This window comes from Oryctolagus cuniculus, chromosome 3 (genome assembly GCF_051225735.1).
Source record: "Oryctolagus cuniculus isolate XC-2025 breed Fujian yellow rabbit chromosome 3, ASM5122573v1, whole genome shotgun sequence".
Lineage (NCBI taxonomy): Eukaryota > Metazoa > Chordata > Mammalia > Lagomorpha > Leporidae > Oryctolagus > Oryctolagus cuniculus.
In genome coordinates this window covers 153,875,509-154,019,687 of record NC_142869.1, presented here as the reverse complement: position 1 = coordinate 154,019,687, position 144,179 = coordinate 153,875,509, and the positions used below count along the sequence as shown (strand labels likewise).

The following is a 144,179-nucleotide window of genomic DNA, read 5'->3' as shown; positions in this document are numbered from 1 at the left end:
TGGACCATCCTCCGCTGCATTAGCAGGGAGCTGGATCAGATGTGTAGCAGCTGGGACTCAAACTGGTGCTCCTATGGAATGCCAGGGTCGCAGGTAGCCAATGTAACCTGCTGTGCCACAAAGCTGGTCCCAGGGGCCAAAATTTTTTGAAATCTAGAATTATTAATGACTTGCATGAACATTCTGAAGACCTCCCATATAAATTTGGCACAAAATTTAGGTACTACTAAAGGATTTATGAAAATATGGGCAATATTTAAAATAAAGTACAATATAATTTCATTCTAACATTTGGCCTGCATGTAGATTTAAGATAAACTACATCCGAATCACAGTAAGGAAAGGTTAATCATATAGACTCACATAGATTACAGGGCAGAGCCCAGCATATCCCTTGACACTAGTATATAACTTGGTTATAACCATCTTGAGTGATCTTAGTCAGTAATAAGGTCAATACTCTTAAAATTTAATCTATTGAAAGTTCAGTTTCTGCCAGGGTTGCAGAATTCTGCAAGGAGCAATGGCTGGATAAACTATAAGAAAAAGCTGATTAAGTACAAAAAGCATAAATACCCATGAACTCAACAGAGATCTGAGGTCACTATCAATGCAATGAAGTCTCCTGAAATTCGAGACAATTTCTCCCATGAAGACAACTGAGGCAGAACATGGCTAGATAGGAACCAGACTCCATATGTGTGAATAAGAAAAAACAGATGGAATTCTACTTAACAGATAAGAACAGTTGTGAGTTATGTGATTGTTTAGAGCACCTAGGAGACCAGTACCAAAGGCACTTCCACACCCACTTACAGGTTTTATTTTTTTTTTATTGAATCTATTAATTACGCACAAAGAGAGAGAGAGACAGAGAGAGAGAAAGAGAGAGAGAGACTACAAGACTACAAGTAGGGGATGACCAAGGGAGAGCTTTTATGGCTATGCAGGGATGCAAGAGGGAATGAGCTGCCACTGTGGCCAAGGCACTAAACTTCCTACTTTACACTGGGTACTCCTCTTATCCAGGGCAAGTACCTTAAACTTCCAGGTATGGGCAGGAACTGTTGTTACCCTCAGGGAATGTCTTAGAAAATAAGAAATACTATAAATGGTTAGCATATCAACAACAGAAATTTATTTTTGATCTCGAATCTCAAGTGAAGATCAAGTCACCAGAAGATCTTGTGTCTGGCAGGGTACGCATCCTGGTTTGTTGATGACGACTTACTGCTGTGCCCCCAGATGGTAGAAGGGGCAAAAGAGTTTCCATAGGCCTATTTTGTCAATCCAATGATCTCACTAGTAAGGGTTCTCACTCAAGATCTAATCACATCCTAAAAGATCTGTTTTCCTAAAACCATCAGCTTGAAAGATTGGGTTTCAACGTATGAACCTTGGGAGGCTGTGGGGAGCAACTCGGACTAGACTAAGTTACTGGAATTAAGACTTATTCTATGCATCTGCTCTCCCACAATATGGCGCTGAGAAGGGAGAAACAGCTTCTACACAGCTGCCTCTTGCCAACTTGAGTGATGACCTGCAGGAGCTGATCCTGCTCCTGATTGGAGGAGAGCAGTGTACTCGGCGTGTGGGCAGCCGAGTTGGGATTGGCGGAAGAGGACTATAAAGGAGGAGAGAGAGAGACAACATGCACGAGGAACATCTATCTGAAGGAACACCTGTGCAGTCCCTGAGAGAGCCGGCCGGCGGTGTGCCGCTCCCCCGTGGAAGTGGGGAAAGTGGCTAGGGGGAACCGCCCTTCCACGGAGGTGGAAGGGACGGTAGCCAACCCGGGAAGAACCAGCAGCAAACCCGGGGAGGGCCGAGCAGACGAAAGAACAGCGCAGGGTCCTGTGTCGTTCCTCCACGAAGACGGGGAGCGACATAATGGTGCCGTGACTCGGATGTAAAGCCTAGGCAGGGTTTAGTGTCGTTCCTCCACGAAGAGGGGGAGTGACATAATGGTGCCGTGACTCAGATAGGAAACCTAGGAGGGAAGAAACGGGAAGAAGTGGGAAAATACCGGAGAGAGAGACTAGCAAAGAGCCTAGGGAAAAGCCGGACGGAAAAGGTGCCGGAAGAAGCTATCGAAAGCCTAGGCATAGACTCGGATACGGACTGTGGGAAAGAAGTTAGGATTGGACAATAGGATTGAAAGCGAAAGTGAAAGTTGGGAGAAATCTCTAAGGTTGAAACCGAAAGTGAAACCTAGAAGAAACTTAGACTTGGATACGGACTGTGGGGAGAGGCCAGGAGAAATGAGAGGGGAATATTGTTGTTGGAAGAAAAGTTAGGGAAACATACCAGGTAGAGAAAAATATGTTAGGGAGGATGAAGCCGCGAGTGCAGGCTGAAGCGGAGACGTAAGCTATCTTGGGATTCTTCAAGTCAGCCTGGGGAGCAAAAGGCGAAAATCTGGAACCAGAGGCAGAGACGTGGGCCGCCAGGTTGGAATCCGTCAGATTAGCCCGGGGAGCAAAGGACGGGAAGCCAAGCCGAAGGGCGCAGACGTGAGCTGGGTTGAATTCGCCAGGTTAGCCCGGGGAACTTGGACTGAATACCGGTGGCGGAAACGTGAGCTGTGCTGTGTGACTCGTGGAAGCCGCCACGCGCAGAGAGAGTGCGCGGGGCACAAGTAGATAGGGAACCCAGGGCTAGCGCGAGGCCGTGGTGCAGACGCAAAGGGCGTGGAGACCGCAGAGCACGCAGAGCCGAGAAGCAGCCTCGGGGCGGGCGCCGGGGAGCCACGGGGATAAGAGAAACAGAAGTTTAGAAGTAAAATGAGAGAAATAGGAATGCTGGCAGAAAGAAGAAATAGGAGAAATAGGAATGCCCGGAGATAGAGAAATAGAGAAAAATAAGGCCTCCCCACACCACAGCAATGAGAGAGCTTGGATTCGGTCTACCTTATTAGTAAGACGATAAGCACCTGTGGGTGGCTGCAGGTCACCGAAGACAGGCACGTTATCAACACCAATAAGTCTCCCCACAAGACGGCAATGAGAGGGCTTGGATTTGGTTTGCCTGATTGATAGGGCTTGTAAGCACCTGCAGGCAGTTCTAACAGAGCAGAGCATGCGCTGCAGGGCACCGAACACAGGCACGCATCAGCGCCTAAAAACCTCCTCACAACATGGCGAAGAGAGGACCCGGATTCGGTTTGCCTGATTGGTAGGGCTTGTAAGCACCTGTGGGCAACTCTAGCAAGCAGAGCAGAGTGTGTGCCACGGGGCACCAAAGACAGGCGTGTATCAACGCCAAAAATAAAAAGAAAGGGGGATCTGTGGGGAGCAACTCGGACTAGACTAAGTTACTGGAATTAAGACTTATTCTATGCATCTTCTCTCCCACAATATGGCGCTGAGAAGGGAGAAACAGCTTCTACACAGCTGCCTCTTGCCAACTTGAGTGATGACCTGCAGGAGCTGATCCTGCTCCTGATTGGAGGAGAGCAGCGTACTCGGCATGTGGGCAGCCGAGTTGGGATTGGCGGAAGAGGACTATAAAGGAGGAGAGAGAGAGACAACATGCACGAGGAACATCTATCTGAAGGAACACCTGTGCAGTCCCCGAGAGATCCGGCCAGCGGTGTGCCGCTCCCCGTGGAAGTGGGGAAAGTGGCTAGGGGGAACCGCCCTTCCACGGAGGTGGAAGGGACAGTAGCCAACCCGGGAAGAACCAGCAGCAAACCCGGGGAGGGCGGAGCAGACGAAAGAACAGTGCAGGGTCCTGTGTCGTTCCTCCACGAAGACGGGGAGCGACAGGAGGCATATTCAGACCATGGCAGAATAGGAAAGGTTCGTTATTACTGACATAACAACCAAAGAAGAAATACTTCAAGAAAATCAGAAAGTCCAGGTTTCCCAGAAGATCAGGCAAATACCACAATAGGGACAGAATGTTCTGTTTGCACAAAACCTGCCACAGATACAAGGCAGATTTTGTCTACAATAAGAAAGAGGAGTTGCAATGCTAAGGAAATACTGCTGCAAGTTCCAATCACAAAGTCTGTCTAATAATGAAGCTTCACCAAATACCAGAACGATCAGTCCCACCCATTATCATCAGACTAGCATACAGCAAGTGAGAAACAACACTAATCTACAACTTGAGGAAAGGCAGGGTGTGGTGAGAGGCCTTCTGTCGTACAGGAATGCTGGAATGACTGACAGCTCAAAACGGAGTGTTAATACACAGAAAACCTCCCATGATCCTCAGTGTCCAAGCAATAAGCATAAGGCAGTGGTAGATCTCTACTCAAGATGTGGACCTTGTGCTACATTAAAGATAACAAAAGCAGCAACAAAACTAAAACTTGCTTCCACTAAACAGAGTGACTGGATCACCCACAAGTAATAGCCAGACAAAGGAAAAACCATGCTCATTTATCAGAAAAAAGGTTATTTACCACAGACTCTAGCACTCCAGCTCCCGATAATCAACAGTAAGAAATTATGAGACTAATCAATACTTATGAAAAACAACACAACTTTGTCTAATAACAAAGAAATCAATAGAACTAGAAACAGAGATGACATAGATGTTTGCACTATCCAACAGGGATTTTAAATAAACTGTGGTTTCTACGTTAAGTGATCTAAAAAAAAATAGACAAATGCATAAACAGGGAATCTGAGTAAGGAGATGGAATCCCTAAGACAGTAAAATGGGCACGGTCAAGGAAATAATAACCTCCCGCAGGCCGTAAAAATTATACAATCTGGAACGTAAAGAGAAAAAGGAATACAAAATAATTAGAGCACCCAAAAGCTATAAGACAATACCTAACAAGCTAAAATACATTTAATTAGAGTCCCAGAAGTATGACATACAGAGAATAGGACAAAAAATACATGAAAAATGAAAAAAAAAAATAAAGCTCAAAATTTCCAAAGTACTGAAAGATATAAAGTCAAGAATTCCAGATGTCCAAAATCCTAAAATGAATGCTTGACACATGCAAATGCTCAGTCAGACATATTTTCAAATTCCTAAAGCCAAGAAACAAGAAAATCTTGAAGACAGACAAAGAGGGCCAAAAGAACCCCGCTATGTTTGATTGTTTTAGTTCTCTACAAAATCCATGTGCAGGAAACTCAATCCTCAATTCAACGGTGTTGGAAGGCAGGGCCTAAAGAGAGGTGTTTAGGTCAGCAGGACTCTGCCTCATGGATGGTGAATGTCATCCAAAGACGGCTCTTAAGAGTGCATCCTTCCCTGCTCTTCGGCCACGTGGGGACAGGGAGTTCTGTTTCCCATTCTGGCGTCTGTCATGGCAGACGCAGTAAGAAGCTTTCCCCAGACACCAGATGCTGGCACTCTGACCTTACACACCCCAGTCTCCACCATGGTCAGAAATAAATTCCCATTCTCCATAAATCACGAGCCTGCAGTACTCTATTACAGCAGCATAAACTGGCACAGAGAAACACATTACACAGAGAAGAACAAGGATAACAGTTATGCTCGGATTCTTTTTCAGGAAGTAAGCAAATCAGAAGTCAGGGGAATTGAAAGTACTGAGTGGGGAGAAAGCTTTGTCAATTCAGAATTCTACAATAGGTGAAAACATCTCCACACAGTGTACATGACATAATGAGTTTTTCTAACACAGGATAAGAAAATGCACTTCCAGTAGACACAATATAATGAAATGTTAAAGGGAGCTTCCCAGGCAGAACGAACATGAATCCATACTGAAACTTAAGTCTACACAACAAAATTGTGAACTCTGAAAATGGCAAAAAATGAGACACAATAAAAATCTATAAAAAATATAATTTTCCTCTGTTGTATACTCCATTTTTTTTGCATGTCTATTTATAGAAAGTGTTATCCCTTACAATTTGATAGTCTTAATTTCTATTTTATTTATCTTACAGCAATGTTTTTGGAAAAAAAAACAGTAGCATTTTATTTTTTTTTTTTTTTTTTTTTTTTTTTTTTTTTTTTTTTTTACAGGCAGAGTGGACAGTGAGAGAGAGAGACAGAGAGAGAAAGGTCTTCCTTTGCCGTTGGTTCACCCTCCAATGGCCGCCGCTGCAGCCGGCGCACCGCGCTGATCCTGGCAGGAGCCAGGAGCCAGGTGCTTTTCCTGGTCTCCCATGGGGTGCAGGGCCCAAGCACCTGGGCCATCCTCCACTGCACTCCCTGGCCATAGCAGAGAGCTGGCCTGGAAGAGGGGCAACCGGGACAGAATCCGGCGCCCCAACCGGGACTAGAACCCGGTGTGCCGGCGCCGCAAGGTGGAGGATTAGCCTATTGAGCCACGGCGCCGGCTAACAGTAGCATTTTACACACTTGGTCATGTAAAATTAAAATGCCTGTAAGTGAATCTAAATAATTAAATATTTCTATCTTGACTTTAGTGATTAAAATCAAAAATTACCTAATTTAAAGTTCAAAGGAATAATAACTTACAGGTAAATGTACATTAATTTAAGAACAATGATATAAATGAAACATACAGTGAAATATATTAAATTTTGCTATTGTTGAAGTTAGAAGACTTGCTTGCTTATTAACACCTAGCAGCATGAAGCAATTTTAACAGATGGGTGAGAAGCTCTGTCAACAGTATCATAACCTTGCTGCTATCTGAAATGCAGCCAATAAAAATGTACTCCTTTTGTATGGCTAAAAATCTGCCAGTTTATTCCTGTTCTTTAGCAAAATCACCGTAAGTGACTTTTGGGTATTTTTATTTGGAATCAATATAACCATGAAGAAATAAGCCTTTGATGAACTTCCATATGTATCTCATGGAGACTGTATTTGCCAAATAAAAACAACTTCCCATTTTCTAGAATTAAAGCAAAAATTATAGCAATAAAGTGAAATTTTTCCAATCACAAAAATTAGCATGTAGATTCACACTAAATACATACCAATTTATTTCTCCTCCCACATACTTAAAATATTGGAGCAGCATCAGAAATTAGGGCCTAAGAGTCTACTCATTATATAATGTGCCTAGAAATATAGCCAAACATAACATGAAATTTTCTGCTCATCATATGACTAATCTGTAAATGAAAAACGTTTTAATAAGTCTGATTGTCTGAATGCTGTATCTTTTTCATTGCCAATTATCTTATTTAATTCAATTCCAAATACTATGGGGAAAATATGTCAGAAGTGTGCTCTCTGTTAAATGCTGTTTCTCCCATCATGTGATATCTCTTGAAGCTTGCCTTTGTTCGACTTGAGTGCTTTGAAGCACAAAGAGCAGATTCTATCACTATGGCTGCTGGAAATAATCGTTCAACAGTGGCTCTGCTGCTTCAGGACAATGCAAGTGAGCACAGGACATTTGACAAAACAGGGTACTCCTGTGCCTATGTAAAGCTTCGACAGTTTCCCCAACCATCCTCTTCCGAATCTTCCTCTGTTCTCTCCCCTGGCTCACTCAGCTCACCTCACAGTCACCTGATGAGTTTAGACTTTCAGAGAGGACTAAGAGAGATGACATCACCTAATATTTTCTTGGTGGCTACCAAAAACTAGCAGTAAATAAAAAAAATCTTGTAGCCAAGGTAAATTGAATTGGAAAAAATACAACTTATTATTCCAATATTATAATATTGGATATTGAATATTGTATATATATATATATATATATATAATATTGAATATCAAATATATGGATAGAGTCAGGAAAGCCAGAAAAAAACAGGGGTGAGACTTGAAAAGTAAAGAGTATTTGAATAAGACTATTAGTAAAATGTGTGTGCTGTGCATCAGAAATACACAAAATAAAACAAAACAGAAGCCATGGAAATCAGCATAAAGACTACACACTTGTTAAAAGAAAAGCAATGGGCCAGCGCCGCGGCTCACAAGGCTAATCCTCCGCCTTGCAGCACCAGCACACAGGGTTCTAGTCCAGGTCGGGGCGCCGGATTTTGTCCTGCTTGCCCCTCTTCCAGGCCAGCTCTCTGCTGTGCCAGGGAGTGCAGTGGAGGATGGCCCAAGTGCTTGGGACCTGCACCCTATGGGAGACCAGAAGTAGGCTCCTGCCATTGGATCAGCGCGGTGCGCTGGCCGCAGCGCACTGGCCGCCGCGGCCGTTGGAGGGTGAACCAACAGCAAAAGGAAGACCTTTCTCTCTGTCTCTCTCTCTCACTGTCCACTCTGCCTGTCAATAAATAAATAAATAAATAAATAAATAAAATAAAAGCAATGCTGAGAGGAGAAAGCAGTTAAGGAGGTATGGAGGTGTTGAGTCATTCATTTCCTTATAAGAAAAAGAAGATATTTACTTGATACAAAAAAAATTAAAATATTCTATTATATGTATTTTCCTTCCCTAACAGAAGGAAAAGTGTTTCATGAAAGTACAAAAAATTAAAATAAACATAGAGAATGATATGGAGGGTAGACAGAAATATTTGTGATGTGATGCTTTTTTTTTTTTTTCAATTGTAATTTACTTTATTTGAAAGAGAGAAAGACAAATGTACAGAGAGATCTGTTGTTCAACTCCCCAAACACCCACAACAGCCAGGGCTGGGCAGGCTAAAGCCAGGAGCCTGAAATTCAATCAAGGTTTCCCACATGGATGTTAGGAACCACAGTAGTTGAGACATCCCCTGCCACTGCTCAAGGTGTGCATTAGAAAGCTAGATGAGAAGCAGAGTCAAGATTCAAACTCGCATTCTAATACAGGATGTGGGCCTGAGCACCACCTTAACTGCTGCACCAAACACCCACCTGAATGCATTCTTATTTCATCTTCACTCTGTATGATATGTTTTTTTTGTTGTTGTTGTTGTGTTTTGTTTTTTTTTTTTTTTTTTTTTTTTTTGACAGGCAGAGTGGATAGTGAGAGAGAGAGACAGAGAGAAAGGTCTTCCTTTGCTGTTGGTTCACCCTCCAATGGCCACCGCGGCCGGCGTGCTGCAGCCAGCGCCCTGCACTGATCCGATGGCAGGAGCCAGGTGCTTCTCCTGGTCTCCCATGCGGGTTCAGGTCCCAAGCACTTGGGCCATCCTCCACTGCACTCCCTGGCACAGCAGAGAGCTGGCCTGGAAGAGGGGCCACCAGGACAGAATCCAGCGCCCCGACCGGGACTAGAACCTGGTGTGCTGGCGCCGCAAGGCGGAGGATTAGCCTAGTGAGCCGCGACGCCAGCCGAGATATGTTCTTAAAGTATTACATGCTCTTCTCGCATTGCCTTGTAAACAGTTCATACTGTAACCAGTTAGCATGGTCGCATATTAATGTGGAAGTTTTCAGTCCATAATTTTGCTACTTAGTTGAATGAATTACCTATTTTAGAAATAGTAGTTGTTCTGTCGAAGTTCAAATTAATAGTACTCCAAAGTTTTGTAAATCATACAATTAGCTTAGTAGATAATAATTAGACATACTCATTCCTCTTTATATATAGTATATAAAATATGTGTATCTCATTTTTTTCCATTGTCAGAACAATTCCCTCTCTCAGTTACATTATTTTTTTTAGATCCAAACACATGACTGCGACTCAGCAACCACACTTTTGTTTTGCCAGCTAGTTCCCTATTAGACTTTGCAATAAGGCTTATTCAGAAAGAGACAAGAGGGGCTGGGTGCTTGGTGCAGTGGGTTAAGCTGCCATCTGCAGTGCCAGAATCCTGTATGGGCACATATGAGCATGGTGCTGGTTTAAGTTCTGGCTTTTCCACTTCTGATCCAGTACCCCTGCTGATGTGCCTGGGAAAGCAGCAGAGAATGGCCCAGGTGCTTGGGCCCCTGTACCCTCGTGGTAGTTCCAGAATAAACTGGCTCTTGGCTTTGGCCTGGTGCAGCCCTGCCCCAATTGTTGCAGCTATTTGGGGAATAAAAGAGCTCTCTCTGTACTCCTGTTTTTCAATTAAAAAAAAAAACCTTAGAAAGAAAGAAAAGAAAGAAAGGAAGGGAGGGAGGGAGACAGGGAGGAAATATACAAGAGAGGCCAGCTTTTGGTACAGCAGGTTAAGCCACCACTTGTGACTATGGTATCCCATACCTGAGTGCAGATTTGAATCCAAGCTACTACATATCTGATCCAGCTCCCTCCTGATGCACCCCGGAAAGGCAGCAAGGAATGATGTACATACCTGGACACGTGCTACATACATGGGAGACCGGGATGGAGTTTTGCTTCCTGGCTTTGGCCAGGCCCAGACCTGACTGTTGTGGCCATTTGGGGAGTGAACCAGAAGATAGAGGATTTGTTTCTCTCCCACAGTTTCTGCACCTCTGGCTTTCAAATAAACAGATATTTTTAAAAAGAAAGATTAAAGAAAGCTAGCAGAAGAAAAAAGAAACCCACTGTTTGCTGTTTCCTTTTAAATCCTCTTCTTGCCTCACCTTTCTGTTGGTATTTTGGAAATATGTCTACACCCGGGAAGTGTCAGTTGTTCCAGCAGCAGCATTTGACAACAATGTGCACGTTTTCCCGTACTCAGAATGAGTGGGTGACACGTACTCACAGGTTCCAGCACCACCCAGCCAGTATCTCCCTCTCATGTGCATGAACTTTATCCCTGAAGAGCCCCTAGTTCACTCTTCTAATATTTAATAATTTCACATAAGTTTACCACATACTTCTTACAGTTACTACCTAGGTGATGTTATCCTTTGTCTTTGCCAGTACACACTTCTTCCCTTAAATTCTGTCTGTTAAAGCAAATGATGTGATGAGTGTCTCCCCTCTGCATCTCACTGGCTTATACAGACAATGGTACCAGGAGTGAGAGCTCAAAAAAAAGAGACCTTAAAAAGCGGAGATTTGGAATTAGGTTGGTTGTTTCTTTCATTAGGGAACACAGCAACAAGCCTCCTACAAATGGTGAATGAGACACTACTAATTCACACTGTGTAGTGACATCATGATTAATCACATGAACACCTGTGCTTTGTGGCAATGATTCAAGTTCCTTGGGGGACCACGTGACTGCTTCACTCAGCTATTAATGGCAGTTTGGATGACCCATGGAGTGCACTGGATTACTTAAAAGAAGAAAACACCAAGTTCAGTACTTTAAACTCTCAGCTCAAATTACAATCAGATAACGGCAGAATTTCTAAGTCAGTACTACAATAACTCCTTATTCCTTATAGCCACAGGTCTGGTCTTAATTAAAATCAGGCACAAACTTTAATTGAGTGGGTCGCAAAATTATAACAGAAATTTAATTTGCAGCCTCATCAACTCTTATGTAGAGGTTAGGACACTGCTTAGGAGAAAGCGGGATCCCCCTAATTGAGAGGGCTTATTGGCCCAGTACAGACAAAGCTGAGGATCTTTGACCCTGACTTGCCTGAGTTCTCCAGTTCTCCTGCCAATAGAAGAAGCTTGCATTTCTTTTTCTTTCTTTCTTTCTTTCTTTTTTTTTTTTTTTTTTTTTTCAGGCAGAGTGGATAGTGAGAGAGAGAGAGAGACAGAAAGAAAGGTCTTCCTTTGCCGTTGGTTCACCCTCCAATGGCCGCCACGGCTGGCGCACTGCAGCCGGCGCACCACGCTGATCCGAAGGCAGGAGCCAGGTACTTATCCTGGTCTCCCATGGGGTGCAGGGCCCAAGCACTTGGGCCATCCTCCACTGCACTGCCGGGCCATAGCAGAGAGCTGGCCTGGAAGAGGGGCAACCAAGACAGAATCCGGCGCCCCAACCGGGACTAGAACCCCGTGTGCTGGCGCTGCAAGGCAGAGAATTAGCCTATTCTATTGAGCAGTGGCGCCGGCCACAAGCCTGCATTTCTTTCTGAGGGCACAAGCCTTCTGTTCCTTGAAGACCTTGTGATAACCTCAACCAAGGACTTGTAAATGTTTGTTTGTTCTTAAGATGCTCTTGTTGCCATTCTGTCCACAACTAGAATCACAGCACAGCATGACACAGGAAGGCAAGCACATTGACCTAGAAAGAAATAGCTTACACATCAAAATAGTTTCCAGAGTTTTGTGCATTTACATTGACAAAATTTAGGGAAATGTGACTTAAAATTAGACTATGTCTAACTAGAATAATTAAGTCCAAACCTAAATTCTATAATTTATAATGAATTCAATAAATGTATTATATCACTTACAGCAATATATCAACAAATGGAACCAGTGTTATTTCATATATTGTTTCAATTGCCCCAAACCTCAGTAAGACTATAACTATCATCCCCATTTTATAGATAAGGAAACTGATTCTCACTAGTTTAATCTATAGTCCAAGGTCAAGTGGGTTATTCAGAAGCTCACATAATTACTGCCCAAACTTACATCTATCTGAAATGTTGTACTTTAGCCTATTCTGGAAGAAAACTTTATGGTTAAGATTTATTTTCCTCTTTGCATCAGTTGTAGCACAAGGTGTCCCAAAAGTAATACAACTGGGCCTGTGCCGCGGCTCACTAGGCTAATCCTCAGCCTGCAGCACCGGTACCCCAGGTTCTAGTCCCGGTTGAGGTGCCAGATTCTGTCCCGGTTGCTCCTCTTCCGGTCCAGCTCTCTGCTGTGGCCCGGGAAGGCAGTGGAGGATGGCCCAGGTCCTTGGGCCCTGCACCCACATGGGAGACCAGGAGAAGCACCTGGCTCCTGGCTTCGGAACAGTGCAGCGCACCAGCCGAGGTGGCCATTTTGGGAGTGAACCAACAGAAGGAAGACCTTTCTCCCTGTGTGTGTCTCTCTCTCACTGTCTAACTCTGCCTGTCCAAAAAAAAAAAAAAAAAAAAAGTAATACAACTGGTTAAAATCAGAATATGGAGAAGGTTAAGTACATTATATAACACTTATTTGGCAGGCATATTTGAAAAAAATATGATTATCTGGAGCAAGTTTTTAGCCTAGCAGTTAAGATGTAAGTTAGGATACCCATATTTCACATCAGAGTGCATGGGTTCTGCTCCCACCTTTAGTTCCTGATTCCAACTTACTGCTAATGGAGATCGTGGGAAGCAGTGCTAATGACTCAAGAAATTGGGTTCCTGACACCCACATAGGAGACCTGAATTCAGGTCTTAGCTCCCAGCTTTAGCCTATGGCCAGCTCTAGCTGCTGTAGGCATTTGAGAAGTGAATCAAAAGACAGAAGTGAGCTCTCTATCTTGCTGTCTCTGTCTCTCTCAAATCACTAAATTTTGAAAATTTAAAAAGAAGCCTAAACATTCTTTTATGTTTTACTAAAGGAATTGCTTTTTTATGGGAAATGAAAACGTTAATAGCCTTGCCTTTCCAGAGAATCCCTTGTTCATGTGTCCAAGACGTGTAACTTTTTGACCATTTAATGAAGATGGAACAAAGTCAATATTTTCAGAAATTTTTTTTCACTGAATAAGTATTTATTCAACACTCCAGAAATGCCAAGTCCATGCACCATGTATGAGTAAGGTGAATCTCCTAATGCTAGCAGTGTGTATGAATAAGGCATAGCTGCTATTACTAATGAATGTATCATGGAGAGAAAGAGCTTAGTGTCTATTAGTCAATTATTGTCTGACTTATTTTAATGAAAGGATTTACTCTGACACTAGATTTCTTTTTTAATTGACATAATATTTGTAATTATTTATGGGATACAATATTATAATACATTTATGCACTGTGTAATGATCAAATTAGGATAATTAGCACTTCATTTCTCAAATATTATCACTTCTATGTGTTGAAAAACTTCAGACTCCTCTGTAGTTAGTTTGGAATAACCCTACTGTGCCATAGAACATTAGAGCTAATTCTCATCTAACTGTGTCTCAGTGTTGGCCATCCATCCTCTGTATACTACCCTCCCTCCAGTCCTTCCCAGGCTCTGGGACCACTGTTCTATTCTCTACCTCTATTTGTGTCAAATTCTTTAGCTTCCACAAAGGAGGGAGGACATGCAGCCTTTGTCTTTCTGTGTCTAGCTTATTCCACTTAACCTAATGTCCTTGAGTTCCATCCATATTGGCATTTTATTTACTTATAATAATTGTCCTGTTATACTTTATAGTTTAGTTTTTTCATCCACATTCCCTGCTTTTATTCCCTCCTATCTCATCTTAAAAGGATTCTGCCTGAAATGCGATATAATGTTATCTAAGTGTCACTACCTGAAACTTCAGTACTGACTTCATCCCTGGTCCCTTCTAACCCCGTCCCTTGGGTTGTAGGTAGAACTGAGCAGACTCCACAACAGAATGGCATGTGTATGCATCACCAGGTCACACAGCGGAGATGCTGCCACTATTCACACCTTTCCTCCAAATATATTCAGCACTGCATAGACAAGAGAGAAGTGAAGGCACTCAATTAAGTGCATTAGGTGTCTGGCAGTATTGCAGCTCTGTGGATTAGTGCCTGCCACTGAAACACTCAGGCCTTCATCTTCCTCATTGGTGAGAAAAGAACCATGATGTTTAACCATTTAGTTACTGGGAGGACTTGATTAACATGCTGCTGGGAAATTTTTGCATCCAGTGTTATTAATAGACTATACCCTGCCATTAAAACAACTAAGACTCCATGTCTAGAGTAGCAAAATGGCTTGTGTTTGTGGGCTCTCTCTCTCTGTGTATGTGAGAGAGAGAGGGAGAAAGAAAAGGAAAGGAAACTTGTATGTATAGAAAATGTTTTAGGATTAGTGTATTAACGTTTTTATGTTACATTGAAATGTTTAACTTTGGTTACAGAATACCATGATTACATAATGTCTGATAAAAAGGGAAAAATAAAGTACAAACTTATGGCAATAATTACATAATTGTATTTTAAAAGACTTGTAAGTAATGAGGAGTTAGAATTCTGAATAGATATTTTAATTCATTAAATTGCTATTTTCAGGTTCCTTTTGCCTACATAACCATTGCTGAATACAATGCTTAAATCTTAGGAAACACATGAATTTCATTTCATTCATTGAAAACAAATAAATTCAGAACTATTGTGTAATCAAGTGTTTACAGAAAACATTGCTGCAGTGTTTTGTTTAATAGTGAGCACAGACAGCACAAATAGTAAAGGTCTCCATGAAAAGCATATGAATTCAATTTTATCAGAAGCACTCAAAGGTCTTGCATTTAAAACCTTCAAATGCAGCTGAGCCATTGCTCCACACACTCACTTGTAGCAGCTTTCTTGTTAAATTAGGAAAAGCAATATGATTATGAAGCTATTGATGAAGGTTAGGAATAGTCCTGGCACAATTGCCTGGCCCCTTTCCTGGTGGCTTTTTTGGAAAGAAATGCCTTTTGCCTCCCACATGTTTGTTGTCCAATCAACCACAAGGCATCTGGTACAGCAGATGGGCTCTGCCGCCTACCTGGAATAGTCTTTAGCAAGTGCAATCAGTGCCTTCCCCACTTAAGCATAAATTTAGTTATGTGTTCTACTTTCAAAGCCCTCATTCCAGGAAATATTTATTGATTCTGAGATATGCTCCAGGGTGTGGAGACTGCCAAAACGAACACAGATACAAATCCCTACCTCAAGAACTTTGCTCAACTTTATATCCAAGTCTTGTTTTTGACATTTCCCAGACAAGTTACCCATGGTATGGTAAAAACTGGTCCACTTTATATATAGCACCATTTGGTTACAGTGTATCTTCTTTATGTTCTATGCCTTTCTTTATGCACTTGTACATTTTATTAGATATTCCAGTTTCCATGCCTTGTAGTGCCTTTAGAATTTATTCCATTTCCTTGAATTATTGTGGATTGGTACTAGAAATCGGGATTTGGTAGTTATTGCAAACAAACTGAGGAAGCTTTTTCAACACACACATGCCCGAGGTTCAGGTGATGCTCTGGTGCTGTTTTCTGTCCAGATTTGTCCACATTAGTGACACAGATTACTTAAGCACTGAATCTCAAATAATATCTGGGTTGTGAGACTATATCCTTTTCTTAAACATTGAGAATCAAATTTTCATGAGTGACTTTGGTAGTAATTTTGCTTTACATTTGTTTTCTGTTTGTTTTGACATTGAGGGGTAGGAGGTGGGATGGAGGTGATATCTGATTGCTTACTAATAATTCTCAAAATTAATAAACTTGTGGGCTCTTGCCACTTATTCAGAGAATTCTGAATACTGGCTCAAATAGACCACACAACATGATAAGTTCAGTGAGAGAAATGTGCAGGAGAGTGAGGGCTTTATTTAGGGACTAAAGAGAGGCTAGAAGCTAAGTTGGGTCCATACCAAGCAGAGAGCAGGCAGGCCAGGAACCAGGCAAATAGAGCAAGCATATGGTTACGAGCAACCACAGGCAGCCAAACGTGGCAGTAAAGCGAAGGTAGAGAGAGTGATTTTGGGGCGCTCCTCACTTTTTATATGCTTTCCAAAGGGGAGTGGTTACATAGGCTCTGATGGGCAGGTGGGCATTCAGGTGAGATCAGGTAGGGGCATGAGATCACACAGGGGCATGGTTGAGGGCGTGGTTTCCAGCTTACAAATCTAATAGATTTTATCCTATCTGCCTGCCTACATCAGGGGGAGGATACTATGTATGAAAGCATAGCAAAATAAAATGATTTTACTCTTAAGCTGGGAAATGCAAGTGGTAGAGGCTGACAAGGTACATTCAATAGATACGAAACATCTTTACAGCTGGCAGTTTGTGATGCATGGATATATATGTTCTCTCTGTGCTCCAAACGGAGACTTAGAGTTGTATAGTTAGTGCCTTCAGGTTCTACTTCAGCTAAAACCCCAGCAGAAATTCAACCCTTCCCAGGGTAGCTTACATGTAGCTTACACACGAGGCAGGGTATGCTGGCCTTGGTCTGTCTGCCAAAGAAGGATGCTGTGATGAGCACGCTCACTTTAGAGCTCCCCATCAAGGTAGTTGGGGTTCCTTGAGCCTGCATAGCTCATGAACTTTTTTTCTCTGCAGACCTGCTTCCTCTGGTTCCCGTCACAGAAGCTGGTTTCGAAGAAGCATTTCTCAACTTATTTCAAAGAACCTAACTTGTGATAAATGCAGCAAACAGGAGTGTAGAGAGAAAAATGAAGATATGAAGATCTCACCTCACAGTGTGAAACTGATATTGGAGATGACCCCCTAAAATATATATGAAAATGTGGCCCCTTAAAGTCCCCCAGAAGTGCCATCTGGGGTGCCACATATGCTATCAAAATTTGGGGTGCCATATGATATCACCATATGCTTATTGATAAACCCCCAATATTAATAAGCCTGAGAGGGTTCTTGCCTAATATTTAGAGAAGAATTCTAAATACCGGTATCAATAAACGAGGCAGCATGTACATTTTAGGCTTTTATTTAGTGAGAAATATTTAAGAGAGGTAAATCTGGGTTCATACCAAGCACCAGGAACCAGCCCTGTGGAGGAGCATCGAGGCCAGGAAGCCTAGTGCAGGTGGCCCAAAGGCCATGTGCCCTGGAGGTGCAGGGCTACAGCAAGCCCCCTCCTGGCAAGAGGCCAGGAAACAGAAGAGAAGGGCAAGACACACCCTGTCCCAGGCTTTTAACCCACTTCCAAAGGGGAGTGGTTAATTAACCTGATTGGCTGGTGGGCACACAGGTGTGGCCAGGTAGGGGAATGCAGTCACACAGGGGTGTGGCGAAGGCGTGGTCTTCCAGTTCACAAACCTAATCAGTTTTAGCCTGTATGCCTGCCTACTTTAAAACCTGCTTTCATTCAGGCACTAGTGTTGTGAGAGATAGTTGGCTAAAGATAAAGTAAGTGTGTGTCCAAGAGCTATGAAGCAACACACAATTAAAATGCAATAAGTCATACACATTTGGCTTCTTCAAACCTTATAAACTACATTTCTGCTATTAAAATTAAAAAGATAAACTAAAGATTTGGTGGATTCTCGTTTCTCTGCATAAATCTCATTAAAGCCAGCAACTGTTTTTCTCTCAGGTGAGTTAAGAAACTTTATATAAAATAATAGGCAGTCAAGGTGGTCCCCTGGTAGAAATTTGGAATCGGGAGGTGCTTCCCGCCCCCCTACCCCACAAAAAGTTATCTTAAGCAAGATCAAAGTGTCTGCCCTCCTTCCTTAGGAATCTCCTAATTTACAAGTTTAACATGAGAATAGCAAGGGAGTAGTGATTCCTCCTGTGCCCACAGTTCATTGCGAAGACCAGTCACCTCCTCCACCCTTCTGGTTGGCTTTTTGTTTTATCATAAGTCAGACAGGATAAAGAATTGTAAATCAGGTCTTTTGTTGGGTTTCCCCCCTACTCCATTGATTAACAAAGTGGTCCCCAGGATCACTCTTAAAAACCTCATTACAGCCAGCCTTTAGGGTCTTCCTCTCTTGGAACCCCCTGTTTGCCACTCTGGCAGGAGGTGCTAACTTGAATACACCCTACTTTACTTTCACTGCCTGGTCCATTGTAAAATCAGAATCAAAATGGAGTGAGTGTGGCTAAAAGCTAATTGTGGATCTCTTGCTTCTGAACATATTAGCTTTGCTCTCTAAGGCTAAGGGTGTATTATCTTGTGAAACTATGTGGGCCCAAATTCCCAGGAACTAGGTTGGCCAAAATCTGTCCTTCATTGTTATCTTACCACCATATCTTGAATCTGTTACTGGGTTTGTTATTGTTAACTGTTCTGGTTTTCCTCTTTATTGTTCACTACATACCAGGGGTCTGGTTCGAAATTGTGAGCGCTAGAGGACAGAATACTATAAAAAGCTATGTGACCCGCTGTTGGAGGCCACACTCTGGTAAGGAGTGTTGGTCCCGATGGGTGGCCGATCCCGATCCGTTACCTTGCCTCTCATTTGTCTTTCATTTGCCTCTCTTTTCAAGAAAATTCATGTTTGACTGTCAATGGTTTTTGTAATACTCTATTTTAGGTGACGAGTGGATGTAACACCATGTGTGTTAGGAAAATAGCGCAGTCTTATCTATGGCACAATCTATACGCTGACACCATCCTAGGCTCTAGCCCACCACCATTGCTGGAAGCCAGGTGGCCATGTGGCCCAACTGAAGTAGGCAGGCATACAGGCTAAAATTGATTAGATTTGTGAACTGGAAGACCACGCCTTCGCCATGCCCCTGTGACTTCATGCCCTACCTGATACCTTCACCACACCCCTGTGTGATCTCATCTCCCTACCTGGCCATACCTGGGTGCCCACTGGCTAATCAGGTTAATTAACCACTCCGCTTGGGAAGTGGGTTAAAAGCCTGGGACACGGTGTGTCCCACCCTGCTCTTCTTCCCTGGCCTCTTGGCAGGAGGCGGCTTGCTGTAGCCCTCACCTCCAAGGCTCGTGGCCTTTGGGCCACGCACCCTAGGCTTCCTGGCCTATATGCTCCTCACGTGGCTGGCTCCTGGTGCTCGGTATGAACCCATATTTACCTCACTCTCGGCCTCTGCATTGCTGCTGGTGATAAGCGGTGGATAGCAGCTCCAGGCGCTTGCTGCACGTGGCTTTGGCCTGCTCTCTGAGTGGTATGGAGCTACCCTAGTTTCCAGACTTTCCCCTCTCTCCTACCTGAACTGAAGCCTTCACTTTCCTAGATACCTTTCACACTGAATAAAAGCCTAAATCGTACCATGCTGCCTCGTTTATCTGTGCCGCTATTTAAAATTCTTCTCTAAATATTAGGCAAGAACCCTCTCGGGCTTATTAATATCGGGGATTTATTAACAAGCTCATGGTGAAATCGTATGGCACCCCAAACTCCAGTAGCACATGTGGCACCCCAGATAGCACTCTGAGGAACTTTAAAGGGCCACATTTCAGTGTAGATTTTAGGGGGTCGTGTCCGATTTCACAACCACCAGTGTCAAGCTCCACCCCCATCCTCATGGGATTCACTGCTCCTATTTCGCTGCCCACCCTCTGGCAAACTTTTAAAAGGACCTGTTCCTGAACACGGGGCTACCTCTCTTGGCTCTCTCTCGCCAGTTCTCTAATCTCACCTCTCTTGCTCATTTTCTCTTCTCTCTGCTCTCTTCCCTCTTGTCTTCTCTCTCCCCCTCCTCTCCTCTCCTCTCCTCTCCTCTCTTTTTCCTTCTTCGCCCCTTCCCTCTGGTCTGCTGGGTTTTCCCCAATAAATCCTTTCCCCCACTCTGGTGTTGGGTGTGTTCTGTGATGATCTTACAATGTGGTCATTTTTCTTTCATGTGAGACAAAGAACATAGAGGTCCTCTGCTGCCATTTCACCTGTGACACTTTCTCTCTGTCTTTCCCTCTCTCTGTCTGTAACTCTACCTCTCAAATAAATAAAATTTAAAAAAAAAAAAGAAAAACAGAAAGAAGGAAAGAAAGAAAGAAAGAAAGAAAGAAAGAAAGAAAGAAAGAAAGAAAACAAAGTATTCCCTAAACATCCACACCTACCCACCAATCCCACTGTCTTGCCCTCTGCTCCAGATGAAGAGTTGCTGTTTTTCACCACAGCTTACTCACTGGGGTCCTCTTTCTTTCCACATTGCCTGAGACTCTATTCAATCCAGTGGCTTTTCTTTTCTCCTTCCTCTTCAACAGTCATCTCTTCATTTCTAAATATGTTCAAGTCTTTCCCTGCACAATTAAGTGCTCATATGCCCACATATTCAGACACAACAAAAATAAGCTGATTTAAATTTTTTGCCAACTTTTTGTCCTTTTCCAGACCTTAGAAGCATATATGGAAATAAACCATACTTTAAAAAACATACATATTTCTACATTTCAAAGTAATAAAACAACATTTTCAAATAAAAACAAGCACATTCAAAACTACAAAATAACATTTTTTGTAAAATTCAAACAGAATTTAGGTACAATTAAATAAGTACTATCTTCTAAATCTTCAAAGCTTATGTATTTATTTTTACTTATTTAAAAGGTAGAGCAATGGGTGGGGGGGAGAAAGAGATGTCCTCCAACTGCTAGTTCGCTCCCCAATGCCTTATCAGTTGGGGATTGGGCCAGGCTAAAGCAAGTAACCAGGAACCCCATGTAGGTATCCCACATGTGAGGCAAGGATCCATGTAATTTAGCCATCATTGGCTGTCTCCCAGGGTGCACATTAGTATGAACTGGAATGCAAGCAGAAGAAAATCCCGCACTCTGATATGGGTGTGGGAAGCCTAAGCAGCAGCTTAACCTACTATAGCACAATGTCCAGCTCTATTTTCTAAATATTTTAATTTATTCTAGCTCCTCACTTTCTATTTTATATTTTTAATTTTCCTATTCATAACACTGTAGGACATATACACATACATTCTTTACTAATAGTAGAAATTTGTTTACTATTGGCTTAAAGAAAAGTAAGTTTCATAGATCTTTTTGCAATATATGAGTGCATATAAGAATCTCCATTTAAAATGAGGAAATAAAATATGTACATTTATTTGCAGTACAAAGTTATTTTTACACAATCTAAAGTAATTACATGCACAATGTTTACTGTAAAAGATGTACTAACAATTTTCTTAATATAAAAGTTGTTGAGTCAAAACTATGCAAACATAACAATTGGGACTGAAAGACATACAAGGTCTGTTATTTCTTATAACTGCTTGTGAATCCAAAATTATCTCAGAATAAAAAGCTAATGAGTCAAAAGGTTTCAGGTTGAATTTTTTAATCTTATGGGCATTGTGACTAATGTTATCACATACTATCCATAAGGTGAGAGTTGCAAGATAGAATTAATGTTCATCCAAGTTGCTTATGAATAATTTAAAATATATTCAAAGCTCACAATTCATTTTAATGGACATGTATTATAATATAACATGGGCGGTGCCTTGACTCACTAGGATAATCCTCCGCCTGTGGCACCAGCACCCCATGTTCTAGTCCTGGTTGGGGCACTGGATTCTGTCCCAGTTGCTCCTCTTCCAGTCCAGCTCTCTGCTGTGGCCTGGGAAGGCAGTGGAGGATGGCCCAAGTGCTTGGGCCCTTCCCCTGCATAGGAGACCAGGAGAAGCACCTGGCTCCTGGCTTCGGATTGGTGCAGCATGCCGGTCATGGCGGCCATTTGAGGGGGTGAACCAATGGCAAAGGAAGACCTTTCTCTCTGTCTCTCTCTCTCACTGTCTAACTATCTGTCAAAAATAAAAATAATAATAATGATAATATAATAATGGATCAATATGAAAAATTATTCTAAAACTTGAGTATACAGAGTCAAAAGTACAAAATATCCCTTATCATGTGTTACCCATAATTCTAATTCTTTTCTCAAAAAAATCATGCAATTTCCCCCATAGAATCTTTAAAATAATATTAACATTTTATGAATGACAGCGTAGTGGGCAAATCATTACATAGTTGGTGTTTTAATTTTATGTTACATATTTTTAAAGGCATTAGGTACTGTTTGTATGCTCTTAGGCTGCTCATTATCACTCTTCTGTGAATTGCCTGGTTAATTCCTTCACTTCCTATTCTGTTAACTCCTTTGTGGCAGCTCTTGTTTATCAGATATATTAATTATCTACATGTTCAAATATTTATTCTTACTTTTTTCCTGTAAATTTTCAAAATAATATCCAGAGATGAGTTAGGAATTTTTGTTTCCTTATAGATTTTATTGTTTGAAAAAAACAATGTTAATCATTACTACATTTTTCTAATACAGTTTTTAGTATCTAAATGTGTATGGAGAAGATGTTTCAGGAAGAAATTTTATTATATTTAACATACAACTTTTAATTTATCAAGAAAAGGGAGATGGAATGTATATTCTGTGAATCATCAGGTTAATATAAACACAGTATAATTTTTAGCTGCTGAAATTAAACCATTAAAGCAACACTTACTACATTTCAAATCTCACTGTATGATAGTCTAGTTGAAGAATCTCAGATTTAAGTGGTTTTTATTGTTATAGCATAGAGTTGAAAGATGGAAGCAGAAATACACCTACCATTTATTTAGGCAATTTCTGAGAGAACTTCAAAAAATTTGTGGAAAAGTGGAATTAAATTTTTAAATTCACTCTTAGTTATTTTCAGACATTTTCTCTATGACCTTTTTGAAGATAATTTGTATTTTCTTTTGATATGAACAAATACATATGGCCACATTACATCTCAGGGTCAAACTACCTTCTATCCTGGACTCTACCCAACATATTCTGGGTGCAATTTCCTTGTGCATTCCCAAGATTTAAAAAAGAATAGTTTCAAGATGCTTGTTTACTAACCTAAAGAATTGTACCAGCATTTTTCCTAAGCATTTAACAAATTTCACACATACCCATGTAGAAACCTAATGTTTCACTGTTCTCAGTAATAATATAGTTCTTCCATGTTTTGAAATCCTTATACAAAACATGAAAGCTTGTGTAGGGTCTTAGTCCACCCAAACGAGGATGGACTGGGTCCAAAGAAAGGTAAGTGCGCCGCTCACCCATTCCCCAGCCTCGCGATCCCAGAGACAGTCAGACGCAGCAGGGAGTCTAGTCAAGCAAGCAAGAACTCGGTTTATTGCATGTGTAGCAAAGCCTTTTAAAGCACAAGACCGCGGGATTACTGGGGCAGGGCATAAAGACCAACCAATTACTTAAAAGGTCATTTTACAGGGTGACTTTTTACAGGACCAGCCATATGTCTGTACACTCATCATCAGTTGTCACCTCCCCTGATGCTGCGCAGCCAATCAGCTTTGGTGGTAAATGACTTTTGGTACCGCCCACCTTACTTCCTTTGGGTGCCATCTTTGAATTGCCACGTGTGCCTAATTTCCCTGCAGGCACCATCTTTGAATTGCCTCCTATGCCTAATTTCCCCACAAGGTTGATTTTTTTTTTCTTATTTGTCTTTATTTCCAGGAGTATAATGAAACCACTTTCAACACTGTTGAAAAAATATTGGCTTCTATCTGGATTGTTTTATGGCTGCTAATTTCTTGTGCATGGTGTTTTTTATAATTTTCTATCATTGAAAACTATTGAAAAGCACATAAGGACCCATGAATCAATACCAGATACTTAGCGTAACCCCTCTTCTTGGGTTGCATCTAATTAAGCTCAACATTTTCTTTCCTTCTCTTCCAGAGAATTCGATCAGATGTGGTGTACTTCAACATGATTTCTGTCAATATCACCTTGTCCTTTAGAAAATGGGCAGTGAACGATGGCACAAGGTCACAAAACAAATATCTCCAAGACCTCAAATCCTTCCCAGAGCTCCACTGAATACTGAATACTGATTAAGGAGTCCAGTTTGCTAGAGATACAGAAAAACAAGAGGAATAATAAGAAACTGAAGAGATAGCTTCCTTGACAGAGAAAACAAAAGTATTGACAAGGTATTTCATAAGCTCTTATTGTGAGTTATTTTGACATTTAAAATACAAATATAATTCTTGAGACATGTGTAATTGTGGTTATTGATTTTTGCATGTTTAACCATTAATTGATATTTTATTCCTCTTGTCCTGTAACTGAATTAACCTTTCTTTAAAACACTATAAATTCTCTCCATGGTGGAGAACAAGGCTTTCCTTAATGCCGTAGCACGGGCTCATTGTTATCTTTTCAGAATTTGTTATTCATCTAAAGATAGTGGCAGATAATTATGTAGATGTTCTGAAATTTTGTCTTCCAGATATGTTTCCCTAAACAGAATGTGAGTTCCTTTTGTACAATTCTGTGTGTTAATTTGCTTCATGTTTAGAGAATATGGTCAATAATACCACCTTTTTCCTAAGGACAGTTCTAAGCAAACAGGAGCAGACCAGTAAATAGATGTAGATGACAGAGAGAGAGAGAGAGAGAGACAAGAAAGACAGATGGATGGGTAGGTAGGTGGAAGGATGGATGAATAGATACTTTTAGATAGATAATAGATAGACAGATGGATACATAGATACAGAGCTTAACATATGAAGAAGGAAAATGATACTCATATTCAAGAGTAAAAATTATTTATATAAGTATTACTACCCTATACCACGAATGTGACTTTCAACAAAAATTTATGAGGTATGCACAAAGGCAAGAAATCAATAGATTATGAATAAACAAAAATTATTAGAAGCTATTTATGGCATCGCAGAAACATGAATTAGTCACAGGAAATTTATGATAACTACAGCTAATATGTTTAAGTTTTTCATGGAAAAAGTTATGCAGCCTAGATGATCAACAGATAATTTCAAGAAAGAGATACAATCAGAAGAAGTTAATGAAAATTCTGTAAATAAAAACTCATTAACATAAGAAAACCAGTGCAAAAATAAACTCCCCAAAATTGAAATTAAAATAGAGAAAACAGTGCAAAGAAAAACAGCACATCTTGGGAGCCAGCACTATGGTGCAGTAGGTTAATCCTCGGCCTGCAGTGCCAACATCCCATATGGGTGTTGGTTCGAGTCTTGGCTACTCCATTTCCCATGTAACTCTCAGCTATGGCCTGGGAAAGCAGTGGAAGATGGCCCAAACCTTGGGCCACTGTACTCGCATGGGAGACCCAGAAGAAGCTCCTGGCTTGTGGCTTTGGATTGGTCCAGCTCCAGCCATTGCAGCCATCTGGGAAATGAACCAGAGGATGGAAGATCTTTCTCTTTGTCTCTCTCTCTCACTATCTATAACCCTACCTCTCAAGTAAATAAATAAATCTTAAAAAAAAAAAAAAAGGCAAACAGCACATTCAAGGACTATGGTCAATATCAAATGTTAGAACAAGATAATAATTGTAATTGCATTTAAAAACAAGGGAAAAGTAGAAAAAGAAATAATGGCCAAAAAAAAAAAATAGTTTTTCAAAATTAGTGACAGAAAACAAAATACAAATTCCAGATAATCAGAGAACACCAAGCAAAATAAAATTAATAACTACTTCTGCTCATTGAATAATCATCTACAGTACATAAAACAGTACTTAGATTGCTCTAGCTGAATGGGAGCCCACATGCTTGAACCGTGACGTAGATGCCATCTTTCCCACCTTGAACACTTTATTCATGTACTAATGGTAAGTGATGTAATTTTGTAGAAGGAAAAACTTACATTCACTTTGCAGCCCTAGATAAGGAAATCTGGACTTAACTTATTTTAAGCTTCAGTCCTTATCTAGTGTATAGTTATATTTGTCAGTTTTTTTCGTAATTTTTTAAGTTTTGGTAAGAATACTGATATTGGGCCTTTTCCCTTTGTTCCATTTAGAAACTTTAAACCTGACTATTGAATGTTTTTGTTTTTCAACAGATCAGATATTAAAGATAACCATGGTCTATCAGCAAGAAGCTAACAGCTAACCCATAGTTTATAAGTATATTTGATCAACTAATCATGTTTCAAGTGAATATTGAATTTACATAGTGGCATGTGAGACTAATGTTGAAACACTATTAGAAGCCTATAAAATGGAATATTATTTTATTTTGGGACCCTTGCTTATGTATCACTGATTAAGAAGTCCAATTTGCTAGAGATACAGAAAGATAAGAGGAATAATAAGAAACTGAAGAGATAGCTTCATTGACAGAGAAAACAAAAGTATTGAAATTTAATATATATGGAAATGAATAGTGGTCACCATTGTATACCTTGTTGAAATACAATTATTATGGATCATTGAGGAAAAAAGGGAATATGGTAGGAGGTAACACAGGAATTTACATAATTAACATAAACGTCATTCTTACTTCCGATTTTTTTCTTTTTTTTTTTAACTTTTATTTAATGAATATAAATTTCCAAAGTACGGCTTATGGATTACAATGGCTTCCCCCCATAACGTCCCTCCCACCCGCAACCCTCCCCTTTCCCATTCCCTCTCCCCTTCCATTCACATGAGGATTCATTTTCGATTATCTTTATATACAGAAGATCAGTTTAGCATACATTAAGTAAAGATTTCAACAGTTTGCTCCCACACAGAAACATAAAGTGAAAAATAATAGATGATTTTTTAAATGATGATGAAATCAGATCAGACCTATTGTCATGTTTAATCCCAGCGAGAGTCAAGTTGGGAATTGATAATTTCTTCTTCTTTTTTTTTTAACAGAAGATCAGTTTAGTATACATTAAGTAAAGATTTCAACAGTTTGCACCCCATAGAAACACAAAGTGAATATACTGTTTGAGTACTCGTTATAGCATTAAGCCTCAATGTACAGCACATTAAGGACAGAGATCCTACATGAGGAGTAAGTGCACAGTGACTCCTGTTGTTGACTTTACAAATTGACACTCCTGTCTATGGCATCAGTAATCTCCCTATGCACCAGTCATGAGTTTCCAAGGCTATGGAAGCCCCTTGAGTTCTCCAACTCTTATCTTGTTTAGACAAGGTCATAGTCAAAGTGGAAGTTCTCTCCTCCCTTTAGAGAAAGGTACCTCCTTCTTTGAAGACCTGTTCTTTCCACTGGGATCTCACTCGTGGAGATCTTTCATTTAGGTTTTTTTTTTTTTTTTTTTTTTGCCAGAGTGTCTTGGCTTTCCATGCCTGAAATACTCTCATGGGCTCTTCAGCCAGATCCGAATGCCTTTAGGGCTGATTCTGAGGCCAGAGTGCTGTTTAGGACATCTGCCATTCTATGAGTCTGCTGAGTATCTCGCTTCCCATGTTGGATCACTCTCCCCTTTATTTATTCTATTGGTTAGTATTAGCAGGTACTAGACTTGTTTATGTACTCCCTTTGACTCTTAGTCCTTTCATTATGATCAATTGTGAACTGAAATTGATCACTTGGACTAGTGAGATGGCATTGGTACATGCCACCTTGATGGGATTAAATTGGAGTCCCCTGGTATGTTTCTAACTCTACCATTTGGGGCAAGTCAGCTTGAGCATGTCCCAAATTGTACATCTCTTCCCTCTCTTATCCCCACTCTTATGTTTAACAGGGATCACATTTCAGTTAAATTTCAACACTTAAGAATAACTGTGTATTAATTACAGAATTAAACCAGTCATATTAAGTAGAACAGACAAAAAAAACTACTAAGAGGGATAATGTATTAAGTTGTTCATTAAGTCAGGGCTATGCTGATCAAGTCACCATTTCCCATAGTGTCCATTTAACTTCAACAGGTTTCCTTTTTGGTGTTCAGTCAGTTGTCACCAATCAGGGAGAACATGTGGTATTTGTCCCTTTGGGACTGGCTTATTTCACTCAGCATGATGTGTTCCAGATTCCTCCATTTTGTTGCAAATGACTGGATTTTGTTGTTTCTTACTGTGGTATAGTATTCTAAAGAGTACATATCCCATAATTTCTTTATCCAGTCTACCGTTGATGGGCATTTAGGTTGGTTCCAGGTCTTGGCTATTGTGAATTGTGCTGCGATAAACATTAGGGTGCAGACCGCTTTTTTGTTTGCCAATTTAAATTCCTTTGGGTAAATTCCAAGGAGTGGGATGGCTGGGTCGAATGGTAGGGTTATATTCAGGTTTCTGAGGAATCTCCAGACTGACTTCCATAGTGGCTTGACCAGTTTGCATTCCCACCAACAGTGGGTTAGTGTCCCTTTTTCCCCACATCCTCTCCAGCATCTGTTGTTGGTAGATTTGTGTATGTGAGCCATTCTGACCGGGGTGAGGTGAAACCTCATTGTGGTTTTGATTTGCATTTACTCTGTCAAGTGCTATAGGACTGGATAATAGACTACAGCATATTTTCTTGGGAGGAAAATCTACACAGAAGTGTAACACAATGACAATATACTTAAACATCACTGTTTAAAACCCCAGGGAAATGGCGGGCTTGTTCGTTCATTTTCTTTACCTTTTCACTCTGAAGTTACTGGTCCCTGACTCATTCATATCTTCAAATGAGATAATCCCACAGGTCTGTATAAACCCAACCTACTTCATATGATGAGTAGACTAAAGGATTATCACTGGCCACATATACTGCTTCTGGATATACGGATCAGGCCTCTACCTGAACCTGATGGTTCCACCTAGTAGATCCAGTGCAAGGGAAAAATAGTAACAAGAAAACAAGTAGAAGAGATTCCTCATAGAACAGGTATCAGTGGAAGAAAAATGCCAATAAAAAAGTTAATGTCACTTTGGTAACTCAGGAGCAGTTGCTCATTTCCTGTCCCAGGTTAATTCCGCACATTTAGTCTATTCCCACTAATCCCACAATTATTTCAACAAACAGGGGCTATCAGGAAAAACAACTTCATTATATATGCTTATAGCATGGAAAGCATAGTGTGAAACCAAACCTTGGACCTAAACTAACTCTGGAAACACAAAAGTTTGTGTTTTTTTACAATTATCAGATTTGGCTTGAATAAAATTGTTCTCCTGATTTAAAAAAAAAAAAAAAGGTAATTTCCAAAAGGTACCATTTAATGTGTTAGCAATTAAAACTGAATTCCAATGAGGAGAATTCTAAGTCTTAACATTTGTGGGCTACCAGGGTTTGTGTTTGTGTGTGAGTGGGTGTGTGGGAAGGGTGGGTGTGTGTTGTTCAAGTGAGCAAGTTCTTTTAAATGTACTTATAAATGGAAAGCTATGAAAGAACTGGGTTCTAGCTTGAAATAAAATGAATTTATATAACTTTATAAGAGTAAACTAATAAAATGTAGTTTTGAAAAAAAGCTTTGTTGTTTAATAATATCAGAAAAAAATGCCAAATTCCTGATATTGTTTAGAGTTGTGGAAAGCCTTTCAGAGGAGATGCTTTGAAATGAGGGTCACAGTTCTATCTTCTCCAGCTGAATGCAACAGAAGGAGGGAAAATATGAGTTAGATGCATCATTTTCAAGCCACACCAAAATTATTCTCCTTTCAAAACTAATAAAGTGGAAAAATAATAATGTTTGTTAGGCAAGCAAGGATAGATCACTTCCTTATTTAATATAGACTCTACTATAGCTTCTGAGTTTATTAAAATAAGCACAAAAAGGTAAGGATTCTTTACCCTAAACAGTCTGGAAAAGAAGTTATTGAGAACTAATGTTGGAGAACAAAAAAAAAAAAAAAAAAAAAAAAAAAAAGAATTTCTGCCCATGAAAAAAAAGATACTGCTTTTGTAAAACAAAGATCGTGAGATTTAACAGATAGCAAATTAACAGCAATTTTAGGAAACGGATATTTAAAAAATGTGAAGAAACCTAGAAGATTTGTTAAAATATGGAAAATTTCAATTGAAGAAATTTAAATAAACTGAAATCTCAAGGGAAAATCTGTATTTATTTCACAACAAAGTATACAATTGGAATCAATGCCAGAAAACACAAAACAAGTGACCCCCAGGAACACTGAATGACAACTGAGCAAGTTCAATCCCAAAGGAAAGTAGTGGGCAAAGTATATTTGAAGAAGTAATTATCTAAAATAAGAAACCCAATAAGCTCTTCAAACTCTGAAACGGGAAATTTCCCTTGTAAAATTCTATTAGCAATGGATTAAAGTTCTCTACAGTGTACCTTTATAAGTAAAAAGTTATTTCTTTCATAATCCTTTTCAGTAGAATTATAAAGAAAATCCATCAAACCTGAAATCTGCCAAATGTTAAGGTGCATAAATGTATTGTGCACATTGAAGATTCAATGACTATAGGAAAAAAAGACATTTTTGTCTATTAAATTTGTTATGATGACATTCCATAAACTCAAATGCTAATAAATTACTGCTTCAGTAAACATAGTACCAAGCTGGTAGAATTTTAATTCTGACCCCCAAAATGTAACTAATATGTTTGGTCAGTGAAAAGCTTTAAAGAAGTAACCTATCTATTTTGTTATAGTTGGAGTTTTATTTTTACAAGAAAGAATTAAAATCTTTGCTCTTCACATCCATCATGTTTTGAGTGGTATAAGCATGATACCTTAAAGATGCTAAAAATAAAGTATTGAGTTTTAATTCTTTAATAAATGAATTTTATATTGGATGAGGCTCAGAGCAGAGGTCCTCTAAGAGCACATGGGGTAGCACTGCCATGGAATCCAATCTGTGTTTTTGCTTGTGTATTTGTCACAGTTGCAGTTCTCTCTGGAGAGGATCTGCTTTCATGGTTGTGATCCTTGACAGACATCTCTTTTTTGATCTTTATATTGCAATGGGAGACAGCTGCACCTTAAGCATCGTAGTGTTACTATTCCCTGGATTGCTTCATGATCCCTGTCTGACATTTATTCTACCTACTTTCTAGATTTAGATTCCATTTTACTATATGGCATGGGCTTTGTTATCCAGACTGTAGAGCATCTGACCCCAATTGCCACACTCAGCATTTACTAAGTATCACATATAGCATACAGTAGGAAAAACTATTTACAATGGTGACTTTCTTCAAGGAAGCTGATGAAGAAGGCAGGGTAACTATATCCGTAACCTTTTGTATTAGCCCATTTTGCATTATTATAGTGAAAGTTTTGAGCTAGGTTAACTTTAGTAAGAAAAGAGGCTCATCTGACTCACAGTTCTGAAGATCCAAGGGCAAGGCACCAGCATGGGCTTGGCTCTGGTGAGGACTTCATGACGCCATCACAATGGCAGAAGCACCTGCAGGAGGAAGAGATGACATCACAAAACAGGAAGCTCAACAGAGATCTGGGGGATAGGACTTGTTCTAACAACTCTTCCTCACAGGAGCTCAAGGATCCCATGGGCACCTCCTTAACCCCTTTTAAGGGAAGCGTCTCCAAATCTGAGGACCTCCTACTAGTCCCTGCCTCTTTTTTTGTGAGATTTATTTATTTTGTTTGATAGGCAGAATGATAAGAAAGGGCCTTCATTTGTGGATTCACTCCTGGAATGACCACAGTAGCCACGGCTGCATCAGGCCCAAAGTCGGAGCCTGGAACTCCATTAGGGTCTCCCATGTTGGTGGCAGGGACCCAGGCACTTGAGCCATCATATGCTGCTCTCCCAGGTACATTAGCAGGCACTGTGATATGGGATACCACCATCTCAAGCGCAGACTTCACTCCCTGAGCCACAACTTAGACTCCTAGTCCCCATTTCTTAAAGCCTATAAATATCCCATGTTTGCCACATTAAAAACCAAATCTCCAGAAACCCTTAGGTCGCATTCCAACTAGATCCACGCCAAGAACCCACTGTGACTATTAATCAGTCCAAAGCCATTTGACATTCACTGCTGACTTATGCTATGGAACCGATGTGGTTTAGGAGAAAGATGGCTACATCTTGGATTAAAGTGGTTCCAGTGCAGTTGGAGAGAAACTAACATCTGAGAGATATTTAAAGGCTAAAGTTGGCAGGACACAGTGAAAGGACAGGAGGTAGAGAGAGTGAGATCAATCGGGGATGATTTCTAGGTTTTGTCCTGGGACCCACTGGGAAAGAAAATTCAAGTGAAGGACTATGATTAGTAGAGAGAATCATATGTTTTATCTTGAACTTATTAAATTATAGGTGTCTATAATTTCCTTGTTGTTATCTTGGACACAAGCTCAGAGGAGAGATCTGGGCAGTTGATTAATGGTCAACCATGGAATGCAAGAACAGAGTGAGCAGAATATTCCACAAGGAATCAGTAGAGAGAAGGTATCAGCGCTGCGGGAAATATATCTCTTCCTATTCCATTCCCATGGAATGAGGGACTCAGAAGCAGCAACCAGAAAGCCCAGAGAAAAATACCAAGAAAAAGTGCAATCACACAAGCAAAGCACAGGGTTTCAGAAATAAACAAGATGAAGATTGAAAATACCAATGAGATTAATCAATAAGGAATTACTGTTTTGATATTTACTGCACTCATGAGTGTGTGCCAAGGAAAGCAATTTATGCTGTGATTTTTCTGAAAATGTATTTAGAAGTTGGAGTGTGAGTGGAAAACAAAAGTTAATTCCGTTGATGGAGGGAGATGTGGTTTTAAAGGAAGGAATGCTTTAAGTCATATTTAAAACCATTGAATTAATCCATATAAAAATAGCGAGTGTAGTGAAGAAAGAAGGGATTAACTGATATGTAATGTTCAAGAAAAAAATGATAGAAACAAGATTTAAGGCACAATAATTTTGTGTGTTAGATAAGGGAGGCATACCTCACTGAATGGAACCAATCTAGAATGAGGGGTTCATGTTATATATGTTTATATATATTTAAAGAATGGTGATATTATGAATATGACAGTGAGAAAATGAGAAAATTATCTATAATATCTTTAAATTTTCTCCATGAGATAAATGGGAAAGAAGGGATCAGCACTGTGGCATAGTGGGTTAAGCCACTGCCTGCAATGCCAGCATCCTATAAGGGTGCCAGTTCAAATCTCAGCTGCTCCATTTCTGATGCAGTGCCTTAATAATGCACCTGGGAAAACAACAGAAGATGGCCCAAGTACTTGAGCACCCCCACTCCCATGTGGAAGACCGGGAGGAGGCTCCTGGCTCCTGGCTTCGGATTGGCACAGCTCTGGCCATTGCAGCCATCTGGGAAGTGGACCAGCAGATAGAAGACCTCTCTCTCTCTCTCTCTCTGCCTCTCCTCTCTCTGTGTAACTCTGACTTTGCTTTCAAATAAATAAATAAATCTTAAAAAATGTCATTCAATGTATGGTGCAGCATTCTCAAGGAAGGAAGAGGAAAGAGCACTGTCTGTTCCTCAGAGAATGAAGTAGCTAGTATGAACAGAATTTCATCTGTGACAGAATCGTATTTAGGGATGTTTCTTGAAGTAAGCATGTGAACATACTTTTCCTAACACTTGTTGTCCTTTCTTCAAAGGATCAACCACATTCATTGCCTGAGGAAGACACAAAAACTCAAGAATTTTTTGGCTCTCCAGGGCATCAAAGTTTTTGATTTTCAGGAGTCCAAAGTTTTGAATATAAAAAATCCAAGAATGTGAAGGACTGAGGGAATACATACTATATTTGATAGAATATTTGTATTATGTAGACATGTTTGGTGGTGTCTTAAAAGAGCATACACAAACACTATAAAAATGCATTCTACTCTCACTTATGAAACTAAACTTGTGGCCGGCACCGCAGCTCACTAGGCTAATCCTCCGCCTGCAGTGCCGGCACCCTGGGTTCTAGTCCCGGTCAGGGTGCCAGATTCTGTCCCGGTTGCCCCTCTTCCAGGCCAGCTCTCTGCTGTGGTCCGGGATTGCAGTGGAGGATGGCCCAAGTGCTTGGACCCTGCACTCGCATGGGAGACCAGGAGGAAGCACCTGGCTCCTGGCTTCAGATCCGTGCAGTGCGCAGGCCGCAATGCGCCGGCCGTAGCAGCCATTAGCGGAGTGAACCAACGGAAAAAGGAAGACCTTTCTCTTTCTCTCTTTCTCTCTCACTGTCTAACTCTGCCTGTCCAAAAAAAATAAAGAAATTAAACTTGTGTTCAGTCTGTTATGGCAACTAGGCCAGGGTGAGAGTCTTCAGAATCTTCCCATATCATTTCTTGGATCTATAAGAGTCATTCATACTTTCCAATCTGAGAGTTACAAATACAGTCATCCCTTATGTTAGATGGCAAGATACAGGCAATAAAAGTCTCCCTTAGTAAAGCTATAGCCTTTCCTTCTCTGCTTTCAAGGCAAGTAACTGTGGCTGCTTTTTCTCTCTCACTTCTAGATCTTTGGTGAAAAGTGTGGATAGAAATTTGTGCAAATACTATTAATTTTAAATATTTCTTCCACGTTTTAAAAAATCAGTTTGCTTGTGGCCTGGCTTCCAAAACTGTATTAACAACAATTAGACCTTCCTATGAATAAAAAGATTCACCAGATTCCACTACACAATTTATGTTTCTTTGGTGTCTTCCAGTCAACTGCTGTAACAAATAATTTAGTTATATATATTTTAATTATGTAATGTAACTTATATTATAGAAATAATAAATAATACATTATATACTTATTTTGGTAGGAAATTCTGTGTTAGCTGAGATAAAGATTTAGCTGTAGAGAAGCCACAACACCTTACACAGGACAGCTGTCCTGTCTACATAAAATCACGGACAGTCTTCCAAGGAAAGATTTATGTGTTTCTTGATTGTGGGTTTCCATGACTCTCCTAAATCTCTTTCCATGCCTTTTTTTTGTTTTGTTTTTAGGGTTTATAAAATTGTGCTTTATTAGGAATTTCTGCTACATAAGTATATTTTCCCCCAGAAACCTTTTACCTAAGGAATAGAAACTTCATACATTTCATAAATACAACTTTAGGGACATAGTGATTCTTCCCACCCTACCTGCCTTGCACTCACACTCCCACCCCTCCTCCTCCTCCCTCTGCTACTCTCATTTTTATATTTTACTAAGATCTATTTTCAATTAACTTTAAACACATTTGGTTAACTCTATACTAAGAGTTCAACAATAGGATAAAAAAATAAACTGTTCCTCAACAGTCAAGACAAGGACTGTTCAAAGTCATCACATATCAAAGTGTCAATTTCACTTCTATTGATTACTTTTTAGGTGCTCTATTAGTTATCAAAGATCAAGGAGAATATATGGTATTTGTCCTTTTGGGATTGGCTTATTTCACTAAGTATATTTTCAAGTTTCATCCATTATGTTGCATATGACAGGATTTCACTTTCTTTTTACTGTTGTGTAGTATTCCATGGTGTGTATATCCCATAATTTCTTTAGCCAGTCTTCAATTGATGGACATTTGGGTTGATTCCGTATGTTAGCTATTGTGAATTTTTTATGATTTATATATTTTTTTGACAGGCAGTGTTAGACAGTGAGAGAGAGAGACAGAGAGAAAGGTCTTCCTTTTCCGTTGGTTCACCCCACAATGGCCGCTGCGGCTGGCACGCTGCACCAATCCAAAGCCAAGAGCCAGGTGCTTCCTCCTGGTCTCCCATGCAGGTGCAGGGTCCAAGGACTTGGGCAATCCTGCACTGCCTTCCCGGGCCACAGCAGAGAGCTGGATTGGAAGAGGAGCAACCGGGACAGAACCAGCGCCAAAACCGGGACTAGAACCCAGAGTACTGGAGCCGCAGGCGGAGGATTAGCCTAGTGAGCTGCAGTGCAGGCAGTGACCATGAGAGAGGGAGAAACAGTGAGAGCAAAAGATCTTCCATTTGGTAGTTCACTCTCCAAATGGCTGCAATAGCCGGGGCTGGGCCAGGCAAAAGTCAGGAGGCTAGAACTGGATCTGAGTCTCCCACATGGGTGCAGGGGCCCAAGTGCTTGGGCTATCTTCTGCTGCTTTTCCAAGCACATTAGCAGGGAGTTGGATCAAAAATGGATCAGCTGGAACTAGAGCGGTGCAATTCACAAAATGTCAAACACCTTTCTGTCTCAAGTAAGTTATTGTAGCTCCTTTAGCAACTACAGTTGTATTTACATTTTAATCTGTTCTATCTACAGATAAGATTTATCAATAGATGCAATCATAGAATTGTTACCATTATCTTATAGCACTTACTCCAGGGGAGCACCTACTTCTTTAAACCCTTTCCAAAATCATCCATACAAACCCTAACCTCTGATGCTGGAGTTTGGCACAGTAGGTTAAGCTGCCAGCTGGGATGCTGGCAATGCATATGGGCACAGTTCAAGTCCTGGCACCTCCAATTCTGATCCAGCTCCCTGCTAATGCACCCAAGAAAGTAGCAGAAGATGGCTGAAGGACTTTGGTCCCTACCATCCCCATAGGATACTCCAGTGGAGTTCCATGCTCCTGAATTTGGCCTGGTCCAGCACCTGTCATAGTGCCCACTTGGGGAGTGAACCAGTGGGTGGAAGGTCTCTTTCTCTCTCTTCTCTGTAACTCTCTCCTTCAAATAAGTAAATAAATAAAGCTTTTAAAAAGTCTAAACCCTACAGCGTGTTCTGTCTAGCACCCTCTTACTGCATGTTTCACAATTCTCCACAATGTAGGCGTTCTCTCACTACAAAACAAAACAAAACAAAACAAAACAAAAAAAACCTCATTGATTCCACTGTTTATGTATTACTGATGGTATCTGAATGATGGTTTTTACCCCCACTAAAAATAAGAACTGGCTGGGCCAAGTTTTGCAAGCACAGAATGAGAACAAGGGGGTTGCAATAGGAGAAAAAGGCACATTTACATGAAATTAGGGTTAAGGTATGGGTTAAGGCTAAAGACACATTTAAATAGATAGATAGTGTCTCATCAAAGTGGTTAATCTTATGATTATAAAATAAACTGAAAGAAAAAGAAAGGAAAGAGGAGGGAGGGTAGGAGCATGGTTGGAAGGGAGAATATGCTCCTAAATATATATATATGAAATATATAAAATCTGTTTACCTTATAAAAATTTTAAAAATTATCTAAAAAAGAGGTGAAGAAATTCAGTAGCATTTTGGCAGAAGGCAAGAGATGGGGGACGGAGATATAAGATGTAACCAGTATAAGGATCTACGGGGAGATTCCAAGAAAATCTCTCAGACTTATACCCCATTTGAGATAGATCTGGATGTGGCAGAATATGAAACAATAAACATTGGCTGTGAAAAAGAGTATATGTTGCCGGCGCCGCGGCTCACTAGGCTAATCCTCCGCCTTGAGGCGCCAGCACACCGGATTCTAGTCCCGGTCGGGGCGCCAGATTCTGTCCCGATTGCCCCTCTTCCAGCCCAGCTCTCTGCTGTGGCCAGGTAGTACAGTGGAGGATGGCCCAAGTACTTTGGCCCTGCACCCCATGGGAGACCAGGATAAGAATCTGGCTCCTGCCATCGGATAAGCGCGGTGCGCTGGCCGCACCACGCCGGCCGCGGTGGCCATTGGAGGGTGAACCAACGGCAAAAGGAAGACCTTTCTCTCTGTCTCTCTCTCTCACTGTCCACTCTGCCTGTCAAAAAAAAAAAAAAAAAAAAGAGTCTATGTCTTCTTATCGACTTTAAAGAAACTAGAAGCAATAAAAAAAGAAAGAAAATTGGAACGATAGAATAGCACAGTATCAACGTGCCGTCCTTATTCTTCTCTGATGGACTGAAAGTTTGGCATGGGTGGGGTGGGTGATTTATTACATATAAATATTACTACTTTATTTCTTACTCAAAATTGCAATAAAAGTAAGTTACAGAAAACTTCATTATTTTTCAAGAATATATAAATCACGGTCAATTGGATAATTGTTTGCTTTTTGTTTATTTTGATACATTATTATTTTATACTTAATGAAAATGATCAGCATAAATTATAAATTTTTGTAAACAGACTTTCACATTCTTCAAAATTTGAATTTGCGATCAAAGTATAACATTAATTCAATGAAACATATAAAAATTTTCCTTAAGTAACAGATTATTTATTTTTGCATCATTGATTAGTAATTTTCTCCTCAGTGTCCATCTATAACACAGACTCAGCACTTCAAATTCTATATTATATTTAAATACACTTTCCAAGTTGAAAATGTTTGAAGAGTAACTTGAGATCTCAAATAATACATGAATGTTGTTATATGCTTGTGATTATAGAGAAGTATTGCAATATTGAAATAAATGATCAATGAAAGATGGAGGATTTAGTGCAGAAAAAGGCAATAAGCAGTTTTACTTCACTTACCAAAGTTATGGTATAAATTCAAATTAACATTTAGAGAAAAATAAGCCATGTTTTATTTATTAACTTATAATAAAATGTACTATAGTCTAATAATTATTTATAAATGTATATGATCATATGATACATTTAAAATATGAATGTATAAATTTGATTCTGTGAGAAACATTTCCATTCTTATTTAGCATAATTCAACTTCTTTTGTTTTTCATTCTTTTAATTGTGTCAAGAGATACATTTAAACAGACTTAAAATAATGTTATACTTCCATATTTTCTTTGTACATAATTGAAACAATTTAATTCAGTTACAAGTATTATATTTTTTAAAAGTTAAATAGGTAATTTTACAAAATAGTATTACAGCATAAGCTAGCTAGTTTCATACTGCATTCTTTGCCTTCTTAACTACAATGTAGTAAGATGTTATTGCTCTTATTGTATGCTAAAGTGCTAAAAACATTGCATTTATAAAGAATCTAGGTTTTAAATCAGATTACATATATAATCAGCAGAGGTCTGGAAGGTTCCAAAACAACTACATTGGTATATTTTATTATTGTTAAGAAAATTTTTATATACTTAAAGATATTTTATTATTATCAGGCACCAAAAATTGTAGACTAAAGTTCAGGTATTTACAGATGATTTCATCAGTTTTTTTCATGCAACACAAACACATTAAACCATAGTGCTTTTCTAAATATATTACCACATTTGGAACTTGATTATTACAGTTCTCTTAGGGGTTGTTGCTCTACCATTTTTCTTTTTGAAATACAAAAAAATGTTGAAATAAAGGGATTCTGTGTTTGGCATAACCCAATAGGGAAGTATGAGAGAAGTTAGGATGTGTAATGATTTTTTATAAATCATATAGTGAAACTCAGCATTGGTTTTGTTCTACGCATTGCAGCACTGTATTGTCATTTATAAGATATCAATAGAATGAATTATTAAATTTTTCTAATTTTGCCTTAAAAAATCCCCAAGCAAGGAAGTGTGTACATATGTACTTTTAGAACCATTAATTTTTATTGCACTGTGAGTTACACTCAAACATTATCATCTTGGTCTGACCTCCAAGAGCCTCTGAGGCCTCTGCTACCGCTACTTTTTAAATTAGGAGTCTGAGAAAAGCCACTGTATCCTGAAGTGAAGGAACACATTCATCCACAGAAGGCTGCTGCACGAGACCTGTGTGGGTGGGATTTCCAAGTGTCAACCATGCATGCTAAACACTGGGTGGGATTTCTGGGTGTCAACGTAAAGGATACATGGGTGGAAAATGGTTCAGAGCCAGGTGGAAGACGCCAGATTAAGTCGATCACCTCGCAGTTTTCTTAATGTTATTGATAGCAAACAAAGACACATGGAAATTAAGAAGAAATGGTGATTGAGAGGGAAAAAATACTGTGTTCGCAAGTCTCCTGATATTTCTGTGAATTCTTCAGAAGCTTAGCAGAACGCTACAGGAGAAACGACCGGCCTTTCTGTCTTCATGTCTTACTCTCCTCCAGTTTCTCTCTCAGCTAGCTTGTCGTCCCTCACACATTCTGATCCGTCAGAGATGGAGTTTGTTGGGCTGTATTTACAGTAGACAGGTTTACTCACTTAGATGAGGTGAGCCCCTTGTTCATTTCATTCCTACTTCTCTAACATGCCTGAGTAGGTAAACCAGGCATCACATCATTGCTGGGCTGGTGGGCCTGCCCTGGTTTTCTTCAAATGAGAAGACAAGTTTAGGAAAATTCTCTTAGCTCTAAACTACATTCTTTAGAGCACTTTATCAGAAGCATTGCTTTTGCAGTCTGGCTGGCTGCTTTACTGATTAATTAGATGACATTTATTTTGTCATCTGGTTTCAGTCTGTTGGGGTATAACTCACCAGGCAGAACTCTGATGTAGGGGAGGAGCTAGTAAACCTCTGTCTTCAAAATATAATGCCAGTCTGTGGAAAAATAACTTCTCATTGTCTTTCCCTAAAATCATCTCTGCCTTCTGTGTATAAGTACTGACAACTTCATGCAGAAACTAGAAAACAGAGAATGTTCCAGGAGTCATTTCACTATCACTGATTTCAAGCCTTAATAGTCTCACCATCTATTTCTTCCCCCTCCTCTCAGCACATGCAGTGGATCTAGGGATAATTTGAGGGCTAAAATCACAGAGGCTCAGTTCCAGTATAACCACTCCTAATGTACATGAGCATGCATGCACACACACACACACACACAGTGACAGAGGGAGGAAGCACAGTTCCTTATTTGACTATGTAAATATGCTGTTAGGTAAGGTGAAGGAAACACAAAGTTCACACCTTTGAGTCAGCACAAAAAGATCTTGAGAATGCGTTTTTAATGCATTTTTTCATCCTCAGGTCTCTGATGATTAACTTTGTATGTCAACTTAGTTGATCCATAGTGCCCAGGTATTTGGTCAAACATTTTTCTAAAAGTTTGTGCAAAGGGAGGATTCATATAAAATTAACACTTACACTGGTGAGTTTTGACTAGTATGTGGTGTGTTGTGAGTGATCCTCATCCAATCAACTGATGACTTTTTTTTTATTTGACAGGTAGAGTTATAAGACAGTGAGAGAGAGTGACAGAGAGAAAGGTCTTCCTTCTGTTGGTTCACTCCCCAAATGGCCATCACGGCCGGTGCTGTGCCAATCCGAAGCCAGGAGCCAGGTGCTTCTTCTGGTCTCCCATGTGGGTGCAGGAGCCCAAACACTTGGGCCATCCTCCACTGCCTTCCCGGGCCACAGCAGAGAGCTGGACTGGAAGAGGAGCAGCCAGGACTAGAACCTGGCGTCCATATGGGTTGCCGGTACCACAGGCAGAGGATTAGCCAAGTGAGCCATGGCGCTGGCCCCTCAACTGATGACTTTAATTGCATAAAGTCTTTGGACTTAAACTACAACTCTTCCCTGCATCTCCAGCTTGCTGGTCTATCCCCACACATTCCAGACCCAGCAAGCCTCCATTATCATGTAAGCAATTCCTTAAAATCCTGACAGGTGATAGATAGATAGATGATAGATAGATAGATAGATAGATAGATAGAGATAGATGATAGAGACATACAAATATCTATTTATATCTACACACACACACACACACACACATACCAGCTGGTTGTTTTCAGTAAAAGTCCAGACTGTTCAAGTTCAGACTTGAGACTACACGAGGATGGAGTCTCCCCCAAACTCCTACCTGCTGGGTATCAGGCCACTCATGAAGCTGTTTTTCTCTTGTGAAATGAAATCTCCTCCCAACATTTTTTTTTCACATGTGTAAGTTTTCTACTCAATCACTGAGATCATAAAAAGTCAACCTTCTCTCTAAAACTTGCCCTAATTCCTCTAGCTAGAGATATAAATTCCCCCCTCTGTGCTTCAACAGAGTTTCTTTCTATCCCTATCAAATACTGAATTTATCATATTTTAATATAGGCCAAAAAACCACCAAATCTCTCCTCTATGTAGTAGATCATAAGTTCTTAATATAGAAGTATCTTTTCTCACACTATTTTTATGTCAGCTGAGGTATCAAACTGCTTAATACAGTTCTGTTAAAAGCATACATGAATAATTGAAGTTTTCATTAATGTTTCCAAAATCCACTGACCCATAGCTAGGTTTTGGTCACTGCTAAAAGAAAACAACAACAACAACAACTAGATAAACAGACTACAGAAGAAAGAAAATGGGCATGATTTCCTCAGTTGTGTATTTCATTTAATCTTATTTATAATGTTATTTTCATGCATGATTTATTCAATAAGATATAGCTTAATTTGACTGAATAAACTATAGACTGCTTAATTATCCAGAAATATTCAAAGGGTAAATAGAGAAAATAATTTAAAATAGTTAAAATAAAATATACCATATATCTTCCCTCAATATTTCCTAACTTTCATTATACAATACACTGTTAAGTATCTATCTGCTGTACTCCAACTTAATTGTCCACATACTTATCATCATCTGTCTGAAATTTTATATTGCAAATCATTAATGCAAATATTCCCATTCCTGTTCATGCTTCTCAGCTTTCCTAACTGTTCAACTGCCTTCACTGCAACTTTGTCAACCATCTCATTAGGATCTCCATTCCAACTATTCATTTGCTTTCTAGGCACCCTTGAGCTGCAACCTAGCTTTATTTTTTTGCTTATATGGCTTTGATTTTATGATTCATCATTTGAATCATGATAGCCAATAACCTGATTCACTGTGTTGGCCATTTCCTAATTTGGATGACTGCTACTATTCACATTACTATTTACACTTCTACACAAGAATGTCAGTATACTGGTAGCATAAGTTGAACATGCATAATAAATTTATAATAACCAATTTCAATATTTTAAAATAATTATATTGCTTGTAGGAAGGTGAATTCCATAATCATAGAAGGAAGTATGAAAAATATTAAATTTTCTTAATGTGTTTAAATGAAACCAACCAGAGTCTGGGGCTCCATTGCTGCTGGTATACAACAATAGAGAGAGCAGTGAGCATTTTATTGAAGGCATTTAATTATCATAGGGATGGTGTCAGGTAAGTTTCTTACCCTAGTGTCCTAGGGGAATTTAGCACCCTCTACTGTTGCCAAGTCTCTATTTTGTAGAAAATATATTTTCTTAGTCTCAATAACCGTTATGATACGTGCATCAGGCCCTCTCATCAAACTCTTCTAACTGTATGTTATTCCTGCTTCAACGTTTTCTTAGAGCTGCTCTTGAGAAAGATGCTATTTTCTTCTTTTGGAGGCTGAATTAGAAAAAGGCAAAAGTTAGGGTTTAGGGTTTAGAAAGGAAACTAGGACAATAATTACAGTGGTCTGGACCTAGGCAGTGGTAGTAAGGGAGGGAGATGTGTGACTTTGGAGAAATATTTAGGAAACAGAATTGGAAAGACTTGGGGCCAGAATTATATTGCATCAGATAACTTTGGCATCCCATATGGGTGCTAGTTCATGTCCTGGCTGCTATACTTTTGATCCAGTTCCTTGCTATTGGCCTGGGAAAAGCAACTGAGGATGGCCCAAGTATTTGGGCCCCTGCACCCACATGCAGCTCCTGGCTCCTTGCTTCAGCCTGGCCCAGACCAGTAACTGCATCCATCAGGGGAATGAAAGGGCTGATAGAAGATCTCTCTCTGTTTCTCTATGTCTCCCTCTCTCTCTCTGCAACTATGACATTCAAAAAGTGAATAAAATCTTTTAAAAAAAAAAGAATTGAAAAGAATTTGAATTAGTTGGAAATGAATTTAAGAGAGAGGGATGAATTACAAACGATAACCAGAATTTTGTACATTGAAAATGAAAATTCAGAAAAGTTTAAATATTTAAAAGTATCATCAGAATATGAAAAATTCTTTGGAGATAACAAGGATAAAATAAATCTCAGATATGTTGAAGAAAAGCATCTATGGGGGCTGGCACTGTGATGCAGTGGGTTAATGCCCTGGCCTGAAGCACCAGCAGCCTATATGGGTGCCGGTTCTAGTCCCGGCTGCCCCTCTTCCAGTCCAGCTCTTTGCTGTGGCCTGGGAGAGCAGTGGAGGATGGCCCAAGTCCTTGGGCCTCTGCACCTGCATGGGAGACCTGGAAGAAGAAGCTCCTGGCTCCTGGCTTTGGATCGGCGCAGCTCCGGCCATTGTGGCCATCTGGGGAGTGAGCCATCGGACAAAAGACCTCTCTCTCTGCCTCTCCTCTCTCTGTGTAACTCTGACTTTCAAATAAATAAATAAATAAATCTTAAAAAAAACAAGTATCTATGAAATACAAAAGTTGAAATTCCCAGTATGTTTCATCCTCCTGTGTTTTCTAAATTAGAATCTTCATTCTAGAATAAAATTCCCTTCTGCAGAAATTATCTCTAACTAGTTTTACTCACATATTATGATGACAGAATTCTTAACTGAAGAAGACATACAGACCTTAAGTATTTTGTTAAACTGAAATGCATCTGTCTTAAGCACTTCTTACTAATAATGCAGCAAGTAATCATTATTTAGATTTCTCTAGAAGTTACCTAAGGTAAAACACTGAATAGCTCAACAAATTATTTCTCTTTAACAAAATAAAATGCTTGTTAAACATTCATTACATCATACATACTCATTCTTTATATTTTCAAATGAAAATATTAAAATTTATATTTTCCATGTATCTGGATTGATTTTATTTTTTTAAAATATTAAGCAATTTAAGTCTTCTACTCTTGTCATAACGAATTATCACAATCTTGGCCACCTAAAATCATATAAATTTGTTATTATTTGTTATCTCTAGTTTTACTTGCATGCCATGATGACAGAATTCATAATTAAGCAGTATATATATATATACTATAAGCTTATTATTGAATTGAAACCCTCATGTTTTAAGGACTAATCTAACAGTCTTATTTCAGGAGACTAAGTCATCAAACTAAAACCGAGGTGCCGAGCCGGCGCCGCGGCTCACTAGGCTAATCCTCCGCCTTGAGGCGCCAGCACCCCGGGTTCTAGTCCCGGTCGGGGTGCTGGATTCTGTCCTGGTTGCCCCTCTTCCAGGCCAGCTCTCTGCTGTGGTCTGGGAGTGCAGTGGAGGACGGCCCAAGTACTTGGGCCCTGCACCCCATGGGAGACCAGGAGAAGCACCTGGCTCCTGCCTTCAGATCGCCGGCCGCGGCAGCCATTGGAGGGTGAACCAACAGCAAAAGGAAGACCTTTCTCTCTGTCTCTCTCTCTCACTGTCCACTCTGCCTGAAAAAAAAAAAAAAAAAAAAAAACCAAAACCACAACTGAGGTGCCAGCAGTTCTTTCTCTAGCCACAGGAGGGAAAGATTTCTACTTTCAAGGGTTCTCTTGATTGCATTAGGCCCACCCTGACTATGCAGGCTAACTTCTCTAAGTCAAGGTCTTTAATTTTTCACACTGGCAAAATTCGTTTTTCCTCATAAGAGTAAGCATATGTGTAGGTCCTAGTGATTAGGGAGTAAACATTTTTGAGGGAGTGCAGCATAGGCTAGAAATTAATAACCAGCCCTCCTTCACATAAACAAGACGAGAAAGTTAGAAATAGGGTTTTAAATGCATGATATCAGAATATGGTAAGAATTATGAGACAAAATTTAAGCTTTGATAGGCTAAAAGTAATTTGTTGATAGTCCTAAATGTCACATATACATTTCCTATGACACATAAAAATAAAATATGGAGAAAAAGAAAATATAAAATCCAATACATTTCAAGCTATTAAGAACTGGTCCAACATTTGAACAGTGCTAAGCTCTGTAAGACATAATTTGTGATAGACTTTGCCCCAGTCAAATTCAGTACTGCAGTAATAATACCTGAATTATTGAAGCAGTTAATTGAGGTGAAGCATTGCCTACCAGAGTTCTAACATTGGTAAATTTATTTTGTTTGGAAATGTCTTTCAAAGTTACATCCATTAATCTCTCTCTCTCTGTATGTGCGTGTGTGTGAGATGTGTGTGTGTATGTGTGTGTGTGTGCATGTGTGTGTGTGTGAGATGGGTCTTAACAGATTTCTATGTGACTTGGTCTGCTTTACTTGGATGCCAATTCTGTAGAAATAATAAATGCATTTTGCTTAAGCAAATATATTCTCATCTTTAAAATTATGTATGTATGTATATATGTATTTATTTTATTTTATTTTATTTTATTTTATTTAAAAGGCGTAGAGATAGTAACAGACCAAAAGAAGGAGCTGCCATCTTCCAGTTCACTCACCAATTATCCAGCAAGGCCAGCTCAGGTCCGTGCTGAAATCAGGAGCTAGGATATAAACCCAAGTCTCCCAGGTAGTGACAGGGGTCCAATGGCCTGAGTCATCATCTTCTGCCTCCCAGGGTGCACCTTAGCCAGAAGCTGTGATCAGCAATGGAGCCCAGACTCAGAACCTGAACACTCTGATGAGGGATACAGGCCTCTCAACAGGTGTGTCAACCACTAGGCCAAGCAAGCACTCCAGATTTTCAGTATTAGAATTTTTAGAGTGATTTTCAAACATTTTTTTACAGCTTTTAAATATTTATTTATTTATTTTTCAATTTTTATTTAATAAATATAAATTTCCAAAGTACAACTTTGTAATTATAATGGCTTCCCCCCCATAACCTCCCTCCCACCCCTAACCATCCCATCTCCCACTTCCTCTCCCATCCCATTCTTCATCAAGATTCATTTTCAATTACCTTTATATACAGAAGATCAACTTAGGATACGCTAAGTAAAGATTTCAACAGACTGCAACCACACAGACACGAAAAGTATAGAGTACTGTTTGAGTAGTAGTTTTACGATTAATTCACATAGTACAACACATTAAGGATAGAGGTCCTACTTGGGGAGCAGTTGTACAGTGACTCCCGTTGTTGATTTAACAGTTGACATTCTTATTTATGACGTCAGTAATCACCTGAGGCTCTTGTCATGAGCTGCCAAGGTTATGGAAGCCTCTTGAGTTCACCAACTCCGATTTTATTTAGAAAAGGCCATAGTCAAAGTGGAAGTTCTCTCCTCCCTTCAGAGAAAGGTACCTCCTTCTTTGATGCCCTGTTGTTTCCGCTGGGATCTCACTCACAAAGATTTTCATTTAGGGGTTTTTTTTTTTTTTTTTCCCACAGTGTCTTGGCTTTCCATGCCTGCAAAACTCTCATCAGCAAATCCCTTAAGGGTTGATTCTGAGGCCAGAGTGCTGTTTAGGACATCCACCATTCTATGAGTCTGCTGTGTATCCTGCTTTCCATGTAGGAACATTCCATCCTTTTTAATTCTATCAATTATTATTTGCAGACGTTGGTCTTATTTATGTAATTCCTATGACACTTAATCCTGTCTTTTTGATCAATTATGAACTTAAACTGATCACTTTGATTAGTAAGATGGCATTGGTACATGCCTCCTTGATGGGATTGAATTGGAATCCCCTGGCACGTTTGTAGCTCTACCATTAAGGGTAAGTCCGATTGAGCATGTACCAAACTGTACATCTCCTCCCTCTCTTATTCCCACTCATATTTAACAGGGATCACTTTTCAGTTAAATTTAAACACCTAAGAATAATTGTGTGTTAATTACAGAGTTCAACCAATGGTATTAAGTAGAACAAAAAAATACTAAAAGGAATAAAGTAATAAGTTGTTCCTATACAGCCAGGACAAGGACTGATCAAGAAATTGTTTCTCCATTTTAGTATTTTTTTTTGTTCTAGTACTATTGGTTGAACTCTGTTATTACCACACAATTATTCTTAAGTGTTTAAATTTTAACTGAAAAGTGATCCCTGTTAGGAATTTGGAAAACATTATGCTGAGTGAAATAAGCCAGTCCCAAAGAGACAAATATCATATGTTCTCCCTGATCAGTGACAACTAACTGAGCACCAAAAATGAAACCTGTTAAAGTGAAATGAACACTATGAGAAACGGTCATTTGATCAGCCCTTGCCCTGACTGATGAGGAACAACTTAATACTTTATCCCTCTTAGTATTTTTTTGTTTGTTCTACTTAATACTTTTGGTTGAATACTGTAATCAATACACAGTTATTTTCTTAAGTGTTGAAACTTAACTGAAAAGTGATTGCTGTTAAATATAAGAGTGGGAATAAGAGAGGGAAGAGATGTGCAATTCGGGACATGGTCAAGCTGACTTACCCCAAACGGTAGAGTTAGAAACATACCAGGGGATTCCAATTCAATCCCATCAAGGTGGCATGTACCAATGCCATCTCACTAGTCCCAGTGATCAATTTCTGTTCACAATGGATCATAATGATAGGTCTAAGAGTCAAAGGGATCACATAAACAAGACTAGTGTCTGCAAATACTAACTGATAGAATCAAAAAGGGAGAGAACGATCCAACATGGGAAGTGAGATACACGGCAGACCCATAGAATGGAAGATGTCCTAAACAGCACTCTGGCCTCAGAATCAGCTCTTAAGGCATGCAGATCTGGCTGAAAAGCCCATGAGAGTATTTCAGGCATGGAAAGCCAAGACACTCTGTCAAAAAAAAAAACAAAAAAACAAAAAAAAAACCTAAATGAAAGATCTCCACCAGCGCTGTGGAGTAGTGGGTTATCACACTGGCCTAAAGTACCGGCATCCCATATGGGTGCTGGGTCAAGACCCAGCTGCTCCACTTCCAATCCAGCTCTCTGCTGTGGCCTGGGAAAGCAGTAGAAGATGGCCCAAGCCCTTGGGCCCCTGTACCCACGTGGGAGACCCGGAAGAAACTTGTGGCTCCTGGCTTCGGATCAGTGCAGCTCCTGCCGTTGCGGCCAGTTGGGGAATGAACCATCGGATGGAAGACCTCTCTCTCTCTCTTGCTGCCTCTTCTCTCTCTGTGTAACTCTGACTTTCAAATAAATAAATAAATAAATCTTAAAAAAAGAAGAGTAAACATCAAGTATACTAGGATTCAAGTGAAACTTGAACAACAGGAGGGTAGAAAGCATATTCAGAGATTAAGAGAAAACTACTGGAAGAAAAGATATGAGTATCTAAGTATAAGAAAGTGAAAGTTCACCAGATAGATTCAACTCAACCAGGGAAAGGTGTTTGTCCAGTAGGTAAGATACCACTTAGAACACTGGCATCCCATATAGAGTGCCTGGGTTTGAACTTTACCTCCACTTCTAATTCTGGGTTTTCCCTAATGCACACATGAGGAGGCACCCAGTGGTGAGTCAAATAGTTCAGCTGCTAACACACATAGGAGATTTGGATTAGGTTTCAGGCTCCTGACACTGTCCTGGCTCTACCTTGGCTATTGCAGACATCTGGGAGAGTGAACAAGTAGATGGAAGATCTTACCTAGCTCTATGTTTGTCTCTGTCTCTTGCTTTGTGTCTCACTGCCTTTCAAATAAGATAAAAACAAATATAAAAACTTTAACTAAAAAAAATCAACCCAATCTAGTCTACCTCATTTAATCAATCTCTCCATGGCTAAAGATAAAGAAAGGCTTCTCAATAATACTAGAGAAAATAAAAAGCACATGAAGGAGTGCCAGTTTTCCTGTCTGCAGACTTATCAGCAGAAACCTCACAGGCAGTGATGGAGTGGGATGAGACTTCAAGAATTATAAAAAAAATAATTTCCAGCCAATTGTGCTGTCCCCAGCACAGCTATCCTTCAGTTATGAGGGAGACATAAAGACATTCTCAGACAAAAAAAAAAAAAAAAAAAAAAAAAACCTGAAAGACCAGTCTTACAAGAAATGAAATGCAAAAAGGATTTCTTCAAACTGAAATAAACACTAATTAAAAAAAAACCAGAAGGTAGAAATTCAATGTGAACATAATCATACAAATTCAGAATACTCTATACTGTAAACATGGTAGATAAAACATCCAAATCTTTAGTACAGTCTAAAAGATAAAAACTTAAAATATTAATAACTACATTAAAATATAAAATTAAAAGTAATAATTAAAGAGTACATCAAAAATTCAAAATAGAACAAAGCGTAAGTATAGAGTTTATTATAGTATTATTTTAGTTTATTATTAGCAATCTTCATTTCTTTTCCTTCTTATTCCTTTTCCTTTATTTATAATCAATGTTAAGTGGCTATCATTTCAAAATAGCTTCTTACAACCAAAAGAAATTTTGGTAAGTTTTTTAATTATCACAAAGAAGAATTTCATAGTAGACTTATGAAAAATAGTAAGTGAAGAATCAAAGAACAGCCCTAGAGAAAATCAGTTAACCAGAAAGGAAGATGGTAATAGAGGGAGGAAGAGAAGAAAGGAACTCTAATAAAATTACAAAACAACTAGCAAAATGGCAATAGTAAGTTCTGGATGAAAAAAATCAAGAAAAAACAAGAATCAACTATATTATGCTTCAAAAATTTGGCTACAATTCTAGGGATACACATAGATTGAAAAAAAAGGGACAGAATAATAAAATCCATGCAATTATAAACCAAACTAAAGCAGAAGTGGTCATAGTCTATCAGATAAAATATCAAATAAGAAGCCACAAAAACATCAAGGAAGGTCATTGTGTAATAAATAAGGCTGGTCCAGCAACAGGAGGCAATAATATATTATATATGAAAACAGGTAATAGTCTATATATATTTATTTTTTTATTTGACAGGTAGAGTTAATGACAGTGAGAGAGAGAGAGACAGAAAGGTCTTCCTTCCGTTGGTTCACTCCCCATATGGTCACCACGGCCGGCGCTGTGCCGATCTGAAGCCAAGAGCCAGGTGCCTCCTCCTGGACTCCCATGCAGGTGCAGGGGCCCCAGCACCTGGGCCATCCTCCACTGCCTTTCTGGGCCACAGCAGAGAGCTGGACTGGAAGAGGAGCAACTGGGACTGGAACCCAAGGCCCATATGGGATGCCGATGCCGCAGGCGAAGGATTAACCAAGTGAACCATAGTGCCAGCCCCCGTCTCTATATATTTATTTATTAATACAATGTAGAATGTTCATATCATATTATTTAATATAATTATTATATTAATATGCATATAAATCATAATATACTATATATTATATAGTATAATCAGATAAATATATTATATATACATACATTACATATTATTATATAATATATAAGAATTATATACATATTATATATTTACAAAGTGTTGGAGACTCTAAATGCATCAAGCAAACATTAATAGACCTAAAGGGGAAGATAGACTCCAAATCAGTAATAGTAATAGCAGGGAATTTTAACAACCCACTTTCAGAAATGGACAGATCATCCAGATAGCAAATCAACAGAAAAACAGAGGAGTTAAATGGCACCCTTGATCAACAGAACTTAACAGACATTGAGAGAGCATTCCAGGGCCAGGGTTGTGGCAGAGCAGGTAAAGCCACCTCCTGCAATCCTGGAATATGGTTGCCAATTCAAATCCTGGCTTCCCCACTTGTGATCCAGCTTCCTGCTAATGTGGCTGGTAAAGCAACAGAAGATAGCTCAAGTTCTTGGGCCCCTGCCACCCAATATTTCACTATAATTTGTAACACTACTAGTGAATTTTGCATGTTGACTTTGTATCCTGAAACTTTGGTGAATGTGTTTATTAGTTCTACTAACTTTTTGGTAGTCCTTTGGACTTCCTAAATATAAGCTCATATCATTTGCAAACAAATATTTGACTTCTTCTTTTCTATTTGAATGCCATTTAATTCTTTCTTTTCCATAATTTTTTTAAAGATTTTATTTATTTATTTGAGAGGTAGAGTTACAGACAGTGAGAGGAAGAGAGAGAGAGAAAGATTTTCCATCCGCTGGTTTACTCCCCAATTGACTGCAATGGACAGAACTGAGCCAATCCAAAGCCAGGAGCCAGGAGCTTCCTCTGGGTCTCCTGCACAGCTGCAGGGACCCAAGGACTTGGGGTATCTTCTACTGCTTTCCCAGATGACAGCAGAGATCTGGATTGGAAGTGGAGCTGTCGGGTCTTGAACCAGTGCCTATATGGGATGCCAGTACTTCAGGCCAGGGCGTTAACCCACTGCACCACAGTGCCGGCCCCTCCCCACTAGTTTTGATATGTTATGTTTCCATTTTCATTCAGTTAAATAAATATTTTAATTTATTTCTTAATTTCTTCCTTGATTCTTTGGTTGTTCAGAAATAGATTTAATTACTACGAAGCTGTAGTAATTAAAATAGCATGGATTTGACATAAAAATAAACCATAAGCCAATGGAACAGAATAGAAGCCCCTGAAGTAAGTCTATGAATCTAAAATGGACTGATCTTTGACAAAGGTGCTGTGAACAGGCATTGAAAAAAGCACAGTCCTTAATAAACAATACAGGATACCTGAATATCCACGTGTAGAAGAATGAAGAGTACATCTGTGCCTCACTGCATTCAAAACCCAACTCAGAAAGAATCAGAGTTCTAAATGCAAGACTTTACACTGAAACTACTAGAACAAAATGTGGAGGAAACTTTTCAAGACATTGAGATGGGCAAGAATTTTTTTTTTTTAAATCAGATACCAAAGGCACAGGAAACAAAAGCAAAAATAGACAAATGGGATTGCTCAAACTAAAGAGCTTCTGCACAGCAGAGGCAACAATCAACAGTTAAGAGATTTCAGAATGAAAGAAAATGTTTGAAGCTATAAATCTGAAAAGGAGCTAATAATCAGACCAAATAAGAAACTCAAGAAACTCAACAGCAAAAAATAAATAAATAAAAAGTCCAATTTAAAAACTGCAGCCAGCAGATGATCTTACACAGACATTTCTCAAAGGAAGACATGCAAATGGCCAATAGGTACATGAAAAATGGTCAACATCATTAATCATCAGGGTCAAAATCACTGACCAGCAGCAATCATCAATGGTCAACATCACTAATCGAAATCACACTGAAATATAACCTCATTCCAGTTACATTTCCTATCATGTTGCTAAATCTGTATGTATGAACTACATGAAATTTGTATACCTTAAATAAAAATTTTTAAAAATATATAAAAATAACAAGTGAAGGTTGCATGTACCAATGCCATCTCACTAGTCCAAGTGATCAATTTCAGTTCACAATTGATCATACTGATAGGTCTAAGAGTCAAAGGGATCACACAAACAAGACTAGTGTCTTCTAATACTAACTGATAGACTCAAAAAGGGAGAGAACGATCCATCATGGGAAGCGGGGTACACAGCAGACTCATAGAATGGCAGATGTCCTATGGCCTCAGAATCAGCCCTTAAGGCAGTCGGATCTGGCTGAAGAGCCCATGAGAGTATTTTAGTCATGGAAAGCCAAGACACTCTGGGGGAAAAAAAAAAAATCTCTGCGAGTGAGATCCCAGTGGAAAGAACAGGGCCATCAAAGAAGGAGGGGAGAACTTCCACTTTGACTATGACCCTGTCTGAATAAGATCGAAATCAGCGAACTCAAAAGGCTTCCATAGCCTTGGCAACTCATGACTAGAGCCTAGGGAGATTACTGACGCCATAAACAAGAGTGTCAAATTGTTAAGTCAACAACAGGAGTCACTGTGTACTTACTCCTCAAGTGGAATCTGTCCTTAATGTGTTGTCCAATGTGAAGTAATGCTATAACTAGTACTGAAACAGTATTTTACACTTTATGTTCTATGTGGGTGCAAACTGATGAAATCTTTACTTAATATATACTAAATTGATCTTCGTTATATAGAGATAATTGAAAATGAATCTTGATGTGAATGGAATGGGAGAGGGAGTGGGAGATGGGAGGGGTGCGAGTGGGAGGGAAGTTATGGGGGGGAGCCATTGTAATCCATAAACTGTACTTTGGAAATTTATATTTAATAAATAAAAGTTAAAAAAAAAAAAAAAACAAGTGCTGACAAGGATGCAGAAAAAAAGGGAACACTTGTACTCTATTGGTGGTAAATTATCACAACCATTGTAGAAAACTACTGTGGTTTCCAAACCAAGAAAATAATTATAAAAAATAAAAAGAAACTAACAATAGAACTACCATATGATCCAGTAATCACACAACTGGCAGATAGCCAATAGAAATATCCTGAGTATATATCCAAAGGAAAATATATCTGTCAGAGACACAATGACATATCCATGTTTATTACAGTACTATTTCACAATAGCCCAGAAATGGAAACAACCCAAGTGCTCATTTAGTGAGTAATGGGTAAAGGAATTGTGGTATATATACAACAGGAAATACAAATCAGTCATAATAAAGAATGAGATTTTGTCATTTACAACATGAATGGAATTGGGGTCATTATGTTAAATGGAATTCATTATGTTAAGTGAAATAAGCCAAGCATTGAAAGACAAGTATCATATATCCTATTTATATGTGGAGTCAAAAACAAGGTGATTAAGCAGAAGATAACAATATAATGATGGTTAGCAGAGGCTGGAAGACAAGAGAACAGTAAGGGATGGGGAGGGATTGATTCATGGGTACTAAGCAATAGTTATAGGAGTAAAGAGCCCTGGTATTCTATTGCACAGTATGATGACTATAGATAATATGTTATATATTTCTCTATAAAAATCTAGACGATAAGATTTTGGATGTCTTCATAATAAATGAATTTTAAATAACTGAGAGACAGATATATTGTCCTAACTGGACATTGTGAATTGTAAACTTTTGTCAAAACATCACAGGATACCAAATAAACATGAAAAATTTTTATATGTCCATTAATTTTCATTAAAAATGGGCCTTGACTTCTTAGGATGCTAAGTGAAGATGTAGGCTAAGTTTGTGGTTTGGTCAAAGTGCTGTAATAGAAGATAATTTTTAAAAATGCCTACACGATCGTGGTAAGTGCTGCTTGCATTCTACAGTTGAACATGTATCCCAAAGAACCATGTGCTGGAAATTTAATCTCCAAGGGAATAGCATGGGGAGGTGGAGCCTAAGGAGAGATAATGAGGTCATGAGGGCTCAGCCTTCATTAATGGATTAATGATGCCATTATTGTGATAGTGGGTTCACTGATGAGAGCAGCTTCCTAATAAAAGAGCAGGTTTGGCCCCTTTTTGTCCAGGTTCCAGAACCGAACCAATCAACTTCTGTCCATTATAAATAACCCAGCTTCCAGGATTCTGTAATAGCAGCACAAATGTGTTGAAGGCTCAAGTAAGAGGGACAAAAAGTCCAATATGAACAAATGACTTCTGAAGCTGAAAAGTAAGAGATTTCTGACGACTTCATAATGCGTGGGAAGAGAAAGATACAAGAGCTTTCCAACCTGTAAATACTTGGTACCTCAAAATCTCAACAAAAAATATCACATCAGAAATAAAAATTTAGGTTGGGACAACAATTCTATATAACAAAATAATGTTCCATACTTATAATATGGGAAAATGAGAATTCATAACATAAAAATCCACTCATAGGTCCATTTTTCCCAAATCAATATAACTGAAGCTTCATCATAGCAGCCATATTTTTATTCTTCCTGAAAAAAGTCAACAATCCAGTTCATGAGAGATTATTCTATTTCTCTATAGCAGAGTCTACAAATTGAATTTGGATTTATGAAAGTAGAGGCTATGGTCCTTCAACCTAACAGACAATCTTGGGCAAGCAGATTAGTTGCATGAACCTCCTTTTATTATCTCTAAACTAACAATATAATAGTTAGCCTATAAGATTATAGGATTAATCAAAGTAATTCATAAAATAATGCATTTTGTTAATGAATTGAACAAAATTATAAATATAACATTAATTAATTCTGTTACAATTATTATAATTAAAGCCTAATTATTTTTAGAATAATATTTTACTAGTAATTTTCTTAAAATAATTCACTTAGATCTTTGAAGTTTCACTCTTTTTATCTCTAATTTTAAAATAAAAGAATTATTATATGTGTAACTCCTAAAATAAAATTTTAATGTTAGGAGTTCCATTTCTTTTCTTTTTTTTTTTTTTTTGAAATTGATCACTTGGACTAGTGAGATGGCATTGGTACATGCCACCTTGATGGGATTGAATTGGAATCCCCTGGTATGTTTCTAACTCTACCGTTTGGGGCAAGTCAGCTTGAGCATGTCCCAAATTGCACATCTCTTCCAGGAGTTCCATTTCTAATAGTGGTAAAAGAGAAGACATCAGAATTATCCTTTTGCCAAACCAATTATAAGCTATGAATAATTATAAAACTATAAGTAAGCATTTATATTTAAATATTACATAAACTACACATACAATTAAAAACTGAAAATACTCGAAACATCAAGGGACCAACTAAAACTAGTCAGAAATTAATACTTGAAAGAAAGCAAGAAAATCAGGTAAACCTCGTGTCTTTTGATGGGAGGAATCCTCTAGTCCATATTGTGTTTACAGTAAAGTGTTCTAGCAGCACATGTAAAATACATTGTGATACAGAATCAGCTATTGGAACATGGGGCTGCCAGAGCAACCAGAAGCTGACAAAGATACCTGAGAGTGAGTGGAAACACAGAATGTCTTCTAAAATATGCATGCACAAAACTTCAGCCGTGTATCTGGAATCAAACCAAACAGGAATATCACTCCAAGAAATCCATCAGGAAGCAATAACTGCAAAGTGAGATGAGCTAAGATTTCAATCACATCAGAAATCAAGGAGATATTGCAGAGTACAAATCCTAATATGTTGGAGGTATTTGGTCAAAACCTCAAGCCTTCACTGAAATCCAAGATGAGTCACGTCTTAGAAAAGAATATAGTAAATCATGATAAAGATTACACTGTAAAAATAAAGATATAACTGAAAAAGGCCCATTACATGAAAACATAAAACTAAACTTACCAAAGATTAATGTGCTTATAATTAATTTATTGCTAGAATAAAACTCAAAAATCTGCAGAGTAAGATTAAAAAATAAATCTAAATATAATACTGCCAGCGCCGCGGCTCAGTAGGCTTATCCTCCACCTGGGGCGCCTGCATACCAGGTTCTGGTCCCTGTCGGGGCGCCGGATTCTGTCCTGGTTGTCCCTCTTCCAGGTCAGCTCTCTGCTGTGGCCCGGGAGTGTGGTGGACGATGGCCCAAGTGCTTGGGCCCTGCACCCATGGGAGACCAGGGGAAGCACCTGGCTCCTGCCTTCGGATCGCCGGCTGCAGCGCGCCGGCCGCGGCTGCCATTGGAGGGTGAACCAATGGCAAAGGCAGACCTTTCTCTCTCTGTCTCTCTCTCTCACTGTCCACTCTGCCTGTCAAAAAAAATACCTAGGATACATAATATACAAACAAAAATACTAGATATATAAAGATGCAACAAAAAGTGACCCATAACAGAAAAAACAATTTCATAGTTACAGATGTGTAACCATGGACAACATAGTTGTTTGACTTAGCAATGTTCTATTTAAAAATACCTGTAGATACACTGATCATTATAAAGGAAAACATATATTTATAAACATTTCCATACAATGAGTCTATTAAAAATGAAGTAAAAATAAATGAAAGTTGGTATTTGAGAAAACTTGTTGTCAATATACACGTCACAAAAAGTGCTAAAATAAATTATTTAGGAAGAAATGATACACTAGAAATTCAGACCTCCATGAGAAAGAGTGCAATAATTTAAGAACCATGTTGTAACCTCTCATGCAGACACACACAGACATACAACCACAGAAGGGAAACTTAAAAGCTGAGTGGAAAAAGATAAAATGAAACACTGTGGGCTGGCATTGTGGAGCAGCAGGCTAAGCTGCCTCATGATCCCGGCATCCCGTTTCAGAGTGCTGTCTTGGCTCGAGTCCTAGCTGCTCTACTTCCCGTTCAGCTCCTCACTAGCACACCTGAGAAGGCAGCAGCAGATGGCCCAAGTATTTGGGTCCTTGCCACCTATGTGAGAGATCTGGATGGAGTTCTGGGTCCCTGGCTTTGCCTTGGCCCAGACTGAGCTACTGAAGTGATCTGGGGAGTGAACCATTGGGTGGAAGATCTCTATCTGTCTCCACCCTCCTCTATCTGACACACTACCTTTCAATTAAATACAATGAGTCTTTTTTAAAAATTAAACACTAATATTCCTTTATTCTGAAGAAAGCAGGCAAGGAAACGTAACTTATGAATAAATAATGAAATCAAGAGAAATCAGAGAAAAAGTAGGTAAATTAAACACAAACATTATGAATACATTATTTGTAAATGATTCAATAACCATATTAAAAACAAATATTAGTGTATATAAAGAGAATTGAAAATGAATCTTGATGTGAATGGAAGGGGAGAGGGAGAGGGAAAGGGGAGGGTTGCGGGTAGGAGGGAAGTTATGTAGGGGGAAGCCATTGTAATCCATAAGCTGTACTTTGGAAATTTATATTCATTAAATAAAAGTTAAAAAAAAAAACAAATATTAGCCCACCAAATAAATTGGAAATGCATTCTGTTTATAAGAAAACCACTTTAAATATAGGTGCATTGGAAAGAGGATTTCATTCTCTCTCTAACCATATAAAACCCCTGTTTTATTAATATCAAACCAAATGGATATATAGACAAGAAATCTTGATTCCTAGAAATGAAGGAAGGAAGTTCATAACACCGAAGTGTCAATATTTAGGATAACATAACAATATTAAATATGAATGCAACTAATGAAATTATTTCATGATACATGAGTCAATAATTGACATTAAATAGAACAATAGACATGTTCACAATCATAGCTGGACATTTTAACATGCTTCACAAGTAATCAATAGGACCTGTAGAAAGTAAATCAGTGAGGATAGAGAAAATGTGAACATCACAACCAAAGTGACATAATGATATTTAGAGAACATTGATGTCAATAAATGGGAAACAACTTTTTTTCCTAGAACACAGAGAATATTCAATAAAATAAATCAAATGTTATGCAAAAAGTCTAAACAACTTTGACTCAATTAAAGACATACATACTAGGTTCTCTAACAAAAAGAGAAATAAATCAGAACTCAAAAGCAAAAATATATCACTAAAATCTATGTATATTTGTAAAATGCAGAAAACATTTTTGTGCAAAGGAATAAATGAAATTAACATCAAATACATTTTAATGACATAATAAGAACCCTGAATATATGAGATGCAATTACATTATTGTATAAAGGAGAATTTATAATATTAAAAGTATATATTATTAAACAAAAATAAATAAAATCAATTATTTAGAATTACAATTCTAGCCAAGGAAGAAAAGTAGAACCTGTACTTATGATCCTTTCAGATTAACCAATAAAACAAAAAAAAAATACACAAGAAAAAAAAAAGGTTTCTAATATTCTGGCTAAGAAGTAACAAAGGACAATAATATGTGGGAAATAGTAAGGAAAGGAAAGTACCAAGGTCCCTCCAATTTACTAATCTGATGGCATTCCAGACTATGATTTCAAAAGAATGTCAAATAACTGCATCAGAGAATCAAATGGGAATCTTTATGGTAAAACAGATTTGCAGCAAACAAAAAAGGCAAAATTTACAATGTCTGTCATCCACTCAATATTTGTCATGAATGCAAATAGACAGGAAGAATAAGTAATAATTAAAAGAAAATTCCAACAAAAATTGGCATTATGCATGTTAAAATGAATAGAAAATAATATTGCAGCATTTATTATGTTCAAGTGGGATAATTGTGGCATTGAAGATATTTTAAAAATCAAAAAGAATATCTAAAATAAAAAGTAAAATATCTGAAATGAAAATACCTTTCATGGGACAGACATAGCATAAGAAAAGATTGTTGATGATAACATAGCAAAAAGTAAACATGGAGAGAAGATAAATAAAAATAAAAAAGAAAGTAATTTGAGTCTCCATGTGAGATAACAGAGAGTCTGCAAACATTTTTTAAGGAACTTTAGGACAATTTTTTCTAAATTCAATCAAAAGTAGAAACCTGTGGATTTAAGAAGTTCAACCTGTGCCAGAAATCATAGATCTGATAAAACACAGCACAATCTATTTTCCCAAACCTGGCAAAAAGGAAATCTTAAAAACAGCCACAGGGGAAAAATGACACACTTCCAGAAGAGTAAAGAGTAAGGACATTAGGGTGCTTTTCAGACACATGGAAGCATGAAGATAGAGGAATCACATTTTTAAGTTACTAAGAGAAAAAGTAAGGCGCTCTAGAATTCTCTCTTTATGTCTTTTATTTTTAAATATTTCAAATGATCCAGAAAAGTATGAAGTAAAAATCAATGAGCACACATTGATTTAATGGATTTAACAGTTTGTAACATTCTGCCGTATTTGCTACAGATGTGAACATTATATACATATGCATGCACACTCTATCTGAAAGCAGGAATGGATATATTAATATCACATAATGTGAGGTCCAAGATAAAGATCATAAAATGAGGAAAGAAGGGCATGTTAGTATATAAAGGGTATAGTTAAATGACATTAACATTAATGCATAGCCATATACCAAGTAATATTGCATGTGTACATTCACACATATAGTTTCCACATATGAGAGAAAAAGTGCTGTTTATTTTTCTCTGTCAAGGTTATCCCATATAGCACAATGATCTCCAGTTACATCTATTTTGTTGCAAATGTCAAATTTCATTGTTTTGATGGCTGAGTTATATTCCATTACTACCACTGTTAATGTGCTCCATAATTTCAATCTCAGTACATTTTAAAGGATTCAAATAATTTTTAAAAGTTTGTAATCTGGCCATAATGGTAATAAATAGAAATCCAAAATGTTACAAAGAAAAACATCTCAAACATCCTTACACTGGATTGAATAGGTTGCACTAAAATTCATATTCTTCCCCAAACTTCAGAAGATGACTTTATTTGGCAATAGGATTATTGCACATGTAACCAATTAAGGAAAAATTAGGTCACACTGGAGTAGGATGGGCCCATATTTCATTATGACTGATGTCTTTAAAAGATGAGAAAAAAAAAAAGACTAAAGACAAAGACACAAAGAAGACACAGTGACAGAGATTAAAGTGATTGTAGCCAAGGAACACCAGCCACTCCCAGGAGCCAGTGATAGAAAAAATCATTCTGTTCCATCTCAGAGTGAGCACAGCTCTGCTGACACTCTGATTTCAGACTTTGTCTTCCATAACAGTAATAGATAAACTTCTGTTGTTTTCAGCCACTCAGTGTGCGGTACAGGTACTTGTTACAGCAACCCTAGGAAAATAATATAACTCACCAATATCTGAAAATGAAATAAAAATTTTCTAAAGAACACATACATGAAAGAGGAAATCAGAAATTGTTTAGACCTGAATGAAAAGGAAAACACAGTAACTCAAAACTCTGATGATGTGGCAAGAGCATAGTTGGATAGTAACATATAATAAGCATCTCTATTAACAGGAAGTTTTGAATCATTGACCTCAGTGTGCTCATTCTCTCTCACACACACACTTTCACACACACACACACAAACACACACAATGAAATGAAAAGCAAATTAAACCCAAGTTAAATAAATTATGTACATAAGAAAGATCACAGGGACTGGTGCTATGGCATAGGGAGTTAAAGCTCAGGCCTGCAGTGCAAGCATCCCATATGGGTACCGGTTCAAGTCTTGTCTGCTCCATTTCTGATCCAGCAGCCTGGATCCACTTGGGCCATCCTCCACTGCCCTCCCGGGCCACAGCAAAGAGCTGGACTGGAAGAGGAGCAACCAGGACAGAATCCGGCACCCATATGGGATGTTGGCACTGCAGGTAGAGGATTAACCAAGTGAGCCACAGAATTCTAAAAATCCTCTTATTGCTAATGAACTTTAATACAGGAGAAATGGGGAAAATTCTTTCAAATACATAATTAAATACATAATTTACAAAGTTTCCTTACAAATTCTCTTATTATCACTCTATATTTCAAATAAATTGAATTTGTAGTGTTTGGGTTTTTTTTGTTTTTTTTTGTTTTTGTTTTTTTTTTTTTTTTTTTGGCAGGCAGAGTTAGACAGTGAAAGAGATCCTGGCCGATCCAAAGCCAGGAGCCAGGTGGCTCCTCCTGGTCTCCCATGCTGGTGCAGGGCCCAAGCACTTGGGCCATCCTCCACTGCCTTCCCGGGTCACAGCAGAGAGCTGGACTGGAAGAGGAGCAACCGAGACAGAACCGGTGCCCCAACCGGGACTAGAACCCGAGGTGCAGGCACCGCAGGAGGAGGATTAGCCAAGTGAGCCGCGGCACCGGCCCGAATTTGTAGTTTGTTTTTTTTTTTTTTTTTTTTTTTTGGGGGGACCACAAAAAAATATAACTATATTTTTATATTGGAGGGGCATTGGGGAGAAGTGGGGCGAAAGCAGCCCCTAACTCTGGGCCCTAGTCAGTGGCAGCTTCTTGTTCCATAGGGTTAAGGAAGACTTTGAGGAAATAAAAGTTGTTTGGAAAACTCCAGGTGTAGTTGCTTTGCATGCTGTGATGGGCAGAGGGATGAAGTGTGGAGGCCCCTCACACCCTCCATGTGGCCTCAGACTATGTCCTGGAACCCTGAGGGCGGAGAAAGCGCCACTTTCATTCTTGCTTCTTGGGGTTGTTGACGGCCACGTAGTGATGGAGAACGACGAGCAGGAAGAGCGACACCCCGAATTTGTAGTTTTAAAGTTTCGTACAAAGAAATCTTAAGGGGCAGGTTTTTCATTGCAATTATTCAGGAAAACCGTATATATTTTACTTACATTCATCCAGAAAATTATCTAAGGCTAGCATTATTCACATCAAAACAAGAAAAAAATCTAAAACAAAATTCCACATCAATATTCATATACATAGATACCAAAATGCTAAAGATAAATGTATCAACTAGAATCCAACAATAAAATAGCCTTAATAGCCAAAGTTATGCCAGGAGTGAAAACCTTGATTAATATTTGTATATTGTGGCATACTGAATAATAACACCTAAAGATATCCGTGTCTTCATCCTGGAAACCTGTAGATGTTATTTAATATTGCAAAAGAGTTTGTAGATGGGATCGTATTAACAATACTGAGATAGGGAGATGATTATGGATTCTCCATGCCCTCCATGGAATCATATGTGTCCTTATAAGAGAGAGGCAGAGGGAGATATTACACAGATAGAAGAGAAAGCAATATGATCATAATGAAAGAAATCGGAGTAATGAGGATATGAGCAAAGGAGCTGGCAAGCCACCCAAAAACTGGAGCAGCCAATTATCTCCTAGAGTCTGCAGAGGAGTGCAATCTATGACACCTGGATTTTGGCCCCAGTGACACTGACTTCATATTTCTGTTCTTTGGAATGTGGAGAGAAAAAACAAATATGCTATTTCAGCAGCCATAGGAAGCTAATGTTGCATCTAATTTGCAAAAAAATAAAAAAGACTGCAGGTTATGTGAGGCAGTGACATTTTTTAATTGGATATCTCTGTAACAGTTTCATCCCAATATTATACCAATCAATGTTTTTTGATAAACGAATGGGTGCATTGATGTAAATTTTTATTTTTATTTATTTGAAAGGCAGAGAGACAAACAGAGCTTCCATCTGCGGCTTCACTCCCCCAACTGCCTGCAGTAGCCAGAGCTGGGTCAGGCTTAAGCTAGGAGTCCAGAACTCAAATCAGGTCTATCATATGGTTGGCAGGAACCTAAGTATGTAAGCCATCACCTGCTGCCTCCCAGGGTGTGCTTTAGTAGGAAGCTGCACATGCAAGTAGAGCTGAGACTCAAACACAGGCACTCCTAACAGGGAGTGCAGGCATTGTTAGCAGCGCCTTAACCACGGTGCCAAGCTCTGCCCTGAACATAAAGTTTTAAAAGTCTATACGACAAAATGTATTTTTAATTTTCAAGTAGAACTAAAGTAGTTGTGGAATCAATACTTGTGTGGAAGTTGTATTATATAATGCAGTGGTATTCAACTAATAGCAGACATTCATGAGACATTTCTTCCAAACACTGAAGATATGAGAAGTCTTCAAACTGTTCAAGGAAAATACGTATTATGAAAAATATGCATGGATCTCAAAATTTTTACACAAACTAAACATCATCTAATTGCATTTTTCTCTTCAGCATTTTGAATCATCCTTGTATATACTTTTAGTTGTGTATGTCCTTTTTACTATAATATAATATCTGAAACAGGCTAACTTTATACAGAAATGAGGTTTATTTTACTCTGAGTCCTGGAGGCTCAATGGTTCCTATCTGGATGATGGCCTTCTTGCTGGCAGAGTCTCAAGGTGGCAAATGGCATCAAATAACAAGAGACAGGAAGCACATGTCTGTCTGTGTAATTGCTCTCTTCCTCTTCTGATAAAGCTACCAGGATTCAATCATGGGAGCTCCATTCTACCGGTTTACCTAATTTCAATGACATCCCAAAAGCCCCACCTTCTAACACCAGGGTTGGAGTCAGTTTTCTCCCACTAACACCTCACAATGGGGATTAAAATTAAACATATGAACCTTGGGAGACCCTCAAGCCATATCCAAATCATAGCACTGAGTGAACTCTGATTTTTTTTTTTGTATAATCTTTGAAACATTTGGGTTCTCCATAAAATTTTACATGAAAATAGGATAACTCTTCTAACAATACTTTGAATATGCATTTAAGATGAAAAGAATGATGTTGGAATTGAAGATTGGAATCACAAATACTCCATTAGTAAGTTAGGTGACTGAGGTAAGTTACTTCATCTCCATGATCATCAGAACCTACATTATATCTAATGTTTTCACTATAAAACAACACAATTTTGAAAAGTGTTGGGTGAGTTCAGAATAAAATACCACTATTGTAGTGTGGAAAACTACTACAACCAATTCCAGAAAGGACTGCTAATGGCTAAGACCCTTCAGAAATAAAGGCTTGGAGCCAGCACCGTGGCACAGTGGGTTAACGTCTTGGCCTGAAGCACCGGCATCCCATATGGGCACCAGATCTAGTCCTGGCTGCTCCTCTTCCCATCCAGCTCTCTGCTACAACTTGCGAAAGCAATGGAAGATGGCCCAAGTCCTTGGGCTCCTGAACCTGCATGGGAAGACCCAGAAGAAGCCCCTGGCTCCTGGCTCCTGGCTTTGGAATGGCGCTGCTCCAGCCATTGCGGCCAACTGGAGAGTGAACCACCGGATGGGCGATCTCTCTCTCTCTCTCTCTCTCTGCCTCTACTCTCTCTGTGTAACTCTTTCAAATAAATAAATAAATAAATCTTTTTTTTTTATTTGACAGGTAGAGTTATAGACAGAGAGAGAGAGCTAGAGACAGAGAGAGAGGTCTTCCTTCCGTTGGTTCACCCTCCAAATGCCCGCCATGGCAAGAGCTAGGCAGATCGGAAACCAGGAGCCAGGAGCTTCCTCCTGGTCTCCCATGCGGGTGCAGGGCCCAAGCATTTGGGCCATCTTCCACTGCCTTCCCGGGCCACAGCAGAGAGCTGGACTGGAAGAGGAGCAACCGGGACTAGAACCCCATGCCCATATGGGATGCCAGTGCTGCAAGCGGAGGATTAACCAAGTGAGCCACGGCGTGGGCCCCTAAATAAACAAATCTTAAAAAAAACGGAAATAAAGGTTTGTGGCGCCTCACCATAGATCATCACAATCAACTGAGACTACTGCTGAAGGAAAAAGGGAATGCGAAATAGGTAATGTGAAAGGGGGAGTTACAAATACTCGCTGCTCCATCTGACCAGTCATAGAATGAAGACTGTAACTTTCATGAGTGTCTATTCTTCTTTTTCTGTGAATATTTATGGGTGTATATATTTGTCTTTTTCTCCTTTCTCTGACTTCCTTATCATATAAGATGTATTGATTTTATTCCAGACTATTTATATTATTAATGTTACACCATAGTACTTAAGTTGTCGGATATCAAGAAGAGTTCAAATCAATCGAGAATTTTACCACTTCTTGTTTGGAAGGAGTTAGTGTCTTTTGCTTGTATGAAAGTTATATTATGTTATTATGTCAATAACCTTATTACTTTCTTTAGTTGTCAATTAAGTATGGTTTAAGGAGATGAATAAAGGTGCCCAGTTGAAAAAGAGTGCATGGGTGATGGTTGTGTCAACTTGACTGTACCAAGTGACCCCTAGATAGCTAATATAGCATTATTTCTGAGTGTGTCTGTGAAGATGCTTGCAGAGCAGACTGGTATCTGAAGGAGTGAGGTAGATGACCTCACCTAGCGTCAGTGATGTGATGTAGTGGATTAAGCTATTGAAGCCAGCACACCATATGGGCACTAGTTCAAGGCTCAGCTACTCCACTTCTGATCCAGTTCCCTGTTAATACACCTGGGAAAGCAGCAGAAGATGGTTCAGGTCCTTGAACACCTGCACCCACGTGGGAGGCCCAGAAGAAGCTCTAGTTTCCTGGTTTAGGCCTGGCACAGCCTTGGTCATTGTGGCTTTTTGGGAGAGTACCAGCAGATGCAAGATCTCTGTCTCTTCCCACTCTGTAACTCTGCCTTTCAAATAAAAGATAAGTTAAATAAAAAGAATGCGCTCGGCCGGTGCCACAGTTCACTTGGCTAATTCTCCGCCTGCGGCGCCAGCACACCGGGTTCTAGTCCCTGTCGGGGCGCCGGATTCTGTTCCAGTTGCTCCTCTTCCAGTCCAGCTCTCTGCTGTGGCCCAGGAGTGCAGTGGAGGATGGCCCAAGTGCTTGGGCCCTGCACCCCATGGGAGACCAGGAGAAGCAGCTGGCTCCTGGCTTTGGATCAGTGCTGTGCACCAGCCGCAGTTCGCTGGCCGCAGCGGCCATTGGGGAGTGAACCAACGGAAAAGGAAGACCTTTCTCTCTGTCTCTCTCTCTCTCACTGTCCACTCTGCCTGTCAAAAAAAAAAAAAAAAAAAAAAAAGAAAGAAAAAAGAATGCCCTCATTTAATGTAGATGGGAATTACTCAATCAGCTGAAGGCTTAGATTAAAAAAAAAAAGCAGAGGAATGTGACACATCATGTTCTCTCGCCTCTGGTCTTTAGATGCTAAGACACTATTTTTTCTTTAATTTTTTAATTTTATTTTTAAATAGTATTTTTATTTATTTGAAAAATCAGAGTTACAGAGAGAGAGAATACATTCTGTGGTTCACTCTCCAATGGGTGCAATGGCTGGGCCTGGGCCAGGCCGAAGTGAGGAGCCAGGAACTTCATCTGGGTCTCCCACGTGGGTACAGGGGCCCAAATACTTGGACCATCCTCCACTGCTTTCCCAGGCACATTATCAGGAAGATAGATGGAAGAGGAGCAGCCAGGACTTGAACGAGCACCCATATGGGATGCCAGTATCACAGGCTTGACTTAACCCATTATGCCACAACGCAGTCCTCTAGACTCTAAGACTTAGATCAATGCCCACATATCTCCAATGTCCCATTTCCCAGGCAGGCCTTCTTCCTTGAACTGGAGAAATATCATTGGTTACCTTGTATATGAGACCTCTGAAACTGAACTGAGCTATGTTACCAGTTTCCATCTTATAGACAGCTACTCAGGAAAATTCTCAAACTCGAATCACCTAAGTGGTTTCTTCATAGAAATCCTCCTCATGTATATAAATCTAAATCTACAAATATCCTATTGTTTGTTTCTATGAAGCACCCAGACTAATTCAAATGTGAAACCCATAATAGTGTGAGGTCCCTGTAGACTCTAGTTCTGCACTCTCACTCTCATGCTAGTTCAAATTCAGCTTCTCGCAGTCCATCAAACTGTCCTTGTTAGTGTTACAACCACTTTACAACTTCACTCAGTTCTGCTCCAGGTAAGCAGATATGGGCTGTGAATTTGGACTTGCCAATCTTTCTGGATTTAGGAGTAATGATTACTCTGCGATTTTAGTGAATAATTACTGCGGGATGTGTAACATCTTCAAATTTCATTTTAAAAACTGAGTAAACATATTTCACAGAATAGATCATTAAATTTTATTTTCAGGGAAGGTATTTGGTTGCCCTGTGATTTTAGTCCCCTGATGGCTCCAAAAAAGTCATTGGATATCAGTTTGTTCAGCATCTTGTCATGATGATATGAGAACTCCTAAGGTCCTATATGTCAAAGCTAAAACCAGAAGCTCCAAAAACACTTTTGGAAACACTCAATATCATTCTACTAAGTCTATGAGTCTATGAATAATACTTTTGATATTGTAACAATCAATCCACAGAGAAGCAATGAAATATTCAATTGATGCTTATAATGATTTTTTTCTGACACCTATTTCTTTTTTTAATTAATTAATTAATTTATTGATTTTTAACTTTTATTTAATGAATATAAATTTCCAAAGTACGGCTTATGGATTACAATGGCTTCCCCCCCATAACGTCCCTCCCACCGCAACCATCCCCTTTCCCACTCCCTCTCCCCTTACATTCATATGAGGATTAATTTTCGATTCTCTTTATATACAGAAGATCAGTTTAGCATACATTAAGTAAAGATTTCAACAGATTGCCCCACAAGACCAAATTTTGCTCCACAAAAGAATAGATGATTTTTTAAATGATGATGAAATCAGATCAGACCTATTGTCATGTTTAATCCCAGTGAGAGTCAAGTTGGGAATTGATAATTTCTTCCTTTTTCTTTTTTACAGAAGATCAGTTTAGTATACATTAAGTAAAGCTTTCAACAGTTTGCACCCCCATAGAAACACAAAGTGAAATATATTGTTTGAGTACTCATTATAGCATTAAGTCTCAATGTACAGCACATTAAGGACAGAGATCCTACATGAGGAGTAAGTGCACAGTGACTCCTGTTGTTGACTTTACAAATTGACACTCCTTTTTATGGCATCAGTAATCTCCCTATGCACCAGTCATGAGTTTCCAAGGCTATGGAAGCCCCTTGAGTTCTCCGACTCTTATCTTGTTCAGACAAGGTCATAGTCAAAGTGGAGGTTCTCTCCTCCCTTCAGAGAAAGGTACCTCCTTCTTTGAAGACCTGTTCTTTCCACTGGGATCTCACTCACAGAGATCTTTCATTTAGGTGGTGTTTTTTTGTTTTTTTGTTTTTTTTTTTTTTGTTGTTGTTGTTGTTTTTGTTTGTTTGTTTGTTTTGCCAGAGTGTCTTGGCTTTCCATGCCTGAAATACTCTCATGGGCTTTTCAGCCAGATCGGAATGCCTTTAAGGGCTGATTCTGAGGCCAGAGTGCTGTTTAGGACATCCACCATTCTATGAGTCTGCTGAGTATCTCACTTCCCATGTTGGATCACTCTCCGCTTTATTTATTCTATCGGTTAGTATTAGCAGGTACTAGACTTGTTTATGTGCTCCCTTTGACTCTTAGTCCTTTAATTATGATCAATTGTGAACTGAAATTGATCACTTGGACTAGTGAGATGCATTGGTACATGCCACCTTGATGGGATTAAATTGGAGTCCCCTGGTATGTTTCTAACTCTACCATTTGGGGCAAGTCAGCTTGAGCATGTCCCAAATTGTACATCTCTTCCCTCTCTTATTCCCACTCTTATGTTTAACAGGGATCACATTTCAGTTAATTTTCAACACTTAAGAATAACTATGTATTAATTACAGAATTAAACCAGTCATATTAAGTAGAACAGACAAAAAAAACTACTAAGAGGGATAATGTATTAAGTTGTTCATTAACAGTCAGGGCTATGCTGATCAAGTCACCGTTTCTCATAGTGTCGATTTCACTTCAACAGGTTTCCTTTTTGGTGTTCAGTCAGTTGTCACCGATCAGGGAGAACATATGGTATTTGTCCCTTTGGGACTGGCTTATTTCACTCAGCATGATGTGTTCCAGATTCCTCCATTTTGTTGCAAATGACTGGATTTCGTTGTTTCTCACTACCGTATAGTATTCTAAAGAGTACATATCCCATAATTTCTTTATCCAGTCTACCGTTGATGGGCATTTAGGTTGGTTCCAGGTCTTGGCTATTGTGAATTGTGCTGCAATAAACATTAGGGTGCAGACCGCTTTTTTGTTTGCCAATTTAAATTCCTTTGGGTAAATTCCAAGGAGTGGGATGGCTGGGTCGAACGGTAGGGTTATATTCAGGTTTCTGAGGAATCTCCAGACTGACTTCCATAGTGGCTTGAGCAGTTTGCATTCCCACCAACAGTGGGTTAGTGTCCCTTTTTCCCCACATCCTCGCCAGCATCTGTTGTTGGTAGATTTCTGTATGTGAGCCATTCTAACTGGGTTGAGGTGAAGCCTCATTGTGGTTTTGATTTGCATTTCTCTGATGCCTATTGACCTTGAACATTTTGTCATGTGCCTGTTGGCCATTTGGATTTCCTCTTTTGAAAAATGTCTATTGAGGTCCTTGGCCCATCTCTTAAGTGGGTTGTTGGTTTTGTTTTTCTGGAGTTTCTTGATCTCTTTGTAGATTCTGGTTATTAACCCTTTATCTGTTGCATAGTTTGCAAATATTTTTTCCCATTCTGTCGGTTGTCTCTTCACTCTCCTGACTGTTTCTTTTGCAGTACAGAAACTTCTCAATTTGAGGCAATGCCAATAGTGGATTTTGGCTTTGACTGCCTGTGCCTCCCGGGTCTTTTCCAGAAACTCTTTGCCTGTGCCAATATCTTGAAGGGTTTCTCCAATGTTCTCTAAAAACTTGATGGTGTCAGGTCGTAGATTTAGGTCTTTAATCCATGTTGAGTGGATTTTTGTGTAAGGTGTAAGGTAGGGGTCTTGCTTCATGCTTCTGCACATGGAAATCCAGTTTTCCCAGCACCATTTATTGAATAGACTGTCCTTACTCCAGGGATTGGTTTTGGATCCTTGATCAAATATAAGTAGGCTGTAGATGTTTGGGTTGATTTCTTGTGTTTCAATTCTGTTTCATTGGTCTATCCATCTATTTCTGTACCAGTACCATGCTGTTTTAATTACAACTGCCCTGTAGTATGTCCTGAAATCTGGTATTGTGATGCCTCCGGCTTTGTTTTTGTTGTACAAGATTGCTTTAGCTATTCGAGGTCTCTTGTGCCTCCATATAAATTTCAGCACCATTTTTTCCAGATCTGAGAAGAAGGTCTTCGGTATCTTGATTGGTATTGCATTGAATCTATAAATTGCTTTTGGGAGAATGGACATTTTGATGATATTGATTCTTCCAATCCATGAGCATGGAAGATATTTCCATTTCTTGGTATCCTCTTCTATTTCTTTCTTTAAGGTTTTGTAGTTTTCATCGTAGAGATCTTTAACGTCCTTGGTTAAGTTTATTCCAAGGTATTTGATTGTTTTTGTAGCTATTGTGAATGGGATTGATCTTAGAAGTTCTTCCTCAGCCATGGCATTGTCTGTGCATACAAAGGCTGTTGATTTTTGTGCATTGATTTTATACCCTGCTACTTTGCCAAAATCTTCTATGAGTTCCAATAGTTTCTTAGTAGAGTTCTTTGGGTCCCCTAAATAAAGAATCATATCATCTGCAAAGAGGGATAGTTTGAGTTCTTCCTTCCCAATTTGTATCCCTTGAATTTCTTTTTCTTGCCTAATAGCTCTGGCTAGAACTTCCAGAACTATATTGAATAGCAGTGGTGAGAGTGGGCATCCCTGTCTGGTACCAGATCTCAGTGGAAATGCTTCTAACTTTTCCCCATTCAATAGGATGTTGACTGTGGGTTTTTCATAAATTGCTGTGATTGTATTGAGGAATGTTCCTTCCATACCCAGTTTGCTTAGAGTTTTCATCATGAACGGGTGTTGTATTTTATCAAATGCTTTCTCGGCATCTATTGAGATAATCATATGGTTTTTCTTCTGCAGTCTGTTAATGTGGTGTATCACATTGATTGTTTTGCGCACATTAAATCATCCCTGCATACCAGGGATAAATCCCACTTGGTCTGGGTGGATGATCTTTCTGATGTGTTGTTGCATTCTATTGGCGAGAATTTTATTGAGGATTTTTACGTCTATGTTCATCAGGGATATTGGTCTGTAATTCTCTTTCAGTGCTGCATCTTTTTCCGGCTTAGGAATTAAGGTGATGCTGGCTTCATAGAAAGAATTTGGGAGGATTCCCTCTTTTTCGATTGTTCTGAATAGTTTGAGAAGAATTGGAGTCAGTTCTTCTTTAAATGTTTGGTAGAATTCAGCAGTGAATCCATCTGGTCCTGGGCTTTTCTTTGTTGGGAGGCCTTTATTACTGTTTCAATTTCTGTCTCAGTTATGGGTCTGTTTAGGTTTTCGATGTCTTCCTGGTTCAATTTAGGTAGGTTGCATGTGTCCAGGAATCTATCCATTTCTGATAGGTTTCCCTGTTTGCTGGCATACAAGTCCTTGTAGTAATTTCTGATGATTCTTTTTATTTCTGTGGCGTCTGTTGTTATGTTTCCTTTTTCATCTCTGATTTTATTGATTTGGGTCTTTTCTCTTCTTTTTTTAGTTAGTTGGGCCAAAGGGGTGTCAATTTTGTTTATTTTTTCAAAAAATCAGCTCCTCGTTTGGCTGATTTTTTGTAATGTGTTTTTGGATTCAATCCTGTTGATTTCTTCTCTGATTTTAATTATTTCTCTTCTCCTACTAGATTTGGGTCTGGTTTGCTGTAGGTTTTCTAAATCCTTGAGGTGAATTGAAAGCTCATCTATTTGGTGCCTTTCCAATTTCTTGATGTAGGCACCTATTGATATAAACTTTCCTCTTAACACTGCTTTTGCTGCGTCCCATAAGTTTTGGTATGTTGTGCTGTTATCCTCATTTATTTCCAGAAAATTTTTGATTTCTCTTTTGATTTCTTCTATGACCCATTGTTCATTCAGGAGCATGTTGTTCAATCTCCATGTGTTTGCGTATGCTCTAGGGATTCCTGAGTTGCTAATTTCCAACTTCATTCCTTTATGGTCTGAGAAGCTGCATGGTATGATTCTAATTCTTTTGAATTTGCTGAGACTTGCTTTATGGCCTAGTATGTGGTCAATCCTAGAGAAGGTTCCATGTACTGCTGAGAAGAATGTAAAATCTTTAGCTGTAGGATTGAAAGTTCTGTATATATCTGTTAGATCCATTTGGGCTATAGTGTCGTTTAAATCTACTGTATGTTTGTTGATCTTCTGTCTTGTTGATCTGTCTGTTTCTGAGAGTGGAGTATTGAAGTCCCCCAGTACTATTGTATTGGGGTCTAAGTCTCCCTTTAAGTCCGATATCAAGATGGCTACGCCCGCCCTTTTTTCATTTCTGTTGGCATGGTATATCTTTTTCCAGCCTTTCACTTTCAGTCTGTATGGATCTTTGTTGGAAAGATGTGTTTCTTGTAAGCAGCAAATAGATGGGTTTTGTTCCTTAACCCAATCAGCCAATCTGTGTCTTTTAACTGGACAGTTCAGGCCATTAACGTTCAATGTGACTAATGATAAGTGGTAACTTTTCCCTGCCATTTGCTGAAGATAAGTTCTAATATATGCTTTGAATTCCCTGTGATCTTTTGCTGTGAGGTTTCCTTCCTTTACCTTCTTTCATATTGATGAGTGTGTTTCTGTGTTTTTGTGTGTAACACATCTTTAAGCATCTTTTGCAGGGCTGGACAAGTGGCGACAAATTCTTTCAATTTCTGTTTGCTATGAAAAGTCTTTATTTCACCTTCATTCACAAATGATAGCTTTGCAGGATATAATATTCTGGGCTGGCAGTTGTTCTCTCTTAGTACCTGGGCTACGTCTCGCCATTCCCTCCTAGCTTGTAGGGTTTCTGCTGAGAAGTCAGCTGTGAGTCTGATTGGAGATCCTCTGAGAGTAATCTGACGTTTCTCTCTTGCACATTTTAGGAACTTTTCTTTATGTTTCACTGTGGAGAGTTTAATTACAACGTGTCGTAGTGAGGATCTCTTTTGGTCGTGTTTATTAGGGGTTCTGTAAGCTTCCTGTACTAGGATTTCTCTGTCCTTCTCCAAACCTGGAAAATTTTCTCCTAATATCTCACTAAAAAGACCTTCTAATCCTTTCTCCCTCTCCATGCCTTCAGGAACTCCCAGAACCCGAATGTTGGGTTTTTTAATAGTATCCTGAAGATTCCCGACAATATGTTTTAGATTTCTAATTTCCTCTTCTTTTCTTTGGTCTGACTGTATCCTTTCCTGTTCTCTGTCTTCTAAGTCCGATATTCTCTCTTCTGCTTCACCCATTCTGTTTGTAAGGCTCTCTATTGTGTTTTTCATTTGATCTATTGAATTCTTCACTTCATTATGATTTCTCGTCACTATCCCAGTTTCCTGTTGTACTAGTTGTTTCCTTTCATTTTGATTCCTCCTTAATATTTCATTTTTCACGAGAGAGATTTTCTATCTTGTCCATTAAGGATTTCTGTAGTTCAAGAATTTGTTTTTGAGAACTTCTTAATGTTCTTATCAATTTTTTGAGATGTGCTTCTTGCATTTCTTCTATCTCATCATCTTCATAATCTTGAATTGGGGTGTCTTTTTCATTTGGGGAAGTCATGGTGACTTCCTTGTTTTTATTACCTTGGTTTTGTTATTTGGCATATTGGAGATATTTGGTTTCTTCACTGTGGTGCTTTTTCTTGTTATACTATGACTCTAGATTAAGTGGACTGTTTTTGATGGAGCCCTAGAGGTTTGAGATGGGTGTGGCCTGAGAGCTCTGTTTGGTGTGCCAAAGGTGACACTCCCAGGTTAGGCGTGATAGATCTCTCTCTCTCTTTCTTTTTTTGTTTCAAAGGGGAAGTAATTCCGCACAGCTGAACGAAGTTGGAGGTAGTTAGCAGGCAAATGATATACCCACAGGAGCCAGAGATCAGAAGCTCTTTCCCAAGGACCCCACAGGGAATCTGTTCTGCCCTCAGAGTGGGCTCAAATTCTCCTTCAGTCTCCCACTGGGTTGCCAAAGTTATGGAATTGTAGCGTCTCTGGAGTGTACTCACGTGAATTCCGTGTGTTCTCTCCCCCACTGTCTCTTTTTTCACAGTCTCAGTGCAGTAGCACCACAAATTTACTAGGTCCTAATCTCCTGTTAATTTGCCCCGCCCAGAGTCAGGTTTTTCTGCTAGGCTCAGGGCCGGTGCAGACCTGAGGTCGCTCTGCTTATGATGTATGTCCAAGATGGCGCCTGCTCTTTGTCTTGCTCGCCCTTGAGAGGTGAGCAGAGAGAGAGAAACCCGTGTCCGTACCAGTCACCTTTTTTTTTTCTCTCTCTCTTCCAGTTAGCCTGGTGAACCCCCCCCCCCCCGGGGTCGTTCCCTCTAGTCTCCTCTCTCCACTTGCCTGCCGGTGTCTCAGGCTATTGAGGTTCGGCTCACCTCGCGTTCCAGCGCTTGTGTGTTGAGTCTGGTGCTGGTGTCCCGAACTGTGGGCTCCCACACTCTCCACGCAGGTCCACTGTGAATCACGCGTTCTGGAAGAGTTTCTTCTGCTGTTTCCTCCCCTACTCTTCCTTGAACCTGCAGTATCTCCACTTTTATTAAACTGTCTCTCCCCGAAGTATCAGTGTGCTCCCTTCCTATTCCACCATCTTGCCTCCCTGACACCTATTTCTATCTACATTTTTACAAATGTAAGCTGCAGAAAAGCAGAGCTCATGATAACTGTAGAACTAAAGCAGATGAATACACTACTGTTTTATGATATATTTTCATACAGCTTAGAAATGTTAATGTTACTTTAATTTATATATAAAATTGATGAAACAGAAGTAGTAATAGTAACAAAGAAATAATGATGTGTTTCTCATCTTTAGTACAGTGTTTTATTTCCAGGGTAACAAAAACCACACAAGGTTCTGGTGTGGAGGCAGGCAAGTTCCCTTAAGTTCATGTCAGGGTGAGGGGAGTCTGAAAACACACTCAGGCCATTCTAGAAACAAGGGCTTACTTCCAGGTAAAAAGACTTAATGTAACTTTATCACAAAGGGGGAGAATATTTGTCGTTGTTTTGCTCCATTTAGGCTTGAAGTCCCAACAAAATTGGGAACCAAAGATACTAAATACTTACAGGGTCACAAACCAGGGACACAATTTTAGGATTAGTTTTAATCCTAAAATTACAGAAAGCTTCTGTTTCCCCACACTTTACTACCACACCAACAGCTGAAAGACCTGCAAGACACACAGTCTCTCTGAGAAGTACTTAGGAAAGCCTGAAACTAATAAGAGAGATAAAAACTAGTATTATTAGCATAAAACTTCAAATTGAAGGCCTTTATGGATATGTAGATACACACACACACACACACACATCCAGCCATCAGCAAATGTCTATACATGATATTATTATTATTGCTTTAATTAGATCTGATTTTTACTATATGGATAAGTAAAAGCACACAGATTACAGGAACCATTTTTAAAGAACACAGATTGCCCATCTACCTCAGAGCCTCAAAATAATGTTGATTGAATATATATTCAATTTCAGGTAAAAGATAATCTTTTACTCAAGATTATATACATAGCTGCTTAATTTCATAACTATAATTTATATGAATAGCCTTCCCTAAATTTTTATGGAAGAAAAAATGTTTACGTTTTTTTGATACCCAAGCATAATATTAATAAATATCATGACTTTGAAGAGAATAATCATAAGCTAATAATAGAAGTCATAGAATCTGAGCTACAGAAAGAACCAGCTAACTGATGCTTTCTCTTCCAGTATAAAGACCTGGGTGGTGTTGAGAGTTCTGTGATTTGGTATTTACACAAATTAACAATAAAATGGTATTTATGCTACCAACTTAATTTATTTCATTTTTATTTATACAAAAAGTCAATCTAGAACCAAAACTATAGATATAGTAGCAACCAAAGTGTTAGAGTGCTTATATGTCAGAGGTATGAAGAATCAAGAGCAAGTCTCATGGATAAGGCATTTTGGCATTTTATGAACTAAAAGCCAGATTAGTCACTGCGGTCTTAAAATGAAAATGTCAGATAACCAGAACAAGTACAAAGTGGTGAAATTGCTAAATGCTTAATGTTCAGTTAATTAACATATTACAGAATATAACGTGCTTTCCTAATTCCCTACTGAATACAAGATTCTAAAATAATTGAAAGAAGTGAAGAAGTTAAAAAAAGCAGCTTGAAGAAAAATATGAATTTCTACTGAACTAGATTTTAGAAGAATGTATAAATTAATTACAACAGTAGTATCACACCATTCGTTAACTAATAATTGAGTTTACCGGGAACACTCATGGTTTGATTTTAATGTTAGTACCAGGCTATTGACTCTAAAATTTAATCTACAAGGCCCATTGGGTTTGGCCTGTGCTGATTTTTCTGTTCTCATCCTATGCTGTTCTCTCTAAACTAATTTTACTGTAACTATTAAGCACTCTCTTTGGTTTTATGGATATCCTAAGGCAGAAGCTTCTTCCCACTTCAGAATCACTCTGCCTCCTGTTCATTTCCCAGGTTGCTTTGGAGACGCTTCTTCTTTGAGAGGATCTCTTCAACACCAGCTTTATGCCTACACTGATTGATTAGTTATCCTTTAGTTGCTCTAATAAACCCTTTCATTTCCCTTCTGTAGTTTCCACCTCATTATAGAGATAGGATATTTTAATGTCTACTCTCTTTTTAGACAATTATCTCCACTAAGGTAAGAACAAAGTCTTCTTTTCAAATTATCTTTTCCTGGAAACTGGCAGAGAGATTAGTACAAGGAAAGAGTGTCGCTCCTAGGCTTCCTATCCGAGTCACGGCACCATTATGTCGCTCCCACTCTTCACGGAGGAACGACACAGGACCCTGCACTGTTCTTTTGTCTGCTCGGCCCTCCCCGGGTTTGCTGCTGGTTCTTCCCGGGTTGGCTACTGTCCCTTCCACCTCCGTGGAAGGGCAATTCCCCCTGCCACTTTCCTCACTTCCGCAGGGGAGCGGCACACCGCCGGCCGGCTCTCTCGGGGGCTGCACAGGTGTTCCTCTTAGATGTTCCCCTTAGATGTTCCTAGTGCATGTTGTCTCTCTCCTCCTTTATAGTCCTCTTCCACCAATCCCAACTCTGCTACCCACACGCCGAGTACACTGCTCTCCTCCAATCAGGAGCAGGTCCTACAGTTTATTGGTTGAACTGGAGGCACCTGTGTAGAAGTTGTTTACTCCTCTCCCAGCGCCGTATTGTGGGAGAGCAGATGCATAGAATAAGTCTTAATTCCAGTAACTTAGTCTAGTCCGAGTTGCTCCCCACAAAAGAGTTAATTAAAAATAATAAAATATATTAATGATCTTGTAATGGCTCCTTGGATGCCTAAGTTTAAGTACAATCTTTATGACCATACTCCTGGTAAGAAAGGTTTCAAACTTTGTCATGTCTGCATTAAAGGGGCTGGCAGGGGTGGGGCAGGGGTGGGAGGGCATTGTGTGCAAAGCAGGCTAGTCCACACCACACTGGAAGGCTACTTGGATGCTCTACTTCCTATCCAGCTTCCTGCTAATGCATCTGGGAAGGCAGAAAAAGATGACCCAAGTGCTTGTGCCCATGCCAGCCATGTAGCAGACCTGGATGGAGGCCCTTGCTCCTAGATTCTGCCTGTCTCAGACCTGGTTGTTGCAGTCATTTGCAAAATGAACCAGTGGAGTGAAGATCTCCTTTCTCTCTCTCGCTCTTCCTCTCCCTCTCTCTCTTTCTCTCCTTGCCTTTCAAATAAATAATCTTTTCCTTAAAAAAAAGGAGAGATTTCAAACCTAGGAATGTCTGCATTAAAAGCCTATGTTTTTGATATTTTAATTTAAATATATATATGAATAATTATGCATGTATTTATTTTAAAGGCAGAACAACAGATAGAGAGGAAAGATCCTCTATCCATTGGTTTACTCCCCAAAAGGCTACAACAGCCTGGGCTAGATCAGACTTAATTCAAAAACCAAGAACTCCATTTGGTTCCCACCCTCACATGGTGGGAGCCCAAGAACTTAGGTCATCAGCTGCTGCTTCTCAGGCATTTCAGTGGGGAGCTGGCTCAGAAGTGGAGTAGCCCAGACTCAAATTAGGACACTGATATGGGATGCTGGAGTCACAAGCAATGCTTAATCTACTGTGCCAAAATGCTGGCCACTTTAAATATTTTTAAAACATAGAAGAGGCAAACAAAAAAGCAGTCTGCACCCTAATGTTTATTGCAGCACAATTCACAATAGCTAAGACCTGGAACCAACCTAAATGCCCATCAACGGTAGACTGGATAAAGAAATTATGGGATATGTACTCTTTAGAATACTATACCGCAGTAAGAAACAACGAAATCCAGTCATTTGCAACAAAATGGAGGAATCTGGAACACATCATGCTGAGTGAAATAAGCCAGTCCCAAAGGGACAAATACCATATGTTCTCCCTGATCGGTGACAACTGACTGAACACCAAAAAGGAAACCTGCTGAAGTGAAATGGACACTATGAGAAACGGTGACTTGATCAGCATAGCCCTGACTGTTAATGAACAATTTAATACATTATCCCTCTTAGTAGTTTTTTTTGTCTGTTCTACTTAATATGTCTGGTTTAATTCTGTAATTAATACACAGTTATTCTTAAGTGTTGAAATTTAACTGAAATGTGATCTCTGTTAAACATAATAGTGGGAATAAGAGAGGGAAGAGATGTACAATTTGGGACATGCTCAAGCCGACTTGCCCCAAATGGTAGAGTTAGAAATATACCAGGGGACTCCAATTTAATCCTATCAAGGTGGCATGTACCAATGCCATCTCACTAGTCCAAGTGATCAATTTCAGTTCACAATTGATCATAATGAAAGGACTAAGAGTCAAATGGAGCACATAAACAAGTCTAGTACCTGCTAACTCTAACCGATAGAATAAATAAAGGGGAGAGTGATCCAACATGGGAAGCGAGATACTCAGCAGACTCATAGAATGGTGGATGTCCTAAACAGCACTCTGGCCTCAGAATCAGCCCTAGAGGCATTCTGATCTGGCTGAAAAGCCCATGAGAGTATTTCAGGCATGGAAAGCCAAGACACTCTGGCAAAAAAAAAAAAAAAAAAAAAAAAAAAACACCTAAATGAAAGATCTCTGTGAGTGAGATCCCAGTGGAAAGAACAGGTCTTCAAAGAAGGAGGTACCTTTCTCTGAAGGGAGGAGAGAACCTCCACTTTGACCATGACCTTGTCTGAACAAGATAAGAGTCGGAGAACTCAAGGGGCTTCCATAGCCTTGGAAACTCATGACTGGTGCATAGGGAGATTACTGATGCCATAAACAGGAGTATCAATTTGTAAAGTCAACAACAGGAGTCACTGTGCACTTACTCCTCATGTAGGATCTCTGTCCTTAATGTGCTGTACATTGAGACTTAATGCTATAACGAGTACTCAAACAGTATATTTCACTTTGTGTTTCTATGGGGGTGCAAACTGTTGAAATATTTAATGTATACTAAACTGATCTTCTGTAAAAAAAAAAAAAAAAAAAAGAAGAAGAAATTATCAACTCCCAACTTGACTCTCACTGGGATTAAACATGACAATAGGTTTGATCTGATTTCATCATCATTTAAAAAATCATCTATTATCTTTCACTTTATGTTTCTGTGTGGTAGCAAACTGTTGAAATCTTTACTTAATGTATGCTAAACTGATCTTCTGTATATAAAGAGAATTGAAAATGAATCTTGATGTGAATGGAAGGGCAGAGGGAGTGGGAAAGGGGAGGGCTGCGGGTGGGAGGGACGTTATGGGGGGAAGCCATTGTAATCCATAAGCCGTACTTTGGAAAATTATATTCATTAAATAAAAGTTAAAAAAAAATATCTTCATAAATGTGAAAAAAAAACATAGAAGAGATTATGTGATGTGTTTAGACTTTGGAAAATATATCCACTCTTAGAAAGGTATACAATTAAATCATCGGTTTTTCCTTATTTCAATAGATTCTCCTCTTCTTTTTAAAATTTTTATTCATTTCTTTGAGAGGCAGGGAGACAGAGAGGAGTATACATCATCTATTGGTTCACTCCCCAAATGCCCTCAGCAGCCAGGATTAGGCCAATGTGAAGCCAGGAACCAAGAATACAATTTGGTCTCCCATTTGGGTGGCAGAAACTCAACCACTTGAATTATCAGCTGCTTCCTCCAAAGGTGTGCACTAGCAAGAAGCTGGAGACAGGAGCCAGAACTAGGTATTGAACCTGAGTACTGCATTATGGGACATGCTATATTATGCAGTGTTCTAACCACTAGGCCAAACGCCTTTCTCTGGTTTTCTTTTTCAAATCAGGGTTACTGATATTAGTTTTATATATTATAAATGCCATCAATTTAAATTATACAGTTAGATAACTATATCAAGTCATGTGGAAACTATAATGAAGATATAAAATATTTAGAGAATTCAAGTTTCCCTGGGACCCTTATGCTCAATCACCTCTACTTATGCTTGGATCTTGGCTAACATTAATCTATTATGAATCACCAGAGTTTTGGTTTTTCTATAATTTTATCTAAAAGGATCTAGATATTAGGTGATCTTCTGTGGCTAACTTCTTTCACAGTTTTTGAGATTCATTCAAGATGCAGGTAATTTACTCCTTTTTATTACTTTTCTTTATTAGACAGGCAGAGTTAGAAAGTAAGAGAGACAGAGAGAAAAGTCTTCCTTCCGTTGGCTCACCCCCCAAATGCCTGCCACGGCCGGCGCGCTGCACTGATCCGAAGCCAGGAGCCAGGTGTTTCCTCCTAGTCTTCTATGTGGGTGCAAGGGCCCAAGCACCTGGACCATCCTCCACTGCCTTCTCAGGCCACAGTAGAGAGCTGGACTGGAAGAGGAGCAACCGGGACTAGAACCCGGCGCCCATATGGGAGGCCGGCGCAGCAGGCAGAGGATTAACCAAGTGAGCCACGGCATCAGCCCCTCCTTTTTAGTACTGATAGAATTTTGTTCATATGACACACCACATATTTTCTATCCATTCACTAGGGTTTAACATATGGATTGTTTCAAGTTTTAAGTGATTGTGAGTAAAGTTTCTATAAATACCTATTACTTAGTTATTTTGTAACTATATGTTGTCATTTTTGTCTCAGAGGTAAATATCCAGAATGGAATGTCTGCTTTAAGATAATAGGAATGGGAGGCTGGTGCTGTGGCATAGTAGGTAAAGCCGCCACCTGCAGTGCAACGTCCCATATGGGCACCAGTTCAAGGCCCAGCTGCTCCAAGTTCAATCCGGCTTTCTGCTGTGGCCTGGGAAAGCAGTAGAAGTTGGCCCAAGCGCTTGGAGCCCTGCACCCACATGGGAGATCCAGAAGAAGCTCCTGGCTTCTGGCTTTGGCTAGGCCCAGCTCCGGCCATTGCAGCCATTTGGGGAGTGAACCAGCAGATGGAAGATTTCTCTCTCTCTCTTTCTCTCTCTCTCTCTGCTTCTGCCTCTCTGTAACTCTACCATTCAAATAAAAATAATTTTTTTAAATAGGAATATGGTTAGCTTTATAGGAACCGGCAAAAAGTTTTTCAAAGTGATTATAAAATTTTACTTTCCTTATAGTACTCTATACTTTAAGGGTTATATTTTTTACTTGTTTCTTCAGAGTAACAAGTACAAATATGATACAGGTAACTGATATTTAAATTTGTAAATTTATCCATCTCAGAAAGAAGAGGGATCAAAGTAGCGTTTGAAAAGCCAATTTAGCTTTGGCATTGACATGAGGTTAATAAAAAGTACATGATCCTTTAATCAAATTTACCCTACCCAGCCCATGAATCTTTGTTAACATTTTGTTCAGAGAAATTAATACTGTAGTCATACAAAAACTGTCCATACAAGTTCATCCCTATTTTATTTGTAACCACAAACAAGTTGAAAACAGCTCAAGTTTCCTTCAATATGTAAACAGTTGAGCAAACTTTGCAGAAGCTGTACAATGGGATACCACTCAGCAAAAAGAAGTTCCTTGTTTATTAACATGCCCCAATCTGGGCCAGCACTGTGGCATAGCAGCTAAATCTGCCACCTGTGACACAGGCATCCCATATGAGTGCCAAGTTCCAGTCCCAGCTGCACCACTTCAGATCCAGCTCTCTGCTAACAAGCCTGAGGCAACAGCAGAAGATGGCCCAAGTGCTTGGGCCCCTGCACCCACATGGGAGACCCAGAAGTCCTGGCTCCAGCTTCAGCCTGGCCCAGCCCTGGCCAATGCAGCCATTTGGGGAGTGAACCAGAGGACAGAAGTGTGCATGCTCTCTCTCTCAACTCTGCCTTTCAAATAAAAATAAAAAGGCAACAATATGGATGAAACTCAGGCACATCATACTGATGAAAGATTGAATGAAAATATATTCTCTTTTTCTAAGGCTTTAATTTTAGAGTGGTGTTCAATTCACAGGAAAATTAAGAAGGAAGGTACAGAGGTTTCCCATTTATCTCCGGCCCCCACACATGCAGTTTCCCCATTATTAACATTTCCATAGAATGGTGCAGGTGTTAGAGCTAATGGACCTTCACTGACACGTCACGGCACCCAGAGTCTACAGCTTCTACTCGGTTCTCTCTTGATTTTGTGTATTTTATGGGTTTAGCCAAGGTGTAAAGACACATGCTAAATTCAGAAACACTAAGACCAATTACATTTCACAGTTTACCAAATCAAGAAAAGGATTTTAGAATCCAGTAACATTCCAGTCAAAGATGGTTCTCTCCTTACAGGTGGTGAGCTACTTTTATAACCAGAAAGACAGGAAATAACGCAAAAATTATCTGGTTGGTAGAGTTTGCCATTTGCCTTATTTGGGCATAATTTGGTGGCCTTCAGTCTGGGATTGGCTGAGGATTCAGTTGCTGTGATGGGCTAATGATCCATTGCTCAATTATAAGTAAACACCCTTAGTTCTAAGCTACAACCTGCTTACACATCAAACTAGGCTGTATATACAAAAGCCTGTGCAGAACAACTCATTATTCAAGTACAGAGGCTGATTTAGGTCAATTTATTCCAGTGCAACACACAAATGCATCCTTATAGCATTACACTATTTCCATTGCCCAGAAAAGCGTCTGTGCTCTATTGATTCTTCCCTCCCTTAAGCCCCAGCTATCACTAATCTTTTTACTGCCTCAATAGTTTTGCCATTTTGAGAATGTCATATAGCTGGATTCATGTAATATGTAACCTTTTCAGATTGTTTTTTTTCACTTAGTTATATGCATTTAAGTTTCCCCTATGTTTTTCATGACTTCATAGCTAATTTCTTTTTGGCACTAAATAATATTCTCTTGTTTAGATGTGCCACAGTTGAATCATTCTCCTACTGTAGGATTTTATGGTTTCTTCCAAGTGTTGGAAACTATTAATAAAGCTTTGCTAAACATTCATGGGCAGGGATTTTTATGGGCATAACTTTTATACTGCTTTGGGTAGGCAGTAAGGACTATAACCGATGGATCATATGATAAAAGCATATTTAATTTTCTAAGAAACCACCAAACTGTCTTCCAGAGTGGCTGTGCTAATTTGTATTCTTACAGTGAATTTCTGTTGCTACATACTCTTGTCAATATTGGCATAATGGTATGTTGTGGTATTTCATGGTTGTCTTACTTTACATCTCTCTGATTATGTAAGACGTGGATCATCTTTTCATATATTTATTTTTCATCTGCATATCTTCTTCAGTGGAGGGTCTCTTCAGATATCTGGTCCACTTTTCAATTTGTTTTCTAACTGTGGAGTTTTAAGGGGTTTCTTTGTGCATATTTTAGATAGTACTGTTTTAGCAGATGTCTTTTTGCACATATTTTTCTCCCAGTCAGTATGCCTTTTCTTCTCATTATCTTGCTAACATTCTCAAAATGACAAAACTGGAGACAAAGAGACAAGGAAGAAGGATGGGTTGGGGCTAGCTGTGATTGCTAAGAGATAGCATGAGGTTGTTATTTTGTGGTGATGAAGTTGTTCTGTATCTTGGCCATGGAAGTGGTTACACAAATCTAAACATAAAATAAAATTGGGGGTGTGTGGTCCTTTGGCATTGTAGGCTAAGCCTCTGCCTGCAGTGCCAGCATCCTATACAGGTGCAGGTTTGTGCGCCAGCTTCTCCTCTTCCTATCCAGCTCTCTGCTATAGCCTGGGAAAGAAACAGAAGATATCCCAAGTGCTTGGGCCCCTGCACCCACGTGGGAGACATGGAGGAACTCCTGGCTCCTGGCTTCAGATCTGACCAGCTCTGGCAATTGTGGCCATTTGGGGAGTGAACTAGCAGATGGGGACCTTTCTCTCTGTATCTCCTTCTCTCTATCTGTAACTTACTTCTCAAATAAATAAATAGAAGTGGACATAACTATGCATAAACACACAAACAAAACAGGTTAAAATGGTACAAATATTAAGATGTCTGTAGAATAATTAATCATAATATACCAATGTCAATGTCCAGAGTTTGATGTTCACAAGTAAGGAAAGCAATCATCCCTGGGGAAATTCATGAAGGACACACAGGACTTTGTACGATTACCGAAAAAGAAAATCTCAGGAGCCCATAATATTTCAAAACAAAAGGTGCTTAAAACAAATAAATCAAACTTCCTCCAAAATATTTAATACATATGCTCAATATGATGTAAGCAATGATTTTCCTTAGGTTTTATTGTATTTGTGAAAAGTCAGAAAGTATCAGGCTTTGAAATGGCTTTCAATCAGGTACACTGTGGAATAAAAACATGTTTTAGTTCAGGCTGCTGTAACATAATACTGAAAAAAATTCACAATTATAAATGAAAACTTCAATGTTCTTCTCTCAGCAATAGATAGAACAGAATTTAAAAGAAAAAAAAAACATTTTATAAGGCTCAAAAACATCACCACCCCAGCAGCATATAAGTGACATTTACAGAACACACTATTCCCAACAACAGAATACACACATTCTGTCCAAGCACCAGCAGAATATGTACCATTTCACGTTTATAGACTCAACATAGTACAGGTGACATTTCTCAATATCTTACCAGTATCCCAGAATGCATTTCTATATAGACAAGGTTATTCTAGTTTATATGGAAAGGCAAAGGAACTAAAATACCTAAAACAGTTTCAAAGAAGAAAAATAAAAAGATTAACTATATATTTGGAGAAAATATTTCAAGTCACAGATATGACAATGGACTTATATCTAGAATATATAAAGAACACTGTTTTAAAACACTGAAAGATACAAACACTCCAGTTAGAAAGAGGGCAAAATCATGAAGAAACATTTCCTCAAAGAGGATATATGTATGAGAAACAATATATATGCATGCTTCCTGTGCCTATCATTTATGTGTGTGTAGATATGTACCTCTATTTAATATCATAAATCTATGTTTAATTTGGTTGTTATTATTTGGTTGTTATTAATTTATGTTCTGCTTGAATACAAGAAGAGGAATATGAAGAAAGGATGAACAGGACAAAAGCAGATAAGAAAGAGGAGGAGAAACCACAAAAATATGTGTGATAAGAAGGACTGCCTAGAAAATGTAGCTTTACCAAGAAGCAAGGACAACTCTATTTCTTTAAAAAGATTTATTTATTTATTTGAAAGTCAGAATTATACACAGAGAGAGGAGAGGCAGAAAGAGAGGTCTTCCATCCGATGGCTCACTCCCCAGATGGCTGCAACAACTGGAGCTGTGCTGATCCTAAGCCAGGAGCCAGGAGCTTCCTCCAGGTCTCCCACGTGGGTGCAGGGGCCCAAGGACTTGGGCTATCTTACACTGCTTTCCTAGGCCATAGCAGAAAGCTGGATCGGAAGAGGAGCAGCCAGGCCTAGAACTGGTACCCTCATGGGATGCCAGCGCTTCAGGCCAGGGCTTTAACTCACTGTGCCACAACACCGGCCGCAAGGACAACTCTATAATAGCAATCTTGAAACATTTGAGAGTTTGAAGTTCAGCATATTGAGGAGGCTTACAGGGTTACATATTGTAAATACAAGTACATTTGCAACTCTTTCTCTATGCATCTAATATCAGGATATAAAAATTATTAACATCTCAATGTTTTTGAGAAAAATATACATATTGATCTTTTGAAATAACCTTTCCAAGAACAAGGATTCTTTAACTAGTGATTGTATTTTCAAGCAATTCATGTGGCCCGGGAGTGCAGTGGAGGATGGCTCGGGTCCTTGGGCCCTGCACCCGCATGGGAGACCAGGAGGAAGCACCTGGCTCCTGGCTGCGGATCGGCGCAGCGCGCCAGCCGAGCGTGCAAGCCGTAGCGGCCACTTGGGGGGTGAACCAATGGAGAAAGGAAGACCTTTCTCTCTGTCTCTCTCTCACTGTCCACTCTGCCTGTCAAAAAAAAAAAAAAAAAAAAAAAAAAGAAGAAGAAGAAGAAAGAAAAGAAAAGAAAAGAAACTAGTGAATCTAAAATATTTAGTGCCAATTCTAGATTGCAATTGAGCAACATATTATTTTGGTGACCTCTTTATTATATCTAGTTTTATTCTCATTATAAATGGTGATTAACTTCTGGAATTATTAACAATCATGCTATAGTATTATTAGAAAAGAAATGGTAATTTAAAACAATAATTTGAGGTGCACGCTTCGTGGCCCAGTGGGTTAAGTCACTGCTTGGGATGCCACATCCCAAATCAGAATGTCTGTTTGAGTTCTAGCTCCTATGCTTCTGATCAAACTCCCTGCTAATAATGCTTCCTGAGCGGTAATAGGTGACGGCTCCAGTGCTTGAGCTCCTGCCATGCACATGGAAGATTTGGGTGGATTTCCTGGCTCCTGGCTTCAGTAGGCATTCGTTGCAAGCATTTGGGGAAGTGAATCAATAGATGGAAGATTTCTCTCTCTCTCTCTATCTCTTTCTCTTCCTTTCAAATAGATGAAAATAAATAAATATTTTGCTAAGTTAAAGTAATATAAATCAATTGCTTTGTACATTTAATTTTAAAATTCATTAGATTATTTAAAAACAATTAAGTCTTTACTAGAAAGAGTCTAGAAATTATTGGTAACTCAAAGTTCTGAATGAGGGTTAAGATTATAAGCCAGGCGCCAGTGCTGTGGTGTAGTAGGTTAAGCCCTCACCTGCAGTGCTAACATCCCATAACTGTTTCAACTGCTCATTTTCCAATCCATCTCCCTGATAATGGCCTGGTAAAGCAGTAGAAGATGGCCCAAGTGCTTGGGCCCATGCACTAACATGGGACACCCAGTTAAAGCTCCTGGCTCCTGGCTTCAGATCAGCCCAGCTCCAGCTATTGTGGCCATTTGGGGAGGGTACTAGCAAATGGAAGATCTCACTCTCTTCCTCTCTCTCTCTCTCTCTGTAACTCTACTTATCAAATAAATAAATACCTTTAAAAAGTGATAAATCCATCCCAATTTTTTAAAGACTTTTTTAAAGGATTTATTTATTTATTTGAAAGTCAGAGTTACACAGAGAGAGAAGGAGAGGCAGAGAGAGAGAGGTCTTCCATCCGTTGGTTCACACCCCAACTGGCAGCAATGGCTGGAGCTACACCAATCTGAAGCCAAGAGCTTTTTCTGGGTCTCCCACACAGGTGCAACGGCCCAACGACTTGGGCCATCTTCTGCTTTCCCAGGCCATAGCAGAGCTGGGTTGGAAGTGGAGCAGCTGGGACATGAATTGGTGCCCATATGGGATGTTGGCACTGCAGGCAGTGGCTTTACCCAGTATACCACAGCTCTGGCCCCCCAATTTTCTCAAGCAATTCCTGTATATTACTTGAAGATATCTTATGGATTTGAATAAATTTGAATGTATCAATTCTAACTTTCTTTGAACATAATGGGAAGGTACTGAAGTTTTCTCCTTTTAGTAACTGTCAAAGAATATACTAAGTGAAAATGTGAGTGGTAGGGTAGCAATCTTATTGACCTGGTAGATCTAAATATCTCATTAAGAATGAAACTCTTTTTCTTTAATGAATTTAATTCTAAAATACCATGGCATATACACCAAAGCGTCAAGCTTTTTATTTAACTATGGTGGTAATAATACTAAGTTCTTTATATAATTTATTTTAAAATGCTGGCTACAGAAACGGACAGCTCACCACAATTGCAATGCAAGTGGGAGACTCTGAAGACATAAATCTTATATCTACACCCAGACCCATTCCTCTTTCCTCCAACCATTAGCATACAAAAAAGACACTTCTGTTCCTCTCTTCATTGTTCATGTACAGGTCTTCCATCTTCCAGATCCACATAAAATGCTTTACTCTATGGCAAAGGATGCTGCTTCCTGAGAGGCCAGCAAAAGGCTGAAACCTGTAAGTGCAAGGGCATTGCCTTCCTTTGAAGTGACTCCTTAGGGTTGCAAATAAATTTTCTTTTTTCTCCCCCTTGTTGAATGAATGCAAGATCCACATGATATTTTTAAACATACACCTAAACTAAGCTAAGGACACACTCTAAAGATCTACAGAGCAGAAATGAGAAGCCCTAGATTTTTACAGTATGCAACAGAATAAATCTCATCAAATAATTAAGAAAAAGTCAAGGGATGACAGTTGGCATAGTGGCTAAGCCACTGCTTGGATTGCCTGCATTCCATATGGAGTGCCTGACCCATTTCTCATTCCAGCTTCCTGCTTGTACTGCCTCCAGGAGGCAGTAGATGCTGATGACTCAAGCACTTAGGTCCCTGCCAGCAACTGGGAGACCCAGGTTGAGCTCCTGGCCTTAGGCTTTTGGCCTGGTCAGCCCTGGTTGTTGCGGGCACTTGGGACGTGTATCAGCAAAGAAAAGATGCTTTCTTTTTATCTTTCAAATAAACAAATAAGTCCAGCGCCGCGACTCACTAGGCTAATCCTCCGCCTTGAGGCGCCGGCACACGGGGTTCTAGTCCCGGTCGGGGCGCCAGATTCTGTCCCGTTTGCCCCCCTTCCAGCCCAGCTCTCTGCTGTGGCCAGGGAGTGCAGTGGAGGATGGCCCAAGTGCTTGGGACCTGCACCCCATGGGAGACCAGGATAAGTACCTGGCTCCTGCCATCGGATCAGCGCGATGCGCTGGCTGCAGTGCACTGGCCGCGGCGGCCATTGGAGGGTGAACCAACGGCAAAGCAAGACCTTTCTCTCTGTCTCTCTCTCTCACTGTCCACTCTGCATGTCAAAAAAATAAATAAAGATAAAATAAAAATAAAAATAAAATAAACAAATAAATATTGTACAAAAGCAAATATTCAAGCCATTTAGGCTGTGGAAGACTAAATCAAATAAGAGTAAAAAAGAGTGAAGAGTGTGTTCAAAGTATTGCACAAGTATCATCATAAAAGAATCAGGACACAGATTACAAATGTAAACAAAAACATACTAGAATTTATTTTTTTATTCATTCATTCATTCATCCATTTGTGAGGCTGATTCACTACCCGAATGCCTGCAATAGTCCTGACTGGGCCAGATCCAAGCCGGGAGCTGAAAACTCTTTCCAGATTTCCCATGTGGTGGATATGAGCCATCACCTGTGCTTCCAGGGTACAAATTAGCAGGAAGCTGAATTTGGGAGAACAGCTGGGACTTGAAGCCAGCACTCAATTAAGACATGCGCATCTTAACCACAGTGTTCCTTGCTACACCAAATGTCCCAAGATGCAATATTAATCGATTTGCTTCATTTCCAAAGTTTCCTTATAAACTCCCTCACAATGATACCAAGAACTATTACTTGTTATCAGTTTCTGTGATTTCAGCATTCAGAGCCACATCTCAACAAGATTAAAAATAATCCTACTGAAAAGAAAACTTCTTTTCTTACAGTAATAAAATGTAATGTTTATTTAGCCAATGCTAGTGTTCTTCCTGTATAGAACATCCAGCTATAGCAAGTTCTCTTAATTTATATGAATGAGGGTGCATGTGCGCATACCTGCAATGTGTTAGGTAGTCTTACTGTTAATATACACAATTTCCTCTATAGGAATTGTTTCATTATCTTCCTAATTTTTAATAGTCACAAAGCTACAAAAATTTTGTATATATTACTTGTGATCTTTGGGTTTTAGTTCTCACTATATGGCAAAATTCTGGTTAAACAAAAATATGGTTAAGGGTCGTGGCACAGAAGGTTAAGCTGCCTCTTGCATCCCTTCATCCTACATCAGAGTGCCAGTTCAAGTCCTGGCTGCTCAAGTTCCATTAGCTTCCATTAGCTCCCTGCTAACGCACCTGAAAAGCAGCTAAAGATGGCCCAGGTACATTGGTTTTTGCCACCCACAAGGGAGACCATTATGGAGTTCCTGGCTCCTGGCTTCAGAATGGCCCAGCCCCAGCTGTTGTGGCCATTTGGGGAGTGAACCAGTAGGTTTCTCTTTCTTCTCTCTCTCTCTTTCTCTCTCTGTCTGTCTCCTTCCCTCCCTCCCTCCCTCCCTCTCTCCCTCCCTTTCTGACACTTTGCCTCTCAAATAAATTAAAGAAATCTTTAAAAGTCTATTCAAATTAATGAGCATTTAAAATGCTTTCTGCTGCTAGAAATCAAATCCACTTTTATTAGAAATTGTTCAAAGAATAAAGATTTCAGCCTTATATTTCATAGAAAACATCTTCATGTACTGATTCTTTGGCTAAAACCTAAGCTAACACACTTAAGAACAGAAGTCAGGATAAATCTTGGCTATTTTGCTTCAATAGTGGGACTATTATACCAATTTTTATATTTACCCTTCACATAAAACTATTGTAACTTCATTGCTATAATAGGGATTAAGCTGTTTGGGGCTTATATGAGGATTTTGGTTCCTTGTACAGTGAACATAAACCAGTATTAGTTTATAATATCTGTAAGGTTAGTTGTGAGCATGTGTGAGTGTGTGTGTGTGTGTGTGTAGAATTTATTCTACTACTGCAATGATTTGCTGAATACTTGCTGGGTTACTTTTATTTAAAGTCCAGTATAAACTAAATCTACGTGGTGAACAATACATCGGCTTCTATTTCCCATGTATCCTGCCATTCATGATTGTCTAATGATCTTTTTGTGAAGAAATGGTCAAAATATGGCCTTATTATCAAGTACAGAAGCCCCCAAATATGTTGAGAGTTTCCTTAGAATAAATGTAGCAACATTTCTTGATAAAGTCATAGATAATCATTATCAATATGCAGTATTTTATCTCAGAAAATTTTACAGTTCTCTTCAGGACTTCAGTAATGAAAGGTTTATAAATCAAAAGAAAATGTTCTGGCCCACTGGGTTAAGCCCCCCTTAGAACGCTGGCATCCCATATCAGACCACCACTTGAAGTCGTGTATGTTCCAGTCCCAATCTAGCTTCGTGTTAATGTACGTGGGAGGACAATAGAAGATGTCTCAGACACTCAAGAACTTGGGCCTCTGACATTGAAGTGGGAGATCAAGATGGAGTTCCTGGCTCCTGGCTTTGGCCTGGCCCAGCTCTAGCTGTTGTGGCCATTTGAGAACGGAACCAGCAGATGGAAAATTTCTCTTTCGGTGTCTCCCCTTCTTTGTTTTGCTCTTCCATTTTTTTTAATCAGGAAAAAAAAAAACCTTCTACATTGTAATTATATACTAAAATATTTCTTCCTTGGCTCTAATCCAGATATGTGGAAACACAGGCAATTATTCAATATTTAGCTTCTTAGCTCTTGTATCTATAGGAAATAACATTGTAAACAATAAGAAGCGTATAAGTAATAACTAAAGTGACATGTTGAATATGATTATACTCATTTTCATACAAGTATTATTCTAATTTTATCATTGTTGTTAGGTCAGAAGTGAATTAACAGTACTTAGGTCATGTTAATTCACATGGTAAATTATCATTAATATTTCCATTCTTGCTATTCAGAACAAAAACAAATTTATGCACTCAACTTTGTCATAACATCTGTCAGGAGGCAAGCCTGCCTTTTGCTGATTACATTTTGCTTTTATAAAAGTGTCATAAATATAATTGATGACAAGAGCACTTCATTGATACATTCTATCATCAAGTGATGTTTCCACACTTAAAATTCTGTCCTTGAGTCTAAATAGTGTCAAGTTATATAAATTGCCCCTGCTTCCCATCTTTACTCTTAAACTAGTTATTGACACAGGAGGGAGGACATTGAGTGATTTGACACTGAGTGAATGAAGTCTTTGTTTGTTATCTTAAAATGGCTCTAGTGTCCTGGATATAATTGGAGGTTTATGAGTCCATGACAAAATTGTCAAATCCATTACCAAACCTGCCAAGGAAATGCAGGATTCATACTGTTTTCATGTTTTTTTTCTTTCATGTAAGAATTCAATTTTATAACAATTTTAGATCCCTCCAGGCAACACATTTGAAGACAATTATGGGTCCTCTCTGGTTGTTAAAAGCACTTAACCTTTGGTGTCCCAATTTATTTTACTATTCCAGGTATATTAGAAATCCAAAAGAGGAAGTACTTGAAATATTTGAATGCTATTGTAAGCGCATTTTAAAAATGAGACAGAGAATAAAGCAGTGAATTTAGGGAGATTATTAAGATGTTTGTGTCCACATCATAAACATGATTTAAATATTTGAAAATTTTCTTAAATGTGGAAATCCCTAATTTTTAAGTGTTCATTTCTAATATCTTGAGGAATTTATTAGAAATTTCATTTACTCATCTGTGAGCAGGTTTGTTTGCAAACAAACTTTGTTTTGTTTGGAAGATACAAAAATCTGAAGCAAAATATAAAAGTCCCCAGGCAAAGCAACTCATAATAGATAGTAAGAAGGCACGGCATGATGGCATAGCTGGAAAAGCCTCCGCCTGTGATGCCAGCATCCCATATGGGTGCTGCTTTCAGACCGGGCTGCTCCACTCCCAATCCAGCTTCCTGCTAATGTGACTGGGAAAGCAGAGGGAAGATGGCCCAAGTGCTTGTTTCCCTGCACCCATGTGGGAGACCCAGAAGAGGTTCCTGGCTCCTGCCTTCAGCCTGGCCCAACCCTGGTTGTGGCAGCCATTTAGGAGGTGAACAAGAGGATGAAAGCTCTCTCTCTATGTCTCTCCCTCTCTGTGATTCTGCCTTTCAAATAACTAATAAATAAATCTTTAAAAACATAGACTAGTAAGAATAAATAAAAAAAAAAAAACAAATTTATTCAGCCATGGCAAACAAAACATATAGTACATTTATATATGTCATAGTTTTTTGCAAATAGACACTGGAAGTAACAGTTTGTAGGGCTAACGTTCAGGATGTGTGTGTATATACTGGGGAGGAGGAAGTGGCAGATTAAGAATGAGAAATTCTACTTCTGGATTTAACACTTTAAATTGACATTTCAAAAGCTGAAACTAAGTAAGTGAGGGCCTGTGGTGTAGCTGGTAAAGTCACCACCTGTGGCAAGAGCATCCCATATGCATGACAGTTTGTGTCCTGGCTGCTCCACTTCTGATGCAGCTCCCTGCTAATACCCTGGGAAAGTGGTGAAAGATGGCTCAAGCACTTGAGCTCCTGCCACCTAAGTGGGATACCCAGATGAAGCTCTTGGCTCCTGGCTTCAGCCTGGCCTATCCCTGGCCATTGCAGCCATCTGGGGAGTGATCCAGCATATGGAAGATCTCTCTCTCTCTCCCTCTCTCTGTAACTCTAATTTTCAAATAGATAAAGAAATGTCATTAAAAAAAAAAAAAAAGAAATGATAAGTGATCCATAAAGAGTCACTAAAATTGTTGGCATCAGATTTCTGTTGTAATCAATTTCGTTTTCCTACTTGATAATTTAACAACTGGCATTGATTTGCAGCGCTTTTTAGTAAGAACTAATAATGTAATGATTTGATTGGTTTTATTTTTATAACAAATGTAGATAATCTGGGATGAAACTAAATACAGAAATTAAGCTAATAATAATATCAATTTTACTTATTGCTTTTATTTTATGTTAAAAGTAGAAAAGATTTCTGCTTTCAATTGAGACTTAGAAAGCTTGGAGGGAATGTCACCAATATGTTAACATCAAGATAATCTACAAAATCACAATTTTTTGAGCTGATCAGAGACATAAGATCACAGGTCAATCAGAGGGATTGAATTGCACAGTTTCTGTGAATGAGGAGGTACAGGAATCATCCTTTGGCCACACAAAAATCTGAGAGCCATAAAAGTGCATCAGAAGAGTATGTGTGTTAGGGACTACATGAGGCATGTACACACACCTGTGTCGGACAGTAGATGATGGCCTAAGTAGATACAATTAGGTTAGTAATCTAATTAGAGCCACAGATGACCTAATTACTGGGCTATCAAAGTTGATCTTTAGGGGCCAGGACTGTGGTGTAGCATCTTATATGGGTGACCATTCAAGTCCTGGCTGCTCAGCTTCCAGTCCAGCTCTATGTTAACTCACCAGGCAAGGCAGTGAAGGACAACCCAAGTGCTTGCCTCAGTTCACCTATGTGGGAGATCAGGAAGAAGCTCCTGGCCCCTGACGTTGAACCGACCCAGCTCTGCCCATGGTGGACATTTGGGGAGTGAACCACAGGATGGAAGGAAGAGCTCTCTCTCTCTTTTACTCTCTCTCTCTCTCTCTCTCTCTCTGCCTTTCAAATAAATAAATAAATAAATATGTTAAAAAAAGATGAAAGATGATCTTTGAACATATGTGATTTCTATGTTCAACGAAATAGATAGGATGAGGTATTTTGCTAGAGAATTTCAATCGCTAAAAGAATCAGAAAGAAGTTTTAAAATTCAATGTCGCAAATATTGAAATTAACATGGTAACAGTGAAATTCCACAGCAGCATGGGCACAGCAAAACGAAGGCTAGAGAACTAGAAGATAGATACATAGAAAATATCCAGCCAGAATTATGAAGAGCCAGGGGATGAAACATTCAGAAAAGATTGTAAAATATATTTGAAATGTGTGATACAGTCATACATATGTATACCTCAGAGGGGTTAGAGACAGAATGAAAAAGTTTCAGTGGCTATTGGGTTACAGTTTTCAAAACTGAAATAAGACATGAACTACAGACACAACAGATTTATCCTGCTAGAGATTCAGAAAGAAAAAAAATATATTCTCCTCCTTCTACACATCCTAGTATAGCTAAAGAATATAGACAACAACAATGAAACAAAAAGCAGCCTAAAAAATGGGCATTATTCTACACCACGATTATGCTTGACTTTATAAAGATAATATAAAAGCCATAAGAGATAGAATATATTTAAATATTGAAAGAAAACAGCTGTCGACAAACATCTCTGTGTCTTTCAAAGTAGCATTCCAACTGAAGATTAAATAAAGGAATTTTCAGAAAATCAGCAGTGAAAGAATTCATGACTTTTTTTTTTATAAACTAAACTAAGTACTTTAGGAGTGTCTTCAGATTAAAATAAAATTACCACAGGAAAAAATATGATAATGCAGGAAGGAAAAAAGCAGGACAATAGGGAAGTTAAAAATGTAAAAAGATGCAAGTAACAGTGAGCATACAAAACAATACCACTTAGAGTAGACATTATATATGTGTGAAACTAACGTGTGAGGCAATATGATGCAACATCTGGAAAAGAAATAAGAAAGATTAAAGGATTCTCTAGTAGTGTTTCCCAACAGTATTCCCAGCATTATGTCAATGTGCTGTTGTGCCCAGCCCAATATGGCAGGCAGCATCCACTTGTACCCATTACATGCTATTATGTGGCTATTACAGCAAATTGAAATTTTACTTTTATTTACATAGTTGTACGTACCTAGGGGCAGTATATCATACATTGATATTCCTTTTATTAAGATGTATTTATTTATTTGAAAGAGTTACACAGAGAGAGAAGGAGAGGCAGAGAGAGAGAGGTCTTCCATCCACCGGTTCACTCCCCCACTGGCTGCCACAGCTGGAGCTGCACCAATCCAAACCCAGGAGCCAGGAGCTTTTTCTGGGTCTCTCACAAGGGTGTAGGGGCCCAAGTCTCAGGCCATCTTCTACTGCTTTCCCACCCCATAGCAGGGAGCTGTATAGGAAGTGGAGCAGCCAGGACTTGAACAGGTGCCCATATGGCATGCTGGCACTGCAAGCAGTGGCTTTACCAGACTACGCTATGCCACCATGGCAGCCCCCATACATTGATATTCTACAGTTGTTCTCAATGCCTAGGAATGGATCAATATAGTAATTCATGCTAGATTATAAAGAAAAAAATCTAGGTGCAAATTTTACTCTTTCAAAATAATCGCCAGAAGAATAGTAAGAGAATTAATTACTAACAAAACAATAGAAGTTAAAGAATTAAGTAAAATACAAACAACACAGTGTTCTATCTCCTACACAGCCAGAAATGAAAGAGAACAGAAAAGTTGATAATAATTAAACAAAATATGATATGCTAGTTAAAAATCTTGGCTCAATAATTACATTCAATTCAAGTTAACTAAATGCTCCAACTAGGAGATCAATTTGCAGACTCTCTTATCTGGCCTACTACTGAAATGGCTTCTATATATAACTTCTCTAATTTTTTTAGATAACAAGGATTTATTCAATGTCAAAAGCAACCTTCAATTTGCCTATAATTTCCACTATATTCACAAGATATTTAGGCATTGTACAGAGAGTTTATATAATAAGAGCTCACTATAAAATCAGAGAAATCAGTCCATGTTTAATTCTTTTATTTTTATTTATTTTTCCCCAAAGAAACATTTTATTTAAGGAATACAGACTTCATGCATTTTGTAAGTACAATTTTAGGAATATAGTGATTCTTCCCACCATACCTGCCCTCCTACCAACTCTCCCACACCTCCTCCTCCCTCTCCCATTCTTAGTCCCATTCTCCACTAAGATCCATTTTCGATTAACTTTATACACAGAAGACCAACTCTATACTAAGTCAAGAGTTCAAAAAATTTCACGGTAAAAACAAAAAATAAAACAAAACAAAAAATCCTATTCCTTAACAGTTGAGACAAGGGCTGTACAAATTCATAGTTATAATACAACTCTTAGAGGACAGAGGACCTGCATGGGAAGTTAGTGTACAGTGACTCTTGTTGTTAATTTAATAATTAACACACTTATGTATGATGTCAGTGATCACCCAAAGCTCTTGGCATGAGCTGCCTAGGCTATAGAAGCCTTTTGAATCCACAATCTCCATCAGTATTTAGATAAGGTCATAAGCAAAGTGGAAGTTCTCTCTTCCCTCCTTCTTTAATGACCACTTCTTTCCACTGACTTCTCACCTACTGAGATCCTTCACATAGGACATTTTTTGCCTCAGTGTCTTGGCTTTCCATGTCTGAAATGCTCTCTTGGGCTTTTCAGTCAGACCAGAATGCCCTCAGGGCTGATTCTGAGGTCAGAATACTATTTAAAGCAATTGTCGTTCTATGAGTCTGCTGTGTGGACTTCTTCCCATATTGGAGCATTCACTCCTTTTTAATTCTATAATTATTACCAGACCCTTAATAATATCTATTAGATCACATTAACATTTAAGATGGTATTTTTACCACCCAGATTAAGAGGATTTGGAGTCCCATGGCAAGTTTTTTAACTGTGCCCTTAGAAGTAAGTCCATAGGAATGTATGCAGAACTATACAGCTTTACAGTTATAAACTTCACACACCTCATAATTACAACTTTAGGAACATGGTGATCCTTCCCACCATGCCCATACTCCCACCCATACTCCTAACCCCTCTTTCTCTTCCCCGACTTATTGCCACTCTAATTTTTTACTGAGTTCTATTTTCAACTGACTTTACACACATGTTTAACTCTATGTTAATTAAAGAATTCAACAAATAGTATAAATAAAAAACTGTTCTTAAACAGTCAGAACAAGGGCTGTTAAAGTCATTACTTCTCAATTTGACTTGTACAGATTGCCTTTTAAGTGCTTTATTGGTTCTCACAGGTAAGGGAGAACATGTGGTATTTATTCAATTTGGAACTCTTTTTCAAGCTTATCTTGGCTTTTATTTTTCACATCCTCTACTGTCAGGGTCGCAGGGTCAGTAGCATCTGCTGACTGTTGTGTTACATCTGCCCAGAACCCTTTACTGACCCATTTTAACGCTGTTCGTACCATTGAGAATCTCTAGTGTGTTTGACACAACAGGTTTATTTGGATTATTCTCAACCAATGTCATTCCAGCATTAGTTTTTTCCCCTTACCTCTTTAATCAGATAAATGACAGATGTACTTTTGATGATATCTGGTGGAGGAAGGGGCAGGGGCAGGAGCTGTGGAAGAATGGTGGTCCTCCAACAGCAGATGTACCAAAATCTAAGTCTCCTGCAATCTTAGTTTTCTGGCTACTCTTACAAGGTTATGACTTTGACAATTTGAGCCCTGAGAGCTCATTTTCAAGAGCACAGATATGCTGCATGTTTTCTTCATTTACCAGTATTCTAGTCTTCAGATCAGGCTCTTCTTCAGACAGGTTGGATAAGAAAATTTGTCTCCTTGGGACTTCTCAAAGAAAGTAGGGTCATCCTAAAGGTGTGGGGTTCACTTTCATATCTGTCCTTAGTCTTCCTCTTTGGCCCTCCATCCAATGTCAGCAAAGTTACCACTGCATTCTCTCCGGGGTCGTTGGGGCTCAATTCTGTTGCATGGCTCAGAAGCTGAAACTGAATGCTTGGATGCCAAATCAGAGAAAATTAGTACCAATATCTTTCAATACTTCAAGATGAACCATATGGCTTCCCAGAAAAAAGGAACAATCACATGCCTACTCCAACTTGTGGAAACAATAGTATAATCAGGTACTTAATCCAGCCAAGCAATGAGATGGCAAACTCTCTCAAAATTTGCATTTCAAGTACTTCAGGCATACACAGCTGCACATGGTCCAGAAAGCAGATTTGGAGTAGCAGCAGCCAGATTCTGCCAGTTATTCAGTATTCTAGAGTCATGTAATTCTTTTTTTTTAAACTTTTATTTAATGAATATAAATTTCCAAAGTACAGCTTATGGATTACAATGGCTTCCCCCTCCCATAACTTCCCTCCCACCCACAACCCTCCCCTTTCCCTCTCCCTCCCCCCTTCCATTCACATCAAGATTCATTTTCAATTCTCTTTGTATACAGAAGATCAGTTTAGCATATATTAAGTAAAGATTTCAACAGTTTGCACCCACATAGAAACACAAAGTGAAAAATACTGTTTGAGTACTAGTTATAGCATTAAATCACAATGTAAAGCACATTAAGGACAGAGATCCTACATGAGGAGTAAGTGCACAGTGACTCCTGTTCTTGACTTAAGAATTTGACACTCTTGTTTATGGCGTCAGTAATCTCCCTAGGCTCTTGTCATGAGTTTCCAAGGCTATGGAAGCCTTTTGAGTTCACCGACTCTGATCATATTTAGACAAGGTCGTAGTCAAAGTGGAAGTTCTCTCCTCCCTTCAGAGAAAGGTACCTCCTTCTTTGATGACCTGTTCTTTCCACTGGGATCTCACTCACAGAGATCTTTCATTTAGGTCTTTTTTTTTTTTTTTTTTTTGACAGAATGTCTTGGCTTTCCATGCCAAAATACTCCCATGGGCTTTTCAGCCAGATACGCATGCCTTAAAGGTTGATTCTGAGGCCAGAGTGCTGTTTAGGACATCTGCCATTCTATGGGTCTGCTGTGCATCTCTCTTCCCATGTTGGATCGTTCTCTCCCTTTTTGATTCTATCAGTTAGTATTTGCAGACACTAGTCTTGTTTATGTGATCCCTTTGACTCTTAGTCCTATCATTATGATCCATTGTGAACTGAAATTGATCACCTGGAGTAGTGAGATGGCATTGGTACATGCCACCTGATGGGATTGAATTGGAATCCCCTGGTATGTTTCTAACTCTACCATTTGGGGCAAGTCAGCTTGAGCATGTCCCATATTGTACATCTCTTCCCTCTCTTATTCCCACTGTTATATTTAACATGGATCACTTTTCAGTTAAGTTTCAACACTTAAGAATAACTGTGTATTAATTACAGAATACAACCAATAGTATTAAGTAGAACAAACAAAAAAATACTAAGAGGGATAATGTATTAAGTTGTTCATCAACAGTCAGGGCTATGCTGATCAAGTCACCGTTTCTCATAGTCACATAATTCTTTTTTTTTTATTTTATTTTTATTTTTTGACAGGCAGAGTGGACAGTGAGAGAGAGAGACAGAGAGAAAGGTCTTCCTTTTGCCATTGGTTCACCCTCCAATGGCCGCCGCGGCCAACGCGCTGCGGCCGGCACACCATGCTGATCCGATGGCAGGAGCCAGGTACTTATCCTGGTCTCCCATGTGGTGCAGGGCCCAAGCACTTGGGCCACAGCAGAGAGCTGGCCTGGAAGAGGGGCAACTGGGACAGAATCCGGCGCCCCGACCGGGACTAGAACCTGGTGTGCCGGCGCCGCAAGGCGGAGGATTAGCCTAGTGAGCCGCGGCGCCGGCCATAATTCTTAACATATTTATGTCTCCCTTTCACTAATAAATTCAGTTCTAGAAAATTAGATTTAAAAATAAAATGTTCAGGAGAAAAAAAGAATTCTACCCTAACAACAGTTAATATATTTTACTTGCATTTATTTGAGAGAAAGACAGGTGGATAGATACATACATACATACATAGATAAGTTATCTCATCCACTAGTTTACCTCCCAAATGATTGCAATGGCTGGGATGAACTGAGGCTGAAGACTGGATCTGGGAGCAGAATCCAAGTCTTTCACATGGGCGGCAGGAATCCATTTACTTGGACTATATCATTCCTGCCTCTCAGTGTCTGCACTGGCAGGAAGATGAAATCAGGAGCTAGAGCCAGATATCATAACTGCTAGGCTGAATGCCAGTTCCCATCTGTTGATTTGTCTTGATTTAATATTTGATTTAGAGGCCACTGTTGTGATGCAGCAGGTTAAGCTGCAGCCTGTGACTCAGGCATCTCCTATGAGTGTCACTTCCAGTCCTGGTTGCTCTACTTCTAATCCAGCTCCCTGCTAATGCACCTGGGAAATCAGCAGAAGATGGCCCACATACTTGGACCCCTACCACCCATGTGGGAAACCTACATGATGGTCCAGGTTCCTGACTTCAGCCTGGCCCAGCCTCAGTCATTGTTGCCTTTTGGGAGGTGAACCAGTGAATGGAAGATAGATAGATAGATCTCTCTCTCTCTCTCTCTCTCTCTCTCTTCCCCCACCTCCCCCTGTGCCTGTGTGTGTGTGTGTGTGTGTGTGTTCATGTGTCCCTCTGTCTATGTAACTCTGACTTATTTGAGAGGTAGAGCTATAGAGAGAGAGAGAGACAGAGAAAGGTCTTCCATCTGCTGGTTCACTCCCCAAATGGTTACAATAGCCAGAGCTGAGTTGATCCAAAGCAAGGAGCTTCTTCTGGGTCTCCCATGCGAGTGCACGGACCCAAGCTCTTGAGTCATCTTCCACCAATTTCCCAGGCCAAATGCAGAGAGCTGGATTGGAAGAGGAGCAGCCAAGACACAAACCAGCACTCATATGGGATACCAGTGCCACAGGCAGAGGCGTAGCCTACTACAACACAGTGCCGGCCCTAAAATAAATCCTTTTAACAAGTTAATAAATAAAAAAATATTTTATTTACTCAAATATTTATATTACAGAACTGAATGATATGGTAATGTCTCGAAAGAAAATTGTTTTGTCTGTTTTCTTTCTCTTCATAGTATTTGTTGAACTTTTTACTTACAGTAGGGTTAACTATACAATCATTAAGTATACTGAAAATAGATCCTTGTAAAAATTAATAAGAGTGGGGATCCAAAAGGGAGGGGGAGGAAGGGTTGGAGCATGGGAGGGAGAGGGGGTAGGCGGGAAAGTGCCATTATGTTAATAAATCAGTATATATCTAAAATACATAAAACTTGTATAACTTAAATAAAATTTTGAAAAAATAATGTATTTTACTGATGTAATTTATATGTCTTTAAAAATTGAGTGTCAAGGTTTATATATAATTGAGTCTACAAATAAACCAGTGGAATAATTCTTTGAGTACATTGAGCATTTGGTTCATCCTTCCTTTTGACTACTCTATCCCAAAACACTGTTATTAACTGCTCTATATGAACAAAATTAGATAGACAAAAATACCAACAGTAGTGCAGTGGTCATTGGTCAGCCACCACAATTTTTTAACTTATTCACATATCAGTAAATCACAAAGGTGCTTTAAGAATATAACTGTAAATAAAATTTGGTTTTAAAATTAGCATTTTTGAGTACACAATAAATTTATACCTCTTATCTCTATGAAAATAAAAGTATTTCAAAACATAATCCTTAGAATATTTTTTAGCCATTTAGGGTAGGAGGGAAAGATGAAAGGAAGGAGAGAGTTAGGGACAAAATGGAGAAAAAGGGAAGGAAGAAAGTTATGGCTGTCTACATAAAAATCAGAATGCTCTCCATGCAGTTGTTAACCATGATGCCTGGATTGCTGCAGGTCTGTCAAATCTCAAACCCTGGCCCTGGCCCACATTATTCTGTGAACCAACACTCTACTCTTTGATCATAGCTCTAGAGTGACTAAAAGGGAGAGAAATGGGGACTTGCACTATATATGTCTGAGATGGAGTTGTTCTTTTTAGCCATGTACCTTCTAATGCTCTATACCAAGGACAATTATCTTTGACATTATTCCTCTTAAAAGCATTTTAATCACACATCTGTTCATTTTGCTCTCTCACAGAAATGATTCCAAAGTTTTAAAAATTTAACTTCTAAATTTCTAAAGTGGTTAAACAGCTAACTAAATTTGAGAGGTGGGGCAGATGGTTGTGATTCTATTGATTATATTTTCTGTTGTATATCAAAGCCAGATAGTAAACTAACTCTGTTAAAGTTCTTAAAATGTCAATTTTTGTTAAATGCAATACTATACAATTTCCATTTAAAGTTACAGAAATCCTTGTATCTCTGTTAAAGATGCTCATCCTCCAATTTGCCCTCACGTTTGCAGAATAATTAAACCTTGCATTGAGCAATAAACAATTCCCAAGTCTTTAAGAATGGATTGAATTTGTTTAAGTAACAATCTTCTATGCACTTTTCTGAAGGAAACAAGTAGGGGAGATTATAAAAAAATGCAAAAAAGATCACAGAACATTTGCGAGAAGGTGGAGCAAGGTAGTGGACTGAGTAAATTGTTCCAGCAATTGTTTCCCCAAGAAGACACCAATTTGGACAGCTTTTCACACACCAAGTCATCTTCACAAGACCTAAGGACACCAGAGTAGAGGTGACAGCTCCTGATTTCAGTACAAAAACTACAACAAAGTGCACTGAAGAAGGTGGGAAGAAAATAGTTGTCCATGCCACACCTTCCCCACCTGCCTGAGAGAAGGAGAAGGAATTAAGATCAGACTTCAGGGTTGAAATCCAGTTCCAGACTTGTCATGATGAAGCCAAGTGCCAGACAAGGTTCCATGACTTTGCCTCCCTGGACTGAGCTTCTCGAGCCTGCCTAACCAGGCAGCCTCCTCTACCCCTTCCCCAACCTCAAGCAGTCAGTGAAGCATGACAGCCACTGGGGACTGTAATACCAAACTTACTTAAATGGGTAGTTCACTCACACAGAAAATCAATAAAGAAACAAGAATTTAACCACATCCTAATCCAATTATACCTGTCATATTTATAGAACAATCCATATAGTAGATAAAGAACATACATTTTTCTTGACAAAATAGGGAACATTCTCCATGATAGATCTAATGCTGGTTAAAAAAAAACACATGTTTCAATGAATTTTTCAAAATACAGACCATATCAAATGTATTTTCCAATCACAATGCAAAGACATTATAAATCAATAACAAAAAAATTTTGGAAACTACATAAATACATAGAAATTAAACAACTTACTTTTAAACCAATGGATCAAGGAAAAAATTAAGAATTAAATTTATAACTTTCTTTTAATGAAAAAAATGGAAACACAACATACCAAAACCTATGAGGTACAGCAAAAGGAGAACTCAGTGGGAAGCTTATATTAATCAATGCCTACATTGAGAAACCCAGAATGATATTAAGTAAATAGCCTATTATTGCATCTCAACAACAAGGAATACAAGAAAAATCCAAACACAGAATTAGTACATTCAAATAAAATAAGATCTGAGCAGAAATAAATGAAATGGAGACTAAAAACAACAAAAATAATCAATAAAATGAAGAACTGCTTATTAGAAAATAAAAGGGAGCTGGCGCTGTGGTATAGCAGGTAAAGCCCTTGTCTGCTAATACTGGCATCCCACATGGGCACCGTTTTGAGTCCTGGCTGCTCCACTTCCGATCCAGCTCTCTGCTATGGCCTGGGAAAGCAGTAGAAGATGGCCCAAGTCCTTGGGCCCCCGCACCCTTGTGGGAGACCCGGAAGAAGCTCCAGTCTTCCTGGCTTCAGATCAGCCCAGCTCTAGCTGTTGAGGCCATCTGGGGAGTGAACCGATGAATGGAAGACCTTTCTCTCTCTCTCTCTCTCTGTAACTCTGCCTTTCAAATAAATAAATAAACCTTCACAAAAAAAAAGAAAGAAAGAAAAACAAAATTGACAGCTGAGCTAAGTAAAGTGTATGGTCAAAATCGGAGATGAAAAGGGAGACATTATGAATGAAAGCACAGAAATACAAAGGATTGTTGTCATATTATATGGTGGCAAACATGGTAACCTAGAAGAAACAGACAACTTTCTGCATACATATACCTTACCAAGATTCAGTCATGAGTAAAAAGTTTATGAGTAATAAGCTGCAATCATTAATGAAGTGTCCCATCAAAGAAAAGCCCAGGACCAGAAGCTCTCACTGTTGGATTCTACTAGACATCTAAGCAGTTAATGCCAATTTTTTTAAATTATTTAAAAAAATAAGAGTAGGAAATCCTTCAGAATTCCTTGTACATGGCCAGCATTACCCTGATACAGAATCTAGACAAGAACACCACATACACACACGCACACACACACACACACACTCACACAAAGCTACAGGCCAATAATCTTGATGAACATGTATGTAAAAATGATCAACAAATCACTAACAAACTGAATTCATCAGCACATTTAAAAGGCTGTTTATCATGGTCCAGTGGGATTCTTCCTAGGGATACAAGGATGGTTCAACATATGCAAATCAATAAACATGACACACCACATCAACAGAATGAAAAACAAATGAAAGACAAAAACATACGATCATCTGATTAAATATACAAAAAAGATTTGATAAAAATCAAAATATATTATGATAGAAACTCTGAACAAATTAGGTACAGAAAGAGTGGACCTCATGATGGAATACTACTTAGCCACAAAAAAAGAATGAAATCCTGACTTTTGTAACAAAATTGATTCAACTGGAGATCATTATGCTCAGTGAAATAAGCCAGACATATAATGCCAAATATCAAATATGATTTGTGGTAGCTAACATAGAGAATATAAAAAGAATCAATGTATATGCGTGAAATTAACATCTTGGGATTTGATTATTGTTCACAACCCTTGTCTATATTCCTGCTGAATGGTAGTTTTCTTTTCTTTTCTTTTTTTTTTTTACTGTTTAGTTGCTGAACTCTATTTGGTAGAGCATTAAACCTTTGATTATAATGTAAATTTAAAATGTCATTGGAAAAATTTAAAGAGAAAGAACAAAGACAGATGGAAGGATGGAGAGAAGTATCATTATATTCTTAGAACTGTAACTATGAACTACATGAAATCTGTTCTTGTATTAATAACAATGTAAATAAAAAGGAGTGCATCTAAGTATAAGAAGGCAATATGCAATAAACCAATAACTATCTTCATGCTGAATGGGAGAAGCCACAGGCTTTAGCTCTAAGATCTGGAACAAAACAAAGATGTCCATTTTAAACAACTTTACTCAACGTAGTACTAGAAGTCCTGGCCAGATAAATTAGGAAACAGCAAGAAATAAATGGAATCTAAATTTGAAAGGAGAAAGCCAAATTGTCACTGTTTGCAGATGACATGCAAGTCAAAACCACAATGAGACACATCACTCCAAATAGATTGGTTGTTTTTAAAAAGACGAAAGGTAAAAATTGCCTTGTGAAAGGGAAACCTTGGGGCCAGCGCTGTGGCCTAATGGGTAAAGCTGCTGCCTGCAGCACTGGCATCCCATATGGACACTGTGGGTCCTGGCTGCTCTATTTCTGATCCAGCTCTCTGCTGTGGACTGGGAGGGTAGTGGAAGATGGTTCAAGTTCTTGGGCCCCTGCACCCACATGGGAGACCCACAGAAAGCTCCTGCCTTCTGGCTTCGGATTAGCGCAGCTCCAGCCATGGTGGTCTGTTGGGGAGTAAACCAGTGGATGGAAGACCTCTCTCTCTGCCTCACCTTCTCTGAGTAACTCTTTCATATAAATAAATAAATCTTAAAAAAAAAAAAAGAAAAGGAAAGGAAACCTCACACCTCACCGGTGGAATGTAAATTAGTACTGCTATTGTGGAAGAGTTTGGAACTTTCTCAAAAAACTGAAACTATAGCTACCATGTGACCCAGTAACCCCACTACTGGGTATATACCTGGATGAAATCAGTTTGTCCAGGAGACATCTGTACTCCCATGTTTATTGCAGCACTGAGAAACACGAACAACCCAAGGCTCCATTTAGGAATGAATGAATAAAGAAAATGTGGTATATATACACAATGGAATGCTACTCAGCTACAAAAAAAGATGAAATTTTGCCATTTGCAACTACCCAGAGGGAACTAGAGGTCATGTAAGTAAATAAGGCAAAGCACAGAAAGATAAGTACTATATGATCTCACTCACATGGAATCTAAAGTTAGCCTGAAACCAGGGGTCAGGAATTCCACCTGGGTCTCCCGAGCAGGTGATAGGAACCTAAATACTCGAGACATCATCTGCTGATTTCTGAGCATATCAGCAGGGAGCTGGATCAGAAGCAGAGTAGCCAGGACTCAAAGTTGCACTTTGACGTGGGATGTGGGAGTGTCAAGTGTAGTTTAATACATTGTACAAAAATGCCAGTGCCACAAAAACGGATTTGAGCAGCACATTTCATGGCCATACAAGTCAATAAACAGTTTCTATGCAAATGAGTTTTCTCAATTATAAAATGCTTACAGGTATCCTATTTTAAAAATCAAGTTCAATGCTGGCATTGTGGTGCTGTAAGATTAAGTTTCTGCCTGTGATTGGAAAGACAATTCAAATCCCAGCTGTTTTTGGTCCAGCTCCCTGCTAATGCATCTGAGACAGAAACCAAAGTTGGCCTTTGGGAGACCCAGATCCATTCCTGGCTCCTGAAGTCGCCTGGGTCAGCCCTGGCCTGTGTGGCCATCTGGGGAGTGAATCACTACATGGAAGATTTCTCTCTGTCTTATGCCTTTCAAATCAGTTAAATAAATTTTAAAAAGTTTAAATCCCAATAACCAAACATTAATCTAAAGTAAATTAGAAATATTATAGGAAAATTAATTAATATCATATACAAAGTGAAGTTATACCAAATGAATAATCAGTGAACTAAATAATTATTTCTTCCTTCTAAGAGACATTTACCTAGAAAATAAGCTTTGATAATATTAAAACCATACCTATTTATTGTCTATATCCAGGCTTTATTTTAAAAATCAGCTATTTTATGGACCAAACAGAGAGAGTTTACAATTATTTCTACATTGTAGGACTGATATTGATTTAATACAGTCTACAGAGATTTTTTTAAAGATTTATTTTATTTATTTGAAAGAGTTACAGAGAGAGGTAGAGACAGAGTGAGAGGTCTTCCATCTGCTGATTCACTCCCTAGATGGCTGCAGCGGCTGGAGCTGCGCTGATCCAAAGTCAGGAGCCAGGAGCTTCTTCCAGGTCTCCCATGTGGGTGCAGGGGCCCAAGGACCTGGGTCATCTCTTACTGCTATCTCAAGCCATTGCAGAGAGCTGCATTGGAAGAGGACCTGCCAGGACTAGAACTGGCGCGCATATGGGATGCTGGCACTTCAGGGCAGGGCTTTAACCCGCTGCACCACAGTGCCGGCCCCAGTCTATAGAGATTTATAACAGTATTTTGTCAACTAATTATGAGCATCACATTTGATTTTATAGAACAGTCTTTGCCAATTGAAGTACATATAAATATTTCCTTGTAACTAAAATCCAAAATAATTTTTTCTTTACCTTCAAAGAGACTGGCTGTTTGAAAAAAATGTAGTACATGTTTTTATAGAAGAAATGTGGGAGATATACTGCTTCCAAAAGGTTTCAATTTTGATTCATGGATCAGAGAAAGTATTTGATAAAATATAGCATTTGTTCAGGATAAAATTAGAACACATTAAATATAGAAGGAACAAAATAAAGGTTTTATATATATATAATATAATGGTATATATATATACATACATACACACACACACACACACACACATAATACATACATATGATAAGCCCATAGCCAGCAACATATTGAATGGTGGAAGTCTGGTAGGATTTCCTCTAAAATGTGGACCAGACAACAACAGCTACTCTAACTGCTCTTATTCAATATAGTCCTGGAAGTTTTAGCCAGTCCACTAGTTAAGAGAAAGAAAGAAAGACATGTAAGTAGAAAAGTTAGAATTAAAAATATCCCTGTTTACAGATGACATGACACCATATATAGGGCAAGCAAAAAAACTCCACCAAAAGATTATTAGAAATGATAAATGAATTAAGAAATTTCAGAATAGAAAATCAATACTCAAAAATCATTATCATTTTATATAACAATGACCTCTGTAAGAAATAACTTATAAGAGCAATTGCATTCACAATGTCTATGAAAGAAACATTATATATCTTGGAATAAATTTAACCAAAGATGTGAAAGACTTCTGCAATGGAAATTATCAAACACTAATGAAACAGATTGATATATGAAAAGTAACAGATCTCCCATGTTGATCAGAAAAATCAATATTACCAAAATATCTGTATTACCCAAAGAAATTTATAGAGATGGCAATATAATTGCCATCAAAATACCAATGACATTTTTCACAGAATTAGAAAAATAAATCCTGAAATTCACTGGAAATACAAAAGATATCTACAACCAAAGCAACCTAAAATAATAAAAATAAAACTTAGGCATCACAATAACAGATTTCATGATATACTACAGAGCTATTATTCCCAAATAAGCATGGTGTTGATATAAAAGCAGACCAATGAAACAGAACAGAAAATCCAGAAATGAATTCATGAATCTTCAATCAGCTGATCTTTGACAAATAAGCTTAAAGCACTCCCTGTAGAACGAACAGTCAGTTCAACAAATGCTGCTCGGAAAACTGGATTTCCACATGCAGACGTTTACAAGAAGATCCTTACCTTATATACTGTCCAAAAACCACCTTAAGATGGATCAAAAATCTAAATGCAATACCTGAAACTCTCAAACTACTACAGGAAAATATTCTAAAAACTAGCATAGTCAACAGTTTTTTAGATAAGACCAATAAGCACAGGCAATAAAAGCATAGAAGAATGGGATTATATCAAACTAAGATGATCATCCACAGCAAAGAAAACATCAGAGTGAAGAAACAATAGACAAAATGGGAGGAAATATTTGCAAACTATGCATCTGATGAAAGGTTAATATACAGAATATACAAGGAATTCAAATATTCAACAATAACAAAACAATCCAGTTAACAAATTGCGAAGAATCTGAATAAACATTTTTCAAAAGAAGAAATACAAATAGCCAACTAATCTATGAAAAAAAATTCTCAGTATCACTAGCCATCAGGGAATGCAAATAAAAACCATAATGAGGTATCACCTCACTCCAGTTAGAACGGCTATTATGTAAAAGCCAGAAAATAACAAATGATGGTGGGAATGAAAATTATTATTATACTCACGAAGAACAGTATGTAGGTTCCTTAAAAAATCTAAAAACAGATCTATCATATGACCTAGCTGTTCCACTTCGGGAAATATATCCAAAGAAAATGAAATATGAAATATATACTTCAGCTCCCATGTTCATTACAGTACTAGTCACAATAGCAAAAATATGGAATAAAACTAAGTGTCCATCAATGGATGAATGTACACAGAAAATATACTACACATAAGCACTGGAGCATGTTTTAGCCATGGAAAATAATGAAACTGGATATTTGCAATGAAATAGATAGATCTGGAGATCATTATGCTAAGTGAAAGCCAGGCACATATATCCAAAATGCGTGAATACCCATAATAGTTAGTATAGAGATGTTTATAAATGGTGTCTCAACTGAATTATATCTCTTACGTCATAATAAATACTTATTTCCTCATTTTGCGATCTCTGTCATAAATTCCATGTTATGTGATGTTAATATTGTATCCTCCCACTTAATAAATTAATATGGAGCACCATTGTGGCACAGCATGGAAGCCATTGCTTGGGAGGCCTGCATCTCAAATTGGAGTGCTAGTTCAAGTCCTGTATACTGCACTTCTGATCCAGCTTCCTGCTAATGCACCTGAGAGGCAAGGAATGGTAGCCTAGGTTCCTGGGCCTAAGACACCCATATGGGAGACTCTGGTGGAGCTCCAGGCTCTTGGCTTCAGCCTGGCCTAGTCCTGGCTGTTGTGGACATTTTAGGAGTGGAATAGAGGATGGAAAAATATCTCTTGCTCCCCCTTTCTATTTGTCACTCTGCCTTTCAAACAAACAAACACATCTTTAAAAATGTTGTGTGTGTATAAAATGTTCACATATTTAGTGAGTATGGCAAGATGTTAAAACTTGTTAAATCTATTTCTGCTCATTAAATTTTTCTTTGTACTTTCCTATATCATTTGAAACACTTTATAATAAAAATCAAAAAAATCCATTTAGTAATAAGGGAGACCAGGGTTACAATGTTATCTCTGCCACTGTTAGAATTTCTTGTGTTATACAAGTTCTCAGTGAGTCAGATTTATTTGGAACACTACTAAGCTATGGCTTAGGACTGATTAATTTTTTTCTTAATTATCAGTGCCATGTAAACATGCAAAAACAATGTATATGCCTTCTTAAAAATCTGGAAATACTGAAAAGTAAAAAACAAACAAACAAAAACCTTTTGAACAACACACTCTATTGATCAATTGATATAATTCCTTCCACTATTATTATTTTCTACACATTATTGTGTAAATGAAATTGTGGCTATAATTAGATCTTCCTTTCCAATCTTATTTACTCTCATCATCAAATATTTACAAAATACCTACTATACATCCAACACTGTTCCTGAAAATGAAATAGAACAGTGATAGAACTAAGATGTTAACTTTATTTGTGGCTCACATTCATACTTTCTCATGTGAATATATGCTTATTAAAATATTTTTAATAATTTTCTCCTTTAAGGAAAAGGAAAATGGATTATTCACAAAGGAGAAAATTTTTTGTGAAAATTGAAAATTTATTAATTTATTTATTTTATTTATTTCTTGAAAATAAATTAATGGTTAGACAAAATAACAGCATTAACATAATAATGCTAACATGGACATACACATTTTGAATCCTTTATATATATAATATATATTACATATATGTACATATATATATACACACATCTGGAAAAGACTTTGTCAATTAAATATCAACATTTTTAAAATAACTATTTTTGGTCAGCACCACAGCTCACTAGGCTAATCCTCCTCCTGCGGCGCCGGCACCCTAGGTTCTAGTCCCGGTTGAGGCACTGGATTCTGTCACAGTTGCTCCTATTCCAGTCCAGCTCTCTGCTGTGGCCCAGGAAGGCAGTGGAGGATAGCCCAAGTGCTTGGGCCCTGCACCCGCATGGGAGACCAGGAGGAAGCACCTGGCTCCTAGCTTCTGATCAGCGCAGCGTGCCAGCCATAGCAGCCATCTGGGGGGTGAACCAAAGGAAGAAAGACCTTTCTCTTTGTCTCTCTCTCTCACTCTCTAACTCTGCCTGTCAAAACAAAAATAACTATTTTTAAGAGACAGGGAAAATGATAACATGTAAATATGTAAAGTTGGCATAGCTACATAGACAAATGTTTGCCTTTTGTCCTAATAATAGATTCAACATGATCAACATATTATTGTGATTAGTAGAGATATATAATTAATTTATATTGGGAATTCTTCATGAGGTTGCTTTCAGAATTTTTCTTCCATTGATAGTACATATGAAATCTGGATAAAGTAGCAAAGAAAAAAAAAAAGCATCTTGAAGGCCTTAGCAGTTATATCTATATTAAAACAATTCATCACAACTAGCTCATACTACATACAAAAAGCAATTCCAGATGGATTATAGAACTAAACATGAAAGGTTAAAAAATACATAAAGCTTGCAGCCTTCAGTTGAATACCATCCTGCATTATTTATAAGGATTAATTATTGCCTCTATCGGCAAAGTAAATAAAACCGTCTTCCCTTTAGCAGTAATATCTTTAAAATAAATGTATCTAAAAATGTGTGTATTGTCTTTTCTTAAATTTATGTCCTCAAAGTCATTGGTAAATTTTTAACCTTAAAAATTATAATTCGGGGCTGACACTGTGGTGCAGTGGGTTAACGCCCTGGCCTGAAACACCGGCAACCCATATGGGCACCGGTTCGTGTCCTGGCTGCTGCACTTCCGATCCAGCTCTCTACTATGGCCTGGGAAAGCAGTAGAAAATGGCCCAAGTCCTTGGGCCCCTGCACCCGCATGGGAGACCTGGAAGAAGCCTCCTGGCTCCTGCCTTCAGATCGGTGCAGCTCCAGCCGTTGCAGCCAAATGGGGAGTGAACCATCTGATGGAAGACCTTCCTTTCTCTCTCTCTCTCTCTCTCTCTCTCTCTCTCGGCCCCTCCTCTCTCTGTGTAACTCTGACTTTCAAATAAATAAATAAATCTTAAAAAAATTATAATTCAAAAGTGGGCATTTGGCAAGTAGCTAAAATGTTGCTTAGGACTCCCACATCCCATACTGAGTGCCTGGTTTGAGTGCCAGCTCCTGCTTCGGAGCCACCTTCTTCAGAATGCTCACCCTGAGAAGCAGCAGTTGGCTCAAGGACTTGGGTCCCTGCCATCTGTGTGGGTGATGCAGACTAGGTTCTGTACACCTGATTTTGCTTTGGCTCAACCCTGGTTGTTGCAGGCATTTGGGGAATAAACCAGCAATTGGAAGCTATCTCTCTTAGTCTCTCCCTGTGTCACTCTGCCTTTCAAATAAAATGAAAATAAATAATTAGGAAACCAAGTTTTAAAAAAAGAAATTAAAGTTCAGAAAAATCAATAGAATGGGCTAAAGTCAATTCTAGGTTTATTCTAGCAACAAATAGGGAGATTGTTGTCTTAAATTATAGAATAATTGCTTGTGACTCTGCTCTAATAGTTAATAATAAAGTCTCATTTCTCTTGTAAAAAGAATAAACTGATTGAAAGAGTATAATCTGTCACAGAATGCGCTACAAAAACATAAAATATATAGATTTCAACATCATTTTCTTCCATTTTCATTACCATTGAAAGTTTAGCAGGATAATTGCCTATGTATGCATATTTATCACAATGAAAACACAAGTAAGAGCACATCCCATCTCTCATTTAGATCTTGTATAAAATATGTATTATAGCAGACAAACATGTGTGCTCCCTGTCTCCTGTTTTGTGATGTTCTGTGTTTTCTTGGGCTCTGCTAGCAAGAGGGCCAGCACAAGACGAGGCCCCTATACCTTGCACCTTCAGAAATATGAGATAAAACAAACCATTTTTCTTTATAAAGTAGTCTACTGTAGCCACTTTTTATAGTGACAAAAAGTTATTAAATGCATTGTTTTATTTCCATTAAAATACAAAATAAAAGTTCAAAAAAGTAATGTTTTTATTCAAAGATCCAGCAACCAATTTTACTCACTGAGATGGTCAGTTTCATTCGTGAACTTGTTTGAGTCTGCAGGTGCCCAGATAATTGGTTAAACGGTATTTTAAGTAGGTGTCTGTGAATGTGGTTCTAGATGAGATTAGCATTTGTTTAAAATTTTTATTTATTTTCTTTGCATTTAAAAGATAATGAGACAGACAAAGAGAGATTTTCCATCCACCGATTCACTACTCAAATGCCTACAATAGCCAGGACAGGGCAAGACCAAAGCCAGGAGCTAGGACCTCAATCTGGGTCTCCCACATGGGTGGTAGGAACTCAAGTAGTTGAGTCATCATCTGCTGCCTCCCTGGGTGCACATGAGCAGGAAGCTGGATCAGAAGCAGGCAGCTGCTACTTGAACCTGGCATTCTGATAAGGGATATGGGCATCACAAGCAGCATAACTGTTGCAACGAATGCCTGTGCTTGAGATTATCATTTGAATCAGTAGACTAAGGGAGCCAAAATGCCTTATTGGCGTGATAGGACCCATACAATCAATTGAAGACTTGGATACAACACAAATTCTGAGTAGGAGAGAACTCCTCCTGCAAGATTGCCTGATCTGGAACAGTGATCTTTCCTCGTCTTTGACACAAACTGAAAAATTTGTTCTCTTTGGATATTGGGATAAACTCTATTATTAGTGTTTGTTTTTTGAGATAGATGGACAAAGAAATGTTTAGAATTTTAAGCACTCTCATGGAAGGAGCTGGCATATGGCACAGAGATACACCACCAATTCCAACACTGGTGTCTGACACATGAGTGATAACTGGAGTTTCAGCTGCTCCACTTCCCTTCCAGGTTCCTGCTGATGTGTCTGGCCAGTTGCAGTCAATTGGGGAATGAACCAGCAGACTGGATACCTCCATCATCTCCATCTCCATCTCCATCCATCTCCTCTACCTCCCCCTCCTCCTCCCCCTCCCCCTTCCTCTCTCTCTTTTCCTCTCTCTTTGTTGTTCTTTGAAACAAATGAACATTTTAAAATTATTGTCCTGTAATAAAAGGATACTTGGTTTTTGTTATCCATATATGTGCTTTCAACATAAAAAACATCTGATAGCTACAGATTTGTCAGATAATAACTATATATATGCAATTCTACTAGGATTTTGTTATTGGCCTAAAATGGGATATATTCTATTTATAACATCATTTGCAGGCCATACAAAATTATCATCTTAAAAAAATTAACCTGCTACATTTGGTCCAACATTTAACTAATTCAGCTCTAATGCCATCGCTGTAATGTTTCTGTTTGGTGAAGCATGTGATATTAGTTGCTATTGATGATGTTGCTACTCACAACTGCTCTTCTAGGTTTGCCTTGGTGGGTCTGGAGTGCAGTTGACTACTTACCATGTTAAGTTTTGAAAAGAACTGCTTTAGTTTTCATGTCCTTGAATCTCTGACTAAAATCTTCAACTGGTTTTTCACATTCACTGCATACTCAAGTGTCACAGAAGGCTTCTGTCCTTCCAGAGTGGGAAAATGTGCAGTGTTATTCCCTTGGAGCTACATTTTAAAAGCAGCCTAAATTTATCTTCAGGCGATTTCATCTTTGAAAACAGGGAGCTGAGAAGAAGCTTCCAGTGCTGCAGCTAGACATTCAGCTCTGAGACGTACTTAGTTAACGTACATCAAGGACTCTAGATCACACAGCCACTCGCTATCCTTGAGTTCCCAGACAGGTTTCCTTTTATCCCCACGAACTGCCTGACTTCGACCCACAGCCCATTGAACCTCATGAGCATGTTCTCACAACTCACCACCACACTTCACAATGTTAAAAGAGATGGCTCTGACATTTTCAGAGTCAACATCATTCAGTAACGCCTTAAACTTGTGGCTATTACACCCTCTGCTTTTGACAAAATGTACACATGACTACTCTTTTTTGTGACGATGTATTTATTTAACTTGGAAGGCAGAGTTATAGCTGGAGAGGGATAGACACACACACACACACACACAGAGAGAGAGAGAGAGAGAGAGAGAAAGGGAGAGGAAGAGGGAGGGGGAGGGAGGGAAGGAGAAAGGGAGGGAGGGAGGGAGGGACAGAGAGAGAGAGAGAGAGATTAATTCCATCTGCTGGTTCCCTCCATAAATTGTCAGGACTGGGCCAGGTGGAAGTCAGGAGCCTGGAATTCCACCCAGGTCTCTATGTGGGTGGCAGGTGCCCAAACACTTGGGCCATCTTTAACTGTTTTCCCAGGTGCATTAGTAAGGAGTTGGATCAGAAGTGCACCAGCTGGGACTTGAACTGCTCAAATGGTATACTGATGTTGCAGACAGCAGCTTAACTCATTGCACCACAATGCTAGCCCCTCATAACGACTGTTGATAAATACTGTGCAAGGAGACTTTCATGGTGTAGGATATAGTGGCACATAATTGAATCACTTGCATAAAAACAGAGACAATTCAGTTACTTCTTGACATGTGCAACCAATGATAGTTGGGCGCTCCATCTGTAATAAGACCACTTAACTTTTCAAAGGTTAGCTCAAGTTTTTTCCTCTGGTAAATCTAGTCTCTCAAACAAGTCCTCAGCTCTTGTACTGCCACACCTGGCTTCCAGTGACACCAGTTTCTCTTTTGTGTCAAATTCTGCAGTTTTTCCATAAACGAAAATGGCCAGATGAGCAGTAATTGTTATGTTTGTTGACATGTCACAAGCCACAGAGAAATATTGGAAATCTCCTGCAGAATCCTTCAATGTTTCTTCAATATCCCATGCTAAGTCAGTAATCCAATCGACAAACTAACACTCTGAAACAATTTTACTTTGGAGATAACAACTCCACAGCAGTCACCATGCACTCTCTCACAAATTCTCCCTTTGCTTGAGGCCTCAGCTTCTTAGCAATTAGCTCACTCACTACATAACTTGTCTGAATAACATTGTCTCTGTCACGTCAAGGCATAAGCCTAGTGAAAGCAGCTTGTTCTGAATCCTAACTCTGCAGAAGAGCATTCATTTTACCCAGACACATTTGGCCACCCAAATCATTGAGTTTGGCATGTTTTGAGCTATAGTGATGCTCCAAATTGGATTTTTTTCATTATTGCCAATGCATCACCAAACACTAAGTACACAGGTTTGCCTTTATCTTCAACAGTAAAGATAAAATTTCTCTCTGGAAGATTGACACTCTGCATCAACTTTTTCTGTTGTTGCCATTAGTAGGATTTCTATCACTTAAGTTTTGATAACTATCTAGTGCGTCACCACTGATGCAATTATTTTGCTTTGATTGCTGTTCTAATCCTTAATCTTGGATTTGGAACATAACCAATGTTCATATCATTGACTCTCTCTTAAGATTTATTTATTTGTTTGAAAGGAAGAGCTACAGAGAGAAGGAGGGAGGGAAGGTGGGAGGGAGGGAGGGAGAGATGGGGGGGAGAATATCTTTCATCTGCAGGTTCACTCCCCAAATGGCTGTAATGGGACTGGAAGCAAGCATCTTGGAACTCCATCTCAGTCTCTCATGGGTGCAGAAGCACAAGGACTTGGGTCATTCTTTGCTGCTTTCCCAGGTGAATTAGCAGTGATCTGGATAGGAAGTAGAGAAGCTGAGATTTTTAACTGGTGCCCATATGGGATGCTAGTGTGGCAGAAGGTGGCTTAACCCACATTGCCACAATGCTGGCCCCTTGTACCATTTACTCTTGGGGTCTTTTCTGTGTGCTGCAATTTCCTTAAGCTTCATCTAAGATTAATGTTTTCACAAGGATTGTTGATTATGGATTTGTTAATAAAGGGTGATTTGGAGTTACTGTCTGTGGTGACAAAGAAGTTGACAATACCACTGGCAATCATCATAAGCAAGGTCATCATGAGGAATCATCTCATCACACCTAGTCTCAACGTCACAAGACTGCTGTAGTTTCACCACAATGTAACACTTCTGTAATGGTATACTCCCAGTCTGCCTAGCACTGACTTCCTGAGTTACCGCAATACAAGCAGATGGGCTGCAGGCAGCTTATGAGTAGCATATATATATCTGTCCTAATATACACTCATATGTCCTGTCTATCAGGGAATGTAATGGACATTACCTGATATCCCTCAAAATTTACATTATTATTATGATTCACTAAGTATCAATTTATGAAGCTATGAAAACAGCTTCTAGGCCAGCGCCGAGGCTCACTAGGCTAATCCTCCGCCTAGCGGCGCCGGCACACCAGGTTCTAGTCCCAGTCGGGGCGCCGGATTCTGTGCCGGTTGCCCCTCTTCCAGGCCAGCTCTCTGCTGTGGCCAGGGAGTGCAGTTAAGGATGGCCCAAGTGCTTGGGCCCTGCACCCCATGGGAGACCAGGAAAAGCACCTGGCTCCTGGCTCCTGCCATCGGATCAGCACGGTGCGCCGGCCGCAGCGCGCCGGCCGCGGCGGCCATTGGAGGGTGAACCAACGGCAAAGGAAGACCTTTCTCTCTGTCTCTCTCTCACTGTCCACTCTGCCTGTCAAAAAAAAAAAAAAAAAAAAAAAAAAAAAAAAAAAAAGAAAGAAAAGAAAAGAAAACAGCTTCTAGATTTATTAAAGTTTGAGTCCCACCTGGGATTATACTGGCAGGGTCAGACCAAGTGATTTTGTGGGCCATATTCAGCCAGTGGGTTGGATGTTTCCCACTCTTGTTCTAGGATTAAACAAATCATGAGCCACTATTCTTCACTGGTATGCTCACCAACAAATGTAATTGGATTGATTACTATCACTCCTAATAATTACAATGTGACAGAAGAAAATGGTAGCATGGGGCCAAAGCATAAAACCACACAGCAAAAAAAAGCATCTGACATCGAATGGTCTAATAAAAAGAAAGATGGACCACAACCAGACACAATTCCCTTACTTTACCTTTGTCTTATGAGTAGAGGAAGTACAGGGCATGCATTATTGTACGTTCTTAAAATGTCCCAAGTAATAATGGCAATAGCAATAACATAATAAAGGTATTATTAATGACTTCTAATGTTAAGAGATATTATCACATAATCAGTAAAGTATTATTTCAAAAAAACAAATTAACCCTGATTCATTAGATTCATAGGGGCAAGTGTCATAGTAAAGCAAGCTAAATCACTACTTCAGATGATCACATCCATATTGGTGTGTTGGTTCAAGTACCAGGACTCCACTCTATCCAGCTCCCTACTAATGCACCTGGGAAGGCAATGGAGGATGGCCCAAGAAACTGGGCCCTTGCTACTCATTTGGGAGACCAGCCTAGAGTTCCTGTGTCCTGGCTTCAGACTGGCCCAGCCTGGCCCAGCCTGGCCCAGCCATGGCTACGGGGCAATTTGAGGAGTAAAACAACAGATGGGAGATAACTCTCTGTCTACCCCCTCTCTCTGATCTCTCATACACTCTGTTGCTCTGACCTTCAAGCAAATAGATAAATAAATCTATTTAAAAGTGTGCAAATTTATACAAAATACAAAAAAAAATGTTATGGAACATCACAGGGATACAATTCCTATGTGAAATGTCATCACATCTATGTAATCTCTAATATGTAAACATATTTTTAATATGTTCAATCCTTCCATCTGCAGTGCTTTGTTACTAACATCCGGAATTCCTTCCCTGCTCCACTCCTTTACTACGAAATGATAATTGCTTTGAAAATTCCAATGACTTCCATTGATGCTTAAAGTGACACAAAAAGTCCATATTCTGGTCCCCAATAACATGACACTGTTTCTTTATGCTTCTCAAACTTCATGTTCCCATTAGCATACCTCACTTTTCATTTTAGCTCTCATGTAAAGGTGGACCAATCTCCTACATGCATATGGAATTCAAAGTGTCACAGAGCCTCAAGGAAACTGAAGAATTGCAACAGTTTACAGTGATAGTTTTTTATATAAGAAATTTTCTTGGGGGAGCGGCACCATGGCATAGTGGGCTAAGCCTCCACCTGTGGAGCTGGAATCCCATATGGGCTCCAGTTTGAGTCCTGGCTGCTCCTCTTCTGATCCAGCTCTCTGCTATGGCCTGGGAAAGCGCTAGAAGTTGGACCAACCCCTTGGATCCCTGCATCCACATTGGAGACCTGGAAGAAATTCCTAGTTCTTGGTTTCAGATTGGCCCAGCTCTGGCCATTGGGGCCATCTGGGGAGTGAAAAAGCAGTTGGAAGACGTTTCTCTCTATCTCTCCCTCTCTGCCTGTGATTCTGTCTCTCAAATAAATAAATAAAAGTATTTAAAAAAAAGAAGAAGAAGAAATTTTCTTGGACATTAATCTACTTTTTTGGATTACTGCTACCTAAGAGAAGGTGTTTAATCTTTATTCAATTTATAAACTATAAGTCATCAATGGTCATGTCGCTATGGTGATATAAGAAAAAAATACTTTCTTGAAAAACTAACTTTTTCTTCTGGAAGCTTAAATTTAGTTTCATAAGTCAAGGTAGAGTAAACTTGAAAATATGCTTACTGCTCCAGGGCCTTTGAAAACGGTAGGAACTAGAGTATATTGGGCCTGGTGCTGTAGCGTAGCAGGTAAAACTGCCACCTGCAGTGCCAGCATCCCATAAGGACACTGGTTCAAGTCCTGGCTGCTCCACTTTCGATCCAGCTCTCTGCCATGGCCTGGGAAAGCAGTAGAAGATGGCCCAAGTCCTTGGGCCCCTGCACCCACATGGGAGACCCAGAAGAAGCTCCTGGCTCTTGGCTTCACATTGGCCCAGCTCCAGTCATTGTGGTCATTTGGGAAGTGAACCAACATATGGAAGACTTTCTCTCTCTCTCTCTTCTTCTCTCTCTCTCTCCTTCTGACTCTCTGTAACACTGCATTTCAAATAAATAAATAAATCTTTAAAACAAAAAGGAATTTGTTTTTCTTATGAAATGAAATAGATATGAGTAAATAAGTCCTATAAAAATGTTCTTAACTTTACTCAAAAATATTGTTAAATATTCACTATACAGAACATTTTTTTCAATTGCAAATATGAGTCTGGAGGGGCTGACCAGTTGTGGGGTTAAAGACAGCACTCTGACAAGGCTGTCAACAACTCCAGAATATGTGATCACATCTGGCATTTCTAAGAGTAAGAATAAGTGTCCACAAGCCAAGCAACTTGACCCACCTGACGAATCAATTTCCTCGTCTGAAAATCATCTTTATAATCATTTGTCACTTGTCTTATAATCATTTGTCACTTGAGCATGGTATAATTATAAAATAATTACAACTCAATGACCTTAAGAATAATTCAAATTAAGAGTGACACAAATTTAGGTTGGCAATTTTCCTCTGAGAACACAATCACAATAAGTGGAACAACACTTTTAATTTGCAGGGAAAACTGAGACAGAGCTTGTGTATTTTAGATTAACAAGTGAAGACATCAGTATGGACTTCAGTGAGGACAGCGTGAGGGTGGGGAGTGTCAGTCTCTCAGGCAGTCAAACTTAGTGTGTCCACGTGCATGGGATGAGCAACTCAGAGGTCCATGGCCACAAACGGGAACAAAGGTTGTGTGGACAGCACCAACAAAATCAGAAACAAGAAATGCTTACTCTTCCAAGAACACTGCCACTACAGGAAGGAGAAACAGAAATAAGTGGGGTGCATGAATAATTCACTTTCCAGCTTAAAGAACAAACTCAACAAATAGGCATAAAGTTTTCATATGGTTAACACCCAATCTTCAAGATTTTTAAGTCAAAGTTCTTTTTTTTTTTAAGATTTACTTATTTATTTGAAAGGAAGAGTTACAGAGAGGCAGAGGCAGACGCAGAAGCAGATAGAGAGAGAGAGAGGTCTTCTATCTGATGGTTCAATCCCCAGATGGCTGCGATGGCCGGAACTGTGCTGATCCAAAGCCAGGAGCCAGGAGCTTCTTCCAGGTCTCCCATGCAGGTGCAGGGGCCCAGGGACTTGGGCTATCTTTCACTGCTTTCCCAGGCCATACCAGAGAGCTGGATTGGAAGTGGAGCAGCTGGGACCCGAACTGGCACCCATATGGGATGTGGGTACTGCAAGCAGCGGGTTTACCTGCTATGCCACAGCACCGGCCCCCCAAGTCAAATTTTTTTTTAAATTTTACTTAATTATATTTCATAAACAGCACAAGAATCCAGAGAAAACACATCAATGCAAAAAAAAAGTAGAGAAAAACATTTACCTGTGAAAGGTTTTGTTTGGTGTGAGAGGATGTCTTTAATAACAGAGTAAGATCTGAATTAGAGTGTCTAAAAAGTTTCAGTGTTCTAAAGGAACACCCGTGATGTCAGCTATTTTCTTTCCTAATCATTACCCCAGCTCAGAAGACATCCTAGAGGAAAAGCCTGTATGCGTGAAGAATATATGAAAATGTTTGCTACACATTTTAATCCACAAAAGAGACTTCATATGACATGTATCAAATGCAAGGGGAGCAAATGAATAAATCTAAAGAAAATTTACTGCTAAACAGCTTATCAAACAACTAGTTGCTCTACTCCCTTGTGAACATGATGTTGATATTTCCAAAACATGATTAATTTTTACTAAAGAGGGAGAAAATATCAAGTGACCCGTAAATGGATACTTTCTTGATTAATCAAAAAAATAGCCATGACCTAGAAAAGGGCAAATAAAATCATTTCACAACGCCTTAAAAAAGGCATCTCAGACTACATTTTATGGCTAGCCACGTAATACCATCAAGAAATGCATGTTTTTCCCCAGTCTTACCCAAAAAGATCACAAGTGACACACAATATGAATTCAGCCACTTTGATAATTTCTATATTTCCAGAAGCAACTTTTAGTAGGAAAACTATCTTCTAACTAATGTGTCACCTGTTAATTTCATTAAACTTCAAATTGGGCTTTTTCTCTGTGTCACTCAACTACTCCAACAATTATTCTTTTTTTAACTTTTATTTAGTAAATATAAATTTCCAAAGTACAGCTTATGGATTACAATGGCTTCCCCCCCATAACTTCCCTCCCACCCATAACCCTCCCATCTCCTGCTCCCTCTCCCATTCCATTCATATCAAGATTCATTTTCAATTATCTTTATATACAGAAGAGCAATTCAGTATATATTAAGTAAAGATTTCATCAGTTTGCACCCACACAGAACATAAAGTGTAAAATACTGTTTCAGTAATAGTTATAGCATTAATTCACATTGGACAACACATTAAGGACAGAGATCCTACATGAGGAGTAAGTCGCACAGTGACTCCTGTTCTTGACTTAACAATTGACACTCTTGTTTATGGCATCAGTAATCTCCCTAGGCTCTAGTCATGAGTTGTCAAGGCTATGGAAGCCTTTTGAGTTTGCAGAATTCGATCTTATTTAGACAAGGTCATAGTCAAAGTGGAAGTTCTCTCCTCCCTTCAGAGAAAGGTACTTCCTTCTTTGATGGCCCGTTCTTTACACTGGGATCTCACTCATCTTTTATTTAGGTCCTCTTTTTTTGCCATAGTGTCTTGGCTTTCCATGCCTAAAATACTCTCGTGGGCTCTTCAGCCAGATGTGAATGCCTTAAGGGCTGATTCTGAGGCCAGAGTGCTGCTTGGGACATCTGCCATTCTATGAGTCTGCTGTGTATCCTGCTTCCCATGTCCAACAATTATTCTTTCTAACTCAAGAGACCAAGCAAAATAAATTCTCAAGACTTTTGTGCCTCAGCACAAAGTTGCAGCTCTAATTTTAGTGGTCTTACTGATATATCATGTCCCAAGGTTATAAAGTAAAAGTGACAAAGGTAGAATTTGATGTACAGCTTCTTTGACTTATGTGTACTGAATTATAGTTTCAATGAAATGTTTTATTGTGTTTTATATTAAAACTATATTATAATTCCCTGAGCTTTTCATACTGCTTGAACATATAAAAGTCCTTTTAAGCTATTTGGAAAATGTTGTGCTAGGTCAAATAATGCCCAAACATTTAAGGAATGACATATTAAACTACTTTTAAGCAGAATTTTTCTTCATTTTGAGTAGCTGAATATATTTTTCTATGACATCTGAGATTAAGGATCTAAAATTCTCAGGAAGATATCACTTTTATCGTAGAAATATGTTTTATTGGGCTGTTCGGGTAGCATGGCAGTTCAAGTTGCTGCTTGTGACTCCATCATACTATATCAGCATGCTGGTTACAGAACCAGCTTCTCAGCTTCTGATCTAGCTTCCTGCTGTTGCACCTGAGAAGGCAGCAGAAGATAGCTCAAGTGTTTGGAACCCTGTCACCCAGGGAGACTGGGACAGTGTTTCTGGTTCTTGGCTTCAGCCTGCCCAGGCCTGACTGTTGTGGCCAGGGAGTGAACCAAAGAATGGAAGATCTCTTTCTCCCCACCCACTCATCACTCTGCATTTGAAACAAATAAGTAAATCTTAAAAATGAAATCTTAAAAATGAAAAGAAATAAATTTTATTATTTGTGCCACAAAGTTTTTAACCAAATTAGGAAGTATCATTCTCTTTTATTGCATTTTTCAGCTCAATTCAACTTACCTTTCTACATGAGTAATTATCATTTCTCCAGTCAGAAAAACATACTTCATTTAAAAATTGTGAATGAGTGTGAAAAATTTACAAATTTTAAATTGGCTTAGTAATAATTTTATATCTCCAGTAATTGTTCCAAACATGAAGATATACGAAGGAGGCATTTATTATATATAGTAACTTTGTGATAATATAATACAAATGAATAAGAGATAAGTAAGAACTACTCCATGTCTGGTTTCCTTTCAAATAGCTTGACCAAAAACAAAAACTAACGTCAGACTAGTAACTATAAAAGGAGCCTTCAAACGAAAAAAAAAAAAAAAAAATGTGATCATTCGGAAAGAATGAAAGATACTGAGTCAAACCATTCAATCACTCTACCAAGAATTTGTGGGGACCTCCTATGTATCAGCGTCTGTTCTGGAGACTGATGATGCATCATGAAAAGCATTAACAAAAATGCATGACCTATACATTCCACATTTTTGTGGAGGAAGAACAGAGGCAGATAAATCAGCAAAAAATACGGAGCAAGCAAATCACATGACAATGTAGTGGCCATGAGGGAAAATGAAACAATAAAGATCACTGGGGAATGTGAGGTAAGAGAAATTATCAACATTAACTAACAAGGGAGAAGGAAAACATCTCCAAGAAAATGATACTTAAAAGTAATCGGAAGAAGTGGAGGGACTGAATCCAGAAGATATGTGGGGAAGAGCCTCCAAACACCCAGAGCAGGTTGGTGTGGGAAATTGTCTTGCATATCCTAGGAACCATTTTCACTGTAGTGAACTGAGCAAGGAGAAACACAGCGGAGGTGAAGTTTAGAAGTAACCGGAAGTAACAGGTCATGGAAGGTGAAGCAGCTCCTAGGAAGAACTTTGGATTTTACTTGAAGTGAACTTGAAAGGCAATGAAAACTTTACATCAGAGGAGCAATTTGGTCTAAAGTACATACAAAGCATTATGTCTATTATATTGTGGACTAACTGAAAATGAAAAAAGTTAGAGAGTGCAGTTAGTTAAGTAGTTATGGCAGTACTACAAATTCAGATGATAGTCTCTTTTGTGCAAGCTAAAAGTGGTAAATATATAACATTTTTAACTATTGGTTTAACAAAGGTATAATACAAAGTTTTACAAAACTATATTTGCAACAATATTGATATACACAAACATTTCTTTTTTGTTTGTTTATTTTAAATTTTAGCTCCTACATATAAGGGAGAATATGCAGTATCTGTATACTACTACAGTTTTAAAGATCTGTGATTACTTTAAAATTTCCTGTGTGTGACTAAAATGGTCATTTTTCCAAATCAATTATTAATTATAGCTGTTGTCAATATTACCTCTAAACTAGGGTCTTTTTTTTTTTTACTTATTAAATTTCTTATTTGGTGAGGTATTTAAAATGTTATCTCAAAAACTTAAAAAAATGAATGAAAGGTAGAAGGAAGGAGGGTGGGAGTGAAAGAGAGAGGAAGGGAGCAAGGGAATATTATTACATTCTTAGAATTGCATCTACAAATCACACTGATTCTGTTAAAAACTAATTAAAATTAAAATTAATTAATTAAACAAGAATGGTAATTTTGGAAATCAGGGCTTATATTTGGGCCACATTTTTGAAGAGCATATTGGGAGTATATCACCATGGATTATATGTGACGGTAAGAGAACTCAAGATGAAATCAAAGTTTTTGTTTTAAGCCATTAAAATAATAAAGTTTCAATTTATTGAGATAACTGTGGATGGAATAGCTTTAGGAGAAAGGATTAGACACTTGATTTTGAAATTGTTGCATATAAAATTCCTATAGATATGAAACTGGAAATAACGAGTAGGCAGATAACAAGGCCTGTAGTTCAGAGGAAAGATTTATCGTAGCCCCAAGAATTTGTGCATAATCAGCATGTATCAGTGAGGTTGGATTTAAGGTCTTGAGACTGGAAGGGAGTAAATAAATTTCAATAGGAAAGTATCATCTGAGGAATAAGCTCTGGGGCTTTCAGAAAGGATCTATAATAAGGGTGAGAAGAAGCAACAAACAGGACGAAGCAAGTGTGGTCAATGATATGAGGGGAAATAAGAACGTGGTGTCCTGGGAGTCAAGTGTGGGAAGTGGTATATGGAGAAACAAGTTTTCAAGGAAGTCTGTTAACTGCTGAAAAATCAAGTCAAACGAAAAGTTCAACTTCATTACAGGATTCAGCAAAATGGGAATCACGGATAATCTTTATAAAAGCAGATTTGTTAGAGTGGGGGCAAGCGGGAGTCTGTGAACAGCCAGTTATGAAGGGTCGGGAATAATAAAGGAAGAGGAATTAAAATAATATTGTAGACTTAAAACACTTTCAGAGAACCTGTGGGAGAGATCACTTCCTCATAGAAACCGGGTAGGGCAGAAATCCTGAGATAAAAGTTAGTTAAGGGGCTGGCATGGTGGCTCACTTGGTTAATCCTCTGCCTGCGGCGCCGGCATCCCATATGGGTGCCAGGTTCTGGTCCCGGTTGCTCCTCTTCCAGTCCAGCTCTCTGTTGTGGCCCAGGAAGACAGTGGATGATGACCCAAGTCCTTGGGCCCTGCATCCGCATGGGAGACCAGGAGGAAGTACCTGGCTCCTGGCTTCGGATTGACACAGAACCGGCCATAACAGCCATTTGGGGGGTGAACCAACAAAAAAGGAAGACCTTTCTCTCTCTCTCTCTCTCTCTCTCTATCTATCTCTACATGTCAAAAAAAAAGTTAGTTAAGAAAAAGGTAACAGTACATAAAATGTTCTTGTGCTTAGATTCCCTCTCTCAGAAAATTCCAGAAAATAGTATCACATTGTTTCATATATATACCTGGAAAGGTCAAATAAGAATATTGGACTTAACAAGGATTCCTGAAGAATGCCACAGTTTCATAGGTGTTAGAATTTGTACAACCTTTTGAGATGAATGTTTAACCCATAGCCTTTACCCACCATTTCCATTTGTAATAAATTATTCTAAAGATGTATTTATGCATGTCCTCAAAAGCATGTTTTAATAATAGCTACTATTTTGAAGCATTTCCTTTAGCCAGATACTGTTCCTAACTGCTTATGTGAGGAGCCAGAGACTCTTCCTGTTATTTCCCTTTTTTGTAATGGAAACACTTAAGTGAATAAAGATTAAATAATTTGCTTCCATAGATGACAAAGCTGATATCTGAACCCAGAAGGGCCAAACCTACAGAATGTAGTGTTTACTATGATTCTGGAACTTCTCCATTCAGAAACACACAATAGTGTTTCTTGGTCCATTATTAATTACAGACCAGGTTTCAAAATAATCAAGTGTCCACCATTTCATAACTTTTCATACTTATAGTTCACTAAAAAGCCTTTTATATAACTTTAGACAAAAAAAATTAACAGTTTATTTAATCAAGATGACTTCTTGTGTTGGGTAGTATACAAAACTAGAGGAGTTTCTGAACATGGTAGTAAAGAAATTACTTGATTGGTCAAAGCTGGGCATTTTTCTTATTTGGGAATTATCTAGTGAGAGGTTCTTCATTACATAAATGATTGAAGATATTACTTCAGGATAATGCTCTTTTGTCTTTTAACATAAGTAAGAGACAGATCAATATGTACAGATATGGCAAATACACAAAACACACTGTTAACTAAAGAAAATGTTCTGCAAGATAATGCATACAGTATGTTTCCATTACAATAAAAAATAGAAGAATGTACAGAAAAGGCTGAAACTTTTCCTAGAGGGTTATATCAGAAAGTGTTTACACCTCTCCTATATGCAATTTCTTCACATATTTATGTGTTATTTGAATTTGCTGGAAACACATATGGAATTTTAAACAAAAATTAAATGAAAAATCAAGTGAAAACAATTAGTTCCTTTAATTTTAATTAGTATTACATTATAGAGTAGCATTGATATAATCAATTTGGATTTTACTAATTTATTTTGTGTATAGTAAGTAGACTTGTGTTCAAGGAAAAATGGATACACTTGGTGTCTGAATTAGGGTTTTCCAAGAAACAGATTCCAAGACAAAGACAAGCAGTAATAGCTTATCTGGGGGAAGTATGAGGGTACCAAAAAAAGTTCCAGTGGAAAATGGAATTAAAAGAACATTTATTTTGGTGTAAAAGATTTTTGAAATCTCTGCATACAAGTACTCTTTAAATATTAACAACGCATTTTATAAATTTTTTTAAAAGATGCACCAAAATGAACTCATATTTAATTCTGTTTTACCATGAACTTTTAGAAGTTCTCTGATGGCAGTCAAGGAAAGAAAGAAAAGGAATTAAGTAGAACATTTGTTATGAAGCAACTTGTACATTATGGATACCTGGAGTTGGACCCCTTTTTGGAAATTTGCTTGCCAACGTGGAATATACACCTTAGAATTACCCCTTTCACAGGTGGAGACAGTGGGAAGAGTTTGACAGCTCCAAGCAGTTACAGGTAGGAAATGCCCCTGTGAAAAAAGCTGGGAAGTTTTCATTTCCATCAATGCTTTCAGGCCTCGTAAAAGAATGACTTAGCCAGAGGAAAAACTTGGGCAAACCCATGTGAATGCTGAGCACTGGAAATCTTGGCCTGCCATGGAAAAGCAGAGGGTTTCAACAGAGCGCTGGAAAACCTGTGCTGAATATAAGTTCCAATAGTGTGTGTAATGAAGACAACCAAATTGTGTTGATTTTTTTGAACGACTACCAACTGAGATTCTCTGAACATAGATTATTTAAGTCTTTGTGCTCTAGTATCACTCAAATCAGTACATACAAATGGATATTCTATGTTCAAATTATCAAATTATTTTTGCTTAACTTATTCCACATTTTAAGTTCTTATTTTTAAATAATTTGAGACTTGCAGTGAAATTGTACGAATAGTAGAAAGAATTCCTAGATATCCTTCACCAAGATTCCTCAGACGTTAAATTGTATTTATTTTCTGTCTCTCCCTACACACACACACACACACACACACACGAAATTTAAACCTCCAATTTCAACCCAAAGACATACAGTTTTAGTCTCCCCCATTCCATTCCGATAAATCTACTGTAAAACAGCAAAAATAAAAGCAGATTTACATCATTCAAACACATTTATTGCTTACTTAATCCTAAACAAAAAGTAGTTTCAAATTGCCAGCCCCAAAATAGGAAAAAAGAAATCTATTAGGTGGATTCTTTTAGCCTGACAACATTCATACATGATCAATGTACAATGTTCATAAGTTATTTGGTCTTACTTTTCCTTCCTTTAATGTGGCTATATTGTCCACTTAAAATATAATCAGATTTTAAATAAATAAATCTTAAAAACATATATAATCAGATTCATATATTTTAATGTATTTTAAAGATTTTTTCTACCTCTATTAAATTTTATGTATATGTAGTTTGAATGTGTTTTTAGAATTCAGAACTATATAAAAAGATATATTCAGAGAAATGTCAATATAATCTCATCCCTTCTACCTGTTTCCAAAGCCCCCATCTTTTCCATTCCATTTTAATCAATATCTACCTGTCATAAGTGTGAAGGGAGCACCTAACAGAAGGTACCACGTGCTGCAGAGTGATCTAGCTACCTCAGAATCACTAATTGGGCCTTTTAAAATAAAAATATGTCTTCCGAATTACTTTTCTCAATAGTAACTTGCTAAAGTTCTAGAATATAATTTTTAAATTTCTCCACATAATATAAAAGCTGTTGATTGCAGATTATGCTATTACACTTAGAAGGTAACAAAAATAGAAAGTTATTTTCATTTAATTGACAGGTTTAAAAGTAAAAATATTCCAAATTGCATATCATATTGTTTTTCACTTTAAAACAAAATTTTTAAATAAATATCCTAATAATGTCTTAGGAGCAGAGACTCTGTTAATACCAGGAAGCCCAACCTTGCCCACACCTCTGGGATTGTCTGGCCTGTATCCCAACACACAACCTACTTGGACCAAGCCTACCTCTTTTCCCTCCCTTCTGTAGATGTGAATCTCAAGATTATTCTTTAATAAATATTCTGTCCACCTAATACCATCTGAGAATCTGCTTCCAGGAAAATTTACCATGGCACTGTTTCTGCTTTTGTAGCTATTTTACTTCTCATGTTTAGTTTTTTAATTTTTCAAAGCATATGTAGTGTCCCACAGCACTTAGAGGTGGTATGACTTTCCCCACAAATTTATTGCAAAGAATGGAATTCTGCATTATAATGGATCCTAGGTACAACAATGTACAAAATAACTCTGTAGACTGTATGTTCAGAAAAATGTGAAAAAAAAGTGATGACAAGTAGAATTCACAAAGACTCAAATATCAAACTGTAAATATTCCAGTTGGCATAAATAAAAAGAAAAGAGCAAAATACATTTAAATGGCAAGGTCATTATGAGAAATGACAGCTCTTCATATAGCAATGTCATAAATGTCAGCAAGATTAAACAGAATGCTGCCTCAAGCTATTTGGAAAATAGACAAAAGGAAGAGATAATAAAGTATGTGATAAACAGTGTTAGAAATAGTTCTCTAAATGGTGATTTCTCTGCCACTACCATTATACTGTAATGTACAAAACACCCCGTTTGTATCTCTTGTTTGGGGTTTTCCACCAGGAATATTCAAATATAATCATATTCAAGACTTAAACAATTAACTATGTTGCTATCCACAAAATAACAGCCAGTGTTCTGATTAAATACGAGAAACCCTCAATCTTGCAAGTTAATTTGAAGCCACTGCCCTCTTAATCCCATTGCATTATAGCATTATAAAAAGTAAAATTCAGTACAAATAGTCACAGTATCTTATCAATATAAGAATTATATGCTGCCATCTGTATCTTGATGAATGATGGACAGCATCTTTAGGAAATAAACGGTCATCAGTCTCCCCTTAAATGGACAGCAATGTGGTGTGCAGAGAGTACTTTTATTTGGAGAGCTACTATTCTGGAAAACTCAGAATACATTAACTCCTCCTATTTGATAATTCTTCAGATATTATTTAGATACAATGACAATTACATTTCTGCTTTATCTGGTTTTCCTCACACAGAGCCTTTAAAACTTCCTTACCTTGTCCCTCACAGGGCCTTCCAAATCCTAGGAAAATCTACTGGGCAGATAATGGTTTTTCATTCACAGCATAGCACCACAACTTTATTTAGTGTACTATCTCCAGATTGATAAACTCAAAGCTACGGAAGACGAGTGAAACACTTTTAGAGTTAAACACTAAACTACCATAAATGAGACTGAAAACAGGTTTGTTTGGTTTTTAATTTTTATTTAATTGACATATAATAATTGTATAATTTATGGGATCTAGCATGATTTATCAACAGATATATACAACATACAATGACCAGATCAGAGTAATTGGTCATCACTTCATAATTTATCATTTCTTTGTATCAGGGACATTTAAAATCCTCCCTACTATTTTGAGATATATATTTCATTGCCTCCAACTGCAGTTATCTACAGTGCTATAGAATATTACAAGTTATCCTTCTTTTCCAACTCTGGGCTTGTATCTGTTAACCATTCTGTCTCTATCCACCACCCCTGCTCATGCTTCCCAGCTTCTGGTAATCGTTATTTCACTGTCTACCCCTGGGAGATCAACATTATTTTAGCTTCTGCATGTAAGTGAGCACATGCAGTATTTGTCTTTCTGTACTTGACTTATTTCACTTCACATATTTTCTCTGGGACCCTTCATGCTGCCACATTCTAAAATATATCTTATCATGGGTAGAGCAGTTGCATTATAATAGGGTGTTTTCAATTCCTTCTTCCAATCTGAAAGGATAGTGATGTAATTCATTTCACTTATAATAAATCATGATATCCATTGTAATCATTGCTGATATTAATTTTAGCTGTTTTCTCTTAGGTCAAAAAATAATACAAAAAAAGATTACAATTCATCTTCTCTAAAACACTTCCTTTCTCAACATATTGCCAATTTTTGGCCTATATAAAATTTCCCCAATTCTGAAAAATTTCTTTTAATATTCCCTTCAAGGCAGGTTAACAGACTACAAATTTCCACAATTTGTGTTTGTGTTTGTCTTAAAAAAGAAAGTCTTTATTGCTATTTTATTTATAAAGGATAATTTTGCTAGAATCCCAGGTTATTATATTTTTCTTGTTCAATACTTTAAATGTTTTGTTTCCTTTTCTTCTTGTTTACACTTTCTGAAGAGAAAGCTAAAGTATTCTCTATTCTTGTTTCACTATAAGTAACATGGTTTTTCCCCCTTCTAGCTTCTTTTAGGATTGTCTGTGTCCCTTTAATTTTCTGAAGTTTAAATCTAATATATCTTTTGGGGCTGGTGCAGTGGTGTAGTGGGTTAATGCCCTGGCCTGCAGTGCTGGCATCCCATATGGGCACCTGTTCGAGACCGGCTGCTCCACTTCCAATCCAGCTCTCTGCTGTGGCCTGGGAAAGCAGAGGAAGATGGCCCGAGTCCTTGGGCTCCTGCACCCGCGTGGGAGGCCCAGAAGAAGCTCCTGGCTCCTGGCTTCACATCGGCGCAGCTCTGGCAGTTGCAGCCAACTGGGGAGTGAACCATCAGATGGAAGACCTCTCTCTCTCTCTATGTAACTCTGTGTAATTTATTTATTATTCAAATAAATAAATCTTTTAAAAAATCTAATATATCAAAGCATATATTTTTGTATCTCACTTGAATTCTATAAACTTCCTAGATGTGTTGTTTGGTGAAAATTCTTGAAAATTCTCAACTGTTATAACTTCAAATACCTATTCTCTTCTTTTCATTATCTTCTGGCATTCTTATACATGTGTGACACCTTTCAAATTGCCCTATGGCTTTTAAATATCGTTTGTGTGTTTGTTTCCCAGCGCTTTTCAGATTGGAAAGTTTCTGCTGACATACCTTCAAGTCCACATTTTTTTTTTCATGACTGTGTATAATAGACTGATAAGTTTTCCTCATTTCTGTTATGGTGTTATGGAAATAAAAAAAGAAAGTCAACTGTTGGATTATATTAAAGTATGAATATTTATAAAATAATAAAAACTGATGATATCAAATTTTGGTGAGAATGTGGAACAGCTAATTTTTAAAATGGTTGAAAGTCTTGCTTTTACTATGCTGCAGTGAAAAACAAAAAAAATAAATGATAAAAGCAAGACTTTTCAACCATTTATAATGCTGCAAAAAATACACTGAATTTCATGAGATGATTTGGGCCAATGGTGAGGAGGGAACATCTCCACCTCATTGCCATAGTCTTTCTTTGAGACACATCCAGTAGCATTCATCAATATCTAATGGACACTCATTCATGTTATTTTTCCCATTTTTAAAAATTTTCTATTAATGTATACACCTTTATGGAGCACAGTGAAATATTTCAGCAGATGTATATAGTATGAATTGACCAAATCAGGCAATCAGCAACCCCCTACCTCCCCACCCTTCTTCCATGTTCAAAGTCTACCAGCTCCTCTTCTCCAGTTCTTTATAAAGTATACAATACATCTTTGTGAGCTACAGTCACCCCACTGTGCTGTGGGACACTAAAACCCATCACGTGTACATGTGTGTTGGTTCCATCTATTCCAATCTCCTTTTATTGTCCTGAGTTCTCAGCTTTTAATAATCACTCTTCTATGTTCAGTAGTGTTACATTTTGGTGATGGGTTGTCAGATTCACTCTGTCAGGATCCTTCTATCCTTCTTTCTCTAACAGAAAAGCCAAAACTTACCAGATTCACAAACATATCCTATTATTCCCAATTCTGTGACCATTTCTAGTCATTCACGTGGTGACCCACATGGCATTCCTGGCTCCTGGGTTCAGCCTAGACCAGCCTTGGCTGTTGCAGACATATGGGGAGTGAACCAGTATATGTAAGATCTCTCTCTCTCTCTCTCTCTCCCTCCCTCCCTCCCTCCCTCCCTTCTCAATCTGTAACTCTGCCTTTCAAGTAAATAATTAAACATTTTTTTAAGAAAGTGATCTTCTTTCCATTGCTAAATATCATTCATGGTATTTCTATATATTGCCCCACAACAACAATCCTTTCAAAATACCAACCTGAAAATCCTACCAGCAGCTCAGTTTCTTTACTGTTCTTTTGTAAATGTTTGCTGCTCCACTATAGGATCCTTAATGTTTGAATTGAGGTCAATCCTAATGTTACTAAAATGTTACTACATCAAAACCCATTGATTATATAAACCACTTGCTAATATGACTGTGAATTTTTATCAGATCCAATCAAAAAGAACCATATTCCCTGAACTGAAGGATGCAAACTTTCAGTAAGACCTGGATCATGGCTGCTGAAGACTGCTTGTGTAGGGATATGGAGAGAAGGGAACATTCACTCCAAGGTTTCTCAAGCCCTGTCACTCAAAGAGTGCTCTGAGAATCACCAGCATCAGTAGTAGCTCCAATCCAATCAGATCTACTGAATCTTCATTTTATCAAGATCCCAACTAATTCGAAGCCTTATCGAATTTTGAGAAACACCGCTTTGTTAACTATACCTAAAGTACTTCTTCATAGGTCCTTTGGTGCATGGAATACCATCTGGTACTAGCTCCAAGGAAATGGGTAAATTATAATGGTAGTCACTAATATTTTTCCCATGTACAATTAAAGTAATAAATGAATAATATTCAGAGTATCATATGTGCATATATCATATGATATTACTGTGTTAAATATAAGTAAATATTTATAATTGTAATTACTTGTTTAATATTGTGACAAGCTATTTAAATGCATAATTCTAAGTTCAGTTTATTTCTATATTTAATGAGTCATATCTTAAAAATATAAGTAAAAATATCCAAAAAATACAGCATAAAATATATATTGTGGTAGTGATTACATGTCAATTGATATGAACATAAATCTATTTAAAACCAGTTTTAATATTTTGAGGACAAAGTTAATACAAAGTTGATTATACTATTGATATTCTCAGACTACAATGTGGCTAATGAAAAACATTACTTGGAAGAGAAACATGCAGTATACCATTTTATTTTTGTTTTCACATTATTATTACTATATCAATGTAGGGCCTCTTGAAATATTTGAAGTTATTTGTTTATTTTGTATATTTGTAAATTTACCCAATAGACCATCTTTAAATTAATATTTGTAAAATGTTGAGATCACATCAACAAGTATGGGTCTACCCCCATATCCAAACTGGGGAACTCATACCCTTTCACTCCAATTTACCTCACAACAGTGTATGAGAAATATCATCTGTAATACACACCCAGGGACTCTGACAATGTCTGTTCATAGATTTTATAGCAGTGAGACTTATTTCTTAAGTTTTTCTTAAAGAGTGTGTAGAAGATGTGATAGAACACTTCCAAAAACACATTCCATCTTGGAAACATTGAGATGACCTTCCTAAATGTGGTAAGACAAGAAAGGCAAGGAGGACTGATGTTGGGAGAGATGGAATAGTTTCCACAAAGCAGCAGAAATATGTAGCATCTCAAGTGAGGAAAACACCAAGAGATTAAGTCAGGGGTCATAGCTTAAGCCCAGTAAATCCATAGGAATTCTGTCCTTTCCCATTTGGGAAGAAATCCTCTGAGGAAAAAAAAAAGAATGGTAAGAACGGGACTTTAAATAGACTCTAGTTAACAGAAGGCAGCAGGACTGAGAAAACAATGAAAAAAATCCCCTGGACTCTTCACATGGACAAATGGGGAAGCTTCGGGTGATATAGTGAGTAATTTCTCATGCATGAAGCAAACAGATAGATAGTTTTAATCTCTGTTATTGAACAGCAATACTTAAACTGGTTGACAGGTAACAAGAGTTGTTTGAACATCTGTAAACTACAACTGCTGTGTCCTGTCCTCCCCTCTAGAAGCCTCAAACCTCATTATGGAGAAAAAACAAGCATGCAAAGAAATTGAAATAATAAACATGTTACTGAACAACACTTAAAATTCACCAAGCCTTCACCATGTACCAAGAAGAATGCTCCCTACTTACAAAATAACCACATGTACAGCAATATAATGAGGTTCCTCTTTGTTATCCTTGTATTATAAGTACACAGAGCCCCCAGAGAGGTTAGGCAAACTGCTCAAGGCAATCAACACACAGTCACAAATGAACAAGCCTGATGTATAAATCGAAGAGGCAGATTATGCTCTGGCTCATAAATATCTCGTAGTTATACGGGCTACCAAAAACAGAAACAGAAAGTCAATGCTATAGGAAGCATAATGTGTAAGAGTTGTCATTTGTATTAGTGAGGAATTTACTTATTATAATAGGAATATGAAAAATACCCCTAATATATATGCATAGGATCTTCACTGGTCTTTTCTGACCTTGTTATTTATGGGAGCACATATTGCCTTCACAGATAATATATTGAACAGCCAGAAGCTAGTGGTCAATTTTGGGCTTACTGCAAACCCCTGGATTCAATGGCTCTAGCTCCCTTTACTTCCCAGTGTGTGCAAGGATAAAGTTAATAGTGTATGACTAATGGTATCATAAATTGCCAGCCACTACTTAGCTATCTGCAAGCTGCTTGTCACAACATATTGAGTTTGCTCATCCCTACTCCCTTTCTTATTATCCACCACCAACTCTTTCTTTATGACTTTGTGCTTCATGAGAGAAACAGAAAACTGGAGCAAATTCATGGAGTTCTCCACTGCACTCCAGATGGTTGATGTGTGCAAGCTTTGAGATATCCAGTAAATCAATGGATGCATGCTGCTAAATATCTCCTTAATCTTTCCCCTACAGAATGACCTTAAGAATTTCATCTAAAACCTGGACATAATTCACATGGTATTCAATCAAATAAAAAGAAGTTCTCATCCCACCAATTAGAGTTTATGCTTCTAAAGTCACACAATAAACAAATTGAAATTATGAAAGCAATAACTCTAGAATAGAAAAAGAAAATGTGGTTGGATGCTCACTATTGTGTAGTACTGATCCTAGTGCTTTAGCTCAATAGAATCATCAGTTGAGTTTTTAAAAACTAGCTTTACTAGTACTATTTTAAAGATAATTTGAAAGCACTCTAGATATGTCAGATAAATCATCCAGTATAAAAATTGTGCTTTTGGTAAATGGGAGTGCCTTTAGAATATGGAAAAGATGAGATCTGGAAATGAAATATAATAATTAATAAGAGAAATAAATGATCAATTAGTCTAAATAGAAACCAGAAGTAGAAGGAATGTTCTTGAAAAATCTGTCAACCCCATCCACTCAATCCCCAGAAAGCCACTGCCATCTTGATGTTCAAACTTAACATTTTGTATTAGTCTTCAAGCCCCTGTCTGTGTGGAAACCTCTGAAGGTTTTCTTGACATCCAACTTCACTCATGAAAGTCAGTTTTCCCTTTGTTCAACTTTGGTAAGAACTCCGAATTTACTTTTATTATACCACTGATCACATTACCTGATGACTATTTATCTGACTTGCTCACTTTTCAGTGGTGGAAATTTTAGTATTCATTTCCACAACGAGGATATGATATAAGTGTTGGTCATTAGATACATTATGGATGGCAGACTGGATAACTAAATGAATAAATGAATGCCATAAAGAAGGAAAAAGAAAAGACTTGAACTCTGTTGCCCTTGGGTGTCCTTTAGCCAATGGATGGAAAGATAGTGTTGTCAGGTTTAGCACATAAAAATATAGGATGCCAAATTAAATCTGAATTTCATATAAACAAAATATGATTTTTCAGCATAGCTATGTTCCAAATAATGCATGATCATCTTGTGTTTTATCTGGCAACCCTTAAAGCATAAAGTCATAGATTTCAGCTCAACAGAAAAGAATTTTTATAACAGTCAACAATAATACAATTTTCAAGTGAGCACACTGCCCAGCCTAATTCTTTAAGCATAAGGTAGATGTCAAAATCTCTGGACTTATTCTGGCATTTAGTCAATCTTTTCTTGTATCTTACTTATTAAGTTGAACATTTTGATAAAATTTTCATACAGGTATCCTAGACATTTAGAATGACTCTCTTCCACATCAAAACTCTACTCTAAATTCAAGACATTCTTTCAGTTGTAAAATTCTACTGACCATGTACCTTGTCAGTTTCTGTTTGAAGACCAACTTAAAACACAATGCATTATTGGTATATTTAAATAAATATAGGTCTTTGTTAATTGAACTAGTTTTAGTCCTAAATTTCATCAGTTGCTCAAGTGAGAGTGCTGTCTGAAAATGCTATTTTAAAATACTCTCTGATATGACTGAGGATCTCTCTTTTTTAAAGATTTATATATTGATTTGAAAGTCAGAGTTACAGAGAGAGATTTGCCATCCACTGGTTCATTCCCCATATGGTCACAATGACCAGGGCTGGGCCAGGCCAAAGCTAGAAACTTAATCTGGGTCTCTCACATGGATGGCAGGGCCCCAAACACTTGGGCCATCTTCCGTTGTTTTTTTCCAGGATATTACTAGAGAGCTGGATCAGAAGTGGAGCAGCCAGGACACAATTCTATGTCCATATGGAATGCCATGTCACAGACACTGACCTTACCCACTATATCAGGATGCCGACCCCCTAAGATGTCATTTTTAGCTCTGTACAATGGCAGTGAAACAGATTCTATAATTTTCCTCACTAGATATTTTATGGATTGATGGGCTCAGTATAGCAAAGACAATAGTAAAGACACATATTGCTGTGTAAAATACAAAGCAGTATTATCACAATATAATTAGGATTCGTAACTTTATAGCACATCTGCTTTCTTGCACTAATTTTGTTTGTAAATAAACTATGATTTTCCAAGAGATTAATATACCTAAAAGAATTAAAATAAGCTCTAGAAGATTCCAAGATGGTAAAATAGGGAAGGGCATACTGTTCTTGGCAAGGAGGAAATAGTAAATATATATATATATATATATATTATATTTAATACATTCTCAGGGGAAATGTACATTCTCCGGGGAGAGTTGGAGAAAAAACAATGGAAATTCTACAGAAGGAAGAGGATTGTCATGGATTGGTGTGTAAGGAGGACACACAGCATGAGCACAGACACAACACAGGACCCCAGCAGCTGAGAGTCAGAGAAAATGCCACCTTTAGAGACTGAGGTGAGATCAGACTGCAGCTATCCATGCCACTGGTAATACAGCCAGAGGAAGAGCTTGGCATGACTCTGACCTGGAGCCCTAAGGAGGATAGGGTACCTGATAGCCCAGTTAGAACAAAAAAGATTGAGCACATTTCTCTCTCTCCATCCCCCCAACAACAGTGCCTAGCAACTGAAAGAGGTAGGATGCCATTTTGGGCATAAGCAGTAGCTGTGGAAGCACTTGTACAGGCACCTAGCAACTAGCTAGGTCAAGACGACATCTTCTAAGCAGGAAATTCAAATGGCCAACAGACACATTAAAAAAAATGCTCAGGATCACTAGCCACCAAGGAAATGGAAATCAAAACCACAATGAGGTTTCTCCTCATCCCAGTTAGAAAGGCTCTCATACAGAAATCTACAAACAATAAATGCTGGCAAGGATGTGGGGGAAAAGGTACTGTAATCCACTGTTGGTGAGACTCTAAACTGGTGCAGCCATTGTGGAAGACAGTATGGAGATACCTCAGAAATCTGAATATAGACCTATCATATGACCCAACCATCCTACTGCTGGAAATTTACCCAATGGAAATGAAATCAACATATGAAAGAGTTATCAGTACCCTCATGTTTATTGCAGCTCAATTCACAACAGCTAAGATATGGAACCAACCCAGATGTCATCAGCTGATGTTTGGATAAACCAATTGTGGTACATATACATTATGGAATACTACTCAGTGATTAAAAAAAAATGAAATCCTGTCTTTTGCAACCAAATGGATGCAAGTGGAAATTATTATATTTAGTGAAATAATCTAGCCCCCAAAAGACAGATACCATATATTTTCTCTGATCTGTAAGTAATAGAGTACCTAAAATGTAATATACTCATGTGAAATTGACATTTTAAGATTCAATAAGCATACAAAAAAAGATTCAATGATCATTTATAGCTCTTATCTCCACTGTTGAGGAACGGTGTTTTATTTTTCCCCCCCTTTGGACTATGTGTTGAATTCCTTTCTTGGTGTAAGGTTAATCTTATGAATATAAATTAAACTGAAAGTAGATCTTTGTAAAAATTAAGAGTGGGAATAGGAGAGGGAGGAGGAAGAAGGGTGGGAGTGTGGGTGGGAGGCAGTGTAGAGTGGGAAGTATCACACTTTTCCTAAATCTATATATATGAAATACATGAAATTTGTATATGTCAAATAAAATTTCAGAAAACAAACTCTAAAAGAGGTAAATCTGCATACCTGTTCCGATAACTTCTTTGTCACCAATATTCCACTCAAGTTCTTTCCTAGTCCCTATATATTCAACCAATTATCTATCGCCCATGAATCAGTTTATAATCCCAAGCCTAGTCATTTCTCTTTCTAAGCAAAGTGCACAATCAGGTTTACTGTCTGAAATTCCTCTGGTTTGAATGCCCAACTTTATGACTCAGTGAATTAGACAACACCCACTTCATAACCAACAGTTCAGGCAGCTTGGTAACTTAGTGGCACGTGGTCAAGCATTCGATTTCTGCTAAAGCCCAACTTAGGCCAAGAGTTGTGTCTCAAAAGGAGGGTATTTACCTTCAGATGATTATCTGCATGGCTTTACTCTGAAATCCTAAAGGCTTGGTCTGATATTCTGCTAATGGAATACTACTCATCCATAAAAAGAGAATGAAACATTGCTTTGTTTTGTTTTGTTTTGTTTTTTAATCCAGAAATCTTTTATTTAAGGTATACAAACTTCATGCATTTCATAAATAGAACTTTAGGAACATAGTGATTCTTCCCACACTATCCGCCTTCCACCCACACTCTCACCCTTCTTCCTTCTCCCTCTCCTATTCCCATTCTTGTTTTTTTACTAAGATCTATCTTTAATTAACTTTATACACATAAAATTAACTCTATACAAAGTAAAGAATTCAACAAGTTTTTGCAACAAAATGGGTGCAGCTGAAAACCATTATACTTAGTGAAATAAGCCAGTCCCCAAAAGACAAATTCCATATGTTTTCCCGGATCTGTTTTAATTAATAAAGTAGCAAAAATGTTATGTATAGGAGTGAAATTCAAATTGTGAGATTCAATGATTGTTTGCAGCCCTTGTCTCTACTGTTCAGGAACAGTGTTTTTTCTTCTTACTATTTGTTGAACTCTGTACTTAGTGTGGGGCTAATCTTACGGGTATAAAGTAAACTCAGAGTAGATTATTGTAGCTTGGGTGGGAGGGAGGATAGGGTAAGGAGTATCACCATATTCCTAAATCTATACATATGAATGACATGAAATTTGTTTACCTTATATTAAAAAATTAAAACGAAAAAAGAAAAACAGAAGTTCTTTAAAAATGCATACCACAAAAACATCATATATAAAGGTCATGGAAAATGTATAGTATGAAAAGACTTCATGGATTTCAAATTTATTTTACCAAAGTGAACTTATCTTTTAATTCTACTTACTGCAATTTTTTAAGCACTCATGTACATTAGATTGCTTTCTAAATTGTCCCATTTGTATCTGAATCTCTGGTCATTTGTCTTCTCTTTTATAAAACTAAAAAAACAAAACAAAACAAAACAAAAAAAAAAACTGGTGATATAAAAAAAAATGTACGGGGTTCGGAGTTGGGAGTGCTGACAAAGGCTCCAAACAGCATCCCTCTCTGCCACTGATACCTCAGGTACCACTGGATCTTCTGGATCATGCTGCTTAAATAGCAGAGCAGCTTACCCTGCAGCCTGAGCCTGCTGCATAGTCTTCTCGTCTGGAACTTACTCAAAACTAGCATCTTTTTAGGTCACTCAGTAAATGAGTCAGAGCAATGCATTCAAAGAAGGATGTTACCTTCTAAAAACAAATAGGCAACGTAGGCAGTTGCACTTCTTTTTGGTTGGAGGAAGGGCAGGATACAACAACTTAACCTTCACCTGAAACATGATATTGACACACCCCACACCACTGGGTCCCTAGAAGTTTCACAAAAATAGAAAGCTACTACATTTTAATTTATTTTCTACTCAATGAAACACAAATGTCTAACCAATAAGTCCAGAGTATAATGTCACCAATGTAATGGATCATTGTGATTATCTTGTGGAAGAAAAGGCAATTAAATTCTCTGTGAACTAAATTATGACATAGGGTTAGAGACACAGCACAGTGAGGGTACATTGCTGGCTTTGCCAGCTGAACAGAAACTACTTCCGGTGGGCCAGGTGGACAGGTATGGGAAAAGGGGACATTTGCAGATCAATAGTTGCATACAAAGTACCAGTAGATATGTTAATTTTCTCAAACAATAAAACCACATCTGGTACAGCAACTACAATGGGGTTCGTTGTTTGGTTAAGCTAAGTTACTCTCTAGGATCCATTCGTCTTTGAACAGGCCAAACAAGAGAGCTGAATGAAGGGGCAGAGGGAATCACCACCCTCCATCTTTCAAGTGCTTGGTGGTGGCACCAAGATGAGGTCAGTGGTGATTGGGAGAAAAATTGGCAGATGTAAAGGGCCATTCTCATCACATCACATCAAGGTACCTGCTGTTAAAGCACACTTATCAATCACTATGTTAGCCCTATGGTAACAATGATCAGATTTCTGTGCTATGAAGGTTTTCTCTCTTCCCATACACAAAAAGTACCCTTTAGAACTAAGTCATTAAGCATCTTCCACATTGAAGGGATAAATAGTTATGCTATACCTCCTTGAGCAGGGTGGGTGGCATCTACATCAATTACTTGGAATTCATCTGCAAGGAAGATTTATTTAGTCTCGCTCATTCACCGAATATTCGTCTAGTCAATAATTTATTTACATTTGTGTGGATTCATGAATATTTTTTCTTTGGGTTATAATCCAACAATAGGTAGTTTCTCTCACTGTTCAATTTTTCCAGCTTCTGCCATCTGGAGCTTTTCTGCTAAATCTCATGTTCCTTTCAC

General features: G+C 38.5%; 1 protein-coding gene across 1 annotated transcript; it reads right to left on the bottom strand.

The window, feature by feature from the left end:
- Window positions 1–62,009: 62,009 nt before the first annotated feature.
- Window positions 62,010–134,899, bottom strand: LOC149127562 (dolichyl-diphosphooligosaccharide--protein glycosyltransferase subunit 4-like). Its single transcript, XM_089328719.1, has 2 exons — window positions 134,857–134,899; window positions 62,010–62,394 (listed from the first exon to the last, which is right to left on the bottom strand). Exons 1-2 carry the CDS (start codon window positions 134,897–134,899, stop codon window positions 62,318–62,320), a joined length of 120 nt encoding a protein of 39 aa, XP_089184845.1. The 3' UTR covers window positions 62,010–62,317.
- Between the last annotated feature and the right edge of the window lie 9,280 nt (window positions 134,900–144,179).

Bases quoted from the DNA above. Each gene is read 5' to 3' on its own strand.
- LOC149127562 (XM_089328719.1), bottom strand. From the start codon at position 134,899: ATGGTCACAGAATTGGGAATAATAGGATATGTTTGTGAATCTG. The intron at 62,395-134,856 runs GTAAGTTTTGGC...TTTAAAACTACA, and splicing joins AGGATATGTTTGTGAATCTG to AATTCGGGGTGTCGCTCTTC.